Source organism: Capra hircus, chromosome 14 (assembly GCF_001704415.2).
Source record: "Capra hircus breed San Clemente chromosome 14, ASM170441v1, whole genome shotgun sequence".
In the NCBI taxonomy this organism is placed as follows: domain Eukaryota; kingdom Metazoa; phylum Chordata; class Mammalia; order Artiodactyla; family Bovidae; genus Capra; species Capra hircus.
The window spans coordinates 20,800,323-20,944,501 of record NC_030821.1 but is presented as its reverse complement, the minus strand read 5'-3'; the positions used below and the strand labels follow the sequence as shown (position 1 = coordinate 20,944,501).

The following is a 144,179-nucleotide window of genomic DNA, read 5'->3' as shown; positions in this document are numbered from 1 at the left end:
GTTGTTGTTCAGCCACCAAGTCATGTCCGACTCCATGCACCCCCATGGACTACAGCAGGCCAGGCCTCTCTGTCCCTCACCATCTCCTGAAGTTTGCCCAAGTTCATGTCCATTGTATCTGTGATGCCATCCAGCCATCTCATCTTCTGATGCCCTCTTCTCCTTCTGCCCTCAATCTTTCCCAGCATCAGGGACTTTTCCCATGAGTCAGCTGTTTGCCTCAGATGACCACAATACAGAAGTTTCAACTTCAGCATCAGTCCTTCCAACAAGTATTCAGGGTTGATTTCCCTTAAGATTGACTGGTTTGATCTCTTTGCTGTCTAAGGGACTCTTGGGAGTCTTCTCCAGCACCATAGTTTGAAGGCATCAATTCTTTGGTGCTCTGCCTTCTTCACCGTCCAGCTCTCACAAACTGTTCTACATGCTACTATATCAGTGGATAAGCATCATCAGACATCTGTCAAAACTCATAAAATGTAAAATACCAAGAGTGATCCCTAATGTAAAGTGTGTCTCTGAGTGATAATGATGTCAATGTAGGTTCATCAAGTGCAACCAATTGTACCGCTTTGCTAGGGGATGCTGATAGTGGGGGAAGCTTATGCGTGTGTGAGAGCAGGGAGTGTATGGGTACTCTTTGTACCTGCCCCTCTATTTTGCTGTGAATCTAAAGACAGCCTGAAATATAAAGCCTATTAAAAAGAAAAAAAGGGAAAGAAAAAAAAAAAAAGTGTTCCAGGAAAACTTCCCAGAAGACTGCAGTCTTGCTTTTGAGAGCCCACTGGTTAGTCTAAAGGGGTAGGTAAAGTTGGGAGCCCCCATTGAGACCTTAAGAAGCCACAAGCAAGAAGGAGTTGAGAATATAGAATAAGATAATTAGGCAAATGGGTAAAATAAAAGGATGGTCTGCATATAGATACACAGGCATTCACACTACTCTGCCAGGGTCAAGTTCCTAGCAGTGGGATGGGAATGGGAGGTGATAGAGGATACTCTCCTGCAAGAGATATCTAAACACACACACAATGGGAGGGAAGTGAGTGATACCTCCGGCTCTAATGGAGAAACTAGATAAGGCAGAAGAAATTGCTAGAAAAGTGTGTGTGTCTTACATGTTTCATCCAGTTTGGCATTGCAGTTCTCTCAGAGAGCGACACACTACCAGACTGTAAAAAATGTTGGAATGGATACATTCCTTGGCTTTCTTCCTGTTGGACTGGTTTACTATGTTTGAAGTGTTGGCAGTCCATTTTACTCAACAAGAAAAGAGGTGATTTGAGACACTTTGTAATTATCATGAGCTGCAGGGAAACTGTATCTTGGAGGGAAAACCCCGACATATCTTGGACATCAATCATGATTATTAGATCTGCTTTTATCATTTTATTTAGTATTTGATTCCCAGGTTAAACCTTTTTTGCATAAGCCGTCTCATGTATTTTTATAAACCTAATTTATACACATTTTCATTTCTTGGTAGAATGGAAACTCTCATAGTGGAAAATAGATTCTCTTTTGGAAAAGGAGATTTCTTTTTTTCCCTCTAATTGCTCCCATGCTTTGAATAATGAGTCTTCTTAAATATTTCTCCTGATCATAGTTTTAAACTTTAAGTCTAACAGTGAAATTTCTTAGAAACAGGGGAAAAAGAAAAACAACTTTGAGATGGAAGAAGCGTGGAAACTGAATGTGGTATTTGGTGACATCCCAGGCTCTGTAAAGAGAGCCTGGTGAAAGGCACTGGGGGAATATTTACAACTACCAGGTTTTGTGAAGATATTTTTAGTTCTTACAGACAATCACCTACTTTACATCCAATAGCAAGAAGCAGAGGAGTGTGGCTAAGAGCTAGGGCTGTAGCTTTGTGCTTCCTGAGTTCAAAACCTAGGCTGGACGTTTACTCACTCTGTACTTTAGGTAGGTGTCAGTTCTCTGGCCTAGTTTTCTCTATCTGTCAAATCAGTTCAATAATAAAACACTTCTGCTTTTCCACCCATTCCCCGCTTCCACCACCTGCTTGGGCTACACCAGGCTCACTCTGAGCTGGGGCTCCTGCTAAGCTAGCATGGCAGTGGCCATCATGGTCACCTACTGGGACCTCATCAGGCATGATGAGATGTTCTCCAACATCTACGAGATCTAGGAGGTCACTGACAGGCTGTGTCTGGAAGTGGAGGGGAAGCTGGTCAGTAGCACAGAGGGTAACACTGATGACTCGGCTCATTGATGGAAATGGCTCCCCTGAAGGGGGTGAAGGTACCCAAAGCACAGTAATCACTGGTGTCAATATTGCCATGAACCATCACTTGCAGGAAACAAGCTTCACAAAAAAAGCTTACAAGAAGTACATTAAAATGACCTGAGGTCAGTCAAACGGAAACTTGAAGTATAGAGACAAGAAGAGTAAAGCCTTTTATGGCAGGGGCTATGGAACAAATCAAGCCCCCTCTCACTAATTTAAAAAACCGTCAGTTCTTTACTGGTGAAACACGAATCCAGTTGCATGGTTGTGTGGCTGGACTTGTGTGAGGATGTTGTGACCCCATATATGATTTTCTTTAAGGAAGGTTTTGAAATGGAAACGTGTTAACAAGTTTGGCTGTGACTTTGGATCTAGCACCTATCTTCATAACTGGCTGGCAGCTGCTTTTCATCTACCAGGACTGAGACAAACGGGACTAGGGTCAACTTGAGCTCTTTATTTTGACATTGAGTTATTTGGAGTAGAAGCATTATTTTTGAGGGAGGGGAAAAAAACCCAACACATCATGTACGTTGTCTAAAAATAATGTTCATAAGGCTGTATATTGTCAACCTGCTTATTTAACTTCTATGCAGAGTACATCATGAGAAACGCTGGGCTGGAAGAAGCACAAGCTGGAATCAAGATTGCCGGGAGAAATATCAAGAACCTCAGATATGCAGATGACACCACCCTTGTGGCAGAAAGTGAAAAGGAACTAAAAAGCTTCTTGATGAAAGTGAAAGAGGAGAGTGAAAAAGTTGGCTTAAAGCTCAACATTCAGAAAACGAAGATCATGGCATCTGGTCCCATCACTTCATGGGAAATAGATGGGGAAACAGTGGAAACAGTGTCAGACTTTATTTTGGGGGGCTCCAAAATTACTGCAGATGGTGCTTGCAGCCATGAAATTAAAAGACGGTTACTCCTTGGAAGAAAAGTTATGACCAACCTAGATAGCATATTCAAAAGCAGAGACATTACTTTGCCGACTAAGGTCCGTCTAGTCAAGGTTATGGTTTTTCCTGTGGTCATATATGGATGTGAGAGTTGGACTGTGAAGAAGGCTGAGCGCTGAAGAACTGATGCTTTTCAACTGTGGTGTTGGAGAAGACTCTTGAGAGTCCCTTGGACTGCAAGGAGATCCAACCAGTCCATTTAGAGCAGCCCTGGGATTTCTTTGGAAGGAATGATGCTAAAGCTGAAACTCCAGTATTTTGGCCACCTGATGCAAAGAGTTGACTCATTGGAAAAGACTCTGATGCTGGAAGGGATTGAGGGCAGGAGGAGAAGGGGACGACCGAGGATGAGATGGCTGGATGGCATTACTGACTCGATGGACGTGAGTCTGAGTGAACTCCAGGAGTTGGTGATAGACAGGGAGGCCTGGTGTGCTGCGATTCATGAGGTCGCAAAGAGTCGGACATGACTGAGCGACTGAACTGAACTGAAATTTAAAAGATAATACATTTCTCACTAGGTCTTTTGAGGCTTAAGAATTAATTTACATAAAGCATTAAAGCCATTGTCTGGCGAATAGTAAGATGCCCAATTAACACTGACCACTAAGTCCATTGAAAAAAGTCTCTGGAGGCCTTTTGGACACTGGTAGATGACGCTGGCGCAGGCTGTTCTGATTGGGACATCAGGCATTCCCTATCTCTTCCCTTCATCTCAGACGGTGCTTTTGAGAATCACACAGCAACTATTAACTGTGTGAGTCATTGCCTATGAATTTACAGGTTAAACTCACTTATGTGTCTGTGGAGAGCTACAGGTCAGCTAAGTGGGTCTGCTTCCAGAGGTTGGATGGCTACTGGCTATGGTACTTCACCATAGCTAGTGAAGTCTGGCATGCTCTCAAAAAACTAGTCTAGCGAGGGTTTATTCATATGGGTCTCTGAAATTTCTAGAAGAATGAAACCATGCAAGGCCTTTTGAGACCTAGGCTCAGAACTGGCATGGTATTGCTTCTCTTTGGTGAAGCAGCTCACAAGGCCAGCCCAGATTCAAGGGGTGGGGAAATGCCATCTCTCACTGGGAACTATTTCAATGTCATCTCGCAAAAGAATATGTGAAAAAAAGAAGAGAATAAGTACAGCCGTCTTTGCAGTCTTCTACAGTACCCAATTTGTAGCGTTTCTTCTACAGCATTTCTGGCAGGTGGTCATGTAGCTGGAACACCTTCAAAAACAGGCAGGTCACTGTTTTACCAGGCAACTCTGTACTGTTGAAGTGCTTTTATTATGCTTCTGCAGAGACACTGACTTTCACAGAATTTTTGAATCATATAATTGAAGGTCATCCAGGCAAGGACATTTTCGAAGCCAGGTTCGTGTACAGGAAGCCACAGGAAGCCTGCAATTTCCACTGATTTGTCCCCGTTCTACCTCTTGGAGCAAAACAATATATTATGTATTTATTACTTCTTTGTTTTCAAGACAGTCTAACTAAGGCCAGCTTGAGCATTACATGCCAGGTGCATGCTCCACTCTAGTTCCCATTCATCCATGGTTTTCATTCACTTGTTCTTGCACTTAATATTTATTTAAACAGATTCCATGGGCCAGGCACTCATTTTAAGATGAATAAAGGTATGATGTCTCAAAGCACTCATATTTAATACAAAGTTTCATTTTACCACTTGCCAAGTGTGTGACTTGGGAAATTTTAATTTTCTAATTCTCAGTTTCTTCACGTGAAAATTGGGTGTATAGTTCCTCATACTTTCAATTTTTAAAATAGTTATTCACTTATTTTTGGATTGCCTGCCCTAGTCTTAGTTATGATACACATGGTCTTTGTTGTGGCGTGCAAGATCCAGTTCCCTGACCAGGGATGGAACCTGGGTCCTATGCACTAGGAGTATAGAGTCTTGACCACTGGACAACCAGGGAAGTCCCTATGAAACAACTGGATATATAATATCTCTACTTAACAAGGCGGTTGCAATAACTAAATGAAATAAAATGTCTGGTGTTTAATAGCCCCTCAGTCAATGGTAGCTGTCAGCTATGATTAAGGTTATTAAGGGATAATTCCTGTCCTGGATATGTTTCCTGGGATCTCACCTTTTCTTGGGGTCTCAAATTACTTTCCACATCTTGGTAATGCTTCTTTCTTTAGAATAAGTTATGCTCTACACAGATAATATAGTATGGTATAGCACTTTGAATAAATGGCCTTTGCATTCAGATATAACTAGGTATGAATCCTCACTCGGCCGTATACTAGTCTGTGACTTAAGTTCTCAAAGCCTTAGTTTATAAACCTGCAGACTAAGGATGATAATAATCTCAGATTTGGTATGAGGAATATATGAGAGAATGTACCTACAACCTTTAACATGGTGCCTGACACTTAGGGCATCCCTCCACTACCCATGCTCCACCAGATGGAAGCTGTGAACTTTATCTGATACATGTTCATGATTTGTAGCATGGTGTCATGAAAAGAATCAGAAGAAAACTTGGCCCTGGATTTCCCTGGTGGTAGAGTGGATAAGAGTCCACCTGCCAGGGGACACAGGTTCAACCCCTGGTCCGGGAAGTTTCCACATGTCTTGGGCAACTAAACCCATGTGCCGCAACCACCGAGCCTGCACTCTAGAACCTACGAGCTGCAACTATTGGGCCCCTGCACTGCAGGAGGCCACAACTATTGAGGTCTGTAAATCAGAGCCTGTGCTCTGCAACAGGAGAAGCCACTGTAATGAGAAGCCCACGCCCCACAGTAAACAGTGGCACTGGTTCACCACCACTAGAGAAAACCTGCGTGCAACAGCAAAGACCCAGCATAGCCAGGATAACAAAATAAAGAAGAGAACCACCTCAGTCAAGCCACTGTAGTTCTTGGGGGTCTTTGCCTCGATGTATAAGGGAGGGGATGGAGTCTGTGGTCCCCAGGATAGCTCACAGCTCCAACAGCTTATTCCTCCAGGTTCTCTTCCTCTTTTGATCAGAAATAGAGTTATGTTGGGATGAGTGTAAGAGTGCAAGAAAATGGAGACTCAACGCCTTTCCAAGATTAAAAATCTCATATTGTGAGTCTCAGCTCCCCACAAATGTGCCAGGCCACCCTGGTATTTATAATCAAGTATTGCGGTCAAGAGAGCCAAAGTCAGAGAGAAATTGCCCCGCTTCATCCAGGCCTGCCAGAAGTTTCACACCACGCTGTTCTGAGTACTGGGCATCACAGCAGCTGTAACTGAGGGGACGGCCACTAGAAAGAGCTTGTTTGCAAAGTCGTAACAGCGCTGTCAGACGTTACAGGTAAATGCTTAACAAACTTTCTTACATTTTCCTTTCTGCATCCCCCAAAGGTAGGAGAACAACTGTTTGCCTCTCCAACTGCATTTGGTCATGTGCTTTCTTCTGATTTTCTTCAAGCAACAGCCTCATATACATAACCACTGTGAAGATAACTTAAAACCAAAAGACAACAACAACTGATGACCTGCAGCTAATCTCCCATCACTGGCTTAAATATTGTTCAGTGTTAGAAAGAAGGTAGTGAATTATTGACTTCTATGTTCTAGTGCCTCAGAATACTTAAAAACAAAACCAAGAACTGATCTTAGTCTTGGCAAATGATAGCTGCCATTAAGGACCATTCTCCCAGATGTGAGGACTGTATCTAATATGAGAGGGAAAGGGTGGCAGAATTGCAGGCCTTGTGATCTTTTTTTTTTTTTAACCTTAATGTAAAAGAGCTCCCACTAGTGTTAATATCAGATCCACAGGAAAAATTCAGAGCAATACACAACTTTAACTGGCTTAAGTGCCTGTTGTGGACCTGTCATGAGGGAGTACTAACCATAGCCCACTTTGGCCGCATGCCGCTTCATCTGGTTATATCTCTGTTGTTGCTGCTGCTGTTAAGTCACTTCAGTTGTGTCTGACTCTGTGTGACCCCATTGACGACATCCCACCAGGCCCCGCTGTCCCTGGGATTCTCCTGGCAAGAACACTGGAGTGGGTTGCCATTTCCTTCTCCAATGCATGAAAGTGAAAAGTGAAAGTGAAGTTGCTCAGTTGTGTCCGACTCTTAGTGACCCCATGGACTGCAGCCCACCAGGCTCCTCCGCCCATGGGATTTTCCAGGCAAGAGTACTGGAGTGGGGTGCCATTGCCTTCTCCGTATTGCCTTGTCAGGTTCCATTTAAGGCTCAACATTCCTTTTATGTTAACCCTTTCTTCAGAAGGCTCCCTTGTAAGTCATCTAAGAAATGCACCATATTTCACAATGTAGTTGAACAATAAAAATATATATTTATGTATATTTTTCTCTGATGAGAGAAATATTTCACTCCCAGATGTGTCTCATTAACCCTGTTTCTGACTTGAACCAAGATAAGATGCTCCTTCAACACTCTTGCAAAGATGGTTATGTCTTGTGAGATTCTGGTCATTTTCAATTGAAATGTCTCTAAGCACCTGACAATATGTAGGCCATATCAATGTTACTTGTGTAAAAAAAAGAGAAAAGTATCTAGAAGCTAGTCCGCTTGTCCAAGCCACCAAAACAGCAGAAGAGATTGCGGGAGAGAGAGCTAGTTCTGGTACAAAATAATATATTTTATAATAAATTAGGCATTGCACTAGAACTATCATAAAACATTTATAAATATTTACAAGTCTTTCCTGTCTTTAAGAATATGATAAGGAAAAAGTTAAACATGCAGTATAATAATATTATGATTAAAGCCTCACATCATGGCATAGTGATGTCAGAGAAATCACTCGAGGAACAAAAAATTAAAAAGTGAGAAAACTTCTATCAATGGGTCAAGTCCAATAAACATTATTTTGGCATAACTGAAAACTTCTATAGTATACAAAAGCAAGAGAGTTCCAGAAAAACATTTATTTCTGCTTTATTGACTATGCCAAAGCCTTTGACTATGTGGATCACAATAAACTGTGGAAAATTCTGAAAGAGATGGGAATACCAGACCACCTGACCTGCCTCTTGAGAAACCTATATGTATGTAGGTCAGGAAGCAACAGTTAGAACTGGACATGGAACAACAGACTGGTTCCAAATAGGAAAAGGAGTATGTCAAGGCTGTATATTGTCACCCTGCTTATTTAACTTCTATGCAGAGTACATCATGAGAAATGCTGGGCTGGAAGAAGCACAAGCTAGAATCAAGATTGCCGGGAGAAATATCAATAACCTCAGATATGCAGATTACATCACCCTTATGGCAGAAAGTGAAGAGGAACTAAAAAGCCTCTTGATGAAAGTGAAAGAGAAGAGTGAAAAAGTTAGCTTAAAGCTCAACATTCAGAAAACGAAGATCATGGCATCCGGTCCCATCACGTCATGGGAAATAGATGGGGAAATAGGGGAAACAGTGTCAGACTTTATTTTTTGGGCTCCAAAATTACTGCAGATGGTGCTTGCAGCCATGAAATTAAAAGACGCTTACTCTTTGGAAGGAAAGTTATGACCAACCTAGATAGCATATTCAAAAGCAGAGACATTACTTTGCCGACTAAGGTCCGTCTAGTCAAGGCTATGGTTTTTCCTGTGGTCATGTATGGATGTGAGAGTTGGACTGTGAAGAAAGCGGAGGGCTGAAGAATTGATGCTTTTGAACTGTGGTGTTGGAGAAGACTCTTGAGAGTGCCTTGGACTACAAGGAGATCCAACCAGTCCATTCTAAAGGAGATCAGCCCTAGGTGTTGTTTGGAAGGAATGATTCTGAAGCTGAAACTCCAGTACTTTGGCCACCTGATGTGAAGAGTTGACTCATTGGAAAAGACTCTGACGCTGAGAGAGATTAGGAGCAGGAGGAGAAGGGGGCGACAGAGGATGAGATGGCTGGATGGCATCACCAACTCGATGGACGTGAGTTTGAGTGAACTCTGGGAGTTGGTGATAGACAGGGAGGCCTGGCGTGCTGTGATTCATGGGGTTGTTAAGAGTTGGACACGACTGAGTGACTGAACTGAACTGAACTGAACTGAACTGATAGTGTACAATGAGCTTCCCAAGTAGCTCAGCTGGTAAAGAATCTACCTGCAATAAGGGAGGCCTGGGCTCAATCCCTGGGTTGGAAATAACTCCTGGAGAAGGGAAAGGCTACCCTCTCCAGTATTCTGGTCTGGAAAATTCCATGGACTGTATAGGCCATGGGGCCACAAAGAGTTGGACACGACTGAGTGACTTTCACAGTGTATGATAATTAAGTCTGTTTGCCATAACAGTATGATCATTGTCAATCAAGTTAAAAAACAAACCAAAAAACCCAACTGTCTATATATACTAGAAGAAGGATGTGAAAGTGAAAGTTACTCAGTCATGTCCAAGTCTTTGCGACCTCATGGACTATACAATCCATGAAATTCTCCAGGCCAGAATACTGGAGTGGGTAGCCTTTCCCTTCTCCAGAGGATCTTTCTGACCCAGGAATTGAACTGGGGTCTCCTGCATTGAGGATAGAAAGACTAAAATCTCTTGCTGCACAAAAAGATCAATAGAAAAGAAAATGTTCAGCAAGCATATGAATAGAATTATAGCTCTAAAAAACATTGGGAGATGAATTAGACTACCATCCCTCTAAAGGCTTCCTGTATCTTACCTGCTCCCTCACAATAAAATTTTTGAAATATTTATTTTAGATGGGAAAAGTATAACAAACATTTATTTGATACTTTCCATGAGTCAAGCTAGAGAAGGAAATGGCAACCCACTCCAGTATTCTTGCCTGGAAATTTTCATGGACAGAGGAGCCTGGCAGGCTACAGTCCATGGGGTAGCAAAGAGTCAGACATGAATGAGCCACTTACACACTTCCGTGAGTCAGGCATTAGTTGAATGGTTGCATTGTCTTGTTTGGTTCTGCTGATAACTCTATAATCCTAGGAGGTAGGTACTGTTACCATTGCCATTTTTATAGATGGCTTCTAGAGATGAGTTAACCTGACCACGGTTACACACTCATAAGTAGATACCAGATGGAACCCAGGTCTCTCTGACCTTTGACCCTCTACCGGTCATTTGCCTGTTTGCTCTCAGCTCCAATCTAGCCCTCCCATGATCTGCTCTGCAATGCAGGAGGCCTAATCTGCACTGTGTAATAGAGAAACCACTAGCCACATATGACTCTCCAAGTTATGCTAATTTAAAGTTAAACAAAATTTGGAATTCAGTTCTTTGGTCATAGCAGCCAGTATAAAATGAAATATTACTCAGTCATACAGAATGTCACAAAAGACTGAATACTACTCAGTCACGAAAGAATGAAATAATGCCATTTGAAGCAATGTGGATGAACCTACAGATCAAACTAAGTGAACCGAGTCAGAGAAAAACAATTATATGCGATCACACTGCAGAGTCTGAAATATAACCCAAATGAAGTTATTTACAAAACAGAAACAAACTCACAGACTTAGAAAACAAACTTACAATTATCAAAGTGGAAAGGGGGTGAAAGTGAAAATGAAAATCGTTCGAGTCCGACTCTTTGCGGCCTCATGAACTATACAGTCCATGGAATTCTTCAGGCCAGAATGCTGGAAAGGGGTGGGGAGAGATACATTAGAAGTTTGGGATTAGCATATAAAATAAAGTCCTACCATTTAGCACAGGGAACTATATTCAATATCCTGTAATAAACTATAATGGAAAAGAGAATGAAAAAGGATGTGTGTATACATGTGTAACTGAATCACTTTGCTGTTCAACAGAAACCAACACAACATTGTAAACCAGCTCTACTTCAATAAAACAACAACAAACATAGTGAGCCTCAGCACTGACCGTGAGGAATGACTGATGGGCCTGGTCACATCACTTTCTTTCTATTTCTCTACCATTTTGGGGGCTCCAAAATCACTGCAGATGGTGACTGCAGCCATGAAATTAAAAGATGCTTACTCCTTGGAAGAAAAGTTATGACCAACCTAGATAGCATATTCAAAAGCAGAGACATTACTTTGCCGACTAAGGTCCATCTAGTCAAGGCTATGGTTTTTCCAGTGGTCATGTATGGATGTGAGAGTTGGAATGTGAAGAAGGCTGAGTGCCGAAGAATTGATGCTTTTGAACTGTGGTGTTGGAGAAGACTCTTGAGAGTCCCTTGGACTGCAAGGAGATCCAACCAGTCCATTCTGAAGGAGATCAGCCCTGGGATTTCTTTGGAGGGAACGATGCTGAAGCTGAAACTCCAGTACTTTGGCCACCTCATATGAAGAGTTGACTCATTGGAAAAGACTTTGATGCTGGGAGAGATTGGGGGCAGGAGGAGAAGGGGACGACCGAGGATGAGATGGCTGGATGGCATCACTGACTCGATGGACGTGAGTCTGAGTGAATTCCAGGAGTTGGTGATGAACAGGGAGGCCTGGCGTGCTGCGATTCATGGGGTTGCGAAGAGTCGGACATGACTGAGCGACTGAACTGAACTGAACTGAACTGAACCCTTGCAGGTGGTAACAGATCCCTGCAGTTACTAATCTCTGTTACCTCACTGTCCCTCCTTTCCTCCTCTCCCTTCCAATACTTTGCGACTCTTCCTTTTATTAAATTCCCTATATGAAATACCAAGAATGTTTCTGGCTAGATTTTCATTCTAAGTTCTTAACTTAAACTATAGTAGAAAGGAAATGAAGAGAGTTAGAATTTAACTAAAACCAGAATGATTAGTGCATTTCCCAGATGGCACTAGTGTTAAAGAATCTATCTGCCAATGCAGGAGACATAAGAGACACGGGTTTGATTCCTGAGTCAGGAAGATCCCCTGGAGGAGGGCATAAAAACCCACTCCAGTATTCTTACCTGGAGAATCCCATGGACAGAGGAGCCTGGAGGGCTACAGTCTATAGGGTCAGCCAGACACGACTGAAACAACTTAGCACACAAGCACATAGAATCATTACTATCTAGACTAAAACTAGAGTGATTACTAACTAAAGTGAGTGCTTAAACTATGAAAATAATTTGTCTGGGAAGGGAAGATTTAGTTTTTTTTCCTACGATAAGTGTCATTACTTACATTATTTAAAAACATTCAAAACTTTTCTAAAGTTTATAGATCTGCCCTTGAACTTAACTCTTACCCTCAACTTATTTACCAAAAACTGAAACCGGATCTTAGGAATGGTAAAACAACTAATTAGGCTAATTCTGTGATGAATCAGTTCATCTTAGCCCCAACAACAACAACATCAACAACTTACACCTACTGTAATTAATATATTCAAAGTTAATACTATTCACTAGCGATCAAATGGGTTGGAGGTACAGAAGATGTGAAGTCCTAAAATGTGTCCCTATTATTTATAAGTTCCTATTATCATTGGGCTTCCCAGGGTAGCTCAAACGGTAAAGAATCTGCCTGCAATGCACGAGATCTGGGTTCGATCGCTGGGTTGGGAAGATCCCCTGGAGGATGGAATGGCAACCACTCCAGTATTCTTGCCTGGAGAATCCTGTGGACAGAGGAGCCTGATAAGCTACAGTCCATGGGGTCACAAAGAGTCAGACATGACTGAGCGACTAACACTTATATTTGCTTAAGAGAACCTTTACACAAAGGGAAGACATTTACTATTTACTCATGCTGCTCCCACCAATGCCTGTTAAGGAATGAAAGAATGAGAAGGCAGCCCAAGGCAGGACTTCCAAAATAATAGATTAAGGAGCTCTGAACACCCTTTCCCAAGGGAAGCAACAATATCACTGGTAGTTCACAGCAATGAGCTGATTATTAACATACCCTGTATTTGCTAATTTTTAAATAATATGGATAATAGTCAAAAGAAAATACCAGAAGAAAAAAAAATCAAGTTCAATATTGTATATATAGAATGGTTTCAGTCGTATGCACATGTGGCTCAGCGATTAAGAGTCTGCCTGCAATGCTGGAAATGTGGGTTCAGTCCCTGGGTCATGAAGATCCCCTGGAGAAGGAAACGGCAACTGACTCTGATATTCTTGCCTGGGAAGTCCCATGAATAGAGGTCCCTGGAGGGCTATAGTCCATGGAGTCACGAAGAATTGGACACTCAGCAACTAGACAAGAACAAATGTACACATAGACACATATCCATAGAAACATGGAAGGAAAGATGCCAAATGTTTACAGTGGCTATTTCTGGGTTTGATAATTATCTCAATTTTTCAATTTGTCCAATGTACACTGCACTGCTAATGATTAACAAATCATTATATGTTAGTTTAGATGCTTATAAAATACTTTGCTTTCATTTCTGTTAAATTTACTTTATCACAGGGTATAAAGTAATAGTTCTCAAAGAATGGTCCCTGGACCAGCAGTATCAGCAACACTGGGTAACTTGTTAGAAATGCAAATATCAGGTCCACCCAGGACCTCCTGAGGGTAGGGCCCAGCAGATCTGTGTTTTCAGAAGCCCCACAGATGGCACTGACGTTCACTGAAGTTTTCATTCATTTGTGCCAAGTTGCTTCATTTGTGTAGCTTGCCATGCTCCTCTGTCCATGGGATTCTCCAGGCAAGAACACTGGAGTGGGTTGTTATGCCCTCTTCCAGGGTATCCTCCCCACCCAGGGATCAAACCTGTGTCTCTTATGTCTCCTGCATTGGCAGATGGGTTCTTTAATACTAGCACCATCTGGGAAGCCCTGAAGTTTGCTTAGAAATTAAAAGTAAAAGTGTTAGTCACTCAGTCATGTCTGACTCTCTGCAACCCATGGACGACAGTCCACCAGGCTCTTCTGTCCATGGTATTCTCCAGGCAAGAACACTGAAGTGAGTTGCCATGCCCTTCTCCAGGTTACCACCCATCTAAAGACAACTTCTGTTACTCATACCTGTAAATCCCCCTAGTGTTTCATAAGTGAGGTCCAAAACCTTCAGTCATTTAAAGTGCAAGGTTCCATTATTGTGGGATTAATGAACTGATTGGGGTGAGCCTGCTGATGAGAATGAAAACTTATAGAGTTGTGCTGTCTGAATTCATTGTGGGGCAAATTATGCTGGGGTTTTATGATAAATGTCAGTCTACAGAGTGCCCTCTATATTGAAATCCATGGTGCCTTTCATAGTCGCTCAGTTGTGTCTGACTCTTTGCGACCCCGTGGACTAGCCCACCAGGCTCCTCTGTCCATGGGATTCTCCAGGCAAGAATACTGGAGTGGGTTGCCATTTTCTTCTCCAGGGGATCTTCCTGACCCAGGGATTGAACCCAGGTCTCCCGCATTGCAGGCAGAGGCTTTAACCTCTGAGCCACCAGGGAAGCCCAGATAAAATGCTAGACTGATTTAAATAGAACTCAAGTTCATGGAGGCCACTTGACATCTGCAATGTTTTACAGAATTGGAATAAATTTAAAAAAAAAATCCTATCTCTGCTTGTCTGATGGTTTCACCTTCTCAAGTTTGATTTTTTTCCCCATAATTCTTTCTTCTCTCCTCGACCTGTGCAAAGATGGCTGATTTCCTCATTTTGTGGGAAAGATCCATTGGCCTCCTGGATTGGAGAGGTTCCTATCTCACCTCCCCCATGGAGTTTAGCCCAATGTGTTGCATTTAGTGGCTTGTGGATCTGTCATCCCCCCACTAAATGGAGGACCCGAACCCTTGTGAGAAGAGATAGTTACTTGCCCCTCCCTACATCTCTAGTTTTTTTTTCAGTCACAGGGCCTGGCGGACAGCCAGAGCTCAAAATGATGGTTCAATGAATGAAGCTATGAATAGAATGTTACAGTTTATGAAATATACCCATCTATTCAACATCAACTGTTTTGCATAGCAAATTTTAATATAAGAAATGCAGGCCGGGAATTTTACCAACATTAATTTTAATCTGCAAGGAATGCATGTAGTGCTTAAAATATATGTACTGTGCTGTTTATCATTTGATTCATCTTAACCTCATCAATTTTTCAGGAACTTCCAGCAGATGGCACCAATAAATACTGTCATGGGACTGAATTGGAAATTGGTTGATATTTTTCAACATGAGCTTTAAAAAAGCAAGATAAATAAAATTTCTTTAGTTCAACTGATAATAACTAGTATCTGTTTAGTATTCTCCAGTTAGCAAAGTGCTTTCATATCCTTGTCTCAATTCTGTCTCAAATTCTGTCAAGGTACTGAGAAAATTTTATTATGTACTTTGGATTTTTGTTGACATGTCATTTAGTAACAGTGGCAGGATAATTTATGCCAGTTAATGACTCCATTATTAGTTTATATTTATAACACATACCAATCTTTTAAAGATCAAAATTTTCTTAGAAAAAAAAAAAAGTTCTTTGGAATATTTGGGCATGATCCTACACATGAGAACTAAACAGTAACTCAGACCACTAATAATTTAGTGAACTGTTTCCCTGGCTCATTAAACAGTAATGATTCCTTTCATTTATATGGTATACTGTGAATAAAAGCACTTGCTTACACACTGATTCTTTGATCCCTGCAACAGCTGTATGATGTGATCCAAGCAAGTATTATTTTGTGGGTCAAGAGACAGTAGTTGTCTATCCCTCCTTCTTTCCCATTCCTCATCCCTCCTCCTGAGCCCCATTCCTGCCATTCCCAGCTTGACCAGCTCAGGCTTAACATGTCATAAACCCAGTGAGGCATGCATTGCATTTAACATTAGCTTCCCTTATGTGAATGGGCCTAGAGTCTGTCACACAGAGTAAAGGAAGTCGGAAAGAGAAAAACAAATATTGTATATTAACGTATGTATATGTAACCTAGAAAACTGGTACAGATGAACCTATTTGCAGGGCAGGAATAGAGACACAGGCAAAGACAATGGACAGTGGACACGGAGCAGGAAGGGCAGGGCGGAGTTGAGAGTGCAGATTGACATACGTATACCACCGTGTGTAAGCTAGATAGCTAGTGGGAAGCTGCTGTGTAGCACAAGGAGCTCAGCTTGAAGCTCTATGATAACCTAGAAGGGTGGGATGGGAGAGAGGCTCACGAGGGAGGGAATATATGTAGACTGACAGCTGATTCACTTTGTTGTACAGCAGAAACTAACACAATATTGTAAGGCAATTATATTCCAATTACAAAAAACACAGTAGTTTCACTTAGAAAATATCAAGGAAATACTTAGGTTAAAACTCAATTTGGTGTTTTAAGGATAATCCACTATATGGGAAAATATAGGAAACAAAATAGGAGTCACAGAGTCTTTATAGTGTAGGTAAACACTCTTATACGGGAGACTCCAGTTTTATCCCTGGGTTGGGAAGACCCCGTGGAGAAGGGAAATGGCAACCCACACCAGTATTCTTGCCTGGGAAATTCCATGGACAGAGGAGCCTGGTGGTCTACAGTCCATGGGGTCGCAGAGTCACACACAACTTAGCAACTAAACAACAACAGCAACAATCACTCATAAACTTGAGATATGTATTAGCCCAAGCTACCATAACTAAATATCATAGGCTAGGTAGCTTAAACAACAAAAGTCCATATCTCACAGTCTGGAGGTTGGGAAGTCCAAGATCAAGGTGCTGACTGATTCCGTTTCTGGTGAGAGTGCTCTTCTTGGCTTGCAGACAGCCACTTTCTCACTGTGTTACTCACATGACCTTTTCTCAGTGCATGTGCTGAGCAAGAGAAGGAGGAGGGGAGGGGGGTTCCCAGGGTACCCCCTGGGAAACAAGCTCTCTCATGTTCCCTTTTATAAGTTTAAAGGGCACCAATCCCATCGTGAAGGCCCCACCCTCATGACCTCATTTAATTTTATTTACTTCCCAAAGGCCACATCTCCAAATATCATCCCACTGGGAGTTAGGGCTTTAACATATGAATTTGGGGATGCTACAAACATTCAATCTAACAAGATACAAACATTCCATCTAACATTAAACCCATAACAAGGTATTACTGACTTTAAGACAGACAAGGGCTGATTTGGAATCCACAGATTCTCCCCCATTATTTTCCCTTGTCCCTTTAATACTCAACTGTTTTCTTCCTGGTGAGTTTGTTCTGCAGCGTATTCCTCTCATTTTAGAAATGGACCACTTTCCCTTTCACACTGATTACAAAACCAGGACCATAAAGCCACCTGACAGGAAACACAGCCCTTAGTAGAGCACTATCAGCTCCGTATTTTGAAGTCACACAGTTCAGACCTAGTGCACACCCAGGCCCTGGAGTACTGCTGATTGTTTATTGATTTCAGATACAGCACGTACTCACAAATTCCAGAAGCAGAATGAAACCGCTCACCAAGGAAGACTTTGTGTGCTGTGAAAGAGGTAGAACCAGCTGTTTATCATGTTTATCATACTTTACACACCCTCTCCCCCCTTGTTACTCAAAGCAATTTGGAGCCTAACAGACCTCAGTTCAAATCCTAACTCTGAATCTTAGCCCTTATGTGGCTTACATAAATTCTTCAAGTCCCACATTCTACCAATATAAAATGGAGACAATTCTCAACTTTGTGGCCATTTGAAAGATTAGGTGAGCTGACACGTGCCAAGTGTTTAGTAGAATGCCTAGTCACATAGCCAAGGTTTAATAACTAAAGTTGTTTTATTTTTCTCTTTCTCCTTCAATATTGTTTCCTCTACGTATCAAACGTTATACACTAAACGTAAGTGGTGAACAAAGCAGGTGTCTCCTTTCCCAACGGGGTTTAAAGGTCAGTGGAAAAGACCGACACAAAAGTTGTCAAACAAGTTATCAGTTACAAATAGTCCTCAGCAGGCTAAAAGGAAAGCACCTGGAGCATGGGGACCCAGTGAGATCAAGTAAAGGAGCTTTTCTGAGGAGGAGTCAGTCAAACCTAAAAGACTAGAAGGAAGAAAGGGAGGGAGCAGTTGGGAGGAATGTTCTGAAATGGGAGAGAGCTTGACGTTCTCAGGTGTCCGAAGGAGGGAGAAGGTGGCTGAGGTGAAGAGCAAGGTGAAGGACAGAACCCAGAGAGCACTGTCACGTGAGAGGAAGAGGGTGAGGAGGCGGGGAAGGATGGCTGAGATTCACCGGGCACTACGTGTTTACAGAGTTCTTTTTGTTTGTTTGTTTCTTCATCTTTTTTAAAAATTAAAATTTTTTTGGAGTATAGTTGTTTTAAGCCCAATTCTAAGAGTTTTACAGTGATTAACTTGCAAAACTGTAGAGAAAGGTCTGATATTATAGGCCACATAAAGAGTTTGTTTTTATTTTGAGTGCGATGGAAAACCACTGAGAGATTTTGAGCAGGAGAGATATGATCAGATTTAAATTTCACAAAGGCTCTCCTGCTATGTTGAGGAAGGATCAGAGATGTGCAGGAGTAGAAGCAAGTCATTTAATATCCACCCACCCCAAATTTTGCTCTTCCTGCATAACTTGATGAGCTGTTGTATATAAAGTGCCTTCCAAAGGATGGGTAAAATTATCATAGGAAGTTTACTGCTAGTACAGCAGAAAAGTAGAAGTAAAAATGTAAAAAACTGCAACATATGATGATTTTATACCTTGTATACAGCCCTGTGGGTGAAAAGTTGCTATTGGGATAAGAAGCCAAGTTTTGAGAAGGTGAAAAAGAGGATGATGTGAATTCTTTGGTCTTCTAAGAATGTGACCTTACAGAATAGTAATCACATTTACATAAAGAGGCTGAATTGCACTTCTTTTGCAAGTCAGAAAAGAATTTTTTAAATGAGTCACAACTGGTGGTATAAAGTACCTACAAAGGCATGATAATCAGGTTAATGAAATATACAGAATTTCCAGGGTCTAATGTATACAGGAACTAAAAAGCCTCTTGATGAAAGTAAAAGAGGAGAGTGAAAAAGTTGGCTTAAAACTCAACATTCAGAAAACGAAGATTATGGCATCTGGTCCCATCACTTCATGGGAAACAGATGGGAAACCAGTGGAAACAGTGTCAGACTTTATTTTTTTGGGCTCCAAAATCACTGCAGATGGTGACTGCAGCCATGAAATTAAAAGACACTTACTCCTTGGAAGAAAAGCTATGACCAACCTAGATAGCATATTCAAAAGCAGAGACATTACTTTGCCGACTAAGGTCCGTCTAGTCAAGGCTATGGTTTTTCCAGTAGTCATGTATGGATGTGAAAGTTGGACTGTGAAGAAGGCTGAGCACCGAAGAACTTATGCTTTTGAACTGTGGTGTTGGAGAAGACTCTTGAGAGTCCCTTGGACTGCAAGGAGATCCAACCAGTCCATTCTGAAGGAGATCAGCCCTGGGATTTCTTTGGAAGGAATGATGCTAAAGCTGAAACTCCGGTACTTTGGCCACCTCATGCGAAGAGTTAACTCATTGGAGAAGACTTTGATGCTGGGAGGGGTTGGGGGCAGGAGGAGAAGGGGACGACCGAGGATGAGATGCCTGGATGGCATCACGGACCCGATGGACGTGAGTCTGGGTGAACTCCAGGAGTTGGTGATGGACAGGGAGGCTTGGGGTGCTGCGACTCATGGGGTCACAAAGAGTCAGACACGACTGAGCGACTGAGCTGAATGTATACAGCATTGTGCCTGTGGTTAACAGTATTGTATTATATACTTGAAAGTATGAGAGTAGATAGATCTTAAACGTTCTCACCACACCCACACAAAATGGTAATTGTATAAACTGATGGAGGTGTTCACTAGATTTATTGTGGTCATTTTGCAATACGTATAGATGTATCAAATTATCACATTGCACACCTTAAACTGACACAATGTTGTATGTCAGTCATATCTCAATAAAGCTGGAAAATAAGATTTAAAAATACATAAATAAAATGGAAAAAATGACGTGTGGCACTTCCCCACGAGTGTCCATGCCAGTGCCAGGGGCTGGGGCTTATCAGTGTGTGCTAGCCAGCTTACTGAGTCTTAGCAGAAGTGCTGCTAAATCAGGAGAAATATTAACTTTAATATCTAACAGTGGTTCCTTACACATGCATAATCCAATTTAAAGAATTTAATGGGCATGTCTGAGTTCATATCAAGGGCTGCCTACATTGAGATTTCGTGGTTTACTTTCCTCCCTCCATGCTTGATTTAGCAAATTAGTGACCTTAGCCTGCCAGCTCTTTTCCTTTTCTACCTTTCATAGTGAATTAATTTTTAAAGGCTTAAACAAAAATCCACAAGGAATGGCTTTGAAGTTGATTTCTTTGAAGATGTGTGAGAATTTGAAGACTCCGTTCTTCTAGGTTATCTTAAACCTCTCAGTATAGCAGGGCCTGGGTCTCTGATTCTAGCAATCTTCACAAGGCTCAGGTGGTTTTACTATGTCTAGTGTTTCAGTTTGTAATCTATTAGGGTGAGACATTGTACCAGGGATGGCTAGGACGATCACCATGAGTTCAAAGTCTGTTTATTTCCATCTGTTAGAGAATCCGATTTTGCCTCTGTTGTATACAGTTAGATCCAGGCTTATTGTTATGATGGAAAGTAGGATGACGTCATTTTTCTGCTGACTAGCAACTATTCAGGAATGTATTGATAGAGTTTTCTACAGTGGTTTATAAGTGTTTTGCTTGTAAATGGTTGAGGTGTACAAGAGCATCTTTGTCCAGACAGGCTTTTGCACCCATGGGAAATTTCTCCTTTTCTTTCTCTCCTGGTCCCTGAGATATGCACAGACTCTTTTCCCACTTCCTTTACCATTTCTCAAACCCTGTGATCCAGCGTCCTAGGATTTATCAGTCAGGATTCAGTTACAGGTAAACAGGACACACTTTCATTGGTTTTAGCAGACAGGGATTTAATATTAAAAATTGGGCTTCCCTTGTGGCTCAGCTGGTAAAGAATCTGCCTGCAATGAGGGAGACCTGGGTTGGGTTTGATCCCTGGGTTGGGAAGATCTCCTGGAGAAGGGAAAGGCTAGCTACTCCAATATTCTGGCCTGGAGAATTCCATGGACTCTATAGTCCATGGGGTCACAAAGAGTTGGACACAACTGAGTGACTTTCACTTTGCTTCACTTCACACGTCAGTGTAACAACAGGAAACATATAGACTGTCCTGTGGGGTGGCGGTTGTTTACATACATCGTGGTAAAGAATCCACCTGCAATGCAGGAGACAGCGGTTCAATTCCTGCATCAGGAAGATCCACTGGAGAAGGGATAGGCTACCCACTCCAGTATTCTCAAGCTCCCCTGGTGGCTCAGCTGGTAAAGAATCCACCTGTGATGCGGGAAACCTGGGTTTGATCCCTGGGTTGGGAAGATCTCCTGGAGAAGGGAAAGGCTACCCACTCCAGTATTCTGGCCTGGAGAATTCCATGGACTCTATAGTCCATGGGATCGCAAAGAGTCGGACACAACTGAGTGACTTTCACTTTCAGAACTTCTGGAAGGGCTGAAAGGGCAGATTCTAGGCTAAGCCTCTCAAGGATGAGCTCTAGCTCAGAACTAATGTGGCCAGGGAATTGCTGTAAAAGAGGAGAAAAAGCTAAACTCTTGGTCAAAGCATTTGCCATGAATTTATCACTGATTAAATATATGGCCCAACATGTTTTATTATGGTAACGTTGGAAAAAAACTGACCTGACTCTTAGTACAACACATCCACAGACCTGTAGCATCAGATCCCTGGGAGCCTGTTACAAATTCAAAATCTTGGGCCTCTACCCCCATCCCTACTGAGTTAGAAGCTCTGGGGTAGCCCAGGAATCTTGCTTAACTCGTCCTCCGAGTGATTCTGTTGCAAGGGTGACCCACCCTCCTGGTTTCCCAGGGACTACGGAAAGGATTCCCAGGACACAGAACTGCTATTGCTAAAACCCAAAGAACCCTGGGCAAGCCAGGACACACAGGTCACCTTCGATGCCAGCTCACATTTGAGAAATACATCTCAGGCCATCTGTGCAGCCACTTGTAGACAGGGCATGGGGAGGGTGTTTGTGAGTCATAGATAGGAGCCACAGTATAACAATGTGGCATTGAAGCAGTGTAACAGCGAAATCCTGCGCTCTCAAAATAACTTCAGTTGAAACAGCAAAATGCTCCTTTGTCTCTACAAGGTGCCAAATTTCTGAGCTGAATGACTGCCGAGAGTGAGACATGACAAGCTGAGAACGCGTGTGTGGCAGATGAATTTTCACAAGTCATACACTCATTTCTTTTTCTATAACTGAGCTTAATTTTCATCTCATGTCCCCATTCTGCCTGATAGCAGAAACTAGTCCTCACCATTTTAAAGGAAGACCTAGTCAGATCGAAGTTTTCTCATTCAAAGCAGGTGGTGTTTTTCAGTCAGTTCGTGGTTTTCCCCACCACCCCATTCCCTGGATTCGGTCTAAATTCTGGAGACCGTTCACAGAGCCACAGTGTTGGGAGAAGGGGAGGCATAGGTTCCTGCTGGCATCTCTAGGGATGTACCTCATCCCTGCAGGAAATATCTAGGACATCTGGGTTCTCCATCTGGTCTCTGGTGGTTGGTCCAGGAAGGTCACCCTGAATCCCTCTCATCAAAGTCTCAAAGCATCTTCAGGCCTGCTGGCCTCCCTCAGGTGTTCCTCCCTTCATCACCCAGTCCAAAGGAGGTTTCATCTCATCTGGGGTGAGAAAAACTCACTTCTGCATAATCAAGGTCCATTCTCTATTTATATTTATGGTTTCAACTTTACAACTTGAGTTCTTCAGGAATGTGGCAGAGATTTCTATTTGCAAGCTTTTATCCAATCTCCCTTTCCACTTCCCTAAGAGTATTATTTTATTTAGGTCAGTTTTATGCCCTACAAAAGATTATGTTTTTCCAGGCTCCCTTGCAGCTAAGCATGACCATGTGATTAAATTCTGACAAGTGATATATAAGCTTAAGAGTTGCATGGGACTTCTGAGATGGTTTGTGAGTTGACTCAGTGGGAAGAAATATTCTTTGCCTTTCCCTAGTTCCTATTTCCTCACAGGTGGACATAATGGTTGGAACTCTAGCAACCACCTTGTACCAGGAGGTAATCCTGCAACTGCAAGGAACAAGGGCTAGGAGGGAACTAAAACAGAGATGAAGTCTGAGAATCTGATAACAGTACCAGTCTTACACTATCAGACTGATTTTATAAGAGAGAAATAAATTTCTATATTTACAATGTTTCATTTTTTATTTCATGTAGCTTAACTAACTCTAACAAGAGACTTGGTTTTTATTCTTGAAAACCCTTTTCAAGCTATTTTCTCTGTCATGCATTTCAAAGGTCTATATAGCTAACCTAAAATCAGATTCCTTTTGTTTCTTTGCATTTATCTTATAACAATCTTTTCCTAAGAGCCATGCAGAGGACATCTTGCTGCCTGAAGGAATAGAAAGAAAGAAGCAAATGTTAATAATATTTCCAAATGTTACCTTCATACATGAAATTTATCCAAATAGCCACCATGCCTTGGGTTAAAGCCTGTAATTTAGAGCTTTATGGATCTAAGGGCTGCCACAGAGAGAGATGAAAGATTTTCAATAAATTTGACAATGTCCGAAACCTTTTCAATAAATTTGACAATGTCCATCTCTATAGGAGTTTGGTTGAAAACACGTGTCTGCAGATAGCATATTCTGAGCTATCACTTGCATCTGCTGCTACTCAAGCCTAAGAGTTTTCCCCTCAAGAGTTGAAAAGTCATTATCTGTATCATATTTTTTTGTATCTCCTGCAGAATTTCACAGTAAACCCTTAGTTAACTTTTTTTTTATTGATCTGGGGCTTGTTAGGTTGCCCCTTCAATGAATGGCGCCAACCTCATGAATAACTCTTGAATAACTGCTGCTCCTCTGTGTTGATGAGTGTAGCAAATTCTGTGCCTTCTTAAGGAAGTAATGGTCATTCAACCATGGTTAACTAAATTAAGTTTCCTGAAACAGATATGTATCACAGAGCACGTCTGTCATTCTTAATTTTATTTTTCTGCAAGGTTGTAGTTAATTTGGTTAACTAAGTTGATGGAATGGATGTTGATTTAGCTTGGGAATCTAGAGAAGTAGAATTAATTCGAATAAATATTCAGTTTGTACTAGGATATAATCAAATAAAAGTAAAGATGTTTATATTTCATCTCCAAGAATATATTCCCCTTTGAAGATCTACTTCCTTTCCTTTTATTAGATATTTATAAGACCTAACTTCAAGATTTTTTTGTGTGGTGTTTCATTTTTTATTATTTATTTGTTTTTTAAATTATCCTTATTTATTTATTTTTTTGACTACATCTCTTGGCATGCAGGATCTCAGTTCCCCGACCAGGGATCAAACTTGTGCCTTCTACAGTGGAAGTGTGGAGTCTCAACCACTGGACCACCCGGGAAGTCCTCACTTTAAATTTTATACTATCAGTTTACATGAATTAACTTGATTCTTTGATCAGGCACCTGTACTGCGACCATGTAGACAAGGTGGCCACGTGATATATTTTTTCAGGGCAGTCCTGATTTTTGTTTAATTATTATACATTCTGCCCCAGTCCACAAAGAATATGACACTACTCACAAGAATGTACACAATATTACCAATAAAATTCAAATACAGAATCAGGATTAAGGAAGATAAGGAGAAAGATCAAGATCAGATAAAAGAAAACTTAAACATATAAAACCCAGGATCCTGAGCCAGTAATTGTCCCTTTTGTCTTTGAGCTTCCGGAAAGGCAAAGCAAAAGAAAAGGCACAGTAAGTCACATAATCCTCATCATTAGAAAAAAGGAAGCAGACAACTTCCTCAGGAGGTGCATATTTTATCTTGGAACCAGATTCTCAGAGAAATTTATCGTTGGGAATTTTTTAAGGGGCCCTGAGTTGCATGATGGACAAAACCCTCAACAGTATTCACAAAGTAACAAATTGTTTATGACTCACTTTGTTTTACTTTAAATCAAAGCTAAGGAAATAGTTAAAAATTCTGCAAATGACCTCTTGAATTGATATTCTAGAGAGCAATGTTCTGAGGATATTAGTAGGAATGTCACTTAAAAGGTAAAAAATGTGTTCCAGGCTTAAACGAGTTAATCAAAGTCAAGTAGATTTCTTCGTTGCAGAATTTCTTGCAAACTTTGATATGTAGATATGCAATGTGAGTCTCTAAAAAAAAGAAAAGAAAAAAAAAAGAATACACAATACAGCGGCTCTCATTTTTGGAAGCTTTTCTTTTGAGGTTCACCTTCGTTCTGTGCGTCCAAGTTCTGCGATGTGTGGTTTGGAAGTAAACTGATAGAAATCCAATGATGAGAGGGTGGGGCAGTTACTTTTGTGATTAAGAGCATGTGCTTTGATGTTGGGCAGATTTGGGTACAAATCCTGTCTCTGACACAGATTGGTCATATGACTTTGAAAAAGTTACCCAAACCCACTGCATTTTAGTTTCCTCATTTATAAAGCAAGTGCATAATTAGAAATATGTTTGGCTCCAGGAACAAAAAACATTTGTCAGAGTTACTGGGTATTTATTTTTCTGATATAACAACTCCAGGATTGGACCATCCAAGAGCCAGTAAAGCTATTAAAGAGTGTTGTCTGGGTTCAGGCTCACTCTGTTGTTCTGCTTTGATATTGCTAGCATGAAGGCCTCTGTCTTCGTGCTTGTTGAGTCATGGTTGCAAAACAGCTGCTGTACCCTCATCCTCAAACCAGCATTTCACTTATGGAAAAGGAAAGGGATATAAATTACTTTGGAGTAGCCATTCCACAGTGTCAGCCATAGGAGATAATAAGAGACTCTCCCTCAAAGAATTATTTTGAGAAGTGAGATAATGAGTGTAGCATGCTTACATAGTGCCTGGCACTAGTTAGTGCTCAATAAACATCAGTTATTAATATTCATATATAGCCTTGGAATATATAACAAATATATGAATATATAATATTCATATATCACTTTCAGGGTGATACAATTCCAGCAATTAGAATTCTGAGAAGGTTGAAGAACGCATACATCAGCCAGTGATGAGGGGTCATCTCTTTTCTCAGTGGGGCGTAACAAGAAGCAAAAGATCAGACTGACACTATTCTCATAAAGCTCTGGATTACTGGCAGGTAGAGAGGCTGTTTGAGAGCAGATACTCTAGGAATTAGATAAGTAGGAGGAAAGCAGGCATCCAACTGCACAAATAAGGAATCTACAAGGATCTTCTTCGTGAGGATATATATATATGAATATATATATTTGGCTGTGTCAGGTCTTAGTTATAGCACCCAGACATGTGGGATCTTTCTTTGCAGGGCACAGATTCTCTAGTTGTGGTGTGAGGACTCAGTAGCTCTGAGGCAAATGGAAAGTTACTTCCCTGACCAGGGATTCGAGCCCAAGTCCCCTTCATTACAAAATGGATTCTTAGCCATTGGACCACCAGAGAAGTCCCTTCAGCTAGAGACACCTTATGTGGTTCCTAGGGCAGAATTTGATTAGAAAGCGATTTTGATGACAAAGCTTGGTGGTGGTTTAGTTGCTAAGTCGTGTCCAATTCTTGCAACCTCATGAACTGTAGTCCACCAGGCTCCTTTGTCCATGGAATTCTCCAGGCAAGAATACTGGAATGTGTTGCCATTTCCTTCTTCAAGGGATCTTCCCAACCCAGGAATCAAACCCTGGTCTCCTGCACTGCAGGCAGATTCTTTACTGACAAGGGAGACTTGACAAAGCTTGGTCATGTCCAAGGTAATCAGGATGATTTGGGGACGTCTCAGTTCGAAATGTTCTGGCCCATCGTCAGATCATGTTTATAATGATGTATCCTGACTTTTGGGTCACAAAATACAGTAACTGTATTTAGAGATAAGATTTTGAAATGTTAACTGACAATTATGCATTGAGTATTTACTGTGAATCCAGTGTTGTCTCATGGTTATGGGAACTGATGAATACTTTTTTGAACCATTTTGGGAAATATTGGGATAAGTATAATACCTATTAGGAGAAACTCATTGGCAATTGGAGGGAGAAGTAAGAAAAGCACCACAGGAATGGCTTAACTTGGGACTAAACATTGTCATAGGTAATGAAATCCAGGCTAATAGGATGGTGAGGAGGAGGGTGAAGACAGAGATCACCGCGAAGGCTTAATCAGCACCTATTATGCGTCAGACACTGTTCTTAGTGCTTTGCTTTCCATATGTTATCAATTCTAAATGTGCAACTTTCCTCACACTTTAAACATCAATAACTCACTTGGAGTGTCCAGCACCAGCATTTCATCCATACATCAAATCTATGATGTGGATTTGCACAATTATCACATGACTGGATTTATCTCAAGCATCGAATCATCCTCTTTCTTTCCATCTCTCTTCCCTAACCTGCTCTTCCTCAGTCCTCTGTTCACTGAATTCTTTATCCCTACTGCCAGGGAAGGTCACATTGAATCCTCAAAAATGTAGGTATCATGGAGTGTGAGTTACGTTCTTGGCTGCAAACCTTTTGTGGCTTCCTGGTGGCCTGGGTGGCAGCACCTTCCTTCACAACTTTTACTTCAAGGCATTTAGAGAACAATTTCAGGGCCATTTCCACTTAGGTGGACAAAACAGGAGTTTAGAGCAACAATGAATAGCTGGAGTAGCTTAGATAAATTATTTCTTGCCAAAATAAAAAAACAAAAGTTATCTTGTTCCACTAGATATTTTCAAATATTGTTTTGGTCCTTAAATTTGTAAAATTTCTCCCCTCTGCTGCAGCAGGGGCCCCAGTAAAGCCTTGCCTGGGAAAAAATAAAAGTTGTAAACTTCTCACTGATAGCCACCATTGAAGAACAAGCACATAAAAAAGTACAAGGAACAGAAAATCCAAGTAATTTGTGATATTGAAAGACACCTCAGAAGAACGTTGTTCGATGTGTTAGAACGTTGATGGATGCATCCATCTAAAATATGGATGCTCTAGCATGGTGCCAGGCTTCCCTTGCAGCTCAGTTGGTAAAGAATCAGCCTGCAATGCAGGAGACCCTGGTTCGATCCCTGGGTCAGGAAGATCCCCTGGAGAAGGAAATGGCAACCCACTCCAGTATTCTTGCCTGGAGAATCCCATGGACAGAGGAGCCTGGCAGGCTACAGTCCATGGGGTCGCAAGAGTCAGACACGACTTAGTGACTAAACCACCTCCACAGTATGGTGTCACATAGCAAACGCTCAACAGAGTGTGTTCTATGGAGCTGAGTCCCTTATGATAAAATAAGTGTCCAGATGACTTCACAGACAAGCACAGGAGCATTTCTAACATGGATAGACTGGTTCCAGAAGCTACAGAGATAAAGCTGAGGCTCTCAGAGGAGTGAGGGATTACATTGGTTTAAGAGGATTAAAATATTTCATTGAGGAATGAGGTAGCCCTGGAACTGACCCTCAGAAGGTAAGAAGGATTCCCACAGCAATGGAGAGGGAGGCTCCAGTGGAGATCTGGGTCAAAGGCAGCAGGCTAGGCATTCAGAGGGCTGCAAGTAGCCTGATGGGGAGCACAAAATACGTGCAAGTTGGTCAGAACTGCAGAGACAGCGAAGGCTCTGAAAACCAGCCAGACCAAGAAGTTTATTCTTAAGTCTGGCAATGACAGCTACTGAAAATTCAGTAGCAGGGAAGGTTCACATTGAGCTAATGTTTATTTACTGAGTGCATTTGTCTTACAGATGAGGCAAATGAGGCTTGGACAGATTAAATGACTTGCCCACAGTCGAATGGATTAGCAGGAGCAGACATGGGGTCTTCCCTGGTGGTCCAGCGGCTAAGACTCCATGCATCCAATGCAGGGGGCCTGGGTTCACTCCCTGGTCAGGGAACTAGATCCCACGTGCTGCAACTAAGAACTGGTGCATCCAAATAAACAACTATTTAAAAAAGAAAGAGAGAAAGTGGCAGACATGGAATTGTACCAAGTCCCCTCACCTCAGTACTTGGGACATTCACTGTGCTGCAAGGTATGAGCCGGACTAAAGCCAGGGACAGCAGCTGAGAGCAAATGAAGGATGTTTCCTTTGCATTGACCCACTGAGTCACTCTCACAAATGAAGCATCTCAAACATAAGCTCATCGTGGCCCACCTTCCCAATGAGAAGAGTCAGAAAGATTTTCTGATCTGAATGTAGAAACTGACTGAAGATGATGGAAGGAGCCAGATGTCCAAACAACTATTTAGTCAGCTTAGCTTTACTACAGTCTAAACCTTGAGGGCAGCAAGTGCTCTGATCAGACTTGCATTTTTGAAAGATAATTTTGTTAGCAGTGTAGGATCTGGATTAGAGGCAACGTGGGAGGCAGAGAGGTAAGGAGACTTGCAGAGATCCAGATTTGGTGGCCTGGGGCTAAGGAGTAGAAAAGACTAATATGAAGCAGGTAGGAAGTGTACGAAACGAAATTTGACAACAGAAGGAGAGGGAAGTCAGAAGTGACTCCAGAGTGTCTGATTTGAGCATTTGGAGAAGAGTCATCCATTGATTGTTGGATGTAAGGCACATTAATGAGCACAAATTTATAGAACTAGGAAATGGTTATTAGGAAGGGAGAAATAGAGACAAGAGGATGGGAGAGAAAAAATGTGACAGCCACATAAGCAGAAGAGTCAAAAGGAGTCGCTGGTCAAAAAGAGCAGATTAGCCAGCGCAGAGGCTGAGCTCTGTGTGGGGATCTTGCTGCTCTTCTGCCCTCTCTCACCAGCTTAGATTTCAACGTTGTCTTGAGGGTTAATCATGTGTTACCAAAGGAAAGATTCTCTTTCCTGCTCCCTAATTTCCTCCCAGGAAAAGCTAAATCTCCTTCAAAATGAATATATTCCAACTGACATAAAAAATTGAGCAAAATGAACATAATCTTCCTTGAAGACACAAATAAACTCACCAACAGTACACACTCTTGTCACCAAAGGAGAAAACGTCTAGAAGACTGTTGGTTTAGGAATAAGGTGATCAACTTGTCCCCAAATCTAGGAATCATCTTTGATCTCCTCACTTGTTCTCTGACACAAATCTAGGCCTAAAACCAAATTCTGGGAGGTCAACCTCAAAAAGTGTATCCGAATCCATCTACTTCTCCAATCAGTAGCCAGGGTGGGGTTGGGGGGGGGGGGGGTTGTGCTTTGAAAAATAACTCCCAAGTCCTTACCACGCCCATGAGGCTTTCCGGATCTGGCCCCAGCCTGGCTCTCTGATCTCATCTCATCTCCCTCCCTCGGCTCCAGTCGCACCTAAAGCCTTCGCACTCGTCCTTCACTTAGCCTGGACTCCTCTCTGCTCTGATCTCCAGGAGGCTGGCTCCCTCTAGTCACTCTGGTGTCAGCTCAGATGTTTCCTCAGTAGAGAGACCTGCTCTGACCACGTGTCCTGTACAGGACAGATGCTGCCTGGGGAGCGAGAGCTGGACTGGAGCCTTTTGGACCCGTGCCCGGGAGGGTAATGGGCTTCAACAGAAGGCGTCTGTATGGAGGGGAGCCCTGGAATCAGGGGCAGACGGGGGGAAAGGCAGCCACATAGCTCCCAGCACAAGAGTGGCAGCTGGAGAGGCCCAGCAAGGGGGTTTATGGAGACACAGAGAAGTACTCAGGGAAAAACAAGGAAACAAATAATAAGAATTTAGTGTCCGAAGACCCTGACAACTGGAAGCAAGCTTCCAACTGTCAAGTAAGAACTCTTGATTCCTTTTCTCTTGAAAGTGAAAGTGAAGGTCGCTCAGTCATGTCCCACTCTTTGTGACCCCATGGACTCACAGTCCATGGAATTTTCCAGGCCAGAATACTGTAGTAGGTAGCCTTTTCCTTCTCCAGGGGATCTTCTCAATCCAGGGATCGAACCCTGGTCTCCGGCATTGTAGGCAGATTCTTTACCAGCTGAGCCACCAGGGAAGCCCAAGAATACCGGAGTATCCTTTCCTCTTATTCTTCGGCAAATTCCAGAATGGAAGATGGAGGGGGTAAGCAGAGAAGGGATAGTAAGCGCTCAGAACCCTTCCTTATGGCAGGGTGGCCACTTCCTGCAGGCCCTAACAAAGGACAAGGCCAGAAGAAATCTCTCTTGGAGTGCAGGCTGATGAGTTGATAACATTCATAGGACTTGCCATTCTGATTTCTGAATTGAGAGATGTTGCCTGTTCGTAAACTTTCAGTGACTGTAGGGCTTTCTGCTACCTAAGAGTACTCTAAAAGATCTTAAGAGCTGCTGGAAACATCAGGTGAAAACCTAACTTAGAGACAAAAATAAAGCCATATTGTGATCATGTCCCAGGAACTGTGCTACCGCCAAGCTGTTTACACTGACTAGGAGCCCAGCCTGGAGCTGAGCCTGGGTCTGTGTGTTTCCCAGGCCCTAGGCCTGAAGCTGTAAAATGTGATCAAGTCTTCAATAGTAAGTCTAGGGTGACCAGTCTCATCTACTCCATCTGTTTTGTTCAGAGGCATTCTCATGTTTTAAACATTAGCCTTGATTTTGCTGAAGAAATGGTAGATGAACTGACTCTATTCTTTAGTTCTCAAAGCTGTTTTGGAAGGATCTTTTCATTTTTTTTTCCTTTTCTTTTAAAGGATTTGATTTTCTGTGCTCATTCTAGTGATGTATTTGAATATACATATTTCTTTGAGTCTTTCCTGTCTGAGCCATGAGAGGGTCTTAAATCAGACCCCTGGGTTTGGATCCTGATTTCACCACTTACTAGGTTTGTGACCTTGGGTAAGTCATTTACCCTGTTTGCCTGTTTATAAAAGTATCTCATGGTGTAACCAACCAGGGTTCTTGGCCTCCTTAAAAACAGAAATTGATGAGGCCAGACAAGAAATTCAGGCAAGGCTTTATTGGGGCTCCTGCTTCAGCAGGGAGAAGTGAAAACAAATATCAGGTTGCTTTGCTCACTCTGGAGTGAGGGCAAGCTGGTCGCTTGAACGGGGTGAGGGTGGGAGTGGATTATCGGGTGGGCTTGGAGGGTAGTTAGGTGACTGGCCTCCCTCTTAGTGGTGGTGGTGTGTGCAGGGTGCACGCATAGCACCCTGCTTTTGCACTCAGCTCCTCAGAAGTGGCTGTTGGATGTTTTGTCTTTTTGTATTTTTTGTTCATAATTTAGGCCAACTGTGCATGCATAAAGTTATTCTTACCGTTAAAGTTTCTTTGTATCTTGTTGCTCAAGCAGACATTTGCACAGATGCAAGCACTGTGGCAAGGGATCCCAGGTGCCATGTTTCAGGTCCCAACCTGACTCAATGATAGTGGAAGGATTTAGTAGCGATGTGTATCTAAAGCGCTTAGCGCAGTGCCCAGCAATGAAGATGAACAGGAGGTTGTTTGTGTTGACCTGTTATCCAACCCTGAAATTTCCAGGATATGGGCAAGACTTGGCATATAAGATTCAGCTCTTAAGGGTAAATGTACCAGAGAACTGGCTCCTTACTTGAGTAATTTGTTTATGTACCACAAATGTATCTTTTTTTCCAAGATAAGCACTTCTTATCCAATACAGGAAGTACCATGGGCAACATGAGATGAAGACAGCAACCATTCTCACAAAACCTTCCTAAGAAGCTTGGGCACTGGGCAGATGCATGGACTCAGGATAATGCAGAGGAAGAAAGCTTGCTTAGTTATTGATAGTTTGGGGTTCTAGAAACTTTATATTTTCCCTTTAAACACGTCTGAGATTTTGTTGGCAAGTTCTCCAGAGGGGGTGTGTGTGTGTGTTAGTCACTCAGTCGTGTCCAATTCTTTGCAACCCCATGGACTGTAGCCCACCAGGCTCCTTTGTCTGTGGGATTCTCCAGGCAAGAATACTGGAGTGGGTGCCATTTCCTTCAGAGGATGGCTGTCCCCAAATTGGGGATTTGCAGAATTGCTGAGATGATTTAGGGACTCATAGCAAGGGAGACTGGGAAATACAACCCAGCTGAGAGAACCACCTGCCCCTTCAGAGACCCAAACAAATTTTTTCCACTTCGTCTTATAGTACTTTACCAAAACCCTGTTGATCAAACAAAACTTAGGAATCACACCGATTTCCCCCCTTCTCTTCATTCCCTAAAACCAATCCATGAGCAACTCTTAATGTTTCTATTTCTGAAATGTTCTCAGCATCCATTCACTTCTATCCATCTTCAAAGCCATTCCTCGGCTCCTTGCATCTCTCTCCAGGGCTGCTGTAGTGCTTCCTAAATGGCCCCTGCTTCCATTTCTGCCTCCTTCCAATCCATTCTCCTGTTAACTCCTGTCTTCTTTTCAGCATTCATCACCATCTTAAGTTATTGTGATCATTTCTTCATGTCATTATTGTCAGTTTTCTCCATTAAAACACCAGCTCCACGAGGGCATGGGACAAGTCTGTTTATTCTTCACTGTATCTCAATTTTGAACATACTGAAGCTTCTTGAGAAATTCCTATGGAGTAAATGAAAGAGGAGGTGAATACAGAACTTAAAAAATGAAATCACGTTTGGAGTTTGCCTACTCAGAAGATTTTCCCAAGTTTGATTTCCCAGAATGGTGGGAATGCAGTAAAATGACCTTGTATACTTTGATGACTCCTGAAAAGAACATGAAAACGATATACTGGAAACACAATTTGGAGCAGGGGTCGCAAACACAAATGTCTCAGAGCTCAGTTCAGTTCAGTTCAGTCGCTCAGTCGTGTCTGACTCTTTGCGACCCCATGAATCGCAGCACGCCAGGCCTCCCTGTCCATCACCAACTCCTGGAGTTCACTTAGACTCGTGTCCATCGAGTCAGTGATGCCATCCAGCCATCTCATCCTCGGTCATCCCCTTCTCCTCCTGCCCCCAATCCCTCCCAGCATCAAAGTCTTCTCCAATGAGTCAACTCTTCGCATGAGGTGGCCAAAGTACTGGAGTTTCAGCTTTAGCATCATTCCTTCCAAAGAAATCCCAGGGCTGATCTCCTTTAGAATGGACTGGTTGGATCTCCCTGCAGTCCAAGGGACTCTCAAGAGTCTTCTCCAACACTGCAGTTCAAAAGCATCAATTCTTCGGCGTTCAGCCTTCTTCACATTCCCAACTCTTGCATCCATACATGACTACAGGAAAAACCATAGCCTTGACTAGACGGACCTCAGTCGGCAAAGTAATGTCTCTGCTTTTTAATATGCTATCTAGGTTGGTCATAACTTTCCTACCAAGGAGTAAGCATCTTTTAATTTCATGGCTGCAGTCACCATCTGCAGTGATTTTGGAGTCCCAAAAAATAAAGTCTGACACTGTTTCTACTGTTTCCCCATCTATTTCCCATGAAGTGATGGGACCAGATGCCATGATCTTTGTTTTCTGAATGTTGAGCTTTAAGCCAACTTTTTCACTCTCCTCTTTCACTTTCATCAAGAGGCTTTTTAGTTCCTCTTCACTTTCTGCCATAAGGGTGGTGTCATCTGCATATCTGAGGTCCTTGATATTTCTCCCGGCAATCTTGATTCCAGCTTGTGTTTCTTCCAGTCCAGTGTTTCTCATGATGTACTCTGCATATAAGTTAAATAAGCAGGGTGACAATATATAGCCTTGACGTACTCCTTTTCCTATTTGGAACCAGTCTGTTGTTCCATGTCCAGTTCTAACTGTTGCTTCCTGGCCTGCATACAGATTTCTCAAGAGGCAGGTCAGGTGGTCTGGTATTCCCATCTCTCTCAGAATTTTCCACAGTTTATTGTGAGCCACACAATCAAAGGCTTTGACATAGTCAATAAAGCAGAAATAGATGTTTTTCTGGAACTCTCTTGCTTTTTCCATGATCCAGCGGATGTTGGCAATTTGATCTCTGGTTCCTCTGCCTTTTCTAAAACCAGGTTGAACATCTGGAAGTTCACGGTTCACATATTGCTGAAGCCTGGCTTGGCAGGTAACAAATGGGGAGGCTGCAATGTGTTGACCACAGTGAGTGGTGGGGATCCTGACAAGCTTGAGGCTCCCAACTTCAGCTAACATAACCTTATCAACTCCAGCTGCCTGTATGTAAGTGACAATAAGGACCCAGGGATGAAAGATTTTCCAAGTTTTCAAAGATGGAAAGTTAGTATATTCTTTAGAATTAGGTTTGGCTGGGAGTAATGACCTGCAAAGTCCATCTAAGTCTTTCCAAGTCCATCTCCTGGCCATGCTAGACCTTCCGACTGGGCAAGCCCTCCTGTGATCGTGGTAGGAAAACCACTGGATCTGCAGGCAAACTTCCTCACTTGAATCCTTGTTCTGCCACGTACTGGCTGAATAGACCATAAATACTTTTTAAACTGTAAATGGGAACAGTGTTCCCCTTACCTGCTTCATGGGGATTTGGGGAGGACTCAAAGTGATACATTTCGGATATCACTTATGTAAAAGGCCATTGTTTATTTATTTTTAAAAGTAATTTATTTATTTGGCTGGGCTGGCTCTTCCGTGCTGCGTGGGGGCTTTCTCTAGTTGCAGAAAGCAGGGGCCACTCTCTGGTTGTGGTGCAAGGGCTTCTCATTGCAGCGGCTTTTCCTGTTGCACAGCACGAGCTCTAGAGCGTTCCGATTTCAGTGGTTGTGGCACGTGGGCTCAGTATTTGTGGTCCCAGGCTTGGTTGCTCCGAGGCACGTGGGATCTTCCCGGATCAGGGTCTCCTGCACTGGCAGGCGGATTCTTTACCACTGAGCCACCAGGGAAGCCCAGAGCCCTTTGTTTAAAAGAAACAAGATATCTAAGCAGCTGTGTACACAAATTTGCCTTTTCATACTGTTCAAGGGGTTCTCAAGGCAAGAATACTGAGTGGTTTGCCATTCCCTTCTCCAGTGGACCACATTCTGTCAGACCCCTCCACCATGACCCGTCCAGATTGTTCTGGAGCAGGAAAGATCATATAATGCCCTTTATTCCCCTCTCCTCCAGAAGTGGAAACTGTTTCTAGATAAACCAGAGACACCCTCTCAAGTTAATAAATTCCAAACAACCTACAGTAGTTAAGTGATGCAAAAACAAGGTTGTGAAGAGGAAGGGGGCTCAGCTGGCAACTGGCAGGGTGACTGGTGCAGGGACACCTTGCACAGAAGCACGGTGCACGAGCCCTTGAACTTGCTGCCTCAATGAGCACCAAGCTTTGGCAGTGGGTGGCTCCTGCTGAGTAATACCAGAGGGGACGCCAGAGTCACAGGTTTTGCTTTATTATTATTTGTAAAAGTTTTGGAACCTAAAGTTCCCTAAAAGCCCTTTCTCAAAGAATCACACAATGATAAAGACTTGGTAAAACTGTAGTTTTGTGTATGATGGAGTCTTGTAGAGTGACCAGAAGGAAGCCCAGATCTGTAGTTTGAGAGAGAAACCTAACGACCATAAAAATGAGGTTACACTGCAGAGCAATTCACACCACATATATCTCAATGTAAACAAGCCTCCTAGTTATTTTACCATCAGATTCAGGATATACAACCGTGACTGTGCATGTATGCGTGCTAAGTCACTTCAGTCGTGTCTGGCTCTTTGTGACCCTATGGACCACAGCCTACCAGGCTCCTTTGTCCGTGGGATTCTCCAGGAGAGAATACTGGAGTGGGTTGCCATTTTCTTCTCCAGGGGATCTTCCCCACCCCGGGATTGAACCCACATCTCTTCATCTCTGCATTGGCAAGCAGGTTCTTTACCACTAGTGCCACCTGGGAAGCCCACAGCAGTGACTGGCCAGACTCTAAATCTCTCAGCATCTGCCTTACACAAGGTTGTCATTTAATGTTTAATGAATGAATATACAGTCCACTGAAGGAAGGAAGGACACTGCCCGCTTGTGTTTGAGGAATAACATAGCTGGGAGGTAACAAGGCCAAGGATCTGAATTTTTAGCCAGCTCGTGTCAATTCTCTGGACTATGTTAGATAAACATACACCATCAGACTGTGCATTTCTGCTAAACATGGAGTTTATTGGTATCATTCAGTACAACTTTAGTCCTGCCTTTCCCAACCCCAGGCCTGTTGACAGTCCTTTAAAAATCAGGCTACATTACTTTGGAGGAAAATATGTCCACTTAACATGTTTAAAGAAATGCTAGAAAATTTTATTCCTATCAAAAAAAATTGTTTTATTTACCCCCTCAGCTACTTGACTTCTAACAGAGTGCATGTTGATCTAAAGTCCATGTGACTTCACACCAACCAGGTACTAACTTCCTTAAGGGATTTCTTTGCAGATACCAAATGACACAGTCCTGAGCTATGCAGAGAGGCCTAAGGGAAGCCAACATGTTCCAGATTTTCTCCCTCTTGTGAGCCTAGTCTTTGATTGGGCCAAAGGTCTTACTGGAGGGAAAAAATACTCAAGAAAACAAGCAAAGTGGGAAGCTGAAAAAATGCAACATCTGCAGAGCCCTGAGGGCATTTGAAGTGACCAAAATTGTAATATTGTTGTTCAGAGGCTGTTGTGGACCCCGGCCTGGGGGGCTGCTGAAGACAGGTGAGAGAGAAATGAGTGTGACTGTATCACCGAGGCCTCCTTGGGACACACTGGTTATTGGTGGGGTTAGTTCGTATAAAATTGGATCTGAATCTGTCTCATACTGAGCTAAGGAAACAAGAGTAACAGTTTTCCTGTTTCTTGATTCCTCATTCAAGAAAATTGGGTGAAAGCCAGCTTTTAGGTAAGCTTTGTGATAGTAGTATTTTAAAATAAAGGAAGAATGAAGGAATAAGCTGGCCTGAAACAGGAGAGCACAGAACTGCCCATGACTCAGCTGGAAACCCACGCCTCCCACTTTTGTTTCCTAAATTGGCCCGTGGCTTTTGCTCACCATTTTTCTATCAGACCACACTGCAGGAGTTACCAGAGGCAAACTGAACACACATTTGTGGTTTATTATCCTAAGGGAATACTGTGCCAGTGCATTTATGTGACATACAGGAGGCTGAGAATGTCTCAACAGGTGAAGACAGCATCCCAAAGCCCTTGGCCGTGCTCCCATGCAGCAAGGGCAACCTCTTTGTCAAACTTCCTTGACGGTATCCAGGATGTGAAGGGCACCAAGGAAGTCCCTCTGCCCTTCAGCTGGCGGAACACTCTGCTAGTCGATGCAGTTCTTTGTGATTCTTCGACTTCTGTCCACCTGTCGGATGCTGTCTGCGACATTAATGGTGACTTCTTTCGCAGACATCCGCTTAGTGTCCCTTTTAGCCTGTTAAAAAGTTTAATGCAGTGAATTGAGTTACTAGGAAATATCCAAAGGTCCTCATATTGGCATTAATCTCTTGAAGTTGTCACACACACACACACACACACACACACACACACACACACACACAGAGGCAGGAAGAATAACTCATAAGGACACATGCACGAACACTCCTTTTCATAGGCTGTTCTGTTGAATCTCTTTTAGCAACCTAGCGCAGAGCTTGGCATAAGAGATGCTTGGTAAAGCAGTGTTGAAGGAATGAATGAATCAATTAGCAAAGGTCCATCAAAGGGCAATGTGAAGGATTTCACGGTTGGCTTTGGTAGAATAGCTAAGGGTTTGAGCTTTGGAGTCAGACAGACTTTGGTTTGAACACTGACTTTATAATTTCACTGTAGGCAAGTTTTTTTCTAACCTCTCTAACCCTTAGATGAGTTTCCTCATCTGTAAGATGGAAGATAATAGTACCTAACTCATACGGTTATTATAAGCACTAACTAAGATAAAGCTGAGTGCCGAAGAATTGATGCTTTTGAACTGTGGTGTTGGAGAAGACTCTTGAGAGTCCCTTGGACTGCAAGGAGATCCAACCAGTCCATTCTAAAGGAGATCAGTCTTGGGTGTTCTTTGGAAGGAATGATACTAAAGCTGAAACTCCAATTCTTTGGCCACCTCATGCGAAGAGTTGACTCATTGGAAAAGACTCTGATGCTGGGAGGGTTTAGGGACAGGAGGAGAAGGGGACGACAGAGGATGAGATGGCTGGATGGCATCACTGACTCGATGGACGTGAGTTTAAGTGAACTCTGGGAGTTGGTGATGGACAGAGAGGCCTGGCATGCTGCAATTCACAGGGTCGCAAAGAGTCAGACACGACTGAGCGACTGAACTAAGATAATGAATATAAGATACAATGCCTGTCACTAACCAAAATGAGAAAAAAAAAAAAAAAAGACCTGATAAGTATGATAAGTAGAAAATAGGATAAATTGTCCACTTCTTTTTTCTTCAATTTTTTAGTTAAATGAAAGATTCTTTAAATTCCACAGTGCCTTACAATTTTTGAAAGTTTTACACACATGATTTCATATAATCCTATAATAACTGTTTCCCCCCGCCCCACCACCAAAACCCTATTATCGCCCCCTCTCTCCTTACCTCTCTGCACACGTTTGTTCTCTAAATCTGTAGATTATCCACTTCTAAGTGAAGACACACCAGTGAGATAAGTCCAGGATTCATATTAAATACTAAAGCACTGACTAAATTGCAGATTCTTCAAGCATATGTGCACAATCCTCACATTTCCCCTCAAGAAAAGACAACCTTAACCAGTTGGGGGGGGTGGGGGAGGGTAATTCTGAGCCTCTTCTCAGTGATCACGTGTGTCAAGTGAGCAACAGATGGGCCTCCCGAGTCGTCGCCATCTTGGACAGAGATGTGTGTGCTCCCAACCCCCACGCCAGGGTGGCCCTCTGCCCAGCTGCAGAGAGTGCAGCCATCAAACAGCCTCAGGGTGTCTCTTCAGGGTGGTCTCAGCTGCAGAAAGCCCCCTCACCCTGGGCCCTCCTTCCCCGAGGTGGCCCAACAAGAGGGTGCCGCAGGGGTATAAACGCCTAGCTATCCGACCCAAAGCAGGCCAGCCCTGACCGGCCATTTAGCTCCAGGGCCCCCCGTGGGGTGGGGTCACCGAGGCTATGGTCAGGGCCTCACTGTGGCTCCACTTCCTCTGCCCCACTCCTGCTTCCGGCCCCCTCTCCCACAGTGCTGACTTCCCAAAGAACATCCCAGATGACATCTCAGAGCCGGCTTCCTGGAAAACAAGTCTCAGATGTGTGGGAGCATCTCTCACGGCGTAAGCATCTCCCCATTCTGGGTGTGAGTCTAGAGTTGATAGAAGCCTCTTTTTCATACAACATGGTCCCTGAACATAAGCCAATGATTTCATCTGTAGTGCATCCTAAGACGTGGTAGCCTGTTGCCTCACTGGATAATAACTGCCCTGTTGTATTTAAACAGATGAAATGCAGGTTTCTAACAGATGCTTACTCCTTGGAAGAAAAGTTATGACCAACCTAGACAGCATATTAAAAAGCAGACATTACTTTCCCAACAAAGGTCCGTCTAGTCAAGGCTATGCTTTTTCCAGTAGTTGTATATGGATGTGAGAGTTGGACTATAAAGAAAGCTGAGCACTGAAGAGTTGATGCTTTTGAACTGTGGTGTTGGAGAAGACTCTTGAGAGTCCCTTGGACTGCCAGGAGATCCAACTAGTCCATCCTAAAGGAAATCAGTCCTGAATGTTCACTGGAAGGACTGATGTTGAAGCTGAAACTCCAATACTTTGGCCACCTGATATGAAGAACTGACTCATTTGAAAAGACCCTGATGCTGGGAAAGATTGAAGGCGGGAGGAGAAGGGGATGACAGAGGATGAGATGGCTGGATGGCATCACCAACTCGATGGACATGAGTTTGAGTGAACTCTGGGAGTTGGTGATGGACAGGGAGACCTGGTGTGTTGCAGTCCATGGGGTTGCAAAGGGTCGGACACAACTGAGTGACTGAACTGAACTGAACTGAACAGGTCGCATAAATCCTGTGTAGTGGCTGCTGGCGATGCTGCTCTTAGATGCTCTCTACTTGGCTGGTGCCTCCATCCCTCAACTGTTTTGAGTTCTGGCTGCTAATCAAGCAGAGCTGCACCCTTCTTTTGAGAATTGCCTTCATCTGATTGGAGCCATCTCACCCAGAAATACCAAACAGGTTATACCTGAATTTCTAGAGATAGCCCAAAGCTAATGCCTGATCATGGGGAATATAAAGACTGGTCCTTTTGCCTCAAGGGGGTATAAATCCATGATGCCATTCATGCTCTGGAGCTCCCTGTGGGATCAGGCTGAGGCTGCAGCTACAACTGTTCAGCTGAGCTCAGTATTTGCAGAACTTGGTCCTCTGCCCCACCCTGCATCCCACCACCTTAAGGGTTTCACCTAAGACTATGCTTTTACTCACTTACTTGCACAAGAATCCTCATGCCAAGCTCTGCTTCTGGGTGCTTCCAGGGAACCTGACCTAAGATAATACTTCATGGGTAATTTGGGGGATGTTTATCGATCATTTTGACTATATGCAACTTTAGCCTTATTCACTGATTTCATGAGATAGGATTTCATTGTTTTCCTCATCAAGTTCCCAGCACCTAGCATAGTCTGAGACAGAAAAGTGAAGTCGCTCAGTCGTGTCTGACTCTTTGCGACCCTGTGGACTGTAGGCCACCAGGCTCCTCCATCCATGGGATTCTGCAGGCAAGAATACTGGAGTGGGTTGCTATTTCCTTCTCCAGGGGATCTTTCCGACCCAGGGATCGAACCCAGGTCTCCTGCATTGCAGGCAGACGCTTTAACCTCTGAGCCACCAGGGAAGCCCTAAGCCTTCAATTTAACTTTGGTTGAATAAATGGGTGAATGAATGCATAAACACATATCTGAGAATGTACCCTTTCTTTAACTATCAGTAGTCAATACTGTCTAAGAATTTAGTCTTGCACTTGGGGCTTCCCTGGTGGCTCAAATGGTAAAGAATTTGCCTGCAATGCAGGAGACCCAGGTTTGATCTTCCAGACCCAGGGATCAAACCTGGGTCTGGAAGATCCCCTGGAGAGGGGAATGGCTACCCACTCTAGTATGCTTGCCTGGAGAATTCCATGGACAGAGGAGCCTGGTGGGCTACAGCCCATGGGGTTGCAAAGAGTCAGACTCGACTGACGCTTTCACTTTTCACTTAGATCCTCCACGCCTTACCTGGCACTAGGGCCTAGCAGTGACTTTTATGGGTTTTTTTCCTAAAAGCAGAAAACCCATAGAGTCCACAACCATTTTTGTTTCCAAAATATAACGGCAGTGATTATGAGGTTGATTCCATCTGATTTCAATTTTGGGTGTTATTGCATAAAAGCTTAGAGGGCTGCAGCACGGAGGAGAGACACAGAGGCCTTATTTGAAATGAGCCAAGTGGAGGGCGGCATTCCCATCAAACCAGTAGGCAGTAAGAGAGCTTTCCAGAATGGAAATGTAAACTTTCTGAACTGTAGAACTGCTTTTCTTTAGAGTTATTGGCAAGGTTTCACAAAGTTATTAAAAATTCTACACAGAAAGTGCTCTTGCTCCGTGGTTCAATCTGCCTTCATAAGTTTAAAAAAATCGAAGTAAACATTTAATAGTTGGATGAGCGTTAGTTTTTCAGCCTGTTTAAGAGTTAAAGGCTACAAAGCAGTCATTCCCAGAAAAGCCGCAGAATATGTACAGTTTGCATCTCAAGTACACTGGAGCAACTAAAAAAAAATTTATTTGGTTGTGCTGAGTCTTCTATCTTTGTGGTGGCGTATGAAATCTTTAATGGCAGCAGTTGAGGCAGGTGGGATCCAATTCCCTGACTAGGGATCGAACCCGCCCCCTGAGTTGGGAGCCCTGAGTCCCAGCCTCTGGACAACCAGGGAAGTCCATGGGGCAATTTCTTAAATCTGTGAATAAAAAGCCAGACAATGAAGACGTTCAAAGGACAAGCTTTGGGGGCCAGATAGACTTGGCATGAGGCTTTGCCATTAGTTAGCCTAAGAGCGGGCTGCAGTCCACAGGGTCGCAAAAGAATTGGACACAGCTTAGCAACTAAGCAACAAGCTGTACAAGACATTGCTTTAACCTCTGAAACTCAGCTCCCTTATCTGAAAGAGGGAATAATGCTTGTTTCTTAGTGGTTTTTGTAAGGAGGGTTTCGGAAAGAATTAAGCATGTCAGTTCAGTTCAGTCGCTCAGTCGTGTCCGACTCTGCAACCCCATGAATCGCAGCATGCCAGGCCTCCCTGTCCATCACCAACTCCCAGAGTTCACTCAAACTCATGTCCATTGAGTCAGTGTTGCCATCCAGCCATCTCATCCTCGGTCATCCCCTTCTCCTCCTGCCCCCAATCCCTCCCAGCATCAGAGTCTTTTCCAATGAGTCAACTCTTCACATGAGGTGGCCAAAGTACTGGAGTTTCAGCTTTAGCATCATTCCTTCCAAAGAAATCCCAGGGCTGATCTCCTTCAGAATGGACTGGTTGGATCTCCTTGCAGTCCAAGGGACTCTCAAGAGTCTTCTCCAACACTACAGTTCAAAAGCATCAATTCTTCGGTGCTCAGCTTTCTTTATAGTCCAACTCTCACATCCATATACAACTACTGGAAAAACCATAGCCTTGACTAGACGGACTTAACATTAATAGGGTGATCAACTTCTCCTGGCTTGCCCAAGACTGTCTTCAAATAAAATCCCACATTCTGGGAATCTTTCTTGTTCTACTGAAACCATCACTATTGGTGAAAGTGAAAGTCGCTCAGTCGTGTCCAGCTCTTTGCAACCCCATGACTATACGGTCCATGGAATTCTCCAGGCCAGAACCCTATTGATGGGGCTACTTCTAAATACCAACAATAATAATAACTCTACAGGATCTGTCTTTGAATAAAGAACAAACTGGAGTTCTGTATTCTAATAACGGGCACAGACGATTCCAAGCCATAAACAAATCCACTTTCAAATAATTACAGTATATTTAATATGACAAATGAAACAATTAGAACAACAGTGCATTGACTTAAAACAGGAAAGAGAAACTTCCGAGTCTGAGACCTCAGAGAGGCAACCACCCTTTTTATAATGGCACAATTATCTAGGAGGTTGGCAGTTGCTAAAATGTAGTTACAACTTGGAAACCTCAGATTTGAAGCCCAAATAAGAGGGACAAAGAAGATGAATGAGAAAGAGAACCACAAGGCCAGAGAATTTGTCTAGAAGTTCCAAGAAGTAAGCTGTTTTGCCCTCTTTTGAGAAGAGCTATATAGATACACAGAATAATTACACCACTTGTGCTTTTGGGACCATGGCATTTTGTATGACACAGATATTTCCCCCTCTGATGTGGTTTTTAGCCATCTGAGCCTTTTAATTCAACAGCCAACTCTGTTTATTCAATGACAGGAAAGCAAAATGTGTCCCTATTGCAATTATTGGCTTAAAAAAGAAAATCTTATGGTCCTTAACTCAATGCTGAGAGAAGCCTGTTTGGCACCTTTTCCTTTTGTGGCTGTCTGTTAATTCAATCCTTCCACTTTTAAAATTTTTGTCTTGCGAGTTTTATCACCGTTGGCTTTTGTTAATGGCCACACTCTTGTTTCTCGCCCAGTTTTACAGCTTTTCTATTTTCCCCTCGCCTCGTTTTAATTTCTGCAGGTTTAGAACCATAGATTTTAGTCCTCTCGATACTGCCTTTTTAATTAATAGTAACTTACTGGCTGCCATTTCTCAAGGGTAACCAGACTGACTGTGATAACTTCCTGGCAGATGGATGTGCTTCTTTCGAGGTTTTAAAAGTCAATGAGCCAGCTCATTCCCGCAAAAGGAGACCTGAACTCAAGAGGGCAGCTACATCTCCTCAGCCTTTTCTCACTTTTCTCCCAAATGGAAATGGTGATGTTCTTTGCTTTATTTTGACTCCACAAATATATCTAACAGGGCTGTGCTGACCTTTTTGCAGGTCCTTGTAGACAATGAAGAAAAACAAGGCTTCTTGAGATCAAAGGATTTTTGAAAATGTATTTATTTATTGATGACTGCGCTGGGTCTTCACTGCTGTGCATGAGCTTCTCTAGTTGCAGTGAGCAGGGCCTGCTTTTGCTGCAGTGCACAGGCTTCTCATTGCACTGGCTTCCCTAGTTGCAGAGCACAGATTTAGTTGCTATGCGGCCTGTGGGATCTTAGTTCCCCAACCAGGGATCTAACCCAGCGTCCCCTGCAATGGCAGGCAGATTCTTAACCATTGGACCACCTGGAAGTCCATGAGATCATGATTTATCAGACACCAATGTTCTATGTAACTAGTATTTTTTATAAATTATAAAAATGATATGTAATTATGATAAAAAGAAATTCACAGAGTAGGGAAGGGTACAGTGATGAGCAACACTTGCTCCCATACTGGGGCCACACAGTGCTTTCCCCAGAGGTGATCACAGCTAATCATTTCTTAGGGAGTGTTGAAGGGATTTTCTAAATGGACACAGTATGGGGCTGTCTCATTTCCTCTCCTGGTACTCTGTACTTTCTTCTTGGCCTTTAACCAGAGATTGGGTTATCTATTTATCTGCTTGTTTACATGCTTATTTTTACATCTTTGTTAGATTAAAACTTCAAGGGGGTAGGGACCCAGTCTGGTATTCCCAGCATCTAATTTACTGCCTAATACATAACAGACACCTGACAATCTGATGAAGGACTTAAGTGTAAAGATACATCTTCAGAAAGAAAGAGAAAAAAAATCCCTGGGAGGAGAACCTGTTTGCATTGCCCTGCCTAAACATTCTAGAACTTTCCTACAGGATTTCAATCATGCTCATTATTAATTGTTCCTTGGACCATCCCTGAAAAGTGGCCAGGAATGCAGCTGTGTACTCTTTTTCTGAGGAGGCAGCTGAAGTCACTCAGGCTAAAGCAATTTGCCCAAAGTCAGCGTCAACAGGTAAAGAATCTGTCTATAATGCAGGAAGACCTGGGTTTGATCCCTGGGTTGGGAAGATCCCCTGGAGAAGGGAATGGCTATGTACTCCAGTATTCTTGCCTGGAGAAATCCATGGACAGAGGAACTTGGCAGGCTACAGTCCATGGGGGTCACAAAAAGTTGGACACAACTGAATGACTCACTTTCATTTTCTTTCACAATGTCAACAGGGGTGGTGAGTTGAACTAAAGATGGTAGGAGGGTGGATGTGGGCTTTGGGTCTCACATGTAGATTCCTACAATCGCCAGCATGCACACTAAACTCTCCACCACTTTGCTTCAGGAAATGGGACAAAGATCGTAGGGTTTGGAGGCAGACAGACCTGGATTTGAACTCCAGCACAGCCAGACACTACTCCCTGTGCCGCGGTGGCCTTACCTTTCCAAGCCTGTTTCCCAGCCGGGGAATGAATGATGCTGCTGACCACTTACACTGTGAGGGGGAAAGATAATGCCATGTATATACACAGGGTGTCTGGTTCACCGTAGACACGGAAATGTTGTTTCTTCCTCTCCGCCTTCCCAAAAGATGAAAGCTTGAGCCTTGACAGCTACAACTCAAGACATTTTTCTTCTTTTCCATCACGCCCCATTAAAAGGAGACACACAATAACAGACTTCTAGCTGTTCCCCCAATTCCAGGAATTTATTTGGCATTAATGTGAGGTTGTTCAGGAAACATTTGATGGCAGCAACTCCGCCGAGAGCCAGGATACTAGCCTCCAAAGGCAGGAGTCAGGCCATGCCTCGGGCAAAACTCTCAATATGTTATGTTAGCTGCTCATTAGTGTCCTACTCTCTGCAACCCCATGGACGGTAGCCTGCCAGGCTCCTGTGTCCGTGGAGTTCTCCAGGCAAGAATACTGGAGTAGGTTGCCATTTCCTTCTCCAGGGTGGCATTAACATGAGGTTGTTCAGGAAACATTTGATCTCAGCAACTCCACCAAGGCCCAGGATACTAGCCTCCAAAGGCAGGGGTCAGACCATGCCTTGGGTAAAATTCTCAAGAGCTCCCCAAACCTAAAGCAAATCCTACACAGAACACAGCCACTTGTGCTAGTTCAGGCTAACCAAGTCTAGGGGTTTTTATTTATCAGGTATCTGGTGCCAAAAGGAGTTGTTGCTTTTCAACTTAAACCTCAGATAGATCAAATGCTAGGAGGGCAGTACAACCTGCTTTAGAAAAACAGCTGGCTCCAAGGGAACAGTCATCAATCATATGATGGTGGCACGGGGGGTGGGGTTGGGTGAGTTGGGAGTGGACCCGTGGGAAATCTTTCTAGTCTTAATGAAGTCCCAGGCTGACCGCATTCATCAACAATTGGTGAGTTAATATACCACATTTGTTTTTCTCTTTCTGACTTACTTCACTATGTATAACAGGCTCGAGACATTGCTGTATAGTACAGGGAACCCAGCCAGGCACTCTGATGATCTAGAGGGGTGGGGTGAGAGGAGCGGAGAGAGGTGATATATGTGTAATTATGGCTGATTTGTGTTGTTGTAGGACAAAAACCATCACAGTTTGTAAAGCGATTTTCCTCCAATTAAAAAATCAATAAAAAAACCAATCAGTGAGTACATGCTAGATGCACACTCCTGAAGCAGGCTCAAGGGACAATGGAAGAATACAAAAGAGAATAAGAAGGTCTCTGCCCTGCTGCTGCTGCTGCTGCCGCTAAGTCGCTTCAGTCGTGTCCGACTCTGCGCAACCCCACAGAGGGCAGCCCACCAGGCTCCTCCATCCCTGGGATTCTCCAGGCAAGAATATGGAGTGGGCTGCCATTTCCTTCTCCAATGCATGCGTGCCTGCTAAGTCGCTTCAGTCGTGTCTGACTCTGTGCAACCCTATGGACAGCAGCCCACCAGGCTCCTCTGTCCACAGGATTCTCTAGGCAAGAATACTGGAGTGGGGTGCCGTTTCCTTCTCCATCTCTGCCCTGAGTCTTCTCATCAAACTGGTTTTTCTGCAGACCCTTAGGTGAACAGCGAGTCTTGCAATTCTTCATCTACATAAGGTAGCAGCTAATATATACATGCAATTGTGGAAATCACCACACACACACCCCATCCCTAAACTGCTTCTTTGCTTCCTTTTCCCAGGCTCAAACTAGAACATGCATCAAAGGAGGCCTCTTCTACCCAGTCTTCCTTTCCTGTTGTCCTAAATGTGCCTTTTTTTTCTCTCTCTCTCCTTTTAAGGTCATGTTTTTGTTTCTCCAAGAGAAACTCACATTTCCTTTCCAAACTCATGGATCTTATATTACCGCCACCAGGAGAAATTCTGGGTTGGTTTCATCCTCCTTTTGGGATTACGCCCCTGCCTTCAGGTCACATCCACATCCACATCTCTGAGGCTCCACCTACCTTTCCTGGACCGTGCCAAGCCTTGCTGACAATTAGACACTGGAGAGAGGAGGGGGCTGGGAGCAAAGAAGGGAGAGGCTACTCAGCCAAGAACCAGTCCAGGCATCGGCTAATTTGTTTGGCAAGGTCTGGCTACTCTAACGAGAATAATAAAGCAAACCCAAAAAGATGAAGCTTCTGAGGATGTGAAGGCTCCACTGGGAGGCCGGCCACAGACCACAGTTTCGTGTGCCCAGAGCTACATCCATATTTACTTCTCTACCTTAGCTGAATAGTTGAGGAGACAGCTCTGGAGGAGGAAAACAGGAGTCCTCAGCCTGGAGAAACGGGTTGGAGAGTCATGTCTGGAGGCGGCCCCAAGCTCCCGAGCAATTCATTGGCATGGGAGAACAGGCAGCTACAGAGCTCCCCTTGTGTTGTCTGCTGGGCTAGGGAGGGGTGGGGAGGAGACAGCCGATGATCTATCAGCTGCTTTTCAATCAAAAAGGTCCCAGGTGACTGGAGCAAATCAAGGCTTAACAGAGAAAGAAAGAGCGCCCCACCGAGACAGTTCCAACTCGTGAAGCATCACTTCTGTCACATTCTTTCTGCCAGTTATCACCTATTAACACCAGGCATGAGACAGAGGCCAGTGGGAACTGAAAGATGTGGTTGGTCTGATGGGATGTGGATTGGAGCAGGGCTCTGAATGCGAGGTGCGGCTGCTCATAGGCATCAGCTGCCCCATCACCCTTCGGAAAGTGATCTGAACTATGGGGATCGCTAGGGAGGAGAAGGGGACGACAGAGGGTGAGATGATTGGATGGCCTCACCAACTCAATGGACATGAGTTTGAGTAAGCTGTGGGAGTTGGTGATGGACAGGGAGGCCTGGCGTGCTGCGATTCATGGGGTCGCAAAGAGTCGGACACGACTGAGCGACTGAACTGAGCTGAACTACCATCCCCTACCAGTGACCTTTCATTTCCTTCGCAACACGATTTCGAATCTGTAACGCTTTGTTCATTTACCCTGTATTACCTGCCTCCCCAGGCTCAGTGCCATTAAAATCGGCAGCTGCCTCTTCCACTCCTGGACCCTTGGCATCAGAACAGTGCCTGGCACCCAGACAGCACTCCGTGGGTGAGCATCAGATGAATGAATCCAAAACGTTCTTATACTACCCGACAAGGAAATTTTCCACACCAGGTGAGGATTGCCTTTAACCCACAAACACGGCCTGTCAATCTGAACGGGACTACTGAGTAGACATGGGCATGATGACGCATGCTTCATGAACAGGTTCTTCCGGAGAAGGGAAGCTTTAAAAAAGTGCCCAAGAACCCTTAGCTGGTGGCCCGATGATGTCCAAGGGAACGCTGTGAAGTACTAACAGGTGATCTTGCGGGAGCCAAAGGCAGATCGGGAGAGGCCAGTGGATACTGCCTGAGCCAGACACAGAAAACGCAGGAAGCTCTAGCCTGGAGTACGAGACACACCAGGAAGAGACGGTGTGTCAAAAGCCCTGGATGGAATAGGAAGAAAATAATTTTCTCTTTATTTAAAAGATTTATGTATTTGTGTATTTTTTTGGCTGTGCTGGGTCTTTGTTGCTGCATGCGGGCTTTCTCTAGTTACAGCAGCTCAGTCATTGTGGCACACAAGCTTTAGTTGCTCTCTGGCATGTGGGATCTTCCAGGACCAGGGATTGAACTGCTGTCCCTTGCATTGGCAGGCAGATTCTTAAGCACTAGATCACCAGGGAAGCCCAATCCTTTTTTTTTTTTTTTTTAAAGCAGATTCGAGGCAGCTGAGAGCTGTGTTAACAGAAGCTTCAATCAGAGGTGGGCCTGTCTTGTAAGCTGACACCTTTGGTAGAAATCTTTGCCCTTGAGGAAGACAGGACAACTTGTGGCTGGTGAGGTCTCAGGACTGGAAGACCAATGATGCACTTCAGCAATTGTCTGAACGCTTAAAACTGAAGCTATCTGCTCCTTGATCTTATTTTGGAAATACTTAGTACACAGCATTGTTCGCTGAATCTGAAAACACAAAAGCTGTGTGTTGGGCTTATCAGTGTGTGCCATCTCCCCCCGAGTGCTGTGCTGGTCATGTTGCTCAGATGTGTGATCCTCACTCCCAGCCACACAGTTTTCAGTGCGGTTGGAGCCTAGGCGGGGTGGGCTCTACCTGGCCCCCTTTTAACTACCATACAGTGGGGAGAGCTTTCCTGAAGCACCCGAGGCTCCATTCTTATCTGTACACTGGAGACAACAATATCCACACTGTGAGGATCAGTGATATGACGAAGTGCTTAGACCCCAGGCTGCATGTAGAAGACCTAAGAAAGATGGGACTAAGCACAGCTTTCTGGCCTTTCATTCTTATGGTCCCTAACTGGAACTCATCTGCTGCCAGTTAGCATGTTAAGTGATACAACCACTTTGGAAAACTGTGTCAGTATCTGTTAAAGTCAAATATATACCCACCCTATGAGCCAGGAATTCTACTTCTGGGTATATACCCCAGAGAAGGGAACGTCTACCAAAGGGCACAAGCATGTTAACAGTTGGGACTTCCCTGGTGGTCCAGTGGTTAAAACTCCCAGCTGCCAGTGCAGGGGACACAGGTTCAATTCCTGGTCAGGGAACTGAGATCACACATGCCACATGATGTGGACAAAAAGGAAAAAAAGAATACAAAAAAGACTAAATATACATGTATATATGTAACATATACTTTAAGCAACTATCAGTTCAGTTCAGTCGCTCAGTCATGCCCGACTCTGTGACCCCATGAATCGCAGCACGCCAGGCCTCCCTATTCATCACCATCTCCCGGAGTTCACTCAGACTCATGTCCATCGAGTCAGTGATGCCATCCAGCCATCTCATCCTCTGTCATCCCCTTCTCCTCCTGCCCCCAATCCCTCCCAGCATCAGAGTCTTTTCCAATGAGTCAACTCTTCGCATGAGGTGGCCAAAGTACTGGAGTTTCAGCTTTAGCATCATTCCTTCCAAAGAAATCCCAGGGTTGAGCTCCTTCAGAATGGACTGGTTGGATCTCCTTGCAGTCCAAGGGACTCTCAAGAGTCTTCTCCAACACTACAGTTCAAAAGCATCAATTCTTCAGCGCTCAGCCTTCCTCACAATCCAACTCTTGCATCCATACATGACCACAGGAAAAACCATAGCCTTGACTAGATGGACCTTTGTTGGCAAAGTAATGTCTCTGCTTTTGAATATGCTTTCTAAGTTGGTCATTGTTATGCTCCGAGCCCATATCTCCGAACCGACCGAGAGAGCAAGTCCACCACAGTAATGCAAAGGCAAGAAGGGAGTTTGTTTATTCCTAGTGCGCTAGGGCCCAAGTCTCATCCCACACAAGGGAATCCGACAAGAGCCCCGAACAAAGGAGTATGGCGGCTTATATACAGGCAGTTCTTTGTCTCAGTTACAGGAGTAGCTGGCGTTACATGATTGGCCAGGCAGGATGAGCACATATCCTGTCTCTTTCTGGTAAACATGACTCAGGTCCTAGAGACCGTCGTTTGGTTCCTAACAGTCATAACTTTCCTTCCGAGGAGTAAGCGTCTTTTTTAATTTCATGGCTGCAATCACCTTTGCTCTAATAAAAATTAATTTTAAAAAAGAACATTAACAGCTGTATTGTTCACAACAGCCCTAAACTGGAAACAACCCAAATGTCCTTCAAGTACGAGTTAAATGGTAGTGTATTCATTTAATGGAATATACATGGCAGCGGAGATGAGGAAATTTTTGCAACTCACAATACCATGGATGATTCCCACTAGCATAATGCTGAACAAAAGAAGCTGGACCCAAAAGAGCACATACTATATGATTCCATTTATAAAAGTCAGAAATAAACAAAACTGATCTCTAATGCTAGATGTCAGAGACTGGTTATGTTATGGGGGTGGATGGTGACTGGCGCATCCAAGTCCCTATGGTCAGGGGCACATGGAATATTTGGAGTAATGATACTGTTCTGTGTCTCCTTACAGATAATGGCTACATGTGTGTGTCACCTTATTAAAATTCATCACACTTAGGACTGACTTGAACATTTTTCTATATGTATGGTATATGTAGTAGATTGCTAATCCTTTGCTGTCTATCCACTGCAGACAGACTCCACTTCCTTGTCTTGCTGATGTTGGGTTTGTCCATGTGACTTACTTTGACCAATAGGAGGTCAGAGGGTCTGATGGGAGCAATGACATGAAATGGTTTTGCCCTCTTGGGTTTCCCACAGGCATAATAAACCCCAGAAAGCCGCTGCTCTTTTAGCCTGATTCCCAGAATAATATACATGGAACAGACTAAGCTAGACCTGGAGCCTGAAGTCAGGTCTAGCCATTCAAGTTGTGGTTGATTGCGAGGAGAAAGATTCCTGTTTTAAGCCACTGAATGTTGATTTGCTTTGTCATGCAGCATTATTGTGGCAATAGCTGACTAATACATTATTCTTCAACAAAAAAAGGACTTTAAGATCCAATTGCTCTGTTTTTCTTATAGTCACTTGTTTCAACTTAATGTTACTGACACCCATCTCTAGCACTTATAGGACCTATTCATGTCATCTATCAAGCGAATTTCAGTTTCCTTGTCTATAAAATGGGATGGTGCTTACTTTACACGCTCTTGGGTGGAATGAATGAGCCAGGAGACCTAAAGCGTGCGTGCTCAGTCGTGCTGACTCTTTGCGACCGCATGGAGTATAGCCCACCAGGCTCCTCTGTCCTTGGGATTCTCCAGGCAAGAACACTGGAGTGGGTTGTCATTTCTTCCTCCAGGGGATCTTCCTGACCCAGGGATCAAACCCACATTTCCTGCACTGGCAGGTGGATTCTTTGCCACTGAGCCACCTGAGAAGCCCAGAAGACCTGAAAGCATGACACAATTTTAAAGTGATGGATTTTAAAGTGAAGGCACACTCACACCGGGTGAAGCTGCTTCCTTCCTTTTGTGCACATCTTGGCTCAAAAGGTGAGGGTGCGGTGTGGGGAGCAGGCTGGAGAACAAAAGTCAGGGCCTGCCCTAGAGCAGTGACCGAGCTTCTGGGCATCGCTCTGTGGGACCCAGACTGCCTTGGGAGATGGCAATGATGCTTGGGCCTCTAGAAGGTCAGCAGACCATACAGGACCCCAGGAAGGCCACCGCTGCCCTCAAATCTACCCCCCAGCCATGACCCTCTGTGTGTCTGAAAAACTACCATCAGTGTTTCCTTTCACGGGGTTATGGTGCTGGGTGTCTAACCAGCCCCTGTTGAATCCTTACTGCCTTCCTCACTGCACTTCTCAGTTCCCAAAGAGCAGGCCCATCTGTTTTCTCATTTTGGTATCATTTCCACTGTGTGGATAAGAAACCTGAGACTCTGGAGGACTGAGTGATTTCTGCAAAGCCACTTAGTCCAGGAGTATTGGAGCTAAATTTGCAACAGGTTTTCTGACCAAAGCTTAGAGAGGCAACTCACTGATGTGGGCAAGAATTCTATCATTAGATAATCCAGTTGGATCTTCAGACATACAATAGGTGGCACTGGCCTGAGGGATAGGAGCAGTGAATTTTGACAGAGGAGACGGGAAAGACAGGTATTGAGTGAGCAGGTAAGAAGTGGACTTTGAAGTGGGTTATGGGGGATGGTGAGGGAGTGAGAGGGAAGAATGGAGTTGGGGCAGGTGGGGAAAGACTGCAGACCCCTGTGCTGGTCTGCTAAGGAGCAGTCAGGAGCAGCAGCAGGAAGAGTCCTTCCCAAGAATGGCTCTGAGAGAAAAGAAAGAATCAGAAAGGATGCCAGCCAGGTCCAGGGACTCTGCAGCCCCACTCCATCTCCAATAGCAACAGTGTGGGGTGGTGCCGTCACCACATCCTACAACAGGAGCCCCGCCCCGGGGACCCTCCTGCTGCCCGCCTGGCTGGAGGGTTAGGTAAGACTCCAGGCTTGCCTCCTACACGCTGGGCTCTGGTCTCGTTCCCTGCCAAGCCCTGTGACGGCCGACTGCCTGGCCTGGGACTAGTTCCTGCAACCAGTACAGTCCTCACTATCAAGATGTGACAGCAAAGAGACCCTTGAACAAAGCTGTATTTAAACAAACACACACTTCCTCTAGAGCCCAAATATCAAGGACCCATTTCCGCTGATTCAACTAAACACAGCAGCCCTCAAGGCAGGGGGTGGGAGGTGGGGCCGTGCTGTTTTCTTTGCAACGATTTTCACACGGGTGGGTGGAGAATTTCCTTTGGCAAGGTGAGCCATCACGGCTGCTTCCGTGGATGCAGTCTCAGCGTGGCTCTACCCGAAAGCAACCTTCTCCCCCCTGACTCCGGTCCCCAGTCTGTTCTGCGGCTATGACCTACCTCTGCAGTTCGCAGGCTGTTCTGTTTCTGGGCCAGGGGGCCTGAGCTGAGGCTCTGAGGGTTCGGGCACTGGGTCCCACAGCTCATCTTCTTCTCTGGGTTGGATATTCCACTCGGGGCTGTCGATTGGGGCACGCCGTTGGAGGTCACACCATCTTCCAGCACACCTGCGGGGAGGGAAGCAGAGCATGGGACTAGAGTCTTGCCTATGGCAGTTGCTGCAAACAATCCCCAAGACAGCAGAAATGAAGAAATAAATGTCACCCAGAAATCCCATCATGCAGAGCTACATTTTTCTATAAGAAGACGTGTGGGTTTTTTCCTCTTCCTTTTTAAAAAAAAATTAAAAAAATACTTTTTGACCACATGGCATGCCGCGTGCAGTCTTATTTCCTTGACCAGGGATCGAACCTGTGACCCCTGTGTGTTGAAAGCCTGTAGTCCTAACCACCAGACAAGTCCCCGTTTTTAAAAAAATGAGAATTTAAAATAATTTTGTAACCTCAAATTATTACTTAATAATACATCATTGACATTTTCCCACATCCTTAAGTATTCTGCCATACACTTTGTCTGGTCTGTCACTGTATGGATATGTCACTATTTATTTAACTAATGCTCTCTAATTGGATATTTATTTTTACCTTTTCATACCAAATGTTACAGTGATGAAAGCCAGTGGGGCTAAAGTTTTATTCTTAATTATCTCCTAGGATAAATTCCTAGAAGTGGGATTACTAGTTTGAAGGCAACACATTGTTTTTTACGTAATTCCATTTCAAGGTGTTGGACTGAGTAGGTGGTTCCTCCCAGGGAAGGCCAAGAAAGGACAGAATGAAGTTTAAATATGGCCTCAGTGAAAAGCAAGAGGGTGGAATTCCCTGGTGGTCCAGTGGTTAGGACTCCGAGCTGCCACTGCTGAGGGCGAGGGTTCAATCCCTGGTCAGTCAGGGAACTAAGATCCCGCAAGTTGTGGGGGGAGGCCAAAAAAGAAAAAAAGGAAAAAGAAAAGCAAGAGGAGGACTTCATGGATAAAGAGTATTTAATTGAAAAGACAAAAGGTGGTCCAGGGAGCACTGGGGGTGGGGGTGGCAAGGGCGAGACAGGAAGACAGCAGAGGCTGTGATGGCCACAGGGAGGCCCAGGGCAGAAGGGCAGGCCAGTCCCTCTGCTCCTCCAAGGCCAGTCAGCAATGACGGAGCCGCCTGTGAGGGTAGGACGTTGTGATACAAAAAGAAACATACATTTGGTCTTGGTCCCCGGTTCCCGGCACAGAGCTCCTAAAACCCTTGTCATTTCCTGAGTAATAACGGGGACAGCAGCACCTTCGGTGACAACATTTTGTATTTGCTCACGTTTCCTGACGCAGAGCTCCCAAACTCCTTGGAATTTCATGAGTGACAGGAAAGAGAGGAGCGCTATTTGTTATAAGGAGGGCACTCCTGGTGGCCGCTAGGTGGCCCCCTTCAGGATGAGGGCTGGTTGCCAGGAAGACCTGACCTTGAGTAGGAGCTTGGAACTTTCAGCCCCACCTTCCAGCCTCTGGGGAGGGGAGAGGGACTGGGAACTTGAGTTGGTAACTGATGATGCCTATGTGATTAAACCTCCCTAAACATCCCTATGTGACAGTGTTTGGGGGAGCTTCCAAGTTGGTGAAAGCATACAGATGCTGGGAGGGTGGCACACCCCAGCTCCACAGCTCAGATCCTGTGCTTAGAACTCTTTCAGACCCTGCCCTGTGTACCTCTTTATCCAGCTGTTCATTTGGATCATTCATAATATCCTTTACAAATAAAATGTAAACATAAGATATATTACTTATATGCCTATTGGCTAATTGTGTGTGTGTGTTTAAATTTTTGAGTCTTTTGCCTGTCTTACTTTTGGGGTGTTGGGTGTTACTTTGTGGGTCTTAATTTTGGGGTGTTTGCTTTCAAACTTAAGGAAAGTAAAATCCTTTCCCAGAGTGTTGAGAAATCTGGCATGAGGCAGCAGAAGCTGTGTATCTGATACACTAAGAGAGGGAGGGGCAGAGCTGATGAGGCTGCAGTCTCCGTGCAGCTAAGGGAGGGACCTGAAGGACACACATGTCCACATGCCACCCACCTGCTCTGCAAAGTGCTAGGAGGCTCCTGACCATGGTCACAGGATAGAAATCCAAATTCAAAACACTAAGTCAAAATGGAAGATGCCTGATCGAAAGTTTTCTGACTGGCAGGCACTCTGGATAAGCTCCAGATGTGTTGAGAAATGGCTGGATTCCTTCAGCTGGGCTCACCCCAAATCTTTGTGCTCCTCTTCCTCCACCAGCTGGCAGCCTGCCCCCCTTCTCTTCCCATTCTCCCTCCATCCTGCATCAGCAGTGCTTCAAACGCATATGCAGACACCCCAGCATACATACTCAATCTCCATCCCCACTGCCCCCTGCAAACAGCTGCCCCTCGGCCTAGGGAAATGCAAACCGGGAGAATAACTCAGGTGAAGAGGCCCATGAAGACCCTGGAAGCAGGTCTGTGTGATTTGGATGGGTAATTCCAGGATCCTGGCACCCACAGAAGAGTCTAAAGCAGAGCTTCTTATCATGGTCCACTGTTGTTACTGGTCTGCTGTGGGATAACTATAAGAACTGAACACAAGCATTTGGAAATGTACGGATGTGAGAGCTGGACCATAAAGAAGGCTGAGCATGGAAGAATTGATGCTTTCAAATTGTGGTGCTGGAGAAGACTCTTGATAGTCCCTTGGACTGCAAGGAGATGAAACCAGTCAATCCTAAAGGAAATCAACCCTGAATATTCATCGGAAGGACCGATGCTGAAGCTGAAGCTGAACCTCCAATACTTTGGCCACCTGATGTGTAAAGCCGACTCACTGGAAAAGACCCTGATGCTGGAAAAGATTGAGGGCAGGAGGAGAAGGGGATGACAGAGGATGAGATGGTTGGATGGCATCACTGACTCAATGTACATGAACTTGAGCAAGCTCCAGGAGATAGTAAGAGACAGGAGAGCCTGGCGTGCTGCAGTCCATGGGATCTCAAAGAGTCGGACACAACTGAGCAACAACAACAAATGACCATCTGACATCACTGGAACATCCAAGGGTGAACCTGTCCAACTGAACTTATCTGGTTGAAGAGGGTATAGACCAGTTTCAGTGTTGTCAAACTCATGAGGTTAGTCACAATTGCTGCGAGCTGGGTGTTAATCATATACATAGGACCATTTATTTATCTGTGATGTGAAAAGAAAAGCAATTTGGCCAAGAGCAGACAGTGGAGAACACAGAAGCCGAGAGGCAACAGGAAGTGGGACCGGGCACAAGGCAGAGCTCCAAGCTCCTGGCACCTGTTCTACTGTCCCATAGTATTTCACTTACAAAACGCAAATTTAGACAGAACTATTAAGAATTTCAGGATGGCACCTGCAGGGCATTAAATCCTAAGCACAGACCGCTTCTGAGCCTGGCAGGCCCTGTGGGGCTGCCCTGGTGGCACCCCCAGGAAGAGCCAGTCCTGACAACACAGGTCGAGGCAGAGCTGCTGTGGCTGCGGTGCATATGGTCAGTCCTACCCTCTCAGCAGCCCGCTGACTCCCTGCGTGTCTCTGCTGAGGCTCACGACTCCTAGAAACATTGCCATTCATTTGGTCTAGTGTTTTCAGTTTTCACTGGTGGCTGAACAAAAGTTAGAGCTCCTTCTTAATCCCCAGTCTAGGGACTTCCTCAACGATTAAATGGGAAGAATAATTCCCACTTCCTGGGTTATTTTAAGGGTTAAACAAGACAACATATATTAAGGTTCTAATATGTTTGGTACATGGGCTTCCCAGGTGGCTCAGAGGGTTAAGAATCTGCCTGCAGTGCTGGAGATGCAGGCAGATGTGAGTTTGATTCCCAAGTTGGTAAGATTCCCTGGAGGAGGGTATAGCAACCCACTCCAGTATTTTTTTCCTGGAGAATCCCCATGGACAGAGGAGCCTGGTGGGCTATAGTCCACAAGGTCGCAAAGAGTCAGACACGACTGAAGTGATTGAGCATGCATGTCACTTTGCTCTTATTATTATTTAAGGTCCAACACCAGCCGCCTTGACTCCTCAGGTGCTCCCCTCTATCAGCCATATTAATTACATTCTTGATCTATGAGTCACAGAAGCAGGGTCTATGGAAAGCTCAACGACTGGCCCACTGAGCCTCATGCATGTGTGTGTGTGTGTGTGTGTGTGTGTGTGTGTGTGTGTGTGTGTGTGTGTGCTCAGTTGTTCAGTTGTGTCTGACTCTTTGTGACACCATGGACTGTAGCCCACCAGGCTCCTCTGTCCATGGAATTTTCCAGACAAGAATACTGGAGCGGGTTGCCACTTCCTGCTCCAGGGGATCTTCCCAACCCTGGGACTGAACCCGTGTCTCCTTCACTGGCTGCAGACTCTTTACCACCAAACCACCTGGGAAGCCCATACTGAACCTGATAAATAAGAAAATCCCTGAACATAAGCAGTGAAACAGGGCCAAGCTTGGGGCCTGGCATTGCCAGTGAGCAGGACCATCTGCTCAGTGTGGTCAAGAGGTCACTGCAGGGGGTCAAGGATACGGAGTCATTTACTGTTACTTCTGCCTACAATCCATCAGGTGGTTTTACTGCATGGATTTAATTTGACGTGTCTAGTTCCAAAAATAATAATATTAGAAAACCTGTCAACTATTAAAGTACACAAGGGGAAAAGAATTTTTACCTCATCATGCCAAGATAACAAGGAGGTGATGTCCTTCTGACAGATGCTACTGGTGCCCCCACTCAGGTTGAGTTATCTGACCCCAGCTGCAGTGCATGCTGATGGCCAATAGCTCATGCCTACCCCCTTCTCCTAAGGCCTGTCCTTGGTCAAAGCCCCCTCACTGGGAGAGGCTTGGTTGATTATGTCAGATATAGTCCACGGCCAATAAAAAGTGTGTAGGGGTGTGTGTATAAGAGCCCAGTTACCCACGCCTCTGAGCAGGATAATTTCTACAAAAAACTTTTCTCCAAAGTAACTTGGGGAGGAAGCTGGGACTAGACTCATCCTGAAACTAACACATCTTCACCCAGTGCCCTCCCCTGGCCCACCCTGCTTCCCAGGCTCCCTCCCTCACATGGTTCTCCTCCCAGGAGTATCTCCAGGAGTCAGTTGCATACAATCCCCATCCTGGGCTCTGCTTCAGGAGAACCAAACCTAAGACAGCATATATTCCCTGCATGCTCAATATATTCTTTCTGCCTAATCACACTGACCTTCCCCTCGTCTTCGCCCTGCTCCAGGTCCTAGAACTCTGACTTGAAAAGCGCCATATTCACAGGCTCCCTTGCCCACTGGCTTCTAGTTGGGTGTGCCGGTGGGCATCACGAGCTATTGAGCTGGGGTCTCTGCAGAGGCACGCTGAGGTAAGGCCTTTACTTTCCTAGCTCCCTTCCAGTAGAGTTTCCATGGGTGCCTGTGTCCTCTACACGCTCCTCCACCAGAAAAGGGTATAGAATCAAGAAAAGCCAGAGAGACTGTGTCACTGGGAGGCTCCTGGTGGCTTCGAGGGGAGCTCAGAGGAGTGATGGTAAGAGAGAACAGATGGTAAGCTGTTGAGTAGGGAGCTATAGATGCTCTATCAGTCAGAGTGCAGAGCTGCAAGCAACAAAAATTGACGCCAGTGAATTAAAGTCTAAAAGTGATTCATTTAAATAATCCGAGAAGCTCACAGAATATCTGGAAGGACTGGAGACTGAGACACAGAGGCTGTCAATTGAGGAATAATGTCCCAAATCCTACTATGGAGCTTGTCCTAGCAGCCCCTGGACCCTGGAAACTCACCTTGGCATTGTTGCCACAGTTATACTGAAAAACTATTGTTGTTTTTCTGAAATTCAAGTTAACCAGGTATCCTGAATTTTATCTGGCAACCCTATAGGGTGCCAAGTCACCCAGACTGGGGGGACACTGTTGTGAAAGTTGCATTGTACTAGATCCCGAGCTTCATCCGCATCCCTCCTCCAGGCCAGCCCTCTCCTACCTGGGACCTTGGGGATTGAACCTTATTTTGTAGGAAAAGAAACTGAAGTTTAACTCTGGTTCTGTATACGTCCAAAGCTGGTGGTCTCAGCAAGTATTCATTCACATTACCTTCGAGGAAAAGCTCCCAAGGAGGCAGTTCTCAAATTTTAGTGTTTGTGAGAGCCACCTAAGTGAAAGAAAAAGTCACTCAGTCGTGTCCGACTCTTTACAGTCCATGAAATTCTCCAGGCCGAATACTGGAGTGGGGAGCCTTTCCCTTCTCCAGGGGATCTTCCCAACCCACGGATCAAACCCAGGTCTCCCGTATTGCAGGCAGATTCTTTACCAGCTGAGCCACAAGGGAAGCCCAACAGAGCCACCTAAAGTCCCTATTAAAATACAGGTCCTTACATCCACCCCCACCCCAGAACTTCTGATTCATTGGGGGCTCAGGAATATACATTTTAACAAGTTCTTTCCATCCTTCCTCACCTCCAGTGATTCTCAGGCAAGGAATTCTAAAGACTACACTTCTACGCTCCTGGCATAGAGATCAACACTCCTACTAGTTTTGAAGGTTCACTGAAAAATGCCTACCGCCATTTCTTTCCACAGTGAATTCTGCAGCAGTAAATTGAGGGACATTTGTGTGCCCCTGGGGTATGTCCTTTTTGGACACCCTTCACAAAATGTTCATTCCATCCAGAAGACAAGCCAAATCACTGACTCTGCCAGAAGAGGGGAAACAGCTGTGTCCAAAGCTGGATGACAAATTGCAACCCAGGACTTCTTGCCAGTTTCTTGCTATTTTTGGAAATGGAACTGGGAGAGGGGCAGAGCATAGAAATTAAAGAAGATAGCCAGGAACTGTGCTGGAAGCAGGACAAAGGGCCGTTTCTCCTTAACCCTTGTTGAAGGTGATCACAGATTTCAGTCACTGAAACCACCTGCAAGTCATTCCCTCAACGCTCAAAATCCAAAATGCTGAGTCATAAGCAGTCTGTTTGGGAAGAATCTTCTAAAGTCACATCAGATAAAATTCTGGCTCACCAAACACTATCTGGGCTCAGGCTCTGAATATGTGGCTGATGATAAGTCTGTCTGAACTGAGTTATAAGTTAAATAAACTGCAACTACCCAGCCACTTACTGAGAATTTGTTTCCTCAATTTTTCAAAATGAATTAGAACGGGAAGGTGTTTGTCATTTCTTCATTCTTGTTGGTAATTTCTGATTACACACATGATGTGTAAGAAGCTTATATGTGACTTTTGGAAAATATTTATTTATTTATTTGGCTGCGCAGGTCTTGGTTGCGGCAGGCAGGAGTTTTCGTTGCAACTCATGGAACTCTCTAGATGTGGCTCGAAGGCTTAGTTGCTCCCAAGCCTGTGGGATCTTAACTCTCCGACCAAGGATTGAACTGGAGTCACCTGCATTGTAAGGCAGATTCTTAACCACTGGATCATCAGGAAAGTCCCTACGTGTGACTTTTTGTGTGACTGGTATAAGAAAATCCTTAAAATGGTTAGCAACCCTTACAATCACTGTCACTTGATTTTGGGGAAGGATGGGGAAAGAATTGTTTTTTCAAGTGTATGGGATAACTGAATATCTACACAAAAAAGACTGAAGTTGGGCCCTGTTTCTCACGATATACAAAAGTTAACCCAAAGTGGATCAAAGATCTAAATGTAATCGCTTAAACTATTAAACATTTAAAAGAAAACATTGATGTAAATTTTCACAACCTTGGATTAGGCAATGGTTTCTTAAAAATGACCCCAAAAGCAACAAGAATAAAATGTAGATAAATTACAGATCACCAAAATTTTAAACTTCTGTGCTTCAAAGGATACCATGTGTAAAGTGAGAAGACAATTCACTGAACAGGAGAACAATTTTTGAAATTAGATATCTGGTAAGGGAGTCTTCGGAAAAGGCGATGGCACCCCACTCCAGTACTCTTGCCTGGAAAATCCCATGGCCGGAGGAGCCTGGTAGGCTGCAGTCCATGGGGTCGCGAAGAGTTGGACACAACTGAGTGACTTCACTTTCACGCATTGGAGAAGGAAATGGCAACCTACTCCAGCACTCTTGCCTGGAGAATCCCAGGGATGGGGGAGCCTGGTGGGCTGCCGTCTCTGGGGTCGCACAGAGTCGGACACGACTGAAGCGACTTAGCAGCAGCAGCAGCAAGGGAGTCTTACTACCCAAAACACACAACTCAACAATAAAAAGACATACAGCTCAATTAAAATATAGGCAAAGGAGGTGAAGAGACAGTTTTCCAAAAAAGATACGCTAACAGTTAATAAGCACATGAAAAGATGTTCAAGGTCACTAGTTACCAGGAAAATACAAATCAAAACCACAATATCACTTCAAACCCAATGGAATGGCTATAAAAAAGGACAAATAATGACAACTTTTGATGAAGATGTGGAGAATTTAGAACACTTTTATACTGCCAATGGGAATGTAAAATGGTCCAGTCACTTTAGAAATCAGTCTGGCCGATCCTCCAAAGGTTAGACATAGTTGCCACAGGACCCAGAAATTCCAGTCTTAAGTATACCCCCAAGAGAAATGAAAACCTATATCCACACAAAGACTTGTACATGAATGTTCACAGCAGCATTATAACAGCCCCAAAGTGGAAATACCCTAAAAATCCACCAGCTGATGGATGAATAAAATATGGTATATACCTACAGTAGACTATTACTTAGCAGCAAACACAATGAAATACTGAGACAAGTTGCAACATTGGTAAACCTTGACAACATTATGCTAAGTGAAAGAAGCCAGTTACAGAAGGCCACATATGGTATGATTCCATTTATGAGAAAAGATCAGAAAAGAGGCAAATCTGTAGACAGAAATGTAGATTAGTGGTTGCCTGGAGCTGGGGAGGTTGGAGGGGCAATGACGAGTGCCTGTTAATAGATACAGGATTCTTTTTAAGTGATGAAAATGTTCTAAAATTGTGGGGACGGTGGCAGAGTTCTGAGAATATATGAGCAGCCATTTAATTGTACACTTGAAATAGGTGAATTGTATGGTATGTGAATTATAGCTCAATGAGCTGTAATTTTAAAAATGGTGAGCAACACATTTTAGAATGGTATATCATCTTGAGAAAACAGAGCACATTTGGATTTGAACAGCAACAGTCAGGGAGAGAGACCGACCGATGGACTTCAAGTCCATAAGGATGCCGGCAGTACTCACTTCTCAGTCCCCGAAGGTCATGAGTCCCACCTGGGAGAGCCCCGGAGATGGAGCTCCAGCCTGCCACACCTGCCCTTGCCTGTGGGGCTTGGTGGTGAAAACGGCTCCCCTTGTGCCCTGCCGTGATACCCAGCAGTGTGCAAGAAACACATCTGCTGAGAGCAGCGGGCCCCAAGAAGGAAGGAAAGTCTCATCTGTCCCCAGTGAAATCACCCCTGAATTCTCTCCCCAAAGAGACACTCAGGAGAATGCACACAAGCAATGAACTGGGAGCCTGAATTCTCTCCCCAATGAGACACTCTGCTGCTGCTGCTAAGTCGCTTCAGTCGTGTCCGACTCTGTGTGATCCTATAGACAGCAGCCCACCACCAGGCTTCCCTGTCTCTGGAATTCTCCAGGCAAGAGTACTGGAGTGGGTTGCCATTTCCTTCTCCAATGCATGAAAGTGAAAAGTGAAAGTGAAGTCGCCAATGGGAATGTAAAATGGTCCAGTCACTTTAGAAATCAGTCTGGCCGATCCTCCAAAGGTTAGACATAGTTGCCACAGGACCCAGAAATTCCAGTCTTAAGTATACCCCCAAGAGAAATGAAAACCTATATCCACACAAAGACTTGTACATGAATGTTCACAGCAGCATTATAACAGTGTCCGACTCTTCTCGACCCCATGGACTGCAGCCTTACCAGGATTCTCTCCCCATGGGATTTTCCAGGCAAAAGTACTGGAGTGGGGTGCCATTGCCTTCTCCGAATGAGACACTCAGGAGATCACAAACAAGCAATAAACTGGGAGGTAGCCAAAAGGAAAACTCACAGTCTTCCTTTTCTTCTCCTGACCAATACCCTTAGAACCTGTCGGTCCTAGCCTTTGCTCTCACTTTGATCCCCTCGGTGGCACCTCCCTTCCTTGAAGCTTCCACCTCTGCTCAGAGATCATTACAGAGTAGATACTCCAGGGAGGGGACGGCCATATCTCTGAGTTAATTACCTTGGGGCTGTCTCGACTCTGTAATAAAAACTCACCTCTCTCTCCCATCAAAGAGCTTATTGTTTCAAAGGTACACAATACTGCTATGCTATGAACATAACAATGCCATATGCTTTTCCATAGTCTTCCTCCCAAATTGCCCAAAACACTTCTCTGATATTCTCTGTTCATTTTATCTTTCCTTGAAAAATTTTTCTATTTTTTTTTTTGGTAGTTATAAAGTTACAAAGTTATTTTTGTCTGTATCGAAGAAATATTCTTTAATTGAAGTATAGCTGAAGTACAACGCAGTATTACATAAGTTACAAATGTATTGAATAATTATCTTAAACTTTAAAAATGTCTCCCTTGTATATTAGCTTGCTAGGGCCATCACAACAAAGTACCACAGGCTGAGTGGTTTAAAACAATAGAATTCATGACCTAATTTTACCTTAATTACCTCTTTAAAGAGTCTGTCTCCAAATATAATCATATTCTGAGGTACTAGGGGTTGGGATATCAATATCTCAATTTTGAGGGGACTATCACCTCGCTTTTCCTTTTATAAAATAAATGTTTTTCCTTTATAAATAAACGTTTATATTTTGCTTGTATGAGAAATAGATATTTCATATAGAAAATTGACTATATTGGTAAAAATATATATAAGAAAATGAAAATTATTCATAATCCCACCAACCAGGGATAGCTGTTAGTTGACGTTTTACCTACTATGTCCCCAAACATTTCTCACTGCTTAAATATACAGCTTTTAAGAAATGAGATGAGGCCCTAATCCTGCTCCATTTTCCCCCTTACCTATCACCATTTCTACTCAGCCTTATTCCTCCTTCATCTGCTTCTTCCTCTTCATAGATCACTTACACTTTTATCATCTGTCTTTCAATTAACCAATCATTTGAAAAATATTCAGTGCCTACTGGGGCTTCCCTGGTGACTCAGATAGTAATGCAGGACATCTGGCTTTGATCCCTGGGTCAGGAAGATCCCCTGGAGGAGGGGGGCATGGCAACCCACTCCAGTATTCTTGCCTGGAGGATTCCATGCACAGAGGAGCCTGGCGGACTACAGTCCATGGGGTCACAAGAATGGTACACTACTGGGCAACTAACACAACACACAGTGCCTATTACGTGCCAGGCGCTACGCTGGGTGCTGGGTTACACCTGAGGCTTAGAGCCCAGCAGGGTTGCAGCTCAGGCCTCCCCCAGCCCACCTTCCTTTTCTTACCGCCCCTCCCCGTCCCTTCTAAGTCCCCCACTTCCACACCAGAGGGAATACCAGGGATGGAGGGAAAGACTGAATTCTCATTGGTGGCAGAAGGAAAACAAGAAATTGAACTGGTGCAGACATAATTCTCTATGAGGGATGAAGGGCGAGGCAAGGCAGAAGGGAGTTTGCAAGACAGTAAGTCACATCCATCACGTATCTGATGCCCCCTTCCTCACCCACATGGCCTGGTCTGGAGCCCACCATCCTACTCAGGCTGAAATTGCTTCTTCAGAGAACTGTTTATGTGAGCAACCCCAGGAACCCTAAACAGCGGTGTCCTTATCACAGAACAAGGCGACGAACCGATGCCTCAGAAGGAAGTCCCAGGAGTCGGGTGGGACAGGTCCCCTCCAAGGGCTGTGACATTCCTTGGCCTGCCCATCATGGTCCCATTTTTTGGTAAGCAAGCTTGAAAGGGGAGGCTTACTTTGATCATTTTTTCTTACCCCACATCCTTATGTGTTCAGACAACATATCCTGCTTGTGGCCTGGCTTTTTTCCACAACGTCTGCAGATCTAATCAGTCAGGGATTTAAAAACACCCCAGGGGTTACCTCTCACACGGCTCCAAAGGTGGCTGGCTCCACACTCATCTCCTCAGCCTGCCCTGGACATCTGCTTAGCTGGTGAAATTGTCCTCAGGGAAGTCTTCCAATGCAATTTTCCTGCCTGTTTTCTTTCAGCCTTGGTTCAGTCGCTTTGGGGATGGATAGCCCTTTAAGGAAGGGGCAGCTGGTTTCTTGCTTTTTTTAAAAAAATTCCTTGACATTTCTAAATTTAGTACAACTAGCTTTTATAGCAGGCTCTTGTAGGCCAGCTTTAGCTGGTACTGAATTGTTCTCTTAGGTAGACATTAGAAATTTAGTGATAAAACCTCATTAGATATAAGAAATACATTTGGGTCAATCAGAATCAGGAGATTTAGGTCAACTGAATTGAAATTTTAATTCTTGGAAATTTAAAATTATCCAAAGCAATCAATCAATTCTCTAGCATCTCCGAGCACCTCCTCTGTGCCTACCAGCACTGGGCTGTCCTTGGAGGATGGAAAAGGCCTGCCTGCCTGAGCCCTTCCTGCTTCTGTAATTTAATTAGAAATTCAATAGCTTATTTAAGAATTACTGGAAAATAGACCCATGCAAAATTTAAATAACAAGGTATCATTTCTCACCCTTCAGAGTGGCAAAAGTTAAGAAGTCTGATAATATTAAATGTTGAAAGGTGTCAGGGAGTGAATTCTCTCATAAATTGCTGGTGGGAGTGCAAATAGAACTATCTATTTTGGAGGACCACTGGTAGAATTTAGGCAAGTTTAGAATTGTGCACATCATGACTCAGCAATTTCTTTTTTAAATTTCTTTTGCTGGCTGCACCTTGAGGCATGTGGGATTTTAGTTTCCAGAACAGGGATCAAACCCATGACCACTCCCCTCCCACCCCTCACCCCATGCAGTAGAAGCCTGGATTCTTAACCACTGGGCATCCAGGGAAGTCCCCCTTGACTCAGCATTTTCTGAGTCTACTACTTAGAAAGAGTCTGCTACTACTACTTTCTATCTACTGTAGAAAATCTCTTTACACTGGCACCCAGGCCTGTTGAGGACATTCTTTACACCTCCTATAACAGTGAAAAATGGAATCAACGTAGCCATTCATTAGTTGGATAATTACCAAATTAACTGTGTTTTACCTACATTGTGAAATTCTATACAGTAATTTAAAAAGCATAAAGATTTATGTAGGTAAAAATCCAGTATATAATCTCTTTCTTGGCAAGCTCAGTGGTGTTTGATTCTCTGCAACTGCATGGACTGTAGCCTGCCAGGTTCCTCTGTCCATAGAATTTTCCAGGAAAGAATACTGGAGTTGGTTGCCATTTCCTACTCCAGATGATAAATATGTAAGAATGACAGTTTTTGTATAGGAAAGAAAAAGCTATATTACATACTATGTTATTATTGTTATATTTTTGCATGATACATACACACGTGTATACACATGTGTATATACACACTTGTGTACACACCATTCATCACTGTTGGAATTTTTTGTTCCAGGTCTGCCTGCTCCACTAGTCTGGTTGCTCCACAAAGCCAAGGACCATACCTGTCTTGTTCATGACAAGATCTGGCATGTATTAGGCATTCAAGAAATGTTTGTTGGAAGAGTCCTGAACCGTTCAGCAGGTTGCCAGAGCTAGAATCATCACTTAGAAAGAAGCTGTCATATAGACCTCTGTGTGTTCAGTGTTTCCTCCTGTGATGGACTGAACAGCTGAAATCCCAAAGAAGCAAGTGCAAAGGTGCAGCAGGCGAGCGGTTCCCATGACTGTGGCGGTATCAGGAAGTGGAGGAAAGAGCTCACATAAACAGCATAATGACTCCCCAGGAGAGACCTGTTAAAGGCTGCTGGCCACTCACCCCACACCCCTCTTCAGGTTACTGTGACTCTCAGGAGCTCCCAATCAGGACAGATGTCTTTCCAGGATTTGGGGCTGAGTGCAGACTCTTAAGTCCACTTGCCCTTTCGGGGCTCAGGCTGCAGGAAGGAGGGATGGCTTTCCCTCATCATGAATGTCACGACCCTCTGGCAAGAGCAGTTCTCCCACAACCTCAGCCCAATAAGGTCATCCTGTACCCAGCTACAGGAAGGGCTGGTGACAGGGCAGTGCAATGCTGCCTAGGGGCTGGCGATGGTAAAGCAAGAGGTGAGTCACACTGGCCTTTCCTTTCCTCTCTCTACAGATGGCTGCCTCGCTGCAGGGAAGGGGCTTTGATGGGGGTTGGGATGGGACGTGGGAAAGGTGCCAAGGCCCTGACCTCTGGGCATTTGAGTTCAGGCTGAAAGGTCTACAGGGTCAACTTTGTGCAGAATAAGAACCCCCCCAGCCTCCAAAGTGCTCCCTCTTTCCAATGATGCTTAAAATTCCTTCCCCAGTATCTTTTATACTATGATTAGCACTAAGGTTTAAATTTTAGTTAGTTCCAGGAGAGAGAACATGGTAATTGAAATTCACCTCTCTCCACCTCTCTTAATCTTTTAAAAGCAGAGAGGATTCTTGTACACTAGAATGACCTCATGCCTTGCTTCTGAGTTGAAGAATCCAGGTAATTAACCGGTGGAAAGGAAATCAAAGAAAAGGGAGACATTAGGTTGACTTAGGTTGACTGCAGATGGTGACTGAAGCCATGAAATTAAAAGATGCTTACTCCTTGAAAGAAAAGTTACGACCAACCCAGACAGCATATTAAAAAGCAGAGACATTACTTTGCCAACAAAGGTCCGTCTAGTCAAGGCTATGGTTTTTCCAGCAGTCATGTATGGATGCGAGAGTTGGACTATAAAGAAAGCTGAGCACTGAAGAATTGATACTTTTCAACTGTGGTGTTGGAGAAGACTCTTGAGAGTCCCTTAGACTGCAAGGAGATTGAACCAGTTCATCCTAAAGGAAATCAGTCGTGAATATTCATTGGAAGGACTGATGCTGAAGCTGAAAGTCTAATACTTTGGCCACCTGATTCAAAGAACTGACTCATTTGAAAATACCCTGATGCTGGGAAAGATTGGAAGCAGGAGGAGAAGGGTTCAACAGAGGATGAGATGGTTAGATGGCATCACCTACTCAATGGACATGAGTTTGAGTAAACTCTGGGGGTTGGTGATAGACAAGAAAGCCTGGCATGCTGCAGTCCATGCGGTTGCAAAGAGTCAGACACGATTGAGAGACTAAAAGGAACTGAAGGTTGACTTATTTATTAGGGTCTAGGTGAAGAAGCAGGAAGCAAAAAAGCCATGTCAGGGACAGAAAGAGGAGGGAGAGGGGAGTCACTGCCAGGTTTGTAGAAAAAAAAATATCTGAGTCAGAGGATTTCAAAGAGGTTTAGTTATGTATCAAAAGTAAACTCCTTCCAAAATCCTGCCATTTGTGACAACGTGGATGAACCTGGAGGGCATTGTGCTTAGTGAAATAAACCAAAGAAAGACAGATACTGTATGACATCACTTATATGTGTAATCTTAACAGCAACAACAAATTAAACGCATGGAGATAGAGAGTAGATAGGGCTTCCCTTATAGCTCAGTCGGTAAACAATCTGGCTGCAACGCAGGAGGCCCGGGTTCGATTCCTGGGTTGGGAAAATCCCCTGGAGAAGGAAATGGCAACCCACTCCAGTATTTATGCCTGGAGAATACCATGGACAGAGGAGCCTGGCAGGCTATAGTCCATGGGGTCACAAGAGTCAGACACGTCTTAGCGACCAAGCTACTACTGGAGAGTAGAAAAGTGGTTGCCAGGTGCTAAGGGTGGGGGAAATAGGGAGAGGTTGTTAAAAGGGTACAAGCTATCAGCTTTTAGATGAATAAGATCCGAGGATCTAAAGCATAGCATGGTGACTATAGTTGACAATACAGTATTGTATTTCTGAAATTTGCTAGTAGAGTAAAGCTTAGGCGATGAGTATGTATTAATTACACAGGGGGAAATTCTTTCACAATGCACATATACATCAAGTCAGTGTGTTAGTCGCTCAGTCATGTCTGACTCTTTGCAACCCCAAGGCCTGTAGCCCATCAGGCTCCCCTGTCCATGTAATTTTCCAGGCAAAATACTGGAGTGGGTGTAGCCATTCCCTTCTCCAGGGATCTTCCTGACCCAAGGATCAAACCCGGGCCTCCTGTATTGCAGGTAGATTCTTTATCATCTGAGCCACAAGGGAAGCCCGTCATGTAGTATACTTTAAGTATCTTACAATTTTATTTGTCAATAATGACTTTAATTTTTTAATGAAAAGAATTAAAAATTCCTTCTTTTGTGATACTTTTCTTGTAAGATAAAGCAGGAATTGAATTGCATTTTTCCCTTTATTCCATATCTCTGAATCTGCCTCCATTTTGAGCCTGCACCTCTGGGGGCCCCAAGTGTCTGTGAGCTGAATGACTTAAATACACATTAATTCAACAGATGTGACTGGCAGCTATGTGTCCAAGAGGCGTCTGCTACAGTGGGCGGAACTGCATCTGCAGCCACGCAGGCCTGGGTTCAAATCCCAGCTCCACCCCTGACAAGCTGTGTGACCTTTCGGAAGTGACTAAATAATAACATTTTCCATTTTTTTCCCCCTTTTGGGCTGCTGCTGCTGCTAAGTCGCTTCAGTCATGCCCAACTCTGTGCAACCCCATGGACTGGTGGGCTCCCTGATCCCTGGGACTCTCCAGGAAAGAACACTGGAGTGGGTTGCCATTTCAGTCGTGTCCGACTCTCAGCGACCCCATGGACTGCAGCCTACCAGGCTCCTCCATCCATGGGATTTTCCAGGTAAGAGTACTGGAGTGGGGTGCCATTGCCTTTTAGGCTACCAAGTATCAAACTCTTTCCTATGATTATTCCCATTTTACAGGCTAGGACACTATCTAAGAGAGGCCAAGTAACCTGCTCAAACAGTCTGCCAACGGTGGAACCAAGACTCAATCCTCAGATCTGTGTGACTCCAAAGACATCTTGTCCCTATCTCTGTTTCTGTCTTTGCTCCACTACTCAGCATCATTAAGCTTCAATTTTCTTGGGTAAAGAATGAGAATTATGATATCTGCATCAAAGACTGGTGATCAAAGGCAGAAAGGGCAGGTGAGACCAGCTCTGGGCCTGGCACACAGTCAAGAGTTGATTTCTCAACTTTCTACCCCCAGGCACAACAAGATGTTGATTCCAGATCTTTACTCCAGAGTAAAGGGATAGGGTGGTGGGAGGGGTACTAGATGGGTGACAGAAAATGGAGAAAAGAGATGAGGACAAGAGAGTATTATCAAAGACCAACTCTGCCAAGACCACAGCTCTGTTTCAGATCCAGTCAGGGCATAGCAACCCCTAAAGAGTCCAAGACTTCATTGGTGGCTCAGATGCTAAAGAATCTGCCTGCAATACAGGAGACCTGGGCTCGATCCCTGGGTTGGAAAGATCCCTTGGAGAAGGAAATAGCAACCCACTCCATTATTCTTGCCAGGAAAATCCCATGGACAGGGAAGCTTGACAGGCTTCAATCCATGGGGTGGCAGAGAGTCAGACACGACTGAGCCCGCACGCGTGCAAAGAGTCCAAGACCCAGAGACTGTGGGGCCCAGGAGACGCATGAAAAGCTCAGAAGGTTGAGCTAACATAGGAGCCCCAGATGACAGAGCACATGGCTGGCAGATGAGGGTCTCTTTACTATACTGTCATTAGAGAGCTGTTACGTGACACACGTGACAGGGATAAAAGATAAAACACAGTATCCACCAGCCCTCACTGGGCCCCACCTTCGTTAAAGGAAAGATCATTTGGAGCTTGGCCACCTATGGACCTTTGTTGTGCTGAAAAGAAATGGCTTTCGCTGTGCTGAGCCAGAGAAGACAGCAGGGGCCAGAGGGTCAGGAATATTTACTGCACTCCTCCGATGCGCTGGGCTCTACTCTAGGGCTGGGAGTCAGCAGTGGAGGAGAGACTCAGTCCTTGCCCTTTGGTGGAGATATTCAGGATGTGGGCAAGAAAGATGTCCAAGGCATATTGCTGGTGGCAAAGAACAAAATCGGCCAAAGAGACGCAGAGGCCAAATCATGGGTGTCAAACCTTGTCAAGGAGTTTGGATGACATCCTGTGGGCAGTGGCAGCCTGAGAACAGTATAGAGGATCCATTCAAAGGGCTTAAGCCTGGAGGCAGGGAGTCCAGCCAGGAGAGCCTTGCCTTTGGGGCTCTGCCTGCTTCTGGAGTGTCGTTAGCCCTTTGAATGCACTGTTGAGGTGATAATCTTCCCAGCTGGGATCACCAAATTGGAAACCACTCTCAGAAGGCTGTGACTGACAATAACGCCACTTCAGATAGTGTTTGCCAAAATACACACCTGACAAGTGCAACTGAATATTTAGAAAGAAAGGCGAGGAAAGGAAAACAATCGTAAATTAATTGGAATAATCATCTGTAACCATGATCTAGATGAAAAGATTTTCAATAACAATTTCAAAACGACACAGGCAGAATGAACAGAATTAAGCTTCCCAGGCCACTCACTACAGTTCACTATGAATGCTTAGACAGTTGGCGAGATCTAAAACCCCTTCTGTAGCATCACCCTACTCCAGTACTCTTGCCTGGAAAATCCATGGACGGAGGAGCCTGGTGGGCTGCAGTCCATGGGATCGAGACTGAGCGACTTCACTTTCGCTTTTCACTTTCACTTTTCACTTTTTTGCATTGGAGAAGGAAACAGTAACCCACTCCAGTGTTCTTGCCTGGAGAATCCCAGGGATGGCGAAGCCTGGTGGGCTGCCATCTATGGGGTGGCCCAGAGTCGGACACAACTGAAGCGACTTAGCAGCAGCAGCAGCAGCAGCAGCATCAGATAAGACAGACACTGTGAGTGTTCTATCAGAAGCAGAAAAAAAAAAAAAAAAAAAAAACAACCCTCCAGTTGGGCTGATTTGATTTTCTATCTCTGAAATGCAGTAATTGGCTCTTATATCCCCAGTTCCTGTCTCTGAGCTCTCCCTGGATAGTTTTTAAAGCAGGTTTAAGCTTAACATTTTCTTCTGAAAAGTCAAGTTCAAGCTCCCCACCCTCAACAAGTTCCTGCAAGAATCCAGAAGTAGGAGCGGTTGGTTTTGCTTTAAATCCTATTACCATTCTTGATATTTACAGAAGGAGGTGCCTCTTCCAATGGATGGGCTTGGACAACATTGCCTGTAGAGTCAATAGTCTGCTTGTGTGACCTAACTCCACCCCAAACACATGGATTCCGTTTTGAAACAGGTTCTGCTGTGGCTGTTCAGTCACTCAGTGATGTCTGACTCTGTGACACCATGGACTGCAGCACTCCAGGCTTCCCTGTCCCTCACCATCTCCCAGAGTTTGCCCCCAAGTTCATGTCCATTGAATCAGTGATGCCATCTAAACCATCTCATCCTCTGCCACCCTCTTCTCCTTTTGCCTTCAAAAAGTCAGCTCATTGGAAAAGACCCTGATGCTGGGAAAGACTGAAGGCAAAAGGTTCTGCTGAGTTTGGCATAACAGAACCAAGGGATGTGAAGTCTGAGAAAAACCAAAATCCCTTCTAGGGATGTTCTTCATTGTAAGACAATATCAAAGCTGATTTTTCTCCAAGTTTCCCTGAGTGTCTGGATCAGACCTCAACGATATACAAGAAGGTAGGTAGCCCTGTGGGAAACTTCAAGAGCCCAAGGGCATGCAGGGCCTTAGACAGATGCAATCCCGGGACTGGCTTACTCAAGCCCCACACTACTGACCCCCTGGCTCTGTGAAGTGAAGTGAAGCAAAGTTGCTCAGTCATGTCCGACTCTTTGCGACCCCGTGGACTGTAGCCTGCCAGGCTCCTCTGTCCATGGGATTCTCCAGGCAAGAATACTGGAGTGGGTTACCATTTTCTTCTCCAGGGGATCTTCCCGACCCAGGGATCAAACCCCGGTCTCCTGCATTGGAGGCAGACACATTGGAAGCAGACGCTTTAACCTCTGAGCCACCAGGGAAGCTCTGTAGCTGTTGTTTAAAAAAAAAAAAAAAAAAAACAATCAGCACATGGTGGCCCATACATTTCTGAAAAGACAGCCACTCTTAAAGTCTTTTCCCTGCTTTTCGTTGTCATTCCTCTCTCAGAGACTACAACCATCTTCACCAGTTTGACTCATCTGACACTCAACCCTCTGCTTCCATCAGTTCATCTCAGCAAGTATCTGCTGAACCCACACATGCCCAGACATTTCACCGGACTCTGGTGTCTCACAAACACATAGTTACAGTCTTTGCCCCACAGGTACTCACATTTAGTGAGAGTCAGATACAGAAATCACTGCAGTTCTTATAAATCAAGTCATCCTTGTGGTCCAGTTTCAGAATAACATTCAGTTCAGTTCAGTTCAGTCGCTCAGTCATGTCTGACTCTTTGTGACCCCATGAACTGCAACATGCCAGGCCTCCCTGTCCATCACCAGCTCCCAGAGTTCACCCAAACTCATCTCCATCGAGTCGGTGATGCCATCCAGCCATCTCATCCTCTGTCATCCCCTTCTCCTCCTGCCCCCAATCCCTCCCAGCATCAGAGTCTTTTCCAATGGGCCAACTCTTCGCATGTGGTGGCCAAAGTACTGGAGTTTCAGCTTTAGCATCATTCCTTCCAAAGAACACCCAGGACTGATCTCCTTTAGAATGGACTGGTTGGATCTCCTTGCAGTCCAAGGGACTCTGACGGAAATCATGTTCAACACTTGTAAGTTATTAGAAACTAATTTAAACCCTTTACTTGATTTTTTTTAGAGATAAGCAAAGGCAGTTCCATTCATAATCCACCACAACACTTTACAGTCTCCCTAGATCCATATTGAATTAGTAATCTGGAAACCCAAATTATGGGCATATGAGAAATAAGAGGAAAAGTTCAATGACATGGAAGATGATGGACTAAAGAGGATGAGTCTGGAGGAAGGAAACTTGGTTAGGACTATTATACTCTCTGAAGGCAGGAGGGGATGAAAACCTCAACTCAAACAGTAGGGTGGGGATGGGCTGAACAGGATGGATTCAAGACACAGTTAGGGGAGAAGGGAGGGAGAGATTGGGGAGGAGATGCCCGCAGTCCTGCAGGATCAATGGCAGTCCAACTCTTCCACATGGAAGTCGCTCAGGTCTCCTTAGACTCAGCACGTCCAAACTGAGCTGATGTTACCTTCAATGCAGTTCTACCTGGCTCTGTCCTGTATGTCATGAGCCCATGAACTTTCTAGCCTCTGGTCTTAACAAATGTTTGTGAGTTATTTCCTTTCCCTTTTCCTTCCTTCCCAATAATCAAGTCTGACACTAAGCTTTGTCATTTCTTCCTTTTATACATCTTCCCAAGTAGCTCTTTACTGTCCTTTTATGCTCCCATTGGTGGGGTCCAGCTCGCCTCTCCTCTAGATGATTGCAAAGGCGACAGCTGGCCTCCTTGACTGTAGCCTCTCACCACTGTCCAGAACATTCATATCATGACAGAAAGACGAGTCTTCCCAACGCGTGGCTTCCCTCCTCGCATCACATTGCCACACCGCATCAGATCCAAACCCCTCTGCTGGCTCTAAAGAGCTCAGCCGTGTGGGCTCAGTCATTATGCGGCTTGGTTCTCACTACACATCTTATCCTCCAGGCAGGCTGGTGTCCTCCTGTTCCTCGTAAGTGCAGCCTCATGCCCACCTCGGTGACACTGCTGGGGATGATCTCTTCCCCGCAGGGGGTCTCCCTCACTCCTTCACCTTTCCAACCTGGTGAGGGGGCAACACAGACCTGTGTTTACTCAACAACATCCACACCTGGTGTCAACATCACCCAGCTCAGCACTAAATGACTCCTTCTCATTCCGCGTGCCAAAGGTTTCTCTCCCTAGCTCGGATGCTCTCTCTCCAGGGAGTGAATTCTGCCACTGTGCCCAGCTACCTCTGCTAACCTAAGAAGAGGAAAGATCTCAAGGAAGCTTTGGCGTTTTCAGTTTTGCTCTCATTTTAAGAAAAACACTATGCTTTTCTTATATAAACCATGGGAAATATAACAGTAATTTTGGAACAAATTTGCACACAATTCTAATTCATTTTTAATTATTAAATTACATACTTTATTTAAAATGAAACTATAACTTAGGTTTAAGTCATATAACCTCTTGGAAAACATAAATATCGCATCTCTGCAAACTATAGTGGATATGGTCCATTTCTTTTCCTTTATCAGATTTTTAAAGGTATTAAGAAGAATCAGAAGGGAGTTTCTATTTACAGAGAGCCAAATCACTTGTCAGGCACTGACTAGTTGCTTTCTTTTAAGCATCCCTACTCTACTGAGATAGGTACAAAGGTTTTTTTTTTTTTTTTTCTTTAAAATTGACTTCTATTTAAAAGATATCCTTAAAATAGCACTTGGGTATGAAGTTGAAGAACTGAACTTTAAAGTCTAATGGAAATTAAAAGTACTTCAATTGCCACATTTTGGCTTTTAAAAGAAACTAATGAAACACTGTTTTAGATAGTTGCTTAGTAAAATAGAGATGTGAGATTTCACAAGCAATTTTAGGAATAAATCTGAATAAATTAAGATACAGAAAAAAAGTTTAAGTGTTCATCACAGTTGAATACACCATGGCATATAATCAGGCAAATATCAAACAACATTTATATATTTCATGTATTGAAAGATTGAGGCAGAGCACAGTGTGTCAAATGAGGAGCCTATAAACAGCGTAACAGGAGGAACATGTAGGCAATATTTCCTTTCTATCAGAGGTTACTATAGAGTTCCCTGCACCTTCCCAGACCCCCTGCTCCCCATGCCCTGCAGTCCAATCTGTTTTAAGCATAAAACTATCAACCCTTTCTCATTTTAAAATGACATATTCTTCATTAGAGATTCTCTCCCTGACCTACCTAGTAGCCCTGTAGCTCCTTTGATAGAAACTAAGATTCTAAACCACTGCAGTGGGCTTGTCCCCCACTACTTCAGTACTTTTTTCCCCAGCAACCTCACCCTCCCAACTTCAGATTGGGTGATCTGAGTTAAGATCACCCAGTTAGAGATCTGAGTTAAAGATCTGAGTTAGAGATCAAGGGCAAAGCCAGTCAGCACTGCATTCTCAGGGACCATGTGATTGGCTCAGGGGCATCACATGACCCAGGTCGGTACCTCTCAGAACCCATTGCTGCTAAGTCGCTTCAGTTGTGTCTGACTCTGTGCAACCCCATAGATGGCAGCCCACCAGGCTCCGCCGTCCCTGGGATTCTCCAGGCAAGAGTACTGGAGTGGGGTGCCATTGCCTTCTCCAATGCATGAAAGTGAAAAGTGAAAGTGAAGTCGCTCAGTCGTGTCCGAATCTTCGCAACCTCATGGACTGCAGCCTACCAGGCTCCTCCGTCCATGGGATTCTCTAGGCAAGAGTACTGGAGTGGGTTACCATTGCCTTCTCCCTCAGAACCCATTAGCAGGAGTTAACGGAAGAGGCTCTTTTTCCCACTGGGCTGGACTCTGGGAGCTTTGACATTGGGCTGTGCCAGTCCTAGGGAAAACACTTTCTGAGAATGGAGCCCACACAGAAGAAGGGACTTAAGACGTGGAGAGGGAGACATGGGGTCCCTGACATCACATGAGCCTTGAACCCAGCCTCACCGCCAGACAGTCCTACACTTGGCCTTTCTGTTACCTTAACCAATACAGTATTCCCCCTACTATTTTTTTCGTGGGGGGAGAAGGGCAGAACGGTTTATTTTATTTATATTTTTTTGGCTGTGCTATGCAACATGTGAGACCTTAGCTCTCTGGTTGGGGATCTAACTCGTGCCCTGTGCATTGGAAGTTTGGAGTCTTAACCACTGGACTGCCAGGGAAATCCCCTACAGTCCTTTCTTTTGCTTAAAGTTTTATCTTGGTAGATGTTGATTATTTTTATTACTTGCCACCAAAAGTGTCCTAACTGACTCACAGTGTAGACCACAAGCTTTACACTTCAAAAGCACTGAAGTTCTGCAGTACCTGGACACCAGCTCATAAAAGGTTCTCTCTTGTTTGAGCTAGGATCTGCACTGGAGTTCAGACATGTCAGGGCAAACCGGTGCGGGGGGGGGCAACTAGCAGCATATGTGTATTATCCTCCCCAAAATAACTTGCCCTAAGGGGAGAGGAGCCAGGCCCAGTGGGCGTCACCTAGGAAGCAGAAGAGCCAAGCCTCACGGCTCGAGGGGAGGAGAGGAGCAAAAAAAAGAATTCATCCTTTATCCCTGAGCTCCGTCTTCTGTCCACAACCTGACCCCAGAGAGCACAAGCAAAAATTAAGAAAGCTGCTGGTCAAAATCTTATCTTAACTCATAGGTACAAACCACACCACAGGGGGGCCCCTCTCAAACTACAACACAACACAAGAAGGGGAGAGAAGTCTTCTTTCCTACTTTGTAATATAACTCTGCTCATTCTGGACATCCGCTAGAGCAGAGTTTCTCAAACTCAGTACTATGCCGTTTGGGGATGGATAATCTCTGCCTGTTGGGACTGTCCTGAGCACTGCAGGGTGTTCGGCACACCCCTGGCCTCTACCCTCTAGATGCCTACACCACCCGCCCTCTAGTGGTGACATTCCAAAATGTCTCCAGATCTTGTTCCCAGGGCGGAGCTGTGCTTAGTTGCTCAGTTGTGCTGGACTCTTTGCAACCCCACGGACTACGGCCCGCCAGGCTTCTCTGTCCATGGGTAGTCCCCAGCCGTTTTGGCACCAGGATCTGGGTTTCGTGGAAGACAATTTTTTTACGCATGGGGGGATGGGGTGGAGATGGTTTCGGGATCATTCAAGTCATTACATTTATTGTGCACTCTATTTCTATTATCATGACATCAGCTCAACCTCAGATTATCAGGCATTAGATCCTGGAAACTGGGTAAATTACCTGGTTGAGAACCGCTGCTTTAGAGTCTCAGTGGTTATGGCAATAACTAAAGGGGGACTTCAGTGCCCACTAGAAGTGACAGTGATGCCCAGTTGCAAAAATAAAGGTGCCTGGAAGATACGCCAGTGCGTGCGTGGGATATGGGTGTCTCTGTGTGGGGAGGGTGGGGATAGCAAGTGAGGGGCAGTTTCTAAAACAAAGAGTAAAAAGAAAATCCCGAACAAAAATAGGACCCCATCTTAGCAGAACAGCAGCTGGCTAGTCCTACCCTGAGGACTCCCTGAAATACTTTGGGAGATGGTAGAGGGCTGGGGGAGCTGAGAGAACAAGTAAGTGGTGGTGAGAAGCAGTGAAATATGCTCTTTGTTCTTCCTGTGAGCCTCTCTGTACCAAGAGGCCAGTGAGATCTGAGGACCTTTGGATTAAATCTGGAAAATCCCATAACTTTGAATTATATCAAATAACTTTGGCTCAGGATGACCCACTACTATTCTCTTAGTCATAAGTAAATCTACCTACAGCCACAAGGAATAAACTCCAGCCTCTATTTCTGGGGCTTGGATGTTCCAGTACGTGTACTGAAAGAAGAGAATGCAGGAAGGTATTTCCTTGGAAAATTTAATCAAGAGTCTTCAAGAAAGCAGGAAGATTAGCTTGAGTGAAAAGGAGACATTGAGACAGACAGAAAATAGTCCCTGCTGGTAACAGAAGCAGAGTTTGGTGATGAGCAGAAAAGCCTCTTGGGATTTTCAAAAGGAATCGGATTCAGATTCACCACAGTTTCCTTGGCCTCTTATGTCTGATGATGAGACGTCATGAGAACTGGCTTTGCCATCAGACAGAGCTGGGGTCCAAGCCCTTCACCTATTTGTTAAATGATCTTGAGTAAGTTACTTCTCTAAAGGTCAGTTTCCTCATCTAATAAAGCAGCTAGAGCAGGCTATACACTTAGGAGGTGCCTTTCCACATGCTAGCTGACCTTCCACAAAGGGAAGTGGAGGGTGACTCCTGGACATTCTTTCAGTGGACAGTGATCACTGGATGCATTAGCTGACAGCCCCGGTAGTGGGGATCACAGACCGATGAGGCTGTCCCCGCCCCAAAGAAGCTTGACATCTTATTTTCAATCCCACTGAACAAACATTTAAATTATGTGCAAGTACAGAACTGGGCATGATGAGTGGCTTGTGTTAGCACTCACTGGCTATAGTGAGTGCTAACACAAGACCCTGGCAACAAGTAGAAGAAAGAAAAGGAGAAAAAGGAAAGTGAGGTTGGGCCCCACTCTTCAGGCATGTAATAAGTGGCAAAGGAGATAAAGTGGTGAACTCAAAAATGTCCATACCACAGGGTCTTATATTTCAAAGTTCAAAGCCCTTGGCACATTTGTGTCTATTTTACTAATGACTTGGCTACTGTTTGTCTCCAGTGTTAGAGGATATTCCCCATAAAGGCAGAAATTGTGTCTCACTTGCTCTACACTATACTTTTAGTACCAGCATTTAGAAGACACGGAGAAATAGTGTACATCTTGATATGATGCTATACACAGAAAATCCTAAAGATGGCCCTGGAAAACTACTATAGCTCTTTAATGAATTCGGTAAGCTTGCCAGATACAAAATTAATATAAAAATATTGCCTTTCTATACACTGACAATGAAAGAGAAACTAAGGAAATTATCCCATTTACTATTACATCAAAAAGAATAAAATACCTAGAAATAAACTTACCTCAGGAGGTGAAAGACCTGTAGCCAAAAAACTACAAGACAAGGATGAAACAAATTGAACACGACATGAGCAGATGGAAAGATATACCATGTTCTTGTATTAGAAGAATTAATATCGTTAAAATAGCCATACTACTTTAGATAGCCAAGGCAATCTAAAGGTTCAATGCAATCCCTATCAAAATACCAACAGTATTTTTCACAGAACTAGAACAAATAATTTTAAAATTTTGTATGGCAACACAAAAGACCATGAATAGCCAAAACAATCTTGAAAAAAAACATAGCCAAAGGAATCACACTCCCTGATTTCAGGCTATACTACAAAGCTACAGTAATCAAAACAGTATGATACTTAAAACTCCTAGAAGAGGACATAGGCGAAACATTCTCTGGCATAAATCATACCAATGTCTTCTTCACTAAGTCTCCCTAAGCAACAGAAATAAAGGCAAAAATAAACAAATGGGACCTAATCAAACGTACAAGCTTTTACACAGCAAAGGAAACTATAAACAAATGAAAAGACAACCGATGGACAGGGAGGAAATAACTGCAGGTGATATGACTGACAAGGGTTTAATTTCCAAAAGCTCACACTACTCAATAACAAAGAAGCAAGCAACCCGACTGACAAATGCACAGAAGATCTGAATGGACATTTTTTTCAAAGAGGAAATGCAGATGGCCAACAAGTACACGAAAAGATGCTCAGCAACTCTAATCATCAGGGAAATGCAAATCAAAATCACAATGAGATATCACTTCACACCTGTTAGAATGCCTTTCATCAAAAACAATGCAAATGACAATTGTTGGCAAGAATGAGGAGAAAAGGAAACCATCGTACACTGTTAGTGGGAATGTAGATTGGTGCAGCCATTGTGGAAAACAGTATGGAAGTTTCTCAGAACACCAAAATCAGAACTACCATACGACTCAGCAGTTCCACACCCGGCTATATATCCAAAAAACCCTGACAATATTAATTCAAAAAGATACATGCACCCAATGTTCATAGTCACATTATTTACAATTGCCAAGCAACCTAAATGTCTATCAATAGATGAATGGTTAAATAAGATGTGGTGTATATGTATGTGTGTGTATATTTGTATATGGAAAGGAATACTACTCAGTCACAAAAAAAGAATAAAATTTTGCCATTTACAACAACACAGATGGACTTGGAGGGCATTATGCTAAGTGAAATAAGTCACAGAGAGAAAAATAACTGTATGATATATGTAGAATCTAAAAAATACAGCAAACTAGTAAATATAACAAAAATGAAACAGATTCACAGATACAGAGAACAAATTAGTAGTTATGGGGAGAAGGGGGGAAAGGCTATATAAGGGAAAGGTAGGGACTTAACTGGTACTATTGTGTACAAAATAAGCTACAAGGACATACTGCTCAACACAGGGAATATGGCCAATATTTTACAATAACTATAAATGTAGTATAATCTTTAAAAATTGTGAATCACTATGTTATACACCTGTAATTTATATAAATATTATACATCAACTATACGTCAATAACGAAAGCCAAGTGCCAAAGAACTGCAGTTCATGGGGTCACAAAGAGTTGGACATAACTGAGCGACTGAACTGAATTGATATTTCAATTAAAAACAAAAAGAAATAGTGTACATCTTGAGTCCCAAATAGCACATTTCTGTTTCTGAAATTAAAGTATATTTTTAAATTGATGTCACATTTAATCTGCTCAACGTCTCCTCTTTTTAAAAAAGAAAATGTATTTGGCTGCACCACACCTTAGTTGCGGCATTTGAACTGTTAGCTGCCACATGGGGAATCTAGTTTCCCAGCCAGGGATCGATCCCAGGCCCCCTCCATTGGGAGCATGGACTCAGCCACTGGACCACCAGGGAAGTCCCTCTCCTTCTTAAAAGCCACTATGAAACTGATCTCACAACATGCAGAGTTTTTAGAACTGTAGAAAGGCGTTTCCTAGCTAACTGAACAATGCGGGCAGGGAGAAGCACACTGCTGCAATCTCCTCCCCCCACGTCAGAGGTGAGGGATGGGTGTCCATCCCAGTTCCAGTGCCCCCAAAATTCAGGGACTGAGACGCCCCATCATTCAACCCTAAGAAAGACACTTTCCCACAGGTGAATTTGGAAGAAGGAAACAGACGCATATTTAAGGCAGGTGTACCTAATAAAATAGACCTCGGGGAAAGCCCATATGGCGGCTTTGGAACTGCCATCCTGAGACAGGCCCTGGAGGGAGGATGTGCGCCATGAAATGCAGCTGACCTTCAAGAACAGAGTCCCAGCAGGGGAAGAATGCACACCTGGCCCTTAATGAAAGGCAATCTATTTTCCCAGACCAGGTGTGAGGCAGTAATGCAGGCCAGCTGGGTGCAGAAGCCCTGGCATAAACTAAAATATTATGCCTTATTAGGGAAAAAAATTCTTCAGTAAATGATATTGGGGGAGAACTGGATATCCACATGCAAAAGAATGAAACTGGACCCCAGATTTACTTCACTTGCAAAATTTGAAATGGATTAAAGCCTTCAATGTAAGATCTGAAACTGTAAATCTCCTAGAAGAAAACATGGGAGGAAAGCTCCTTGACATGAGTCTTCATTATGATGTTTTGCATTTGACAGCATAAGCACAAGCAATAAAAGCAAAAATAGAGATGACATCAAGCTAAAATTCTTCTGCAGAACAAAGGAAAATATCAGTAACATGAAAAGGCAACCTACAGAATGAGAGAAGATATTTGCAAATCATGTATCTGAAAAAGGGTTAATATCTAAAATATATAAGGATTTCACATAGCTTAATAATGAAAACACGACCCAACTTAAAAATGGGCACAAGATCTAAACAGACATTTTCCCAAATGGCCAACAGGTACATGAAAAGGGGCTCAACATCACTAATTATCAGGAAAATGCAAATCAAAACCACAATGAGATATCACCTCACACCTGTCAGAATGGCTATTATTTTTTAAAAAATGTTGGTGAGGATGTAGAAAAAGGTAACACATGGGACTGTAGATTAGTGCAGCCAGTCAGGAAAACAGTATGGAGGTTCCTCAAAATATTGAGACTAGAACTACCATATATTCCAGCAATTCCACTTATGGTTATAGAGCTGAAGGAAATGAAATCACTGTCTTGAAGAGATATCCGCACCCTTGTTCACTGTGGTATTACTCACAATAGTCAAAATATGGAAACAATAAAATTCTATTGCTAGATGAATGGATAAAAAATGTAGTATGTTTATATATATACACATGGAATATTATTCAGTCATAAAAAGGGAGAAATCCTACGATTTGTGACATGTATAAGTCTTGGGGGTATTATGCTAAATGAAATAACTCAGAGAAAGACAAACATTGTATGATCTCATTTACATGTGGAATCTAAAAAAGACACTGAATCCATAGAAACAGAGAGTAGATTGGGAATTGTCATGGGTGGGGGTGGGAAGTAAATTTCAAATTTCCAGTTATACAATGAATAAGCTATGGGGATTTAATCTATATCTTCATGACTACATAGTTAACAATACCATATTATATAATTGAGAGTTACTAAGAGAGCAGATCAAGTTCTCACCACAAAAAAAGTTAACTGTATGATTAGATGAACATGTTAACTAACCCTATTGTGGTAATCATCTTGCAATACATACATATATCAAATCATGTTGTACACCTTACACTTGTATGTTACGTTGGTTTATATTATACATCAATTATATCTCAATAAAGCTGGAAAAAAAATGTGCTTTATTAGTACCACTGAGGTTAAACCCTACGTTCAAAAGCACCCATCAGATAGAGAATTTTTTCACAATGCATTAGAAAGAATCAATATACTTATTATAGTTAAACCTATTATGCTTATCATGTACTATAATAGTATAATGAGTTGAATTGTGTCCCTCCCAAATTCATATATTGAAGTCCTAATCCTCAGAACCTCAGAATGTGACCTTGTTTGGAGGTTGTGGCAGATGGAACTAGTTAACTTAGTTGAGATGAGATCATTGTCCTAATCCACAATAACTGGTGTCCTTATAATAAGGAGAAGTTTGGACACAGACACACACACACAGGGAGAAGCCAGATAAAGCCACAATCGAGGTGATGCTTCTGCAGGCCAAGGACCCCAGAAGGTCGCCAGCAAACTGCTCGAGGCTAAGAGAGAGGCACGGAACGGAGCCTCGCTCACCGCCCATAGGAGGAACCACCCTACCGGCACCATGATCTCGGACTGAAGTCGCCAGAACTGGGAGAGCATAAATTCTCGTTCCTTTTCGGCTTTGGTTTTTGAATTTATTTAATCTGTGGCTGCACTGGGTCTTCTTGGCTATGCATGGACTTTCTCTACTTGGCGCAAACGGGGACCACTCTCTAGCTGCCGTGCTTGGGCTTCTCCTTGCAGAGGCTTCTCTTGTTGAAGAGCAGGGGCTCTAGGGCACATGGGCTTTAGGAGTTGTGGCGCAGGGCTCAGCTGCCCCTCGGCATGTGGAATCCTCCTGGACCGGGGATCCAACCCGTGTTCCCTGCACTGGCAGACAAGTTTCCCCACCACTGGACTACCAGAAGAGAAAGTGAAAGTCCCTCAGTCGTGTCCGACTCTGCGACCCCATGGACTGCAGCCCGCCAGGCTCCTCTGTCCATGGAATTCTCCAGGCAAGAATACTGGAGTGGCCAGCCACTCCCTTCTCCGGGGACTCTTCCCAACCCAGGGGTAGAATCCGGGTCTCCTGAATTACAGGCAGATGCCTTATTGTCCGAGCCACCAGGAGTGATGGGCCACTGAGGAAGCCCCAACTCTTTCTGTTTTAAGTGATCCTGTCTCTGGTACTTTGCTGCAGCAGCCCTGGAAAATTAGCACACTTAGCATCGAAGAGAAAGGACTAGCAGGAATCAGAGGTAGTGACAGGGAACTGAATCCTGTTTCAGTGGCCCTGCTTGGGGAAGAAAGACATGAGATATCAACAGAGTAAACTCTCCAGTAAATTCACTCCCTGAGGAATCTTTGATCACAGTGTCACCACTTGATTTTGAGGTCTGGGACAGAGCCCCATGCACAACTCTCAAGCACTGTGTGTGCGTGTGCGTGTGCGTGTGCGTGTGCGTGTGCGTGTGCGTGTGCGTGTGCGTGTGCGTGTGCGTGTGCGTGTGCGTGTGCGTGTGCGTGTGCGTGTGCGTGTGCGTGTGTGTGTGTGTGTGGAAGGAATTTAGCTCACACAGGAACAAGGAAAGGTATTGAGAAACTTCAGACTTTGATCAATTAAAGAGGTAAAGGAGATATGTTACAACTTTGGGATAACCACTACAATAGAAAGAGAATGCAAAAGCTCCAAACTAGAATTCAGGAAAACATCAGAAGTAAGAAAAACAACCATCTAGAAGCTGAAAAGAGGTGGGGGGAAATAGAGAAGTTGGGAGAAGAAAACTGGTCCATTTCTCAGTGGAAGTAGGAGGTGCCATGCTCCCCTGAGAGGAAGGGGCCCGAGACAGATGGGAATGGCGGCCTGCAGAGAGGGGTGAAGGTTTGGAGGGTCAATGAAAGGAATGGGAGACGAGGCCAATTTAGACTGAGTCAGAGGTTCGATTTGCAGTCATCAGGACCTGGCTGAGGATTAAAATCACAGTTTTGGAGGACAGCCAATCAGCTATAAAAGACTAAATCAGGCAGAAAGTTACTTGGTGCAAACAGAATCGGAGCACAAAGAAGGAGGTGTTGAGGCTGTTCCAGCCAGGCTTTGGAGCCGTGAAGGCCAGGACAGGAAGATTGCTCCAGTCTGTGTCATGACACGTGTGCCCTCCCTTTAGAGAGGGCTGGATAAAAAACTGAGACATTCTTATGACTCAGATCCTGCTTTGATCACTCTCTCGAGGCAGCTCTACGCCAGGCAAATTATAAATCAACTGAGCAAATGACAGCTCTCTGAGCAGATGGGTCTCCAGGCCTGCCCCCTAGCCCCACGGCCTTCTATTGTCAGCAGCCCAACAGGCACCAGTTCTCTTGGGATGAGTCACCGCTTCTGGTTGTCCCTCTCATCTAAGTTGATTCTCCTTGGCTTCAAGTTCAGAGGTGACTTCTTACTGTGTTTTTTGTCCATCATCCCTAGGTACACTTCATTTTGAATCCTCTGGGCCTGTTTGGAAGAAACAAAGGGTGGCAGAAGGTAGCACGGACTGAAGGACATACGGACAGAATCCCACAGTCCCCAGCTGTGTGACTAAGCCTCTGTGAGTCAGCATATTCTCACGCATAAATTAGGGCTTGAATGCTGGGAGACTGAATGAGATAATCTATAAAGCACCTATTTACTGTCTGACACATCGTCGGCACTCAGTAAATGGCAGATCTCTTCCTCCGTAGCTCTCAAGGTTTTGACCAGAATTCTGACTGGGACCATGGTGTGGTAGGCAGAATAATACCCCCACCCCCAAATATTTTTTAAATAATGCTCTTTTTTTTAAGATTTTTTTAATGTGAACCATTTTTTTTTAGTCTTTATTAAATTTGTTACAATATTGCTCCTGTTTTATGGTTTGGGGTTTTTTTGTTTTTTTGGTTTTTTTGGCCACAGGACATGTGGGATTTTAGCTTCCCAACCTGGGATGGGACCCACTCCCCCTGCATTGGGAGGTGGAATCTTTTTTAATTTTTCCTTTGGGAGATGAAGTCTTAACCACTGGACCATCAGGGAAGTCCCTGTTCTTAATCCCGATAAGTAATAGGGCATTCCCTAATACATATAATTCCATAATACACTTAATCCCCTGTAAATGTATTAGGTTACCTGGCAAAGGGGAATTAAGGTTGTAAATGGAATCAAGGTTGCTAACTCCAATTAAGGTTGCTGTTTTAAGATGATTGTAAAGTAGATTATCCTGGATTATCCAGTGTAACCACAAGAGTCCTTAAAAGTAGGAGGAGGCAGAAGAATAAGACTTAAAGGATGATGTGTTTGCAAAAGGAAGGCAGAGAGATGCAATTTCATTGACTTTGAGGATGGAGGAAGAGGCCATAAACCAGGAAGTGTGGGCAACCTCTAGAAGCTGGAGAAGGAACTCTCTACTAGAGTACCCAGAGAGGAACCCAGCCTTGCTGACACTTCAGTCCAGGAAGACAACCCCCTCTCCACCCCGACAGCTTTTAACCTGCAGACTGGAAGGTAATAAACTATGTTGTTTAAACTGCTACATATATGGTAATTTGTTACAATAGCAACAGGAAATGAATATACCTGGTGTCATGGGAGTTTTTCCATCCAGACCACATAAAGGAATTGTTAGTATCCAACAGTGCTCTGCAACCTTAGGTATTCCAACACCACCACCATGACTTCTATGCCTAGGACCAATTTGAGTCATTAACCAAACAGTTTATTGGGGAGTATGGAGCAGAGGTGATGGGGCTGGGTAGGTAGTCACCCCAAGATCTGTGTTGTAAAAGAACTGACCACTGCTAGCGATTCTGTGGTGACTGTTGTTCAGTCACTAAATCATGTCCAACTGCAAACCCATGGACGCAGCACATCAGGCCTCCCTGTCCCTCACCATCTCCTAGAGTTTGCCTAAGTTCGTGTCCATTGAATTAGTGATGCCAAGCAACCATCTCATCCTCTCTTGCCCTCTTCTCCTTTTGCCTTCAATCTTTCCCAGCATCAGGGTCTTTTCCAATGATTCGGCTCTTCACATCAGGTGACCAAAATATTGGAACTGTACTGAACCCTAAACGGCCCACCTGCTGCAGGGACCTCCTGACACCCAGGTCAGGGGGCTCTCCCACTGGTCTTTATTTTCTACTTGACTTCTCCCTGGGCCCTGCGGTGAGTCACGAGGAAGGAGGGAAGAGCTTGAAGGGTACTGAAGCTGGAAGCCTCCTTCCTTGAACTGCCACTGTGTGCGAGGCTGATGCTCTGCATCTCAAATACTTTGGAAACAGCCCCTGTGCCAGCCAGGCCTGCACTCTGCCAAAATGTTTTGGAGGTTAGCATTCAAACCACTGTTCCAGAGGCTGTATCTTCCCTGTGGCCAAGCACGTGAGCCCTGGAGCAGACAGCCTGCAAGGCCCAGATGCAGGTTTGTGTGCAGTCAGCTCCCTAAGGACCCGTGATGACTAGTAACAATGAGCCACTGGCACTGCCGGGCTCTGAGTGCTGTGCAGTCGCTTCCTCTGCCTTGGGCTTCACTGTCTTCCATTCTCCACCTTGTAACAATGGCATTCCTCCCGCTAACCCATCCTATCCTATCTTTATCTCTTAGTTATAAATCTGCTCCTCTCTCTCCCTTGTTTTGAACAACTTCCCAATTCTGCATCCCCCTCTCTTATCATTCTCTCCTGGGCTGCCAGGAATCCCAGGACCTGGCCTGAGCCTCACATTCCCTCTGGCCAGGAGCAATGACCCAGGGCTCCTGCAGTGGGTAGAGTTGTCCTTCCTTGATCAGGAACTGAGAATTCTGCAACAATGCAAATAGTGACAGACTTTATTTTGGGGGGCTCCAAAATTAATGCAGACGGTGACTGCAGCCATGAAGTTAAAAGATGCTTGCTCCTTGGAAGAAAAGCTATGACCAACCTAGTTCAATTCAGTTCAGTTCAGTCACTCAGTCGTGTCCAACTCTTTGTGACCCCATGAATTGCAGCATGCCAGGCCTCCCTGTCCATCACCAACTCCCAGAGTTCACTCAAACTCATGTCTATTGAGTCAGTGACGCCATCTAGACATCTCATCCTCTGTCGTCCCCTTCTCCTCCTGCCCCCAACCCCTCCAAGCATCAGAGTCTTTTCCAATGAGTATGACCAACCTAGACAGCATATTAGAAAGCAGAGACATTACTGACAAAGGTCCATCCAATCAAAGCTATCATTTTTCCAGTAGTTGTGTATGGATGTGACAGTTGGACCATAAAGAAGGCTGAGCACCAAAGAATTGATGCTTTTGAACTGCGTGTTGGAGAAGACTCTTGAGAGTCCCTTGGACTGCAAGAAGATCAAATCAATCAATCCTAAAGGAAACCAGTCCTGAATAGTCATTGGAAGGACTGACGCTAAAGCTGAAGTTCCAATACTTTGTCCGCCTGATGCAAAGAGCTGTCTCGTTGGAAAAGACCCTGATGCTGAGAAAGACTGAAGGCAGGAGGAGAGGGGATGACACAGGATAAAATGGTTGGATGGCATCCCCGAGTCAATGGACATGAGTTTGAGCAAGCTCCTGGAGTTGGTGATGGACAGGGAAGCCTGGTGTGCTGCAGTCCATGGGACTGAAAAGAGTTGGACATGACTGAGTAACTGAACTGAACTGAATAGAGACATCCCTAATCCCTGAGACCCTAAGGCCACCCTATATCACCCCCATCTATCTTAGTAACATTTCTAACTCTCACTACTGAATATTCATCTCACAGTAATGATTTGCCTGCAGCCTCACCTGCCCAGTAAAACCATCAGCACCTTAAGCCAGGAACCCAGTGTTAGTCATTATCCAAGCCTGGAGCCCAGTATAGCACCTGGCATATAACTGATGTTCACAAAGTCATAATGACTCCACAGTGATCACCTCAGATCCATTCTGGAACAAGAGAGCTTAACTGCACACACTCTGCCAGGAACCAGCTGTCTGCCTGTAGAGAAACCACCTCTACTCGTAGCTGGAAAATAAGGGGGTTGGGCCAGGCCTAGGGCATGTCTGAGGCTCCTGTTCTGCTAGAAGTCTGTGACTCCTGGTAGAGCTCATTGTGCTCCTGTGACCCTGTAATTGGTAGTTTTATTTGTGAGGAACAATTGCCCCAAAGCTGGGAGGAGATGGTAAATGTCATCCTAGGAACACTTCCTAACAAGCTCACCTATAGGTCTTCAGGCTCCAGGGTCCCTGGAGCCTAGACTAGTGGTTCTTAAGTGGGGCAATGTTACTCCCTGAAGATGTTTTGGTTGTCAGCTGGGGGTTGTCCACCCCATTGGCATCTAGTGGGTAGAGACTGGGGATGCATCCTATAATGCACAGGACAGCCTCTGTAACAAAGGATTTTCAGCCCCAATGAGTCAACAGTGCTGAGGGTGAGAAATCCTGCCCTCGAGCATGCAATTGTGTTCCCACATTTGGTCTCAACCCCAACATTTTACAATTCTGAGAACAGACAATGTGTGATGAGTTTCTTTTCCACTGGCTAGAGAGGATAACCCCAAACACTATGCTTTTATTTTCTTTTTGTCCCATAGGCTATAACAAGCTTTATATTTAATATCCTTACTTCAGCTTTCCTTCTGCTGCTGCTGCTTAGTCGCTTCAGTTGTGTCTGACTCTGTGCGACCCCATAGACGGCAGCCCACCAGGCCCCGCCGTCCCTGGGATTCTCCTGGCAAGAACACTGGAGTGGGTTGCCATTTCCTTCTCCAATGCGTGAAAGTGAAGTCGCTCAGTCGTGTCCGACTCTTAGTGACCCCATGGACTGCAGCCTACCATGCTCCTCTATCCATGGGATTTTCCAGGCAAGAGTACTGGAATGGGGTGCCATTGCTTTACCTATTAAAACCAACAACAACCAGTTTTGAACTTCCCTGTTGGTCCAGTGTTTGGGATTTGGCCTCCAGTGCAAAGGATGTGGGTTTGATCCCTGGTCTGGGGAGATTCCACATGCTGCAGGGCAACTAAGCCTGTGAACCCAGAGCCCGTGCTCCACACCAGGAGAAGCCACCGCAATGAGAAGCCCGCACACCACAACTAGAGAGGAGCCCCTGCTCGCTGTCACTAAAGAAAGCCTTCCTGCAGCAACAAAGACCCAGCATAGCCAAAATAAAGACAAATCAAAGAACGAAAAGGAACGGACTTCCCTGGTGGTCTAGTGGTTAGGACTCTGCACTGCAGAGGACACGGGTTCAAACCCTGTCAAGGAACCAAGATTCCACATGGCATATCCAAACAAAACAGAAAACCACTTTCTCATGTATTTTTCTGAGCTATTTTCAAAATTATATTTTGTTTTTAAATTAAACTTTTTATTTGTGTAGATTCATAAACAGTTGTAAGATGTAATGCACAGAGCTCTCTGGGTCCTTTAGCAGTTTCACAAAGAACCATATACAAGATCACAACCAGGGTGCTGACGCGGGTACAATCCTTCCATCTTACTCAGATGTCCCCAGCTGTGCGTGTATTCATTTGTGCATTTGCATTTAGTCCTATCCAGCTTCACACATACATAGGTTCACGAAACCATCACCACAGGCAAGACAGAATAGTTTCATCACCACAAGGATTCCTGGTGCCCTTTTAGTGACCATATCAGCATATTCTCTTTTGACTTGGATTTATCAGCCTGCTGTGACCCTTATTAATGAGTTAGTAACACCTGTTTACTATTTGTATGAGAATTTAACATTTTGAGAAAATACACTTTGGGTTTTTTAAATTTTTTTCTTTTTAATATTTTGGCCGCACCTTGCAGCATGTGGGATCTTAGTTCCCTAGCCAGGGATGGAACCCTGCATTGGAAGCAGAGTCTTAACCACTGGGAAGCCAGGGAAGTCCTGAGAAATACACGCTGACATATTCCTTTGCCATTATGAAGTTACTCTACCTAAGCAGCAGCTCCAGGCTGAGCACTGATGACAAGGGTAGACCAGTGGTTCCTAATTTCTCCACCACTGAGTATGTCAATGAAAACCATCATTCTATATGCCAGGAACACAGAATGGCCATGAGAAAGCTACTTCTCTTCTTTGTGATTCAGTTTCTTCTTCTGAAAAATGGGAATAATAAAGTACATCATGAGAAACACTGGGCTGGAAGAAGCACAAGCTGGAATCAAGATTGCTGGGAGAAATATCAAGAACCTCAGATATGCAGATGACACCACCCTTATGGCAGAAAGTGAAGAGGAACTAAAAAGCCTCTTGATGAAAGTGAAAGAGGAGAGTGAAAAAGTTGGCGTAAAGCTCAACATTCAGAAAACTAAGATCATGGCATCTGGTCCCATCACTTCATGGGAAATAGACGGGGAAACAGTGTTAGACTTTATTTGGGGGGGCTCCAAAATCACGGCAGATGGTGATTGCAGCCATGAAATTAAAAGACACTTACTCCTTGGAAGGAAAGTTATGACCAACCTTGATAGCATATTCAAAAGCAGAGACATTACTTTGCCAACAAAGGTCCATCTAGTCAAGGCTATGGTTTTTCCAGTGGTCATGTATGGATGTGAGAGTTGGACTGTGAAGAAAGCTGAGCACCGAAGAATTGATGTTTTTGAACTGTGGTGTTGGAGAAGACTCTTAAGAGTCCCTCGGACTGCAAGGAGATCCAACCAGTCTATCCTAAAGGAGATCAGTCCTGGGTGTTCTTTGGAAGGAATGATGCTAAAGCTGAAACTCCAGTACTTTGGCCACCTGATGTGAAGAGTTGACTCACTGGAAAAGACCCTGATGATGGGAGGGATTGGGGGCAGGAGGAGAAAGGGACGACAGAGGATGAGAGGGCTAGATGGCATCACCGACTCGATGGATGTGAGTTTGAGTGAACTCTGGGAGTTGGTGATGGACAGGGAGGCCTGGCGTGCTGTCATTCATGGGGTCGCAAAGAGTTGGACAAGACTGAGTGATTGAACTGAACTGAACTGAACAGCCCCTACTTCAAAAAGATCATGGAGAATTCAACAGGTTAATGCACACAAAGCACTTAGAATATTGTGTGGCACAAAAATCCTCAATAAATTTCAGTTACGATATGTTCTCTCATTTAATACCCACAACTACCCTACCAGGTAAGTGCTCTTATTATTCCAGTACAACAGATGAAAAAACTGGAGCTCAGAAAGTTCAAGTAATTTCCCCAGAGTCTTAATCTAGTAAGAGACAGAGTCAGGATTAGAACTCTGGGCTCTGTGACTCCAAGTATTACCTCTGCCCCACTCTGTGGGAATATCGTGCTTCTGGGCTAAGTCACTTCAGTTGTGTCCAACTCTCTGTGACCCCATGGACTGCAGCCTGCCAGGCTCCGCTGTCCATGGGATGCTCCAGGCAAGAATACTGGAGTGGGTCGCTGTGCCCTCCTCCAGGGGATCTTCCCGACCCAGGGAGGGAACCCGCATCTGTTATATCTCCTGCATTGGAAGGCAGGTCCTTTACCTGGGAAGCCTCCTGTGGGAATATTAGGCAGATGTATTCAGAGCAAAAACTAGAAACTCAGGTTCCAGAGGAACACAGGTTGCTGAGAAGGTGGGGATGTGGCACAGGATAGGTGGCTATCAAAAGAAATCAAAATTCTGAGATCCAAATACCCCCAACATCTTATTTCTAGAGTTTGAGGACTATTTCTCTGAACAACAGAAACCCAAAAGAAAATCTTTTGTAAAACAAGTAAAATAATATTTTTTCTAAAATTTCTTCCCACACGAAGCTGGAAACACATGGGAGAAAGAAATCACTATTGATCAGCTCAAATTTATTCAGCACGCCTAGCAAAGGGACAGCAGAAAGGCATGAGCGGGACCCTGAGCCTCCACCCTTAGAAAAGAAAAGTTTTTGATTCACAGTTCTTTCTTTACTGACATATTGATTTACATTGAGGCATAATGAAAAACTTCCTGGATCACGACTTAGGCAAGATAAAATCCCAGCCAATCAGTAGCCTAGGAATTGAAAGCCAGGAGTTGGAAAAGGCTGGATCGTGAGCACAGATTGAGTCTTCTCACCAGTCCCTCCCATCTCAGCTTCTTGGAGCTGGGACAGCACAGAGCAGAGGTTCCCAACGTTGTTGGGTCACAGGAATGAGATCCCCTGTGCGCTGCACAGTGAGAAAAAAGCAGCCATGTAGCAGGTGCACGCGGGTGCTAGGACGGTCCATGCCCCTTCTGAGCGAGACGGGGGTGCTCTGCCTCCTTCCTCAGCAATGGCTTCCTCCCCCACGTACTCACATCCCTCTCTCCCACTTTATTTTCTCCCCATAGCACTCATTTCTACATACCATATGCTTTCCTTATTATTTTTTTAATGCATCATGCCTCACTTAGAATTTAAGCACGAGGGCAGAGATTTTTGTTTATTTTGTCACTCTAATATTCTCTATAGAATAATATCTGGCACATAATAGCTTCTCAATAAATACTCACTGAATTAACTTAGAAATGGATTTTTGTATGTGTGTATGTGTGTGAAATATCCTTTCTGATGAAATGGTAGTAACAACAAATGACAGGCCTTTTTCATGCCCCAATGGAAAAATTAAAAATTAACAACTCTACTGGGGGAGAATGGATACACGTATATGTATGGCTGAGTCCCTTCGCTGTTTACCTGAAACCATCACCACACTGTTAACTGGCATACCCCAATACAGGCTTGCCAGGTAGCTCAGTGGTAGAGAGTTTGCCAGCCAGATGTGTGTTCAACCCTTGGGTCAGGAAGATCCTCTGGAGGAGGAAATGGCAATGCCCTCCAGTGTTCCTGCCTGGGACATCCCTTGGACAGAAGAGCCTGGCGGGCTATTTTCTTGGTGTCTCAAAAACAGTCAGACGTGTGTTAGCAACTAAACAACAACAAATACTCCAATACAAAATAAAAAGTTTTTAAAAATGGCAACGCTATATTACCATTCATGCACTCTTACACTTTTTTTCTCTTTTTAATTTTACACAATCAAAACAATTTTACTGGCCCATGAATTCTAAAAGTTTAGGGCTCCGGGGACTCAGAGAATAGTTTCAGAAAAAGGTAGGCTTGGTTTGCACCCAGCTCTACCAGCCATTTGATCTTAGGCAAATTGCTCTATATCTTTAAGCCTCAATATTCTCACTCGCAAAAGAGGAATAGTCATTGAGAGGATGATATATATAAAGCAGAAACCCGGTACAGAGTGAGTTTAGTTCAGTGAATGAATGATGCTCAGCATGTGATTCAGCTGTGCTCAAGGCAGGCCTTCTCCAGAGGCCACATCTCAGAAGTCCTTTTGGGGTTTGCTCTCTTTGCTCCAGCTACACTGCTGACACCTGGGCCCAAGCCAGACATGGGCCACTCAAAGGCAGTTTCCTAACATTCAAAGGAGCTCATCTTAACTCGGTATTTAACCCCCTTGCTATAAATGATAAACATTGAAAGATTTCGAGGCACTACTTCCAAGATGCTCAAGTCCACTTGCCTGGAGGTGGTGACTTCTGAGATCCATATAAATTAAGAGATTGATGAATGAATTCTTTTCCCCAGTATGACTAGAAAAGAGAGGAATCAGGTCAGAAGTCACTGCCAAAAGGATATCCTTCAAAAATGATGACAAAACAATTCTGAAATTAGAACATAAATAACTGAGGACATAGAAATCATTTCCTGTCAATTTGATTTGCATACATTTTTAATTTTTTGCCTTCATTCAAGCACAACTTGCCTTTTGTTGGAGTCCATGGTATTGGAAAGCCATGTTAATGAAGAAAAATGAGTGTTAAACTGGGAGCTGCAGAAGCAGAGAGCTGTCTCTGCTGCTTAGCCTTGAGAAAGATGGAGCTGAGTCAGAGCAGAGATCGAGGGAAGTCTCTGGACTTTAACTGCTTAGGGGGAGGAGGGTATGATGAGTAACCGAAGAGGGTAAAACAGTTCTGCCACATCTGACAGGCTCTGTCCTATGTAATTCCATCCATGGAGATGGATGTGGGCAAGCCTCCTTCAGCAGTGGTTCTCATACTTTCAAAATGATCTGAAAAAATTGGGGGAACCATGGCCAGACTGCTGCTGCTGCTGCTGCTAAGTCGCCTCAGTCGTGTCCGACTCTGTGTGACCCCATAGGCGGCAGCCCACCAGGCTTCCCCGTCCCCGGGATTCTCCAGGCAAGAGTACCGGAGTGGGTTGCCATTTCCTTCTCCAATGAATGAAAGTGAAAAGTGAAAGTGAAGTCGCTCAGTCATGCCTGACTCTTAGCTGCCATCTAACATTGCTGTTGTTCAGTCGCTCAGTTATGTCTGACTGTGACCCCATGGACTGCGGCATGCCAGGCTTCCCTGTCCTTCACCACCTCCCAGACTTTGCTCAAACTCATGTTCATTGAGTGGATGATGCCATCCAACTATCTTGCCTTCTGTTGAATGTTAGCCCTTTGATTTTGCCTTAATAACAGAATCTTGGTTTTTAGCATGGCAAGTTGCCACTCAGCTAAAAGGCATTTCCCAGCTTCACTTGCCTCTAGATGTGGTCATGTGACTAATTCTGACCAATGACATAGCAGTAACAAATGATGCTACCAGGAAGTTTCTTTAAAGGAATGAGACAGGTCCTTCTCCATTCTCTTCCCCCATCTTAACATCTGGAATGTGGATGCCATGCCTGGACCATAAGTTCAAAGGCCACCTGAGCATGGCAGGGAAGTAAGCTCATGGCAAAGCATTGAGACAGAGGAAGCCTGGGTCCCTAAGGTCTTGGGACTTGCCATATTGGCCCAGGAGGGAAACAGATACTTACCATGTTTTAAATCACTACTTTTTCACATTTCTTCTTCACAAGTAAACCTAATCCTAATTGATATAGGTTTTGACTTTTTATTTTGCCAAATAAAACTTTAAAAAATCAAACTACTGTATATCATCACATGATGAAATACCAGAATAAAGAATTATCTTTTGAATTGAATAATTTTTTTTATTCATCCAATAACCACTGAACATTTACTATGTGGCAGGCACTGTCATAGGGCCTGGAAGACAGCAGTGACCATATGAAGAAGACACAGCGCTTACCCTTGTAGGGCTAACACTGCAGTGACACTGTGTAACCTTGCCAGGGACTTCCCTGGTGGTCCAGTGGTTAAGAATCTGCCTTGCAGTGTTGGGGGCAGGGGGTGGCAGGCGCATGCTAGATCCCTGGTCAGGGAACTAGGATCCCACACGCCCCAGGGCAGCTGGACCTGCGCACTGCAACTGGAGAAGCCCACGTGACTCAGTGCAAGATCCCTGCTGTCACAGCTTAGGCCCAACACAGTCAAAAAAGAGATGCGTAAACAAATATTTTAAAAAATGGAAGAAAGGAACTAAAGCTTGCCAAACTGGCTCTGTTTCTCATTTTACTGCAAGCCAATGATAACTTGAAGAAGTTCTTCCAATAGAAGAACTGTACAAAAAAGATCTTCACGACCCAGATAATCACGATGGTGTGATCACTCACCTAAAGCCAGACATCCTGGAATGTGAAGTCAAGTGGGCCTTAGAAAGCATCACTACAACCAAAGCTAGTGGAGGCGATGGAATTCCAGTGGAGCTATTTCAAATCCTGAAAAATGAGGCTGTTAAAGTGCTGCACTCAATATGCCAGCAAATTTGGAAAACTCAGCAGTGGCCACAGGACTGGAAAAGGTCAGTTTTCATTCCAATCCCAAAGAAAGGCAATGCCAAAGAATGCTCAAACTACTGGACAATTGCACTCATCTTACACGCTAGTAAAGTAATGCTCAAAATTCTCCAAGCCAGACTTCAGCAATACGTGAACCGTGAACTCCCTGATGTTCAAGATGGTTTTAGAAAAGGCAGAGGAACCAGAGATCAAATTGCCAATATCTGCTGAATCATGGAAAAAGCAAGAGAGTTCCAGAAAAACATCTATTTCTGCTTTCTTGACTATGCCAAAGCCTTTGACTGTGTGGATCACAATAAAATGGAAAATTCTGAAAGAGATGGGAATACCAGACCACCTGACCTGCCTCTTGAGAAACCTATATGCAGGTCAGGAAGCAACAGTTAGAACTTGACATGGAACAATAGACTGGTTCCAAATAGGAAAAGGAGTATGTCAAGGCTGTATATTGTCACCCTGCTTATTTAACTTAAATGCAGAGTAAATCATAAGAAACGCTGGGCTGGATGAAGCACAAGCTGGAATCAAGATTGCTGGGAGAAATATCAGTAACCTCAGATATGCAGATGACACCACCCTTATGGCAGAAAGTGAAAAACTAAAGAGCCTGTTGATGAAAGTGAAAGAGGAGAGTGAAAAAGTTGGCTTAAAGCTCAACATTCAGAAAACTAAGATCATGGCATCCAGTTCCATCACTTCATGGCAAATAGATGGGGAAACAGTGGAAACAGCGGCTAACTTTATTTTTCTGGGCTCCAAAATCGCTGCATATGGTGATTGCAGCCATGAAATTAAAAGATGCTTACTCCTTGGAAGGAAAGTTATGACCAACCTAGACAGCATATTAAAAAGCAGAGACATTACTTTGCCAACAAAGGTCCATCTAGTCAAGGCTATGGTGTTTCCAGTGGTCATGGATGGATGTGAGAGTTGTACTATAATGAAAACTGAGCGCCAAAGAATTGATGCCTCTGAACTGTGGTGCAGGAGAAGACTCTTGAGACTCCCTTGGACTGCAAGGAGATCTAACCTGTCCATCCTAAAGGAGATCAGTCCTGGGAGTTCATTGGAAGGACTGATGTTGAAGCTGAAACTCCAATACTTTGGCCACCTGATGCGAAGAGTTGATTCATTGGAAAAGACTCTGATGCTGGGAAAGATTGAGGGCAGGAGGAGAAGGGGATGACAGAGGATGAGATGGTTGGATGGCATCACCAACTCAATGGACATGGGTTTGGGTGGACTCTGGGAGTTGGTGATGGACAGGGAGGCCTGGCATGCTGTGGTTCATGGGGTCGCAAAGATTCGGACATGACTGAGCGACTGAACTGAACTGAATTGAATCATAATTTGGTCAGGACTGATATTGGTCCACACGCCGTATTTGAGAACCACTGCCTAAGGTGGGATTATGGCATTGTCTTCAAACTCAAATATATATTATGCACTGCCTGTAGTTTGAAATAATGCTATGTCTCACATATTAACTACTGCTTCCAAAATGTAGGTAGACTCAAAAAAAGCAAACTCACTTAAAAGCATTATTGAATTCATAATATCTTTCTGTCAATTTGGTGGGGGCTGGGGTCAATTTTTCTCAATCACTGAATGCTGAAAGTTTGGGATATCATACTGAATACCGAAATTTTGGGGCATTATAAAATATTTACTGTACTCAAAATGGTGAGAAAACAAGTATTTTTTTTTTCCTTATAACGATTTTTATTCCTAAGGATGGTGCAAGATCACTGAATCCTGTTTCCATAGTTTTCCATGTGAGCACTGAGAAAAGACTCTCCCCTTTAAAATTCTTTGCTTAGAGACCCTGATAGTTTCTCCCTGTTCAGGGTATACTTTCTAAGCTATTTAGAGTCGGTTGTCCCTTAAGGAATCCCCTGAGATACTGCTTTTGCTAAGATCTATTGGCATTAATCCATAGAGGTTGGAATGGAGCTGAATAGATAGCCAAAACCTCTGTCCTCATAACCCATAGGACAGTGTTAAAAGGGACAAGTTGCTGAGCAGGTGAGGCAGAAGTCATCTGCCAAGCTCCCACCGTGGGATTCCTTGCAGATTCCCCACTCCAAGAAAGCAACACTGTATTGGACCTTGGGACCACACGGTCCTTTGAAGTGCCCACCTCTCGTCAAAGAGTTGAAAGCAATGCACTTGATACCTCAGAACAGTCTGAGCACTGAATTTCATAGGGAATAAAAGGCCAGGTGAAACTTTCGGTGTAGTTTCTGTTCCCAGGCATCCTGACAGTCCTTGTGCAGTCCAGCCTTAGAAAGAGGATTCTTCCAACCAAACTACCTTGGGAGAGATTGCAAGAACACTTAGGAAGCAAAGACGGCAGACAGTTCAGGGAGAGCATTTACGACCTGTGTGACAAGCAGAAATGTCAGAAGGATCTGATGTTACACCTCATAGATGTGTGTCTGATCACATATGTAAAAGAGCACAAACAGGTAAGATGGGTGAGAGGCAGCAGGAAATGGGGGGTGCCCTTTCTGATGGGGGGACCAAAGAAACACCTGTGTGGCGTGGCCTGTAGTTCTGGCCAGTCTGTGGACTCCAGTAACCTCAGGATGGACCCAGACTTGTGAATTTCCTCAGTGACACCACTGTGATCAGTCACTCCTGAATTGACCTCAAGTGTTGTTTCCCAGAGTGAATTCTTCAGAACATTACGTTTCCAGAATGATAACTGGGTATTCTGTTATACCCAAGCAGGAGGAGAAGGGGATGACAGAGGATGAGACAGTTGGATGGCATCACTGACTCGATGGACATGAGTTTGAGCAAGCTCCAGGAGTGGGTGATGGACAGGGAAGCCTGGCATGCTGCAGTCCGTGGGGGCTGCAAAGAATTGGACATGACTGAGCAACTGAACTGACTGATTCTAAGTTTGGGCAACTCTTCATTAAACAAAAGTGTATTTGTTATTCTTTTCTTTTTAAAAACATTTACTTATTTGGCCGCATTGGGTCCTCGTTGTGGCACACAGGATCTTCCATCGTGGCACACAGAATCTTCCATTGTGGTGCATGGACTCTCTGGTTCAGGCACACGGACTCCAGAGCAGTCCCGGTGTGTGGGCTTAGTTCCCCGACCAGCGACTGAACCCATATCCCTTGCACTGCAAGTTGGATTCTTAACCACTGGGTCATCAGGGAGGTCCCTAAACAAAGGTGTATTTGGTTCCTGAGGCCACTGTGACCCAGTTGCTCTGAGGCCAGAAGGATGAATTCAAGGTGCCAGCAGGGTGGGCGGCCTCTCTCTGACCTCCCTGGCCTCACCTGGTTTCTGGCACCTGCTGCCATTCCTTCATGTTCCTTGGCTTGCAGCTTCTTCGCTACCATCTCGGCCTCTCTCTCCAATCGTCCTTCTTCCTCTGTGAGCGGTGTGGTGCTGAAACCCCCTCTGGTCCTCTCTTTTAAGGTTACATGCGACTGCATTTAGAACCCATCATAATATTCCAGGATAAGCTATTACTCTCAAGATCCTTAACTTAATCATATCTTCTGTCACATGAGATAATACTCTTCTGCCATATAAAGTAATATTCACAGATGCTGTGGAATTAGAATCAATGACTAAGCTTGGGGGGCTTCTCCAATGGCTCAGGGGTAAAGAATCTGCCTGCCAAGGCAGGAGACTTGGGTTCCATCCCTGGGTCAGGAAGATCCCCTGCCGGAGGAAATGGCAATCCACTCCAGTATTCTTGCCTGGAAAATCCCATGGACAGAGAAGTTTGCGGGCTACAGTCCATGGGGTCGCAAAGAGTCTGACATGACTGAGCATGTATGCACGCACCCAGCTATGGGGCCACCATTCAGGTAAACAGGTTTATTTACTATAGGATTTCTCATAGTCTATAGTCTCATGTATCTTGTGACTCTAAGAGGAATTCATAGCATGAGCATTTTCCAAGCTTATGCAACCACAGGGCGCAGCCCAGGCGCCTTCCTGTAGTGAGTCTAAGAAGAGTTTTTGCAGACTCACAGACATAGAGAACAGGCTTGTAGCGGCAGTGGAGGGATGGAGTGGGAGTCTGGGGTCAGCAGATACAAATTACTATATAGAGAACAGATAAACGACAAAGTCCTACTATATAGCACAGGGCACTATATTCAATATCCAGGGATAAGTCATAATGGAAAAAATATTCAAAAGAAAGTTTATATATGTACATGGATGTATAACTGAATGTTATATATGTACATGTACACATACATATAACTGAATCACTTTGTTGTACAGCAGAAATTAACACAACACTGTAAATCAACTATATTTCAATTTAAAAAAAAAGAAATGGTTTCTGTATCCTCAGGTCTGCTCCAGGTTCAAACATCCACGAATCATCCTTTGCACATCATACATTTCCAGGGTTTCCTCTGGCTCTCTTCCATACCTTTGCAGTTCATAAGGTGAGCCCAGAAAACCAGCGAGTTGACACGCCCATAGCAGATACCCATAGTCTTGGCAGTGGTGCCATGAACACCAGGCAGGAAGCCTGGCCCAGGGCTTGGAACAAAGCCTGCTCCTGGCTGTGCCTGACATGAGAAACAGCGACCTTGTTTCAATTTGTTCTCACCAAACACACAAGTAACTTTCTCCTTTATTCCCAGAACACACTGGCATTTTTTCAAGGGGTGATATGCCAGAGGGGTTTCCCCGACAACTGAACTAGAATTTGTGTACTTGTCCTCTCCTGCACCAAGTCCATCTTGAAGCAGGGAGGGGTAGCTGCAGGGTCTCGTCCCCCTTCAGAGTTTAATGAACCACCAGCTTCTGGGGTTCAAATTCTTCTGAAGCTGTGCTGTGTACTGGGTGCAGAATTTTCATCCTCAATTGTTTACGGATCAAAGCCATTTTTCCAACAAAAACACATTTAATTGTGCCAGAAGGTGGAATTTTCGTGTCTCTATTCCATAGTTAGGGTCAAGTGGATTTAAGTGAGCGTGATGAAAACAAATACCAATATCTCCACATTATCTGAATAGGTGGAAAAATAATTCCAGGTTCTAGTAGTATGGGGAGGGCCATTTTTTTAAGGTGTGACTTTTATCAAGAGTTTTTGAGGAGGTACCTGCTTTTGTATATTTTCTAGCAGAGAGACTGCAATGTTCAAGCATCTGTTGTGTATCTGGGGATGTCCAGCATGGATTCAGGGTGCCTCATGTGGCCCCAGGGTGTCCAGCATAGATCCTGGAGACATCTGCCGCAGATCCAGGGCATCTGGCACAACCTGGGATTGTCCAGTGTGGATCAGGGTGTCCGATATGACCCTGGGGTATCTGTCATGGGCCCTGGGGTGTCCAGGACAGAATGAGGTGTCCAGCATGGGCCCTAGGGTATCTCTGCTAGGATAACTCTTGCTCATTATAAAAATGGTTTTCTTTTCACAGCCTCTTCCTTCTTCACGTGATAAGTTTGAAAAATAACTCCTTTTTCTGGTTCCTGTGAAGATTGCAGGATTGGGGCAAGGATCATAACTAATTTTGCATTCTTCATTTCATGCTATTCATTCCTGGCACCACTGATACTAATAGACTCAAACTGTTAAGGTTTACATTGAGTAATATTTTTCCTGCTCCTTTAGAAATTTTTGGAAACAAGATTATTGAAGCCAGTTGATTTAACTTTAGACACACAGTTGGAAACCTCTGGCCTTAGTGGATGGTTTTGGCATAAATATCATTCACACTCGCCTTTATCCAAGGATGACTGTACACTTTCTTTAATCTGGGTCAATGTGCCTAAAAATGCAGGGGTCAGCACAGTCCTGGGGAGACCGAGGTCATATTCTTGTGCTTCCATTTGGATGATAATTGTGAAAAAATATTATATGCATATTTGTGATCATCCTGGGTTTCAGCTCAGTAGAATTCCATGATTTGGTGCCCGTCTACATTGTTTTTCAGGCTCTATTGGTACCAAGCGCTTTAATAGTCTTGAAGTACGAAGAAAGAAATGTACAAACAAGACCTCTGCACTATGTATGTGAAGGGAAATGGACTCGTGGAAAAAGAGTCATTTAAATGGAGAAAAGGTAAGAGATTTGAATCATCCCCAACACAAGGAAATACAGGGGGCTGATCTGGAAACAAGGGCATCCCGGCATAAGCAGCTGTGCTCCCGTCCTTAGAGCAACCCACCTGCAGAAACAGTACTGGATGCGGAAAGCTGGAATCACCGTTAAGATGAAGAGTAACTGCGATAGTAACCATGACTCAAATGACGGTCCACTGTGTTCCAACATCAAACGCATCAAGTGGATGAAAGTGAAATAGAAAATAAGCAAACGTATCTTTCTACCACTAAAACTAACAGTTGTGAATCAGCTTCTACACAATTACCTGTGAAATTAATGCTATTATTCAGAAGGCAAATTAATAATAATTATTCATTATTATAAAATTTAATAATTATTCAACTATTCTTCAGGCTTTCTTGTTTGTGAATTTCTCCTTTGTGAATTATTCTTTGTCTTATGACTGTGTATGAACTGTAAGGAGTGGCTCTACCTAATTTAATGTGTATATACTTAGGCAAATTTTAAGTTTGTTATCCACAGGTCAATTAATCTTTAAACCTGTGAAGTTGGCATTATTTTTCCCATTTCTATAGGGAAACCAGAGCTTAGAAGATATACAAATTTGTCTTGGCAAATAAGCAATCCAGAGTAGAAATCAGGCTACTATAATTCTCACAACCTTTTACAGCCTTCCTAAAGCCAAAGATGCATCCTTGGATAGTACACGTGACCTTTGGATCATTTGGTCAAAAAGGAATTCACCCAAAAGCAATTCACTGGAAGACCAATTTGCCAAAGTCTAGTCAAATGGGCTTCCCAGGTAGCTCAGTGGTAAAGAACCTGCCTGCATTGCAGGAGACACACATTCCATCCCTGAGTTGGGAAGATCCCTGAAGAAGGAAATAGCAACCCATTCCAATATTCTTGCCTGGGAAATCCCATGGATGGAGGAGCCTGGTGGGTCTCAAAAGAGCCGGACACGACTGGGTAACTAACCAACAACAATTAGTCAAATACTCTTTTCACTGAAAAACAGAAAAGCCAAACGATCAATGCCCCAAGTACTTACTATCAGTCAATTATTTTACAGGCAGTTTGGAAAAGTCTGCTGGAACAATATGCTGTCCATGCAGATGCAGACAAAGGCAGGGCAGGGGCTGGAAGTGGAACAAGGGCAGAGTGGAAGTCCAGAGAGCAAGGACAGCAAAAATGGATTTAAAGGAAAGTCTCATAATTGACACTTAAAAGAATCCTGGACTAGCAATTCCGAGATAAAGCAGCTGCAGCAAAGTTGAGGCAGACCCAAACGAGGGGCAAAGTCTTAGGTATTCAGTGGATTCACTAACAGGATTCATCTATTTGTGAAGAGTTGGGCTTTGAACTGAGCTTTCCTGAGAAGTCTCTATCTTGAGTGGGAAGCCCATCTCACCTGGGCTTCCAGAGTTCAGCCAGGTCCTCACTCCAACCTGAGAGGTAAACAGAGGTGGGGGAGGCAGGAAGTCTGGTATCGAGAACTTTCCTTGAGGCTCTGGTCTCCCCATTGCTGCTCTCTGCTCTGCAGAGGTCACATGGTCGCCCAGCATTTGTTAATGTGCCTTTAAGAATTCATGTTCCCAGGGCCTCCCTGGTGGCTCAGTAGCAAAGAATCCGCCTGCCAGCGCAGAGGACACAGGTTCAAACCCTGGTCCAGGAAGATCCCACATGCCTCAGAACAACTAAGCCCATGCACCCCAACTATTGAGCCTGAGCCTGTGCCCTAGAGTCCATGAGCTGCAACTATTGAGCCCACGTGCCACAAGCACTGAAGTCCACATGCCTAGAGCCCATGCTCTGCAATGAGAAGCCACCACAATGAGCAGCCTGAGCACCGCAACTACAGAAAACCCATGCGCAGCAATAAAGACCCAGCACAGCCATAAATAAATACATCTTAAAAAAAGAATTCATGTTTCCAGGGCAAGGGAGAAAGCTGAGCAATGGCCACCAGCAGAGGCAAAGGATTTAGTTACCAGGGGAGGATGAACTGATACACCCAACAGGAGGTCCTTAGAAGAATCTATGTGATGGCACTACTAGAGTCTGGGTTGCATGGAACAATTTGGGGGACCCAAATTGGATTCTGGAGAGTCTCAGTGACCTCAGGAAAAAGAGGTGGCAAGAGATAAAGGAAGAAGTCATACTGAGTTCACTGTTGCTGGAAGATTTTCCAGTGTTTGGGTCAAAATGAATGGGGACATATTTGGATTCTCTTTTTTTTTTTTCTTCCCTGATTGGCTTTCCTAAACTTCACCTGGCTCTGCTTAGCTAGATGATTTTCCAAAGAAATCAGATAGACATCTTAAAAGTCAGCCAGAAAAATAAGACACAGATGTGTGCTACATAATGACATTTCATAGTGTTCAGAATTAAGACATACAGTAAATGAAACTTCCAAATAACAAATGGCACAGAGAGCAAATTCTTGTTTCAGAGAGAATCACCTTCTGTTTCTCAAAGCACATTTCACTTCTAAGAACACTATGCCACATAGCAATATTCATCTGTGTTAGTTTCTCAGGGCTGCTATTAACAAAGTACCACAAACTGGGTGGCTTGGAAGAAACAGAAACTCGTTTTCTCACATTTGTTTCAGAGGCTGGCAGTCTGAAATGAAGATGTTGGCAGAGCTGGTTCTTTCTGGAGGCCCTGAGAGAGCGCCTGTTCTATGTCTCTCTCCCAGCTTCTGGGAGTTGCTGGCAATCCTTGGTATTCCTGGGCTGGTAGAGGCATCCTCCAGTCTCTGCCTCTCTTCACGTGGTATTCCCCGCTTTGTGTCTGCATCCAAATCTCCTTCTTATAAGGACGTTTGTCACTGGATCAGAGTTCACCTTAATCCAGTGCAAAACCATCCTAACTTGATTACACCTGCTAAGACCCTATTACCAAATAAGATCACATTCACAGGGGTTAGGGTCACTGGGGCTTAGCACCTGAACAGATCTTTCCGCAAGTCTATCCACTATCTCATCCAATACAAAACCATCTGAACCATCAAATCCTTTTTCTATACTATAACCCAAGGTTTTACTTTTTTTTAAACCAGGCTCAATGAACTCCAATTTTCCAAATGGAAAATGTTATAACTGCAATTGCAACTAGCTCGGTTCCACTCAAGCCCTACAATAACATCTACTTCTATATCATCCCAACAGCAAAACCTGCACCAAAGAAAATTAAAACTTACGGAAAAAAAAAAAAATACTCATGGCATCATTTTGAGGCATAATTAGGGAATCAAGTGACTCATCAAGGCAAAAGGATTACACTTCATCCAGAATTAGATTCTCGATTTGTCGTATGAGCCAATCATTAGAATTAACCTCTAAGACATGTATCTTCAGAGTGCATTGGATTTAATCATCTTAATGTGTCCTGTGACTATGGCAAGCTAAGTCAGTTTGGGCATTGTGGAATACAAATCCAGTTCAAATGTGTATTCAGAATTACACACACAGAAAGAGATTAAATAGATATGCTTTTCTTTTAAGAGGATTATTACCAAGCTTTTAAAGATGCCCAAGTACCTCATTAATTGTTAATGTGTTCACCGGGTTTGTACAAATTCAACAACCCAGAGACACATTCAAATATGTTTATTTAACCACTCTGGAGATTTTTAAAAAAGAAAATTGGGTCTTTCTGGATAACAGTAAATCACCATGCTGGCTATGGAAGAGCCCCTTGCCCGTGCCCTGCCCATACTCCAAAACATGGAGGGAGGTGGTCCCTCTCCACTCACCCCCAACATCATCTCCACTTCAAGCCCTGATTCAAGGAGGTCCCTGGCAACACAGAAAGTGTTCCCAAGGCCTGAAAGAGCAGCCTGAGAAAGTAGAACTCTCTTCTCAATGATGAAGGAGTACTTTCTGCCTCCTCCTTATTTATCTGCCTCCATCCCCTTTTATTCTCCCAAGGCTGATCAAAATGCAGTGGAAATAATGGTCAGAAGGGGAAAAAAGTAACATAGGGAAATGGGAAAACAGTAATTGATTCCGCCTGGGGAGAACCCAGGGTGGTTTCACAGAGGGCATGGCTTCGGGGTTGGATTCGTACAAGAATGAGCAAACGTGAAGGTAAAATGTTCCATCTGAGCAAGCAAGACTCAAGACGTAGAGAAGAAAGGAAAGGGCAGGCCGAGGAAGCATGTGAGGCTAGTGTGGAGCTGGAAGGGACAGAAGGTTCAAGCCAGAGGGCCATGGGCCTGGAAGGCCAGGCTGAAGGTTTCATCATCTGTCCAGTAAGAAACAGAGGTCACAAAGCACCTGGGGGCGTGAGTGACAGGATCACATCCATGCTCCAGACAGACTCTGGCAGGAGTGTGCGGAATGACTGAAGAAATGAAAGGTCAGGAGTAAGCGAGAGGACTTCCCCGCTGGCGCAGTGGGAAAAAAAAAAAAATCCACCTGCCTATGCAAGGGGCGTGGGTTCAATCCCTGGTCCGGGAAGATTCCACACGAAGTAGAGCAATTATACGCCTAGATCCCGAGCTTTGCAACAAGAGAAGCCACCGCAGGGAGAAGCCTGGGTACAAGGAAGAGCAGTCCCCGCTCACTGCGACCAGACAAAGCCCATGCACAGCAACAAAGACCCAGCACAGCCAACATAAATAAATATAAATGTGTTTTTCAAACGAAGTAAACGACAGGCTCAGAGCCTCCATGGAGGTAATCCCAGTCCTGCTTCCCACTGCCCCTGGAGCGAAGCCCACACTCTTGCCCATCACCCACAAGGTAGGGGCTACACATTCCGTCTCCTACACATATCTTCTCCTCCTACCCCTTCTCTCGGCTCCCTCCAGTCACATCAAGCTCATTCCAGCCTCAGGGCCTCTGCACTCGCCTGGGGCTGTCCAGGAGCCGGTCAGCCCAACGTCCACAAGGCCCGCCCTGCTTTCCACTCACAGGTGAACTCACATATCGCTTCCTCAAAGAGGCCTTTCCTGAGCACCCAATCTGTTAGCCCCCACCCTATCCCCAGTTCCTTCTCTTTCATTACCCAGGTGGTTTCCCCCACCCCCCCACGGTGCTTACAAATATCTAAAATCACCTTGGTAATTACCATTACTATCACCATCACATCCCATTTGAACATAAGCTCCAAGAGCAGAGTCTTGTCTGTCTGATTCTCTTCTACAATATCTAAAATAGTGGCCCCTCCCACCCACAGTGGGTGCCAAAGAGCATTTGTGGAAAGGAAGGAAGGAAAGGAGAAAGATGGTTGCTCACTAGCTGAGAAATCCAAAACAATTCAACTGAGCTTGTGGTCTGGGGAGAGACAAGCCTGGGATGATGAGAGAGGTGCCTGCCTTGCCACCAGATTGCCCCACGTGCAGGAAGGTCAATGGGAGGCTGTTCAAAGGTGAGCATGAAGGAGGCCCTGAATTAGGGCACTAGTCTGGGACCTAAAGAAATCAATCCATTCCAAGAGGCACTTCAGAGACAGTCTGTGGGATTCGGTTCCATATCAGATGTGCAAAAAGAAAGATAAAGGCGGGTGTAAAACAAAAATACCTCTGAAGTCTTGCACCCAGATAACCAGAGGATGACTGTGGTAAACAGAAAGGGAATGCACAACAGGATAGGCAGGTGTGTAGAAGAAGAGGTTAATTTGTGGGAAAACCGAACTGGAAGCACCTGGCTGACAGCAGGGCTTCCCCGGTGGCTCAGGGATACAGAATCTGCCTGCAGCCCCAGAAGACTCGGGTTCGATCCCTGAGTTGGCAAGATCCACTGGAGGAGAGCATGGCAACCCACTCCAGTATTCTTGCCTGGAGAATCCCATGGACAGAGGAGCCTGGCAGGCTCCAGTCTAAAGGGTCGCACAGAGTCAGACACAGCTGAAGCGACTTAGCACGCATGCACAGCTGAGAGCAGCCAGATGTCTTTGGAGCAGTTGGAAATACGATGATTTCCCCAGGAGTGAGCATGCTTAATGAAAGAGAGCCTGGAAAGGACATGAAGAGCCACATACCTATAGGAGGAGGGTGAGGGGGAACCAGGAAAGAGGAGTCAAAAAGGGAAAATGAGGCAGAGAAAACATAAGCAGAGGTAGAAGGGAAACTCACCAGTGGTGGGGCTGGTGAAACCAAGGGAGAAGGTTGATTTTGATCTTTGATGTGGGCAGAAGAGATCAGCCAGGTCAACGCACTGCATAGAGCTCCGACTCCGCATTTACAATACCACTCTTTGTGATAAGAGTTTCAGTAGATTCGCAGGCACGTAAGTCTCCTGTAATGCAATCTACTGCCTGTGAAGGAATCCATCTGGACCCACGGGCATCACCCCTGTGAGTCTTGGGAAAAGGGGGAATTGATGCAAAGAGTAATTCCCGTGAGGCTCACTGCGCCACAGTGATCAAGCCCTTTGTTTCTGACCCAGGAGTCTCCTGTCTTACCAGCTTCCAAGAGAGTGTCACAGGCTGACTAGTCAGGTAAGATCTCAGAACTTCCACAGTTGTTAAAACTGCCATGCTCTTCTAGAACCTTGCCATTCCTTCTTCAAGGGGTGGTGTATAATTCCCTCCCTTTGAACCTGGCCAGGCTTGTGACTCACTTGTAAGCAAGAGAATGCAGATGTGACACTCCCATGAGTTCCAAGGCTAGGTCGTGAGAGTTAATACAGCTTCTGCCTTTTTAGCTGGGACATGTGCTGGAGCTCAGAACAGTTATGTAAACAATCTGACTGTCCCGAGGCCACCATGCTGTGAGGAAGCCCAAACTAGCCCATGCAGAAAGACCATATGGAGAAGCCCCCGGACTGTACTCAGAGGGAAATGCCCAGCCAGCTCCAGCTGCTCCACCCGAGAGCAAAACCCCAACAATTTCATTCACTAAATAACTATAGGGACTTTTTGCTCTTCAAAATATCTCAGTCATCTTCCAAGGATGAAGATTTGCAACTACTGAATATGGTCAAAAAAAAATAGGTCTAGAGATAAACAGATTGTGTACGTCTGGGAAAAAGGCAATTTGCCCATAATCACATGAAAAGAACAGCAACCTCACTCACAGAGATGTACATTAAAACTACCCAGTTTCTTACCCATTAAAGTGACAAAACTCCCTATATTGGACAGTATACTCTGTTGGAAAAAATATGGGACAACAGGCGCTTTCAGACACTGCTGGTGGGAAAGCAAAATGGTAGAAATCCTGTGGAGGGGGATCTGGCAATACCTGTTTGCATTCAGCCTTTGGCCGAGTCATCCCGTTTTTAATAATCTACCTAAAGATACATTAGAAGTGAAAAACATATAGACAACACTAGTTGCCTAATAAAAGTCTAGAAACAACCCCAATAAACTATGACACAGCCACAGAATGGAGTACTATGTAGTTATAAAAAAAGAAGGAGGAATTTGTATACTGCTTTGAAGTGGTCTCTGGAGTATATTGTTGAGTGAAAAGGCCATGGCACAAAACAGAGGGTATAGTATGCCACCTTTTATCTTTAAAAGGAGAACATGTGACTATATGTGTATGTGTGTGTGTGTGTATGTATGTACATACTGTATAAATATCAGTTCAGTTGTTCAGTCGTGTCCGACCCTTTGCGACCCCATGAATCGCAGCACACCAGGCCTCCTTGTCCATCACCATCTCCCAGAGTTCACTCAGACTCAAGCCCATCGAGTCCGTGATGCCATCCAGCCATCTCATCCTCTGTCGTCCCTTTCTCCTCCTGCCCCCAATCCCTCCCAGCATCAGAGTCTTTTCCAATGAGTCAACTCTTCACATGAGGTGGCCAAAGTACTGGAGCTTCAGCTTCAGCATCATTCCTTCCAAAGAAATCCCAGGGTTGATCTCCTTCAGAATGGACTGGTTGGATCTCCTTGCAGTCCAAGGGACTCTCAAGAGTCTTCTCCAACACCACAGTTCAAACGCATCAATTCTTCAGTGCTCAGCCTTCATCACAGTCCAACTCTCACATCCATACATGACCACAGGAAAAACCATAGCCTTGACTAGACGGACCTTAGTCGGCAAAGTAATGTCTCTGCTTTTGAATGTCTAGGTTGGTCATAACTTTTCTTCCAAGGAGTAAGCGTCTTTTAATTTCATGGCTGCAGTCACCATCTGCAGTGATTTTGGAGCCCAGAAAAATAAAGTCAGCCACTGTTTCCACTGTTTCCCTATCTATTTGCCATGAAGTGATGGAACCAGATGCCGTGATCTTCGTTTTCTGAATGTTGAGATTTAAGCCAACATTTCGCTCTCCTCTTTCACTTTCATCAAGAGGCTTTTTAGTTCCTCTTCACTTTCTGCCATAAGGGTGGTGTATATATCAAAGTGAAAGTTGCTCAGTCATGTCCGACTCTTTGTGACCCCATGGACTATCCAATCCATGGGATTCTCCAGGCCAGAATACTGGAGTGGGTAGCCTTTCCCTTCTCCAGGGGATCTTCCCAACCCAGGGATCGAACCCAGGTCTCCCACATTGCAGGCGCATTCTTTACCAGCTGGGCCTCAAGGGAAGCCCTAAATGTATCAAACGAGGAGGACAAAGGGTACAGAGGGGCTAGAAATAGAAGTTAGACTTCTTAAACAGAGCTTGTTTTGCAGATTCGTCATTGGACCCATATAAAGTTTTTACCTAAGTATAAAACAAAATTAAACTGAATTTTTAAAAAGCAACAATTTGGCCACAAAGTGAACAAATGCACTTACTTCTAAGCTTAACCATATACAGCAAAAAATTATTTCAGATTACTGTTAAACATAGCATTCTAACTATATAGTTCTATTATGCTATACCCTAAGGACAAAACCCCACAAAAATCTAAAAATATTTTCAGTAGCATACTGTTAGATACACAAAAAGTAAATAAGGACTTATAATGTTGTTAGGAACCAAGGCTTTCAGCATCTAAAAAGAAAAGAATATAAAATAAAAAAATAAGGAAAGCCAAATTTTGAACAAATAATATCAAATAACATATCTCTTTAAAAAAGAAAACAACGCCTAGCTCTGTCCACTGCAAAGGTTCATAAACAACAAACCCAATAGCAATGAACACTCCAAGTGCCCAAGCTCAAGTCTCTAAATATCATATTTCAATGAAAGGAACCAGGACTCCTCAGGGAAATGGTTAATTCCAAGTCTAGCACAGGAAAAAATACAATATAAGTCTAGAAAAAATATCACAGCAGAAAGCAAGGACTATGAAAGACTACAGGAGTTGTGTAAAAAGGAATAGAACTGAGAAGCTCCCTTTCACCAAAGATGGAACAGTTTAGAAACATACACACACATAGATAATAATACATGCAACAAACTAAAACTCATCAAATATGCTAAAAATCCATGAATTCATAATGATATTTCCACCTTTGGAGGAAACCAGGAAAAAAATTGGGAACTGATAATTCAGGGAAAAAGTGGACATTTAACTGCCTTTTCAGGGAAACCAAAAGGGCAACAAGGAAGTTATTCTTTATAAAATATCTAATGAATGTTGAAGAAATGTTAGAATATCACCATTTTGCAATTCCTAATGAAATAACTGATGTGGGCAATGATTATCAATGACTGAAAGCTAATAAGGAACTTAACAGTGGACGGTTATTAGATTGTCACAGGCAATCTTAACAGAAAATTGAGAGATAGCCAGATAAACATCAACCAAACACAATGTATGGACGTTGCTTGCATCCCAATCCAAACCAACTGTAGAAAGAGCATTATGAGGTCATGGGTGAGATTTGGCCAGTGATTGAATCTGGTTATATTAGCGGAATTTTCATCAATTTTTTAGGTGTGCTAATGGTACTGCAGTTCAGTTGAAACACAGAATTGTTAGTACATTTCAACCTACAAAAATAACAGTTTCATATAATTCAACGTTGTATCTTTTTAAAAAGAATCCTTATGTTTTAGACAGCCATACTAAAGTATTTACTTACACAACTTCCCAAACTTGCTTCAAAATAATCGAGTGGGTGAACACAGATGGATGCAGAAAGGAGACAAGATTTGCTGTGTGTTGATAATGTTGAAGCTGGATGATGGTACAAAGGGGTTCATTACACTATTCTCCCAGTTTGAAGTATGCGTATCCATTTGTATAGTTTAAAAGTTTTAAACTTTTATGTAAGTTGAAATGTTAATGTTAGAAATGCCTGAGGATACTTCAATAAAAATAAGTAAACAAAGTTTTTTAAAAAGAAAAGAGAAAGTGCCTAAGGCTATGACTGTGGGGTTCCAGAACTGTTTTGAGCAATTGCAACCAGTTGGTATCTGCTGGGAAGCATCCATGCTCAACTGAAAATATAATCGGTGTGGGGGTGTCTGCACGCATGTTTAAATCACCTTGTCATATGAGATTTTATTACATTTCCCACTGCTGGCAGTGCAAGAGACCTCTGCACTGGGTCTCTGGGCTCGATCTCTGGGCCGGGAAGACCCCCTGGAGAAGAAAACGGCATTGCATTCCAGTATTTGTGGCTGGACAATCCCATGGACAGAGGAGCCTGGGAGGCTACAGTCCGCGGGGTCACAAGAGTCGGACATGACTTAGCGACTGAACCACCAAACCACATGCGATTTGGGGATTCCAGGAATAATCAGCGTTTGAATTGTGAATTAACATGCAAAAGAGAAAAGGCCGTGGGCAAACTCTCCCTGGGCTCCTTTGTTAACATGTCTGGCAGCTTCCATTTATGTAATGGCTAGATGCCCCTGCCTCTACAAAGCAAACACCTGATTCAGAAAAGTAAACATCATAAGAGCAAGCAGCTGCCCAGAACCATCATCAACCGTATGGTAAGCAGAGCTTAGAGAGACACAGCAACTTTTTAAACACCCCAACTCTGACCTTACAGCCCATGGCAGGAACTGGGTGTTAAGGAATGGTGAGCAGAGCTCGGAGAGACACAGGGAAATGACTGATTATTCCTCTCACCTCCCAGCAGCAGCTCCGCACCCACAGAGGAAGCACAGGATGCAGCTGGGAAAAAGCCTTTCAGGCCACAGCAGCTACCTCGCGGCTCTGAATCAACGGCGACCTCTGATGAAGGGACAGAAGGATGCCAACATTCCTGGAGACCCAAGGCAGGGACACCTCCTGAGAGAACCAGGAACGCCAACTTTACTCTGGGTGATGCTGCGACAAGGTTTTCTTCCCAAATCCCACTCAACCCAAGAGGGCGTGTGTGCATGCTAAGTCGCTTCAGTTTTGTCCGACTATGCAACCCCATGGACTGCAGCAGGCCAGGCCTCCCTGTCCTTCACCATCTCCCGGAGGCTGCTCAACTCATGTCCATTGAGTCGGTGATGCCATCCAATCATCTCATCCTCTGTTGTCCCCTTCTCCTCCTTCCTTCGATCTTTCCCAGCATCAGGGTCTTCTCCAATGAGTTGGCGCTTAACATGAGGTGGCCACAATACTGGAGCTTCAGCTTCAGCATCAGTCCTTCCAATGAATATTCAGGGTTGATTTCCTTTGGGATTGACTGGTGTGATACTCTTGCAGTCCAGGGGACTCTCAAGAGTCTTCTCCAACACCACAGTTCCAAAGCATTCAGCCTTCTTTATGGTCGAACTCTCACATCCATACAGGACTACTGGAAAAACCATAGCTTCGACTAGACAAACCTTTGTAATGCCTTTGCTTTTTAATATGCTGTCTATGTTTGCCATGGCTTTTCTTCCAAGGATCAAGTGTCTTTTAATTTCATGGCTGCAGTCACTGTCCACAGTGATTTTGGAGCCCAAGAAAATAAAGTCTGTGACTGTTCTGCTTGGGAGGCAGATTCTTTATACTGAGCCACTGGGGAAGCTGCATAATAAGATACTTAATACCTTAATGACCTAATGTTATCAGGGACACCTTACTAGTCTTTCAAAACTGCCTTCCAGGTGAGAAAAGCACTTAATCCCATTTATTTGCTCATTCCACAAATATTGTTTCAGGGCTTATTGTATGTGCTGAGCTTGCCAGAGGTGTGTTTGAGGGCGAGGACCAGTAACCGCAAATCTTATTCTTTTCTCCCTTCCACTCTGCCTTTGGGATGAAAGACATTGGCTCCTAAACCTGACTCAGCCTCAGAATCACAGGAGTGAGCATTGGTACATGGCCATACTCACTAATTTATGTATCTTTTCCTTTGGTGGCTCCAGTGCTAAAAACAGCAAAGTTGAGTGGCTGCAACAGAGATCAGTGGCCCACTTAGCCTAAAATGTTTACCATCTGACTCTTCACCGAAAAGTTTTCCCAGCCTCTGATCTAGAATCTCCCTTCTCTCTGAGAGGTCCAAGCATCACTCAGGAGCTTATTAGAAATGCAGGATCTTGGCCCCACCACTGACAGAGGGAATGCCACTCAGTGCGGACCTGAAGCTATTAAACGTGCAGGAGTGTCTGGCCCCACCCGCCTACCGTATCTGAAGCCCCAGGGTTGGGGTGCAGGCTTTATTTTAGGATCCCCAAGAGAACCTGATGTGCAGCCCTTGGGCAAGGTGCCTCACCTCCCTGACTTCCCCAATCTGTAAAATGGGGTAACAGCACTAGGTACTGAATACACAAGGCCTGGCACGTCCTCTGCACACAGTTTACCAGAAGCCACGCTCACAGGCAGGGGTTGTGACTGTGAGTGTTGGCACTCACATCATTTATCTCCCAGCAAGCAAATCTGAGCCTGACTGCTACGATGACTGTCCTTGAAAAGCGATTCTTGGACGTAATAATCTATTGTGGTCTTGTGGTCAAACACGGCTGTTGTTTATGGAGATGTTTAAGCGTGGATGGTCCCTCCTGCGATCGGCACCAGCCCATCGCCACTTCCCTTGTAACTGCCGCTGCACCCTGTTGTTATGACGACCGGTTTCACGAACAGCCCTGCTATTTTCTACGAATCCTTTCGGTTTCCCCATGCCCTAAAGTCCAGCGGCCCTAGAGACAATAACGGAGTGATTTTTTTTTTTTAACTTTCACGAGAAACACTGTCAATTCTTTAAACGAGCCAATTGGCTGTCTGCTGCTCCCCTAGCAGAAGCCTCCAGCCCGGGCCTTAGAGTCACCCTGCACAGTGAACCTGCACAAATGTTCCCACTCATTGGCAATGGGTGCCACAGAGGACCTGTGGGCACATCAGCTTCCGGCTGGCATCAACTTTACAAGAAAACGAAGCAGCAAAGAAAGAAGTGGCTACCACGTCTGTGTACACAGCACAGAGTCTGATGTCAAGAGACCGTTTCAAAAGATTTCAATTTGAGTTATTGCTGCGTTAGTTCTAAGATTAGCTCAATATTGGCACATGTAACTTTTTCAGCAAATATTCACCTTTATCAGTTCATTTGACACAGGGGAATGCTGAAAATAATTATTATTAGAATGTGTTATTATTGCAGCAAACTCTTAATGCCAGTCATTATGTTATCTGGGTTTCTGGCAGACCTGCCTCCCCCTCACTTCCTCTCCTTCCCCTTGGCTCCTGCTAATCCTCTCTCCTCTCTGACACAGTCTTAGGATTAAAGGTACAGCACCTGCTTGCAGTCTACCTAGCCTCTGCTCTCCCCTTTTTCCTCTTGGCACAAGGACCCACTACTTTTAAGGTGTCATGAACCCAGCTAAAAGTTTTGACTTCCTAGACTCTAGAAGCCTGTGACAGCCATATAACATGCTTCTGGCCAATGAGAAGTGTAAGCAAATTTACTGGGTCCTGAGATATCTACTGTTTTACAGATAAAAAAAAAAAACACAACAACTTAGGTGGAATGCTTCTTTCTACATTTTCCCCTTCTTCCTATCTAAAATAAGATGTCATAATAACTTGCAACTATGAGGATGAAATCCACACACCAAGGATGGCAAAATAATAAGCTCAAAGAGCCCAGGTCCTGGATAGCAGCCTTAAGTGGTGGTGTGGCTCCTGACCTCCAGACTTTCTGTTAAGTGGGAAAGATAATGGAACCTCCTGTGATGGCCTCACCTATTGTTACATCAAGAAGCAACCCCATCAGTGCACTGAGAATCCAAACAGGCAGATGTAAGGAGAGAGGATGGCTAAAGACGTCTAAAAATGCTGGAGTGGCAAGAAGGATGCACAGCAGGTGACTGGAGGGAAAGATGAGAGAATTCACAGCAAGTCTTTGATGTTTTAGCATTCAGAGGGCAAGAAACAATAATGTCGGGAGTGTCACATACAGACTAAAACAGCATATTAATAAGGAATCAATAGAACTGCCAAGAACTGGTAAGAACACTGAGGTTCCAGGCATGAACCACTATTGGATGCAATCACCAACACTCACCACTTTCCACAGCAACTCTGGGCAACTCAGAAACAGAGGAGGGGTCACCCTGGGTTTGAAGTTGGCACAGTCAGCTCAGGGCAAGACTGAGGAGGTAAAGGGATCCTGGGTGCCAGGAGAGGCAGCACTGAAACACAATGTGCGTCCTTCACACTTGTGAGCACAGTAATTCTGCAGTGACTCCCATCCTACAGTGTGGAAACCGAAACCCAGAGAAGCTAAGAAACTTGCTCAAGTCACACACTTGGGAAATGTCTGTTGTTAAAGTCTAATTCCTTAACCACCAAACTATACTATCTGCAAGCAAAATAACAAGGAGGAGGAGGATGAAGAGAGAGGTTAGGACACGGCTACATGAGAAGGAGGCTGTAAACAGAGAGACAGATCTGGCGAGGTGGTGCGGTGTGTGTGGCTGTCTCAGGCTGCTGCAGTGACTGAGAAGAGAAGGGCAAGAACTTTGAGACTGGATTTCCAGGCTGAAGGGCATCTGGTTAGGGGCAGCTGCCTCAGCCTTGCCCAACTGGCTGTTAACATGCCTAGAAGACAGGAAAAAACCAAGACTCACAACAATCCCTAAAGTGAAGACTAACAGACAACCGAATCCAGAATCTAGGAGAAATGGGCACTATTCGTAGAGCAGATGGACTAGATTAAGAAAATCTACTGCTTCCTGGCTTTGCTTCATAACACAGAAGCCACATGGCAAGATGTAGGCAGACAATACCTATCCCATCTGACACAGAGACCCAGAGCTGGAGCGTATGGGGTTGAAGCAACCCCAACATTGGGCAGCCAACCTGCATGATTTCGTGGGCATTTGAGACTCAGACAGAGAGCTGGTCCACACACACATCATGTTTCTACATCCACAAAGCAACCACAAATCCCAGAAAACAGCTGGGCAGAATGTAAACAGCATCTTCAACCTGAGCGAATTGTAGGGAGGCGGAAGGGAGGTGGAAGGGACGTGAAGGGATTTACACACAATGGCTTCACACTACTCTTTAGCCTAGTATGTAATTTGTTGTGTTGTTGAGTCTCTTTTGCGACCCCATGGACAGAGGAGCCTGGCAGGCTCCAGTCCATGGGGATTCTCCAAGCAAGAATACTGGACTGGGTTGCCGTTTCCTTCTCCAGGGGACCTTTTTGACCCAGGGATTGAATGTGCATCTCCTGTATTAGCAGGCGGATTCTTTTACCACTGAACCACCAGGGAAGCCTGCAGTATGTAATTAACCTGAATTCAACTACATTGCTTAGAAGAAAAAAAAAAAGGAAGAAAAATCCCCTTACCCATCCATGGTCTTCACCGCCTGCTCTTCCCATATACCACCTAGACTTCGGCTGTCACCATCTGTAACTAAGGGGCTTCCTAGGTGGTGCTAGTGGCAAAGAACCTGCCTGTCAATGCACGAGAACTAAAACACGATCCAATCCCTGGGTCAGGAAGATTCCCTGGAGGAGGAAATGGCAACCCACTCCAGTACTCTTGCTTGGAAAACCCATGGACAGGGAAGCCTGGGCAGGCTATACAGCCCATGGGGTGCCAAAGAGTTGGACATGACTAAAGTGACTTAACACACCATCTGTAACTAAATATTTTTTTGAACACAAGGAGAAAAAAGTTTTTTTCCCCCGCCCTTGGCCTTTGGGCTTCCAAGCAACTCGAAGGCTCTTTTACATATCCCCCAACCAAACTTTAAACATAACCCCTACAGAAGCTGCAACACACACCACATATGCCTAGATTCAGGACCTTAAGGATGAAACCTAAATGGAGGCGTGTTTCCTTCTGTGTGCTTCTCTGCACTTTTTAAATTCTCTGAAGGAATATACACTGCATTTGAAACCAGGAAAAAAGATTATTCTGCCCAAAGACTGCTCCATCTGTAACAAGCCCAGCAGGTGGGTGGGATGCAGGTGATTCTCTGGGCAGCTCCGGCAGCCCTGCCCAGGGGCACTCAGCACCGGCAGGGGTGGCATCTGTGCCACAGAGCTGCAGGCATCACTTCAAGGACTCGCGTTCTCGCCTGGAGAATGCTGGCAGGAGGCTCCCACTCCAAGTGGTTCATATTTTCAAATAAGCCAAAGGCAGATGGGGTGGAGGAGGGCCCTAAATTTGTGCTCAGTAGTTAGCACTGCCCTGGATTTAGAAACAAGAGATCTGGATTCTAACCTGGGTGCTTCTATTTCCTGGATAGGTGACCCCACTCAATCTCTTTTATTATTTCCATTGTTATATTTTTAAAATTTTCTTCATAGTTGATTCACAATGTTGTGTTCAAACCATTCAGTCTCTTAAGCTCACTAAGCCTCAGTTTTTCCTCATCTAGTAGATGTTGATAGCAATGATGTATGAGGTTTAGAGTTATGAATACTAATGTCTCTTATTCATGTCTGACTCTTTGAGACCCCATAGACTGTAGCCCAGCAGGCTCCTCTGTCCATGGGATTCTCCAGGCAAGAACACTGGAATGGGTTGCCATCTCCTTTTCCAGGGAATACTAATATCCCCAAAGAAAAATGCTCACTTATAGCAGATGCTCAGTAAATGCTATTTGAATATAAATGACAAGGAAAGAGATGCAATCTCAGAAGGAAGTGTGAAGTAGTGACCACAGAAATCCTCTTGCTATTTCCAAATGTTCAGTGTCTGGGCTCACAGGAACATTTCTATCAGTATTCCGTGGCTGTAACAAAGTACCACAAACTGGGGGGCTTAACAGAAATGTCTCGTCACAGTTCTGGAGGCTAGAAGTCTGAGACCAAGGTGTTGGCGGGGTTAATTTCTTCTGGGGGCTGTGACAGAGACTTGCTTCATGCCTCTCCTGCAACTTCTGCTGGTTGGCTGGCCATCTTTGGCCTTCCTTGCTTTCAGTGTCTGCCTTCGTCTTCACATGGCATTCTCTCTGGGCGTTTGTCTGTGTGCTCACATTTCCCTTTGCATAAGGACACCAGTCACATTGGATTATAGCCTACTGTAATGACCTCATTTTAACGTGATTACTTCTGTAAGAACTCTGTCTCCTGAAAAGGTTACATTTTGAAAGAGAACATAGGCAAAACATTCTCTGACACAAACCCATAAATTGTACCAATGTTTTCTTAGCTCAGTCTCCCAAGGCAATAGAAAAAAATAAAAATAAACGGGACCTAATCAAACTTATAAGCTTTTGCAGAGCAAAGGAAATCAAAACCAAAACAGAAAGACAACCTATGAACTGGGAGAAGATATTTGCAAGTGATGCAACCAACAAGTACTTAATTTGCAAAATATATAAACAGCTCATTAAATGCAATAATAAAAAACCAAACAACCCAATCAAAAAATGGGCATAAAAAGATATTTCTCCAAAGAAGACATTCAGATGGCTTGACAGGCACATGAAAAATGATCAACATCACTAATTATTAGACAAATGCAAATCAAAACCACAATGAGGTACCACCTCACACCAGTCAGAGGAGCCCTGATCAAAAAGCCTACAGATGACAAATGCTGCAGAGGGTGTGGAGAAAAATGAGCCTTCTTACACTGTTGGTGGGAATGTGAATTGGTATAGCCATTATGAAGAACAGTATGTGTCGTGGTCTTTAACAGACCGGGACCTGGTGGACCAGAGTCGATGAAAAGAAAGAGAAAAAAAGAGAGAGAGCAGTATCTCTGGGGTTACGTAGAAAACCAATAAACCCCACACACAGGACTTGTATTGCTCACAAAGGCACAGGGTGTCCTCTCAAGGAGGTCTTGAAAGCCGAGCGAGAAAGTGAGCTCGGCAGGTTTTCACACTCCGACGAGAATGAAGACAGAAAGGCCGCGGGGGACCCAAGTCTCTAGTGGAGCTCCCAGGCTAATCCAAAAGATGGAGGTGGGAACAAGCCAGTGTGACCGCTGCTCTCACCAGGCTGGACAAAGCGACTGGAGAGCCTGGGGCAGGACGGGCGGCCACCCGGGAGACCAGGGTCGTGAGAGGTGAGATTCCCAGATGTTGATGAAAGGCCCGGGTTTGTTGCCACCTGTTTCTTGAAGTCATTTTTGCAAAACCACCCTTAAAACAAACAGGCTTGTGTTTGGCAAAGGGAGTGTAGAGAGGTGGGGAGGTTTTCTTACTATGCAACCCACCAGGTGGATGAGAACCTGAAAAGGAAGAGCCGGTAGAACTCTTGAGGAAAGGAAACATCAACTCTGCGGACTACAGGAAGAACGAAATGGACACAGAAACATTTTGGGAGATGTATTCATTCAGGAGAGATCACTTGAGGTCCTACTGTGGCCAGGCCCAGTGTTAGGAGCAGGACTACAATGGCCAGTGGAAAGACCCCTTCCCTGTCATTCCCAAGAGTACAGGCCTTAATCAATAATTATATGACTGTCTTGTAATAACCTAAATGGAAAAGAATCTGAGAAAGGATACACACACACACACACACATATATGTATTATATATTAGGTTGGCCAAAAAGTTCATTTGGGCTTTTCTGTACCATCTTACGAAAAACTTGAACAAACTTTGTGACCAACCAAACATATATATATAAAATCACTTTGCTGTACATTTAAAACTAATACAACACTGTAATTTAACTATACTCCAATTCTAAAAACTGTTTGAAAATATTACCAAGTGGTAACAGGTCTATAGGTCGAGCTGGCGGAGAGGGAGGCTTATCCACCACGCAGTCAGAGGTCAGTTCTCCACAGGTGCCCTCACTCAGGGAGGGGATCGGGGGTCATCGGCTGGGTGCGGCCTGCAGGGGCAGTCCTGTTGCCGCAGGGAGGTCTCCTGCAGGGCTCTGTGCACACGGGCCCCTCCCCAGGCAGAATGAATGACTCAGTTCTCTGCACTCCCCTAGCTCCCTCCCCTCCTGCTGTTCTAGACCGCCCTTGGAGGAGTCTGCTGCTGATGCTACTGCTAAGTCGCTTTAGTTGTGTCCGACTCTGTGTGACCCCATAGACAGCAGCCCACCAGGCTCCCCCGTCCCTGGGATTCTCCAGGCAAGAACACTGGGGCGGGGTGCCATTTCCTTCTCCAATGCATGAAAGTGAAAAGTGAAAGTGAAGTTGCTCGGTCGTGTCCAACTCTTAGCTACCTCATGGACTGCAACTGACCAGGCTCCTCTGTCCATGGGAGTTTCCAGACAACAGTACTGGAGTGGGGTGCCATTGAGGAGTCTAGGTTAAACTTATTCAGGGAAGCAAACATCAGCAACAAGAGATGTAAGGCAGAGAAAGCGGGAGGAAACTTAGGAAGACTGGACAGGAGGAGGGCAGGTTTAGATGAAGCGCCTATTCATTTAGAGGACCCCAGTGGGCGGCTTCACAGCGTGCTATGAGTCCACTCCCTGCACTCAGAACTCCTGAGGCTGGGGTGGCCAGAATAAAAAGTGGTTTCAATGGGATACTAAAAGAGAGTGACCGGGGCCCAGAAAGAAAGGACTCTTGAGGACTGAGGGAGCTAGGGGCAAGAAGTGGGAAGGGACTGGGAGGCTGTGCAGTCTGCCTTGAACAGAGACCCCCGCCAGCTCCAGAATTCTAGCCATGAAGCCATTAGTGGCGATTTTGTTGTTGTTTAGTCACTCAGTTGTGTCCAACTCTTTGCAACCCCATGGACTGTAGTCTGTCAGGCTCCTCTGTCCATGGGATTTCCCAGTCAAGAATACCAAAGTGGGTTGCCATTACCTTCTCCAGGGGATCTTCCCAACCCAGGAACTGAACCTGTCTTTCCTGAGCTATCAGGGAAGCCCAGTGATGTTTTTACAATCTGCATTATCCTAAATCCTGGTTTTCCTTTTGTCCCCCCATCAGAAAAGAGTTGATGGGAACAGGAAAATGTGGCGTCTGGCGTCTTACCACAACACAATCACTGTGGACCCATGCAGTGCCCCCCAGAAGCCTGGAATTGAATTAACAGGTGGCACATGGGCAGAGGGTGGATAAGACTCCAGGAGCAGGAGGGAAGAAAAAAATAAAGAACGCTGGCTAATCGCCCAGGGTGACTGTAGCCCAGGGAATGCTTGGTTCCATGCTGACCTTCAGAAATGTTTCCTCTTCTCTGAGGCTGATGGAAATTTCTAGGGAATTGAAATGATCCTGCCCATCTAAAAGTCTTGCCAATTTTAGGGGGCTGTTCTGAGACAGCAGTTGAGCCATTCCTGTGAATGACTCAGGTCTTCAGGACCACTTGCCTGGCAGGGCTGTCCCACGTATGGCAGGGTACCACGAATGAGCGTGATTGCCCCAGATACCACCTGTTGCAGATCTCATGATGCATGACGGGACATGACTCAGGATGGCAGAGTAATAAATGAATAAGCATTGGAAACAAATTAATATGGACATATTTAGCCATCCCATAATAACTCTCCCACACTTGCACATGTGTACAGACACACATATACTTCCTGTCACCAAGGCAACCATTCCCTGAAGCTGTATTTTGTTCTTTTCCACATTAGATATTTTTAACCTTACTTCCTAGGAGTGTAGCTCTGGTCTTTGGAGTCTCTCCTGAGGAAGTACCTCAGTACACCTCCTTGGGACATGCTGTTACATCTAACATTTTCCAGGTCAGTTTTGAAGGCTCATGTCTTACCCTCCTTCTGACATGGAATTCAGCCAACACACCATTTGAAAATGCACTGAAAGCATCAGCAGCACAAAATGACCATTACGATTGCTACTGTGAGTCAGAGGAATTAGAGACAAAGGTAGCATTTGCCTTGCAGTTCTCCCAGACAATTCTCGCTTTAAAAAAAGGTGGGGGGGGGGCGGGGGGGGGGTCACAAAGTTCATGTGAAAAAGGAGCCAGCTTGGTTCCAAAAGATGGAGACAGAGTCTCGGGATTAAAAGGGACAGCTCTTATTTTGGAGGCAGGAATTTAGGACTAAGGATGGTTTAAGAGCAGTTGACATTTCTTTCCTCCTCCTTATAACATATGTTACTCTTCAATTAACCTCATTTTCTATTTTAGATTTCAATATTTCAAAATGCCAGCAACACAAAGGGGTCAGGAAACAGTTAAAAGATTCTTATACAAATATTGATATGGCTTTTGACAACATCCATGTAATAAGCAGGGAAGTTTTTTCCTTTTTACATCACCAACGCGTTCATGATTAAAGGTCAGTCTGTGGCAACAGTTAATCTAATTTCATCTCTACGCTACAATCATTACTCTCTGCTTAAAAAAAAAAAACTTATTTGTCACCGGTCCAAAAAGTTCTCTGCATATCCTTCTGTCAGATTTCTGCCAGAGGGGGAATGGTACGAGGATTTAATTTACAGTAGTAATCCACTCTCATGCCCTGCCTGTTATTAAGCGTCGGGGCACGGTGGAGTGGAGAGGGAAGTCTTCACTAGGAAACAACTGCTTGTAAAGTAGCTTAAGTGCAGAACTGGTGATGGTGCGGCCGGCATTTATTATGCCCTGAACTAGGGCTCTGGTTTTCAAAAACCCGAGACAGGAGAAAAGGTAGGAGCCACGAGGAAGACTGCACCCAGGTAATCTGGGTCAGTCTATACATCAACGGAGAGAGGGGCAAGAGGCCAGTGGATGGAGAGCCTCGGATGGGTGCACAGTGGCCAAAACCCTGCGGCGGCGCATCCCGAGGGCTGGAGGCGTGGGTGGGCTGCGGAGAAGGCGTGCAAGCCGGGCGCGCTGTTCTCCCGCCCCATCCGACCCTGCCAATGAGCGGTCACCGGCGGGGGCCCGGAGGTGCGGGGTTCCCCCGAGGCTCGGGGACTAACTCAGCTTCCCTGAGGGTCTCTGGGTGGCCCACCCCCTCCTTGGGCCTGGGCGGGTCAGTCACAAGGCAGGTCGTCTGTCTGTCTGCCTGTCTCCCGCCTCCCCCTCCCACCACCACCACCGCCGCCGCCGTTCCGCACCGAACGCTGCGGGGGTCTGGGCTGGCCCTGGCGCCCCGCTGCCCCCGCCGCCCGGGGCCGGGCGCACTCACCCGCGTGCAGGCCGCCAGCCTCGGGGCCGCTGTCCGGGGCGGCGTTGCTGGGCGGCGCGTCCGAGTCGGTGTAGGTGAGCCAGGTGGACTCCGTCTCCCGAGTCCAGCTCTCGTAGTAGCGGGGCTCGATGGCATCCGCCCGGCTCCCGCCACAGCCCATCGTCCCTCCCGCACTGCGGGCGCGCCGGGCGGCCGCTGGGTTTTTGGTTCCGGCGATGGCTCAGCCCTGGCGGCGCAGCCCCGGCCCGCGAGGAGGCGGCAGCGGTGGCGGCGGCGGCGGCGGCATCGGGTCCCCGCGCCAGCCCGCCCGCCCGCGCCGCAGCCAGGCGCCCGCCGCCCCCTCCGCCGCGCCCACTCCCCGCGCCCCTCCTCTCCTCCTCCAAGGCCCTCCCCTTCCCCACCTCTCGGCCCCCTGCCGCCCCTCGCCCTCGCCGCGCTCCCTACCCGTCCCCGATTCAAACTCTCCCCCGCATCCTCCCTGGGGGCGCCCAGCCGACCGGGGGACTCAGGAGCGACGGCCTGGGAATGGGAGGGGGGCGAGGGGTGGATGTCCCTCCAGGGGTTCAGCCCCTCCAGCTGTGGTTATAGCTCCCAGGCTCTTGCGCAGCCATCCACTCTCCCTTATTTATTCCTTCATGCCTTCTTCCTCTCTCCTTCCCTCCCTCCCTCCCTTCCGCATTTGTTCCACTCAAACATCCCGGGGAGCCTTGCAAGGGACTCTCAAGCTTTCTGGCCACCTGTTTCTAAAGCAATGGAGCTGACGACCCAGAACCAGGAAAAGAAGCTATTGCTGTTAAGAATGAAGGAAGAATCAGAGCCCCTGCCTCTCCTACTTGATTTGGGAAGCAGGGAGTAGGGCCTTATAATTTCTGAGAGAGTTGGACCGGACTGTGTCGCTAACACCCTTTCCAGTTCTGCGACTTTGAACTTTGGTCTCAAGAAAGCAGAACAGCATCAGGAACCTCAGGGAACTCGGAGCAGTCCCTCTGGATCCTCTGTTAAGGCATGACTGGCTTCCCTCCAAATCCATTGGTGGCCTTGATATTCCCAGCGTTCCTACCCCAACTGTCAGCCTTTAATTCCGTGGTGCACGCTCAACTCTGTGTGCTTGATGGGAGCACCCCTCGAACTCAGACTTGGGTAAACCAAAGAATTCCCTTGTCCCAAAGGAACCAGAACATACTGGGAAAAGAAGGAAACTGCCTTAAGGAGACAGCTAAGAAAGAAGGGTTGAAAGAATAAATCCTCAATGACTAGGCTCTGGCAGAACTTCATAGTGTTGAATAAATAGTGTTTTCATTCTTCCAAAAGTATACATATATTATTTTTTTAGTCGAAATATATCTGATGTACAGTAGGAGGCTAGTTTCAGGTGTACTACATAGTATTGGACATTGGCATCCATTATGAAATGATCACCATGGTAAGTCTAGTAACCATTCTGTCCCCATACAAAGTTATTAAATTATTATTGACCATATTCCTTGTGTTGTATATTACATCCTTGTGGCTCATTTATTATATCACTGAAGGTTTGTACCTCTTAATCCCTTTCATCTATCTCACCCATCTTCTCACCTTCTGTCCATCTGGTGACTGTTCTTTTGTTCTCTGTATCTATGAGTCTGTTCTTAGCTTGTTTTGTTTGGCTTTTAGATTCCACATATAAATAAGATCACACAGAATCTGTCTTCCTCTGACTTGGTTCAGTTGCCTCAATATTCTCTAGATCCACCCACATTGTTGCAAATGGCAACTTTTCATTTCTTTTTAAATGATTAATATTACATTGTCTATATACCAGATCTTCTTTATCCATCTTTCTGTTGATACGTTTTACGTTGCTTGTACATCTTGGCTATCGTAAATAATGCTGAAATGAACATAGGGGTGCAAATATCGTTTATTTCTTTGTTTAGCTGCATCAGGTCTTCGTTGCAGCATGCAGGATCTTCATCCTGTCATGCAGTGTCTTTCGTTATGGCACACGGGCTCTCTAGTTGCAGTGTGTGTGCTTAGTTGCTCTGTGGCCTGTGGGATCTTAGCTCTTCCACCAGGGACTGAACCCCCATCTCCTGCATTGCAAGGCAGATTCTTAACCACTGGACCACCAGGGAAGTCCCCATATATCTTTTCAAATTAGTGTTTCTGTTTTCTTTCAGTAAATATCCAGAAGTAAAATTGCTGGATCATATGGTAGCTTCACTGTTACTTTTTTGAGGATCTCTATACTGTTTTCCATAGTGGTTGTACCAATTTACTTTCCCACTACCAGTTCATAAGTGTTCCCTTTTTCTCTGCGTCATCAACACTAATAATTAGTGATGTTGAGCATCTTTTCATGTGCATGTTGACCATCTGTGTGTCTTTTTTTTGAGAATTAAAAATAATTTTATTACAGTAAAATATGTATATAAGTTTGTCACTTCACCCACTTAGTGTATGTCTTCTTTAGAAAAATGTCTGTTCAGATCCTCTGCCCATTTTATGTTGACTTGTATGTGTTCTCTGCACATTTTGCATATTAACCCTTTAATGGATAAATTGTTTGTAAACATCTTATCCCATTCAGTAGGTTCTGGGAGGGATTGGGGGCTGGAGGAGAAGGGGACGACCCCGGGTGAGATGGCTGGATGGCATCATGGACTCGATGGACGTGAGTCTGAGTGAACTCTGGGAGAGGGTGATGAACAGGGAGACCTAGCGTGCTGCGATTCATGGGGTCGCAAAGAGTTGGACACGACTGAATGACTGAACTGAACTGAAATGAACTGAACTGAACTGGCTGTGTAAAAGCTTTTAATTTTATGTAGTACTGTTTATTTTTGCTTTTGTTTCCCTTGTATGAGGAGACAGATCCAAAGAACTATTGCTAAGACCAGTGTCAAAGAGCATACTGCTCATGTTTTCTTCTAGGACTTTTATAGTTTCAGATTTTTAATTCATTTTGAATTTATTTTTCTGTATAGAGTGAAAAAGTAGTCTAGTTTCATGCTGATGCATTAAGCTATTCAATTTTCCCAATACCATCTACTGAAGAAGCTGTCTTTTTCCCATTGTATTTTCCTGGCTTCTTTGTCATAGATTAATTAACTGTATAAGCATGGGTTTATTTCTGGGCTCTCTGTGCTGTTCCGCTTATCTATGGGTAAGTTTTATGTCAGTACCATACTGTTTTGATTATAGTAGCTTTGTATTATAGTTTAAAATCAGGACTTGTGATACTTCCAGCTTTGTTCTTTCTCGAGATTGTCTTGTCTATTTGGGTCTTTTGCATTTCCATACAAATTTTAGGATTATAGCCCTATGCTAGCTCTGTGAAAAATGTCATTGGTATTTTGATAGGGATTGCATTGAATCTGTAGATTGTCTTGCAGAGTATGATCATTTTAACAATATTAATATTTCCAAAAGACATGAGTGTGGTATATCTTTTCATTTGTTCGTGACATTTCAATTTTTTTGATCAATATCTTACAGTTCTCTAAGTCTTTTATCTCTTTGATTAGAATCATTCCTAAATATTTTATTCTTTTTGATGCAATTGTAAATGGAATTTTTTCCCTAATGTCTCTTTCTGAAAGCCCACTTTTAGTGAGTAGAAATAAAGCAGATTTCTGTATAATAATTTTGCATCCTGCAACTTTACTGAATTCATTTAGTAATTCTAATAGTTTTTGTGGTATTTTTAGGATTTTCTATATGTATTATATCATCTGCAAACAATGAAAGTTTTACTTCTTCCTGTCTGATTTCAATCCCTTTTATTTCTTTTTATTGCCTAATTACTGTGGCTAGGACTTCCACCTCTGTGTGAAATAAAATTGGTGAGAATGGGCATCCTTGTCTTATTGCCGATCTTAGAGGAAATGGTTTCAACTTTTCAACACTGAGTATGATATTAGCTGTGGGTTTGTCATATATGGCCTTTATTATATTAAGGTATCTTTCCTCATTCAACATATATTATTAAATACCTATTATGACAAAACACTGCCAGTAGATATAATACCCATATAATACATTTTATTATCAATTGTATATATACTATAATGTGTACTGTTTAATATATCTTATAAAGTATACAGAATATAGGTATAGTATTCATTATATACTATATAACATATAGAATGTAGACTAAGTTACATTGTCTATAGCATTCAGTATGTATTAACAGCATCCAGTTCAGGGCAAGTTCAGGGCAAGTTCAGGGCATTCCTGGAACATAGTAGAAATGAATAATGTGGGCTAAAGAAGATCTAGTTTAGGGCAGAGCTCTTAGATGTCCCTCTGGCAGGTTCTAATCAGAACCCATAATGCAGTGAGCAAAGACTCCCTGAGCCAAGATCAGGGACTCCTCCTCATGCTGAGTCCAGAGCCTGCCAAATCCAAGGGCCCAGGCTGGCCCTTCCCCTGCAGGGTTGCAGGGGAAGACACCTTTTAAGACAGCCTGGCACTGTCTTCAATCTGGTTTCAGCTGTGAGAGGCAGAAGAGGTGCAGTTATCTAGGATGCGGAGGTTTCCCCAGCCCATTGAAATTCAGATGCCCTGTGCCTTTTTTCTTAACCTTGAGATTTTAAGAAGAATAAGCCCTCTGGAACAGAGAATTCTCAACATCTCTAACAGAATATCTGCTTCCATCAGTTCTAGCGTGAAGTGGCTCCTTTAATAACCAACTACTTTGTAAAAGTCACCACCCAAAGAACCATCCAAACAGAAAGAGCGTCTGAGCTGGGAAGGTGCCAGGGAGTTCTAGAAAACTTTAAAAGGCCCCCAGAGCTGGAGCACTGTGAGCCAAGGAAATGAGGTGAACATGAGAGGAGGTGGAGGAGTGGGCTGCACCAGCTCGGGCATGGAAACAACCAGAGAGAGAGATTTGGACTTCCTCTTAAAAGCGATGGGAAATGTTGGAAAGCTTGAAGCCATACACTGTTAACATCAGATCTGTGATTGTGAACTCTCACTCTGGAGGAAGGTGGAGAATAGGTGGCAAAGAGGCCGGAGTGGGTCCTGCGAAAGCATTAAGAGGCTCTTAGAGACAATGATGTTGGAGAATGCAAGGAGTGGGGTGGACAGGCTTGCCAGTTGCTGAGAATAGGAATCCTGGAGGTGAACTAAGATTGTATCAGCATGGAGAGGTCTGGAAATGGCAGATAGATGAGGAATACTGTTTCAGTTGAATTTGTGATGCCTCTATGACTTGAGTTCACACAGGTAAAGCACTTGACTTAGTTGCTAGAATGTAGTAAGAGTGACTTTGTAGGTGATGTGTGTGTGTGTGTGCATGCGTGTGTGTGCTCAGTCATGTCCAACTCTTTGCGACCCCATGGGCTGTAGCCCGCCAGGCTCCTCTGTCCATGGGGATTTTCCAGGCAAAAACACTGGAGTGGGCTGCCATTCCCTCCTCCAGGGGATCTTCCCAACCCAGGCCTGTGTCTCTTGTGTCTCCTGCATGGGCAGATTATTTACCAACTGCGCCACCTGGGAAGCTGGTTACAAGTGCTGGTTTTTCTTATCACCTGGCTCGAAGTTTAGAACTCAGGAGAGAGATCTTGGCTAGAGAAATGAATTTAGGAGGTATCAGTATATTAAAGATATCTGAAGAAATGTCTTCCCCGAATATCTTGGCCTTCTCTGTTCTTGTTTTTTAGTAACTTCCTCAGCTCCTGCCTCCTGCTCCCTGTCCCTTAAAGCTCAATCTCTTATGTCCCCAGTCTTCCTCTCTTTCTTATGAAAAGCAACTTAACTCTGTTCCAGCATCTGACTCCATGTTTGATACTTCAGCCACAACTTAACAATTTCTTCAGGCATCTCAAAAACTTGAAGGATAAAAATATTGTCCACACCTAGCTTTGAAAAATCCTCTCTTATTAGGCTGTGGAGGATAATAAATAACAATCCATTTTTCTTGACACATATTCACACTCTAAATAAGGTATCTAATATGTGTACCAGTTGGAAATAGGGCCTGCTGACATTTTGCCAGCGACAGGAGATAGGAATGGAAACCTGCATGAACCAGCATTGTGTTTATGACAGACTCCAGCGATGTTTCAGCATCCCATGTGAATTAGCACCTCAAATGTTACTCTGCCAGCCCAGCTTCCTGAGGCTCTTAGAGGAGGAGAATATTGCTGAGCTGGAGTGGTGAGTGTGGAAAGAATATGGGGTCATCAGAGCCAGATTAGGGAGCAGTGGCAGTGAAACTGTGATCTTGTTGACTTCGAGCTGCCCAGATGACATCTGTAGGAAGATGTCAAACTGGCAGTAGATAAATATAAAGCTGGAGCCCAGAAGAAAGGTCTGGATGGGGACCACGGGAGTTAGTGAGATCCCAGGGGGAGACTATGGGAAGGGAAGGCTGGGAATGAGCGCAGAGGATGTTCAACATTTGCAGGGTGAATAGAGGGAAAGAGCCAGGAAGGGAAATCGAGGGGAAATCATCAGAGGAGAGTGGCACATCAGAGATTTTGAGAGAGGAGACCTCTCCAACAGTGCACCTATACAATGCAGATTGCATCCACATGGGGACCGAGAAGTGGACCACAGGATCTAACATCAAGGAGGTCCAGTTCATTGGAATATTGGCAGTGGAAGCCAAACTGACTCAGGTCAAGAGTAAAGGAGGGGTGAAGAATGAGGCAGCAATGTAGCAGCTGGAGGGAAAGTCCACATTAGAACTTTTGTTTAATAGAAGAAACTAGACAATGTTCAATCTTGAATATTCACTGGAGGGACTGATGCTGAGGCTGAAGCTCCAATACTTGGGCTACCTAATGTGAAGAGCCGACTCATTGGAAAAGATTCAGGGCAGGAGAAGTGGGTAACAGAGGATGGGATGGTTGAATGGCATCACTGACTCAATGGACATGAGTCTGAGCAAACTCCAGGGGATGGTGAAAGACAGGGAATCCCGGTGTGCTGCAGTCCATGGGGTCGCCAAGAGTTGGACATGGCTGAGCAACTGAATAACAACAACAAAAGCATGTGTTTATGGCTCAAGAAGGAGGCGAGAACACTAAAATCTGGGGATAAAGAGGGAGAGAGCCACAGCAGTGGGAAGCGATTGGCTCCTGTGGGAGGAGGGCACCCCTACCTGCACTGTTGTAACAGGAATGCATGAGGAGGGCTGAGAGGATTCCAGGTTAGAACTAGGATGTTGAGGGTTCTCCAAAGGGATGGGTTTTATTTTCTCTGTGAAACAAGAAACACAGTTAGTCACTGAGAGTGAAGTAAAGAAGGGTTTCAGAGATTGGGAAAAACAGAGAAGGATTCCATCATTATTTTAGAGACTGGGAGACTGAGCTGTGCATTTTGGGGGGACCAGTCTTCAGCTCAGTTGAGGCTGCTGACTCCATCCTGCTGATTGTGGAGATTTCTCGGCAGAGTTCAGCCACTGGGGTGCAAGTTCCAGATGAATGAGGGCTCAGGCAAGACTGGGGAAGGTAAGAGGGACAGACAGCCTGGGAAGTGACTGAAATAGTGGTGCATGGAACCCACTGGGTGGGAGGGAGCTGATGGGGGAGGAGGAGGCCCCCCAGTGGCCAAGGAGCACTCATTGTAGGGGCTTCAGTGGCCAGTTGGGAGAAGTGGGGGTGATGGCAGAGAAAGCAGAGGGGCTTTGAAACCCCATGTGGAACGAATCCTAAAAAGTGCTGAGATAGGACAACTGCCCATTCAAAACCTGTGAACAGGCTTGTGGGGCCTGGGTAAGAGAGCAAATGGAAACTGTCGTACCATATATCTACTTTTTAAAGGTTGATTTTAAAAAAGTTAGCACACTTAGGAAAAATATGTTCTCTTATCTCAACAGATTATCTTCATAACAACCTGAAAGGCCAGGTTCTAAGGTAGGATTCTCTGTGTCTTTGGAGATCTATGCTGAACATGGCAGAGTGGGCTGAGCTGCCCAGTCTGGGACTCCTCTTCCTGCCCCCATGTCAATCTTGCTCTGCAACAGTCCTTATGGACACATGTCCCTGTGAACCCGCAAGTCCATGTTCCAGTTATGCTCTCCTCCTCCAAATCAATGCCCTTGGCCCCTCCTCTGGCTGAGGAATCTGTAGCTGGGGGCTTAAATCTGCCTCGAAGGAGCTTGCTTTCAATGCAAGCTCTGGAAATAGGGTCAGGGCTTTGCAGGGATTACAAGTTCCTGGGTACCCAGCAGGGAGGTTAGAAGGGAGGAGTTGGGGCCCAGACTCCAGGTGGATGAAGCCCATGGCCCCTGGATTCCTTACCCTCAGAGAGGACCAGAGTAGGGCCTCTAGAACAGAAGCCAGGAGCACGGGGTCCCTCTTGCCAGATGCTGTCCAGTGATTTGAATGGAATTGTGAACACTTGCAGGAAACAGGAGCTAGTTGTAAAGTTCTTGGGTTGAATGTGGTCACTGACTGCAGGCATATTCCTGAACATCTATGTATATTTTAAGCTTCTCAAGGATAAGAGCGTTATCTCATTTGGCTTAGAATCCTTAAGAAAGAATAATGGCTTCAGAGAGTCAATGCTCATCAAATATTTGCTTAATGAATGAATTGCCTGTTAGTGACAAGAGGCAGTGTGGGGATGTGGTCAGGAATATGAATTCTAGAGCCCAACTCTCTGAGTTTGGAACTTGACTCTGCCACTTACAACTAGATAGCTTTGGACAAGTTGCTATCACCTGTGCCTCAGTTTCCTTATCTGTAAGTGGGGATAATGAATTGTGTGAGTAGATGTAAAGGCTTGGAAGAGTGCCTGGGACACAGGAAACACTCGATCAATGCAGGTATCTCTGCACTTAGGGGAAAGCAGCAACAGTAGCATCTCTCTCCCTTACTGAGCAAATCTCTGAAATTATGTGTTTTCACATGAGACAATGTCTGTTAATTTGGGGGGTTTTGTTTAATATTTGTTTATGAAGGGTTAATAGGGTAGCAGAGATGTGCCTGCAAACGGGCCTGTCTTCTAGGGCTGGACGTCCTTGCAAACGAGACGTTCTGCCAAAGAGTCTGGACACAGCCTTGAGTTTAATGGTCCCTTGCAAACGAGGGAGCATTCCCTTCTTGTGATAAAGAAGGAATAGAGGGCTTTGTACAGACTCTGCAGTAGACTAGGATTTTACTCCCCTTTGCTATACGATAACATGTATGCACCTGCGCTGTGCTGAAAAGGCTTATTCATGCAGTCTGGAATTCTGCCTAGGGGGCTTTTATAATAAATGGCAATTAGTTTTTTGCCCAGTTCTGTTCCTCCGGCCGGAGTGTGTGTGTCGTCTGTCTCTTGTGTGTCTTGTTCTGTGTCATTTCACTCGTAATCTCCAACAGTTTATTTGGCTGAGCCAGATCTTAGTTGCAGCATGTGAGACCTTCACTCTTCGTCTCAGCATTTAGGATTTTTAGCTGCAGCATGTGGGATCTAGTTCCCTAACCAGGGATTGAACCCAGGCCCCCTGCATTGGGAGCATGGAGCCTTAATCACTGGCCACTAGGGAAGCCCCCGAATATCTGTAATTTGCTTAGCACACAACAGAAGTTTGGTAAATGGTAGCCTTTTTTCTTTCCCTTTCTTCCCTTTTCTTTCCCTTTATGATGTTACTGGGGCTTCCCAGGTGGCGCTAGTGGTAAAGAACCCACCTGCCAATGCAGGAGAGCTAAGAGATTCAAGTTCGATTTCTGGATCAGGAATATCCCCTGGAGAATAAGGGCATGGCAACCCACTCCAGTACTCTTGCCTGGAGAATCTCATGAACAGAGGAGCCTCGTGGGCTACACACAGTCCATAGGGTCGCAGAGATGTGGACACAACTGAAGTGCCCCTGCTCCTCCATGCTCTTTTAATTACAGCTTTCCAGTTGGTATTGAATTTTCTCCCAAAACTTCAAGAATAAATAATAAATTAAATGTGACTATGGAAAGTGTAATAAATTATGTTAAACCCTCTGTTCAGAATCTGGAACTCAACTGCCATGAATTAGCCATCTTTTTCCATCAAGTCTGAAAACAACAACCTCAAAAATGAATTATTTTTAAGTGGGTATGATTGCAACAGGGAAATGGAAAGCCTTAGCCAAAGTCACCCAGATCAGTGAAGTCAATTATGCCTTTAAAAAAGTTTTGCTGCATTTTCACAGAAAAAATAATCTTACATGAGTTAACCAAATCATGTTTTGACCAAATCCTCAATTTTCAAAAAAATTTCAAAATGTGTTTATATAAGCTTTACTCCATTTGTCCTGATCTTTTTGCCACAAGAAGAGCAATGCCATTCTGGAGACGTCTGCACTAAATAAACAAAGTACTTTACCAGGGTGTGAGTATCAAGAGAAAAGTGATGGAAGCAAGGCAGGCTACCCGTCTACTGACGCAAAGTGCAACTAATGCAGAGAGGCAAACACTGCAAGCCACTGACATCCAGCTGTGGGTTACAAACGTTGCCTACTGTATACGTAAATAAAGGACGTTGCAGCCATCTAGCCATCATCCACTGCAGCCACAAACTGTGCACCCAGAGGGGATTTAGGACTGAGGAAAGCAGGATACTGGCCCCAGACAGTTAAGATGCATAGCAAAGGCGTGATTCCAGTGAGTTCAAACTCTTACATCTGCCCATATATAGAAGAGCACTAAATTCATTAACTTGAGATGCCTGGTTTTCTTTAATTAACAGTAATCTTTTGATATTCCTACTACCTTGTCTTTGTTGCAAAAATCCCTACCTATCCTGGCCTCTACCTTACCTTTTCAGAGCAGTCCCTCAGAGCTATCTGAGGGGCTTTCTTCTGGGCTTAAGTCCTCTTGTTTTGTGCACCAAAAGAAACACATAATTCTCAACTTTAAGGCTGTGCTTTTTTTTTTTTCAATCAACAGCCATCTCCACTAAAGGGTCAAGTGACCAGTCTGTCATGAGTAGATAGAGTCAATTCCTGTGCTATGCCCTCCTCCAACTTTCAGCTTTCAATTGGAATAACAAGATAAGAATACAATTATTTGTATGTGTGTGTGATAAGAACACACCTCAATAAAGTTTTCTTTTAAAAATGCAAAAAAAAATCCACTTTTGCTGAGTGTTACATCATTTGTTACATGATGGGATTCTCAAAATCAAGTCTCTAAGACCTCTTGTGGTGGATACTGCCCCCCCTCCTCCCACACACACTCATTTCTATGGAAACCAGAGCAGAGAGCTTGAGGACCCAAATCCATTCTACCTCCAGGTCATATTTCGAGCCCAGTATCACAAGGCTCTGGCCCACTGTGACGAGTCAAGGAAAGGAGACCTTTCGGGAGGCAGACAGCATCCAGGGCAAACCTCCCACCAGGATCAGTCATCTGAAAATGAGTCAAGATAGATTCATTGCCTTAGAAGTTTCCATTTTTCCAAGTGAAAAAGTAATATAGATGAACAGCAGTAGCAGCAGTAATTCTGGCCTCCGGGTGCAGACCCCAGGTCAGTCTCTTGGGCACCCTTTACTAGCACCCCACTGCTCCAGAGTGAGTGGAACAAACCAGAACTCTGGTCCCTGCCCTCCCTCGAGAGGATGTTAAAGCATTCCACTGAGCACACCTCCCAATCCCCAGTCTTGGCTGGCTGACACATCCTCATTCTACAAACTGTAATTGTGTTCTAAAGTAAGAGAGCTCGGGATTAGTATTCCAAAGCACAAAATCTGAGTCCATTCCCTGCATCTGGGTGAATAATCAGCAAGTGTCATTTGACCATTTGACATGGGCCAGTTCATGCATCTCTCACCATTGAAGAATGACTTCATGCCCTGGGGGAAAGGCGCAGCGCACCTGGAGTTCAGGTGATGCAGATGATGGGGTAAACATGACAACTAGAGTGGAAACAAGAAAGGGAAACTGAAATGTTGAAATGGCAAAAGGAGACGTGAGCTTTTGACTTGGTTGAAGAGGCTAGAAAAGGTGGAAGAGAAAATTTGGGGGGGTGGGAAGAAAGCAATTAAATATGGTACCACAAAACATTTATACAGGAAATGAAATGTGAAGTAAAACACTATTAATTTTCCCTCCACTAATCTTTAAACCAAATAATTCTCATGAGAAGAAAGGTCTGCTCCTTTGGGTTAATTCTAAAGAAATTTAGCAAGTTCTTTTAGTATCTTCAGAAGCTCTCTCAGTCCCTGGATTAATGTCTGTGGCACTTTGCTGCTGCTGCTGCTGCTGCTGCTAAATCACTTCAGTCGTGTCCAACTCTGTGCAACCCCATAGACGGCAGCCCACCAGGCTCCCCGTCCCTGGGATTCTCCAGGCAAGAACACTGGAGTGGGTTGCCATTTCTTCTCCAATGCATGAAAGTGAAAAGTGAAAGTGAAGTCACTCTAGTCGTGTCCGACTCTTCGCAACCCCATGGACTGTAGCCTACCAGGCTCCTCCGTCCATGGGATTTTCCAGGCAAGAGTATGGAGTGGGGTGCCATCGCCTCCTCCGTGTGGCACTTTATTATATCCCAAATAAAAACATGAGACAAAGCCATTACGGGTATTTCCAAGCTTCTGATTTCATTACACTTCCGTTCTGTATAGTACCGCTTGTTGATCAGATGAAGGAATAACCAGTTTGTTCTCTCACAAAGGAATATGAGACACATTCTTCTGGAGATGGCCTGGAGAGGAAAATCTGGTGATGATGCAGTGGGCAGGTGATTTTTTTAATTGTCAGAACAACTTCAAATTGTAGATCGTGAGAGTTTGAAAGGAGGGGTACTCAATTCGAGATGAGAATAGATCCAGAGAGGCATATTCACACAGAACTAATTCCAAAGAGAATTTTGAAAACCCAGAGGTTTTGATTAAGTATCCACCTAGCATTACATATTCTTAAGGACCTTTAGAGTCATCATTATCTATGTCTTCTAACATTGTAGTGGCTGAATTAATAATTGTCCTCTGCACTTCCTCTTCATCTCGAATGAGGAAAGGTTGAGTAATTCATCAAAGGTTACTCTAAATGTCAGGGAGAGAAAGATTAGATCCTGGACATTTTAGTCAAGACACAGAGTCTTAATTCTCTTTAGAAGAAGGGAAGGACAGAGTGAAGCTTCTTCCTGAGTTTGGAGAAAGAGCATTTTTTATGGATTTGAATAGTGCTTTCTATGATGTTTATTCAGACAAATGGTCCCATTTCCATGCATCAGTTCTCTCTAAGTGTGCCTTCCCCTTGAACCCATGAAAGTTTTGACAGCATATTAATCTCAAGAGTGTTTTGAATCTTGGCAGACACCTTTAAGAACATAATCTGGTGAAAAGGGAAGAACTGGAATAGAGGGAATACATTGTGGCTGAGGCTTTTGAACAAAGGTTGCTAGTTTACAATGCTGGGAGCCCAGAGCGCGGGGCTTGGGTTTCTAAGGCAAAGCTCAAGATGTAGAACAGAATGTTTTCCTCAGCTCTGATCGTGACCCATGAAGGCAACTTGGTTCCTGGGGCTCTCCAAGGTTCTCAGAAATGTTCACGTTGTACACAGTAGACCAGATCATTGAGATTCTTTCTCTGAAAGAAAAGAAAGCACTTTCAGACCATTTTTGTTTGCTATTTGTTTAATCATGCTACAGTTGACCTGGACTTCTGATCACTAAAGAGAGCTGCTGTTTCTTATTCATTTCCCTTTGCAAAGACTTGCCTGCCTATTCAGTCAGAGCAAATTGAAAAATGAGTTCCAGGCAAGCGAAAAAAATACAAATTGATTTCCATATATATTACACTGCTCCTTCGGGCAGGGCAGGCCGTTAACTAGACCTATATATAAACTTAGACCACACGACAGCAGGGCCCAGGGCAGCAGACGCTGACTTCTGTTCATCATTTCCCCGGCGAGGAACAAAGGATCACAGTCATTTACACTGCCCATGCCATTTTGGTGGCAGCTGTTGTGTTTGATGCCTTTGTCGGATAAAGTATAGGTCCAGAAGAGAGAGGGGGTGAGACCCCGGAAGTCAGGTCATCTCTCAATTCAGTCCCCATAACATTAATGTGGAAATGAGGCTCAGTTTGCTTTCTGCTAGTCTTCAGCAGCAGAAAAATAATTGCCTTATCCTAAATGAAAAACATGACTTCCTGATTATAGTAAATAGGGGAAGGGGAAAAAAAAGAGCAGGCAGAGAATCAGGTCTTTCATTTGTAGCAATCTGGAGAAAGCATTGTCTCCCCAGAGGGCTGGCAGCTCTGGAGCTGATGGAAAAGAAGCCGAGGCAGTCGACCGGGTGTTTTGAAGGCGGAGGTTGTTCAGAAGCTTGAAGCTCCTGGTGCACGGCCAGTTGAGGGCGGCGGGCCTTCATCTGGGTTTGCCTGTACTGTGCTTGTGGTTAGTAGCTCAATCGTGTCCGACTCTGCGACCCCATGGACTGTAATCTGCCAGGCTCCTGTATCCACGCGGATTCTCCAGGCAAGAACACAGGAGTGGGTTGCCACTCCCTTCTCCAGAAGATCTTACCGACCCAGGGATCAAACCTGGATCTCCTGCGTTGCAGGTTCTTTACTGTCTGAGTCACCAGGGAAGCCCAAATCATGTCATCTTTTTAATGGCCACAGAGTATTCCAACCATGGTTCATTCATTCCCCTGCTGATGGACACACTAGGGACATTGTCCAAGCATCTACAATGAACATCCTTGGACACATGAGTTTCCTTGAGCCCTGCATCAGCTGGGGGGTAGGTAAACCAAGGATTTAGAATGTTTTGTGCATTCTCCCCTCAAGAAGACCTGTGTTTGGCTCTGATACTTACTACCTGAGACCATAGGTACCTTTCTGTGTCTTAGTCTCATCTATGACATGGAAAAGCATGGGACCTGCCTCACAGTAGAAGGGAATGGTGCATGCAGAGTTCTGAACACAAGTCCTAACATATAGCAAGTCTTCAATAGGTGGCAGCTATGATTTTAATCTTTAAACATGTTTTATTCTTATCATTGTTATTCCTTGACTGACTGGGACCACTGGGTCTTCTTTCTGTCCTGCTGTTCACATTGCTGCCTGGATCTGCTCTTTCGCGATGTCCTTAAAGTCCTGGAATCCAGAGAGCAGACAAAGAGTGGGGACAAGCTAACAGAGGCCCTTCTCCCTTTCTTTGCATTTCCACCTCTGGCCAGAGAGGCAGAAAGCTCACAGATAAGACCAGATTTCTACACAGATGCAGCTGCCTTTTGCACCCAAAGGTGACCATGGAAACATACCAGGCCCACTGGAGGGCATCCATCCCCACAAGAAGATCTTTCTGATGGACGGTGGATCAGATGGCCCTGGGGTGCACATAGATGGCTTCCAGGCTAGAACAGGTATACTCAGGGGAGCGGCAATCCTCCAGCTCCTGTGGCTAATGATGGCTTCCCTGGTGGCTCAGATGCAAAGAATCCACCTGCAATGCAGAACACCCAGGTTCTACCCCTGGGTCAGGAAGATCCCTTGGAGAAGAGAATGGCAACCCACTCCAGTATTCTTGCCTGGAGAATTCCATGGACATAGGCTATAATCCATGGGGTGGGTAAAGAGTCAGACATGAGTAAGCAACTAACACTTTCACTTTCACTCTCTGTATGTCCCAATCTCTGTATAATAAGCACTTTGAATGTGGATTAGCTCATTTACTCCTCATAGCAACGCTAAGAGGTAGGTGCCATTAAAAGCCCCAATGTCACGATGAGAACCCTGAAACCTAGAGAGGTCAAGTTTTAATCAGTGTCAACCATAGCACCAAAGCTGAGATTTAAACCCAGGCCTTTATGACACCCAAGTCCACACACACATTGATCACCATGCTGATTTCCCATCTGGGAGCTGTTTCCCTGAGCTGGTGACCCACAAACGTCTAAGTAGCTGCTCATGTCACAGCCCTGAGTGAAGCACCTGCAAGGTCTTCTCCAAGGGCAATCCCATTGTGGGAAAACTACACGTGCTCTCCTATTGTCCACGGGAGAAAAGTGAAGATTAATAAAGACCTTGGGAGAAATTTTCCAATTCCAAGCAGTGTCTATTCTGTGAGTAATCCTATTTGAAATCGAGCAAAATAGAACAGTTACTGGAAATAAGGTGAAAAATACTCCCTCCACAGTTTAGAACTCCCTCATAAACAACCATATGAGCAAACCCAGGAACAAGCCACAAATATGAGAGCAGTAATTTGATTTTGTTTATTATCTGTGTTGCATAGGGTGTTATCCTGGCAGCACTGGGGAGAAACAAGCTAGTAGAAATTATATGTGGGCTGGTAGAATGTTTGAATTATCTGCATTATTGATTTTACCTCCTGATAGATTCTCTCAGAAGGCTGAATGAATTGATGTGAATTTCAGGTTCTCAGCTGCCAGTAAGCAGCTCACTGAAGAATCAGAGAATTGCCACAGCACACAGGCCAGGCAGCAGGTGGTTTCACACTTATCAAAGCACCTCAAATAAGAATAGAAATTCAGGCTTTTTTTAAAGTGTATTTACTAATAACCCCCATACAGAAAGAACAGCGCATTTTTTTTTGGTCCTTAAAATGTAGGCAGACATTTTAGGGGGAAAAGGCGGGACCTGGAATGATTGCAGAATGTTTGAAAAGTAGGTAATGGTGGTGGGGACAGGGTACAGCAAAATTGTCAAAATATATCTAACCTATTGGACATAGGCTCAGGTGGGCTCTATTTGCTTGAGAGGCTGAGAAGCCTCTTGGAAGGAGGATTTAGGGCAAGTGTGGATGTGTGCTTCATCACCCAGTCATGTCTGACTCTTTGGGACCCTGTGGACCGTAGCTCCTCTGTTCATGGAATTTTCCAGGCAAGAACCTGGAGTGAGGTGCCGTTTCTTCCTTCAAGAGATCTTCCCAACTCAATGAGGATTGAACCCTCATCTCCTGTATCTCCTGCATTGACAGGGGGATTCTTTACCACTGAGCCACCAGAGAAACCCTTTATTTCATTTTCAGCTTTTTGTTTATATTGGAACATAGCCGATTAACAATGTTGTGACAATTTCAGGTGGACAGCAAAGGGACTCAGCCATACACATATGTATGTCCACTCTCCCCCAAACTCCCCTCCCATCCAGGCTGCTACATAACATTGAACAGAGTTCCCTGTGCTATACAGGAGGTCCTTGCTGATTTTCCATTATAAACGAAGAAGTACGTATGTGAATGTATTCAGTGTTGACTAAGGCTACTGAGACGTTGTGTAATCAAGGGTGAAAGACAGCTCACTTCATTTGAGAACATGAAGGTCACTGGTGAACTTTGTCTGAGTGACATCAGTGAAGGGGTGGACTCAGAGCCGTAGAGAGAGGGTTAATGAGCAAGAGAACACAGGCGTCTCGTTTTCCTCCTGGAAACCCACAAAAACAATGATAAAGTGATTGTG

At 44.5% G+C, this 144,179-nt stretch overlaps 1 protein-coding gene and 1 pseudogene across 1 annotated transcript; one reads left to right on the top strand and one right to left on the bottom strand.

Moving 5' to 3' along the window:
- LOC102188422 lies at nucleotides 2,069-2,593 on the top strand (annotated as a pseudogene).
- On the bottom strand, nucleotides 36,954-127,157 carry BAALC (brain and acute leukemia, cytoplasmic). Its single transcript, XM_018058331.1, has 3 exons — nucleotides 126,852-127,157; nucleotides 54,542-54,708; nucleotides 36,954-38,219 (listed from the first exon to the last, which is right to left on the bottom strand). Exons 1-3 carry the CDS (start codon nucleotides 127,009-127,011, stop codon nucleotides 38,109-38,111), a joined length of 438 nt encoding a protein of 145 aa, XP_017913820.1. The 5' UTR covers nucleotides 127,012-127,157; the 3' UTR covers nucleotides 36,954-38,108.

Coding starts and splice junctions, on each gene's coding strand:
- BAALC (XM_018058331.1), bottom strand. CDS start 127,011: ATGGGCTGTGGCGGGAGCCGGGCGGATGCCATCGAGCCCCGCTACTAC. Junction 54,709..126,851: donor GGCTGGCGGCCTGCACGCGG/GTGAGTGCGCCC, acceptor CCCTCCCCGCAG/GTGTGCTGGAAGATGGTGTG. Junction 38,220..54,541: donor ACAGCCTGCGAACTGCAGAG/GTAGGTCATAGC, acceptor ACTTTTTAACAG/GCTAAAAGGGACACTAAGCG.